Source organism: Oncorhynchus gorbuscha, linkage group LG25 (genome assembly GCF_021184085.1).
Source record: "Oncorhynchus gorbuscha isolate QuinsamMale2020 ecotype Even-year linkage group LG25, OgorEven_v1.0, whole genome shotgun sequence".
Classification (NCBI taxonomy): Eukaryota; Metazoa; Chordata; class Actinopteri; order Salmoniformes; family Salmonidae; genus Oncorhynchus; species Oncorhynchus gorbuscha.
The window spans coordinates 31,683,719-31,827,897 of NC_060197.1; the positions used below are offsets into that span (position 1 = coordinate 31,683,719).

Consider the following 144,179-nt stretch of genomic DNA (forward strand, 5'->3'; position numbering starts at 1 on the left):
GCGACACTGCTCAGACGTGCCATTGGTCGGAGCAGACAGCGAGACATCCGTGCCATCTGAAAGGGCGGGATGCCACCTTATGGACTGGGAGAGATTGTCTCTTCTTCCATTTCCACCACTCTTGACAACCGTGTGTGGAGAAGGAACACTTTTCATCAAACTCACAAATAGGAGACAACACTTTTAACACCCGTGAAGACTGTGGAACTCGGTGGTAAGATGAGTTTCTGGTAACTGGCTGGCATACAGCACTGGACCGCGGAAATCCCGGAGGTTACCCTACCGACCAGTCATATTATATGAATATCATGCACTGTAAGCTGTTGAATTTCAAGCAGAGAGGCAGGCGATACTGTATCAATTGACAAGTCAAATATTCGTGCAATATTTGTCCTACATATGTACTGTATAAGGATAATGAAACTGTAAGACTGACATATTTCTCAACATGCACACATCCTGCCATCGGATAAAATATCAGGTTCTAGTCAAATACTGTATGTACAATTTTATTGACAATTTTCTATTCTTTCTATTCAGCACTACATGTATGTCTTATATTTTTTTGCTATGGGATTAAATGGTAGTTAATATGACTAAATGGTGAGCCTATAATTACAGTACATTATTTATTGGTGACTAAACAAAATGTGCTCATGCTATTTATTTATTTTTTACTCCCTTTTCTCCCCAATTGGTAGTTACAGTCTTGTCTCATCGCTGCAGCTCCCATACAGACTCGGGAGAGAGGAAGGTACCAAACCCGCACTGCTTCATGACACAATGCCCACTTAACCCGGAAGCCAACAGCACCAATGTGTCGGAGGAAACAACGTACACCTGACGACCATGCCAGCGTGCACTGCACCGGGAGTCGCTAGTGCGTGATGGGACAAGGACATCCCTGCCGGCCAAACCATCACCTAACCCGAACAACGCCGGGCCAATTGTACGCCACCACATGGGTCTCCCAGTCACGGCCGGCTGCAACAGAGCCAGGACTCGAACACAGATCTCTAGGGCACGGCGATGCAGTGCCTTAGACAACTGCGCCACTCTGGAGGCCCATGCTCATGGTATTTCACAAAAAGCTTTTGCATGAATGTCTCAGGGGTGAAAGCTGTGTGAAACCCCAATGAATGCACAACCAAGGGTTCAGCACATAAGATAGGGGACATTACTAACCACTGGGCACAGACGTCAGTTCAACGTCTAGTTGTGATTTATATTTGGTTGAGATGTCAATGTGAATTCAACATTTAATCAACGAGAAATACATGTCACCATCTCATTGGATTAAGTTTAAAAGTTGGGTGGGGAAAAAAATACAAAATTCCCTTAAGTTGATGACTTCTTGCAAATCCAGTCAGTTTTCAACGTTGATTCACCCAGTTCTTGCACAGTGGGTCGTGTTATCGGTTTAGAGTTTTGTACTTGGAGCTTTTAAAAATATATCACTTACATCTGAAAAATGTGCCAAAGTGATTGAAGAAACGTGGAGAATAGTCCGCGCTGGTTATGGAGCATAGAATGAATGATCAATTGATAGATAGCCTGTAACGTGTGATACAAACATTGACATGTGTGAGGATGCTGCCAGTGTCAAGAACTAATATGGGTCAGCAGATGAAATGTCTGTTGGTTTACAGACGGTAGGCCATGTCATGTCAGTGACCATCTCGTTGATGGAAAGGCTGGGGGAAGGGGTTGGAAAGTCCCCTCTCGTGTCCAACATTTCTCCAAATGCCTCTTCTCCTCGCTGCCGTTCCCTCACAGACAATGGCTGTGTCTGCAAACGTAATGCATCCTCTATCCATGTTTCCTCAATGACTCTCAAAGGAGCGCATTGGAGTAGTGGATCCAAGTTTAACAGTATAACTTTAGACCGTCCCCTCGCCCATACCCGGGCGCGAACCAGGGACCCTCTGCACACATCAACAACAGTCAGCCACGAAGCATCGTTACCCATCGCTCCACAAAAGCCACGGCCCTTGCAGAGCAAGGGGAACCACTACTTCAAGGTCCCAGAGCAAGTGACGTCACCGATTGAAACGCTATTTAGCGCGCACCGCTAACTAAGCTAGCCGTTTCACATCCGTTACACAAGTTCCCTCCCTCAGACCTCGTCCTCCAATGTGCTTTGAGTGGAATCAAGGAAGGTAGAAACAAGGATTAGACAGATAGTATTCACACAGGTTGCACCCGAAATAGCACTGAATCCCCTATAGTGCACTACTTTTGACAAGGGCTCTGGTCAGACTAGGGCTTGGCCAAAGGTAGTGCACTGTATAGGACTACTGGTCCCCACAAGGATAGCAAAACCAAAAACACACATCTCCTCCCTAGACTTCCTTCCTCCCATTAACTCACCCTTCAAACCCCCATGACTCACTTCTTGTGCAGAGGAGCCAACAATGACGCAAACCGCTCTCTGGGTCTGGCTGTTGTTGAGGGAAGGAACAATAGATAGAGACCTGGGCACCTGTTTCCGGTAGGGCTGTAATGCGGAGTGCACACTGCCATCCACTATGTGATAGCATACTGCTTCCTGTGGTGAAGGGGGCAGTGGCCCCTGCTGAACTCTCCAACCGTCTGTCACCCTCAGTTCCTGCTCTGTGATGGGCTTGTGGCAGGCAGAAGGACCTGATGATCTCATCTGTGACACCCTATTCTTTGCAAGGATAGTAAAGCATTTTGCCGGGCCCCACAAGGAATAGTATTACTAGAGACTTCGGGGTTAGGTTTACGGTTACAATTAGGGTTAGGGGTTTAGGGTTAGGGGTTTAGGGTAAGGGTTAGGCTAAGGGTTCGGGAAAATAAGATTTTAAAATGGGAATCAATTGTTTGTTCCCCACAACGATAGTAAAACAAACGGTGTATGCTGTGGATTTGGAAAGTCCTACATCCCTAAATCCTAAATCACTCAATATTAGTATGGCGGGTAGAATGCTGAGTCCAAAATGATATTGAATATTTAGATTGCATCCATATCTCATGTCTGAATCGTTTCAGATAAATACAGTAGTACCACATCGTTGTTTCCTTAACGGTGGTACAGGAACTTAGGCATACACAAGCCCTCTCCAGGGGGTATGTTATTTAGTCCTCACACGTTTAACATATACAGTACAACTTAAAAAGATACAACTCATTTGTAGTTAATGGCAATCAATTTCATTTAATTGGTATAAAACAGTCCTTGTCTTTGTCCAGCAAAAGAACACCATACAATTTCAGATATCAATATCATCTCTCATTCATTTTTTACAGTAGCATTATCTAGCTTTTATGCTCTGAGAGCCCATATTCATACATATACAAGAGCCGGAAGTCCTGTGCCTGCTTGGACTCCGACATAAAATTATAATTAATCACGGATGACGAGTTATAATCTTACATTTAAATAAAAAGCTTCAGAAAAACACAGCAGGGATGTAACGGGCAAATATCTGATCCAATATGACACATCATTATACAAAAGCCCCAAGTATGTAAAAAATAAACATGAGTTAAAAAGCTATTTAAAGCTGTCACAATCGGGGTAGTCTATTCACACGGTAGTGCTGAGGGCATCATGATCTTTGACCTATCTTTGTCTATATTGTTATGCAATGACATCTTTGTAGTATCCCTTCCAAATACTCAACGATCCCCAATGTGTCCCAGTCTCTAAAAACACCTGCGAGACTGGAAAATAAATACAACTTTCTTTCACGTGCTCTATCCATTTCTACAGCTCCCAACCTCATAGCAATTTACTACATCATTCTCTCTATCACTCTAATACAGTCAAATCCTCTCTCTCTCTCTCTCTCTCTCTCTCTCTCTCTCTCTCTCTCTCTCTCTCTCTCTCTCTCTCTCTCTCTCTCTCTCTCTCTCTCTCTCTCTCTCTCTCTCTCTCTCTCAAACTGATGGGCTACAAAAACATTCCATACTACTCCCAGTAACTCTTGACAAGATCCAGGTCATACTGAACCTAACTCATATGTGCCTCACTGACAGCATGTAGAGGACAGTCATCAGCATGCTATCTACATATCAGCTCAGATCTCTGGTCCTGCTGTCTTTCCCCAAATCATATTAGAACATCATGGCTTGATTGGCTAATCACATACAGGACCCATGTACTTCCAACTATATGTTTAGGTGTTATAATGGGGTTAGGGGTTAAAGTCCGGGTTCAAAGGGAAGACATTTAACAGGCCTGCAGGATGGACTGGTAGGGGTCGGCCAGGACCTTGTAGTGGATCTTGTTGTTGGTGACGGCGCCGTGCTTCTGCCTCAGGTGGAGACGCAGCTGGCTCTTGTGGCGGACGTGCAGGTCACACTTCTCACACTGGGAGAGGGAGGGGAGGGGAGAGGGCAATGTCATGGCATCATAATGTTGTTGATGGTTGTAAACAGACAAATGATCCATTTCGTCATGGAACAACTGTTTGTATTGCAAGAGGTCAAACACAAGAGGTGTGCGGCGCGCCTGCGTGTATATGTGTGTCTGTCTGCACACGAATGTGTGTGTCAAATCAAATTGTATTCGTCACATGCGCAGAAATACCACAGGTGTAGACCTTACCAGGAAATTCTTACTCTCAAGTCGTTAACCAACAATGCAGTTCTTTGTAAGGTGTGAGTGATGTACTCACAGTGTAAGGCTTCTCGCCCGTGTGAATACGCAGGTGGCTCTTCAGGGTCTGCAGGTGACGGAAGCGAGTGCCACAGGTGTGACAGGGATAGGGCTTCTCCCCTGTGTGAATCAGTACATGGGCTCGCAGGTGGGCCACCTGTAGGTTAACACACGTGCACGGGTCAGCCAAATGTACATTGATAAATAACGTATAACATAACATGGCTATAACATCAACTTTGACTTCGACCTTACACTTTTCCTACACACACACACACACACACACACACACACACACACACACACACACACACACACACACACACACACACACACACACACACACACACACACACACACACACACACACACACACACACACACACACACACACACACACACACACACACACACACACACACACACACACACACACACACACACACACACCCTCTGTTCAACACCTGTCCCTCATCTGTGGTGGGTCCTCACCTGAACGAATCGGGTCCCGCAGGTATCACAGTGGTAGGGCTTCTCTCCAGAGTGGATGCGGGAGTGAGTCTTCAAATTGGCGGGCCGGTTGAACTGGGCACCACACACGTTGCAGCGGTACGGCTTGTCGCCGGCAGCAGGGGCTGGAAAAGAAGGAAAAGAGAAGTTCAATGAAACACACACATCAACTACCTATGGGGATAATCAACTGCAGCCATAATGCATAACTGTCCAAACTGCTGCAGTACCTCCGTTCGTTACTTTGATAATAAATGGCACTCAAACATCATGTCATGGAGGTTTGTATGTCAAATGACCACATCATCAGATGTCATTGGTTACCTGGCTTACCTTTGCAGACAGCCTTTATCACGCTCAGGTTGTCGGAGTAACGGAATGGCAAGCCGTAATTCTTGCACTTGATTGGGTGTTGGCAGTGATGGGCAGCCTCTGGCTCCAATGGGCGGGGTGCCAGATAGCAAGGCGAGGCTGACAGGGCGGGGCAGAAAATATATCCTAATACGTATCTCATATATATACATGTGACACGTATGTACATTGTAAGCATACAACAAGTATGATCTCTCACTGTTTAGCTGGAGAAAATAAGTGTTTTAGGTTGTAGTAACTGCTGTAGTACCTGTTCCTTCCTTGTGGGTGGGAGGCTCCATGGGGTGGTCCGCAGAGTGTGCTGACAGCCCTGTGAGGGGCACCAGAGGAGGGCTACGGCCAGGGACATCATAGCAGGAGACGTGCCTGGAAGACAGAACATAGTCATATTGTCAACATCAGTGCCAAGTTAGCCCATTTAAACTAACTCCTTGGATAGTTTATTTGGTCAATATGACTTGTTGGTTTTAAAATACCAGTATTGCAAAATATTGACAACACACCTGTCATTTTGGCCAGATCCTTCCCCTGGCCACACCTCTATAGTTGGCTTCAATGTCACCTCCATCCTATCAGAGGTGGGGGTGTGCCTAAGCTGCTGCTGGACCTCTTCAGGCTCCTCCTCCTTCACTGTGGTTAAGGCACAGAATGGATTGAGGACGATGTACTTGTACTTCTTCCAGTTGCACGCCTTAGGGTCAGGGCTGTTCTTGGGTTCACCCATGTTACAGGTTTTGGACTCAGCAGGAGAGTTGGGCTGGCAGCTGGAGCGGGATGGGCTTTCTGGAGAGGGTGTCGGGAGAGGGGATTCAGGCTCCAACTTTAGTTCCTTTGCCCTGGGCTTATGGGTCAGGAAAGTCCCTGGCTGCAGAGAGGCCCGGATGTCTCCAGGGACCCTGCAGGAGAAAAAAAGGAACTCATGTAATGAGCAAACTGAACATAGACAATGGCACATAGAGACAAACGCACACACACAGTACTGAGAAAGAGATAAGCAGACACATGTACACACACATTCACTCTCTCTCTCTCTCTCACCTGGCTGAGTCAGGGCAAATATGGCCCTCAGCCTCCGCTGCGGGCTGTGAGGGGGTGGAGACAGCGAGAACAGACGGGCGGGGTCTTCCATTGATAGGGGGACTGGGAGGAACTCCCCCTGAGGGTGCCTCGAACACTGCAGACACCGTGGAGTCCAGCTCCACTTGAGGGGGCGTCCCTCTCATCCTCTCACTGTGTGGGGAAAGAAAAAGGAACTGTCAGGTAACGCCAGTCAAAACCAATTAACTATAGACCATAGGTAAAGGATTCTTTAACATAGTTTCGACCAGCAGCCTGGAAGACAGATTTAGAAGCCTATTTAAAGCTTAAAACGCTTACAGCTAACTGCCTATTCAAGTCTACCCCAAAGTCTCTAGCTGACATGGTATTTCAGTCAATTTTCAGTAAACTTTCCCCATGGGTGATTTTAGTTTATCCTGTTAGCTAGCATCATCACTCTCTTACCTCACACCCCCCAAGGCTCACCCATAGACTTATAGAAAAAAAGGGGCTCACATGTGTAACATGAACGCTCTGCAGGTGTCAGCCACGTGGTCCATCTGCAGGTAGGTGGCGACGGCGAGCACCCCGGGGACGGTGTGTGACGTGAGGGGCAGCCGGGAGGTGTACATGAAGTCCAGAAGCAGGGAGACGCTGGAGGGGTCCAGGGAGTCAGGGAGAGACAGGGTTAGGGCCTGGCCTCCAGCACCACTCTGTACGGGGGAGGACACACGATGGCAGTACAGGGAGTAGAAGAACCCACTGAGAGAGAGAGGACAGAATGTGCAATTTAGTGCAAGAACAAGAAGAACAAGAACAAGAAGATTACAATGCATATTATCCTCTGAGCTGACCTGCAGGCAATGAGCACAGCACAGTGAGCCTGCAGTTGGGCAGCGCCCACCATGAGGGTGGCATCAGTCAGAATGTTCCGGTGCCTCAGCTCATTCAGATTCAGCAGGACGTCGTTGGAGTGGCGCGTAAACTCCTTCACATATCCCTCCGCAGCAACCGCATCAGACGCCACCACCGCACGCCTTCCTCCAACCTGGTATCCCTCCGCCACCTGGATCTTGCTCATCTTTTGTTTGGGAGTGGAAGGCAAAAGATATATAACGGTAGAGTTACAATGGCACTATGTATTATATTAAAGTTTCTAAAATGTACAATGTACTGTCCCAGTAAAAGTGCAGCTCTCTCACATTGACCTACCTTGTTGAGGAAGGCACCAGCTAGAGAATACATAGAGGGGAGTCTCCTGGACGCCTCTGTTAGGTGAGACCAGCTCCCTACTCGTACCTGCAGGGAGCAAAACATGACGACACTGAAACATAATGCAACTTAATATGAAACACTTCATGTACAAGACATGGATCTCATTACATCATGAAAAATACCAAAAAAAAAAGAAATAGCCACAAAAATAGATTCTTATCAACAACATAATTCGCCCTCCGGGTGAAACCATGTTGATGGAATGTACTTTTAGACAGAAAAGTGGTATAACGAGCATCCCTGACGCCGGTTTCAATCACACCAATCCAGGCAACCCCTAAATGTTATCAAACATCATGAAACATGATCGAACCCTTAAATAAACATGGAGGTAACCACTCACCCCGACCAGCAGGGACGAGAACCAATGTGCACAATGCTGACCTCGCAACCCTCAGTTCAACTGTCAGCTACCTCAATACAGCTATCCCAAGATATAACCTACCACAGTTGTCTGAGAAAGACTGTGGAGGTTAGCCGGAGGGAGGGGAGTCTTTATAACATAGCGCAGGAAGCCGCATGCAGACCAGCTCCACTCATGTCCTCTTTCCTCAACGGCCCACACGTACCCTGGAAGCTGTGCTGCCTGCAGGAAAAGGCCACCCGGCAGGGTATTTTTAGTGGACTATTCGTTTTTCTAACCCCATAGTCTCTGCAAACAAAGTAATGACAGGAAAGTGGTGTGAGTAGAACAAATATATACGAGGATCCGAAGGGAATAGGGATTATGTTGCTGAGGGTGAGGCTCTCCAGGAGCTGAACCTTAGGGTCAGAGAAGAACATCCTCCATCCTCCACCACCAACGCCTTCCTCCCCATGAACCCTCTCCAGGAAGTTAAAGAACACCTACATGTTAGATAAACAAACCTTGTTCCAAACTCACAACCTGCCCCTCGGGAACTGAGGCTCTTCAGATATCAGAGAAGGGACCATTCTTGAAATGTAACATTGTATAGACAGAGCAGAAGCCATTGACTTGATGGATTTCACGTTGCACTTCCACATACATCAGGCTGGAACCATTTCTTTCACACCAGACACATATAGTATCCTTACTCAACTCACTGCAACTTGAGGGTGAGCATACAGCAAAATCTGTGTTAAAATCAGACCGAGACTCGCAAATGACATGATGCATACCTCTTAGTCATGCAGTCATAAAGAGTATATTTCTGAGGTGACAGATCCAGGTGAACGTAAAGTTATGAGCTCTCCGTAAAGCCTTCCGGAAGCTTCTGGCCTACTGCCTGAGGGGAGGGGCCAACGTATTATGGGCACTTAGAGGAAGGAAACGGGAGAGTGTGGGGAGGAGGGAGGCAGGGGGGCGATATGGGAGATACTCTCTCCCTGGCTTGCAAAACAACAACCGCCAAGACTATTAGAAAAGCAGAGGACAGATGCGCAGGAACTGCCGAACACACACACACACACACACACACACACACACACACACACACACACACACACACACACACACACACACACACACACACACACACACACACACACACACACACACACACACACACACACACACACACACACACGCACACACATGCACACACACACCATATATGAATGCATCCTGCGAGGCGCACCAAGAAGAGGAGGAAAACGCCTGCGCAGGACATCCGTCAATAATAAGTGGAGCAGGAGACATGGGGAGGGGATGGGGGGGGGGGGACAAAGTGTCAAAGGTCAGCATTAACTTAAAAACAAGTGGAAAAAAGTGACCATCTTAAGCACAGGCTTGGTTCACAAAGAGGTGCATGACATTACAACACACAGACCTAATAGACGGGCTGCTTCAGTGCACCATGAACTTGCATTTCCTTCAGATCAAATAATTCTGACAGAACCGGACCGGAGGACCTTGAGCGAGTTTCAAGGCGTCTGTCGGTCGGTCAAGACCAGAAGGAGATAAGAGTCAAGAGAGAGAGAGAGGCCCGCCCTTGCAGAAACAGCAAACAGTCCATAGGGATGATTCAAACTGCAAACCTGAGATTTCAGTTTCTGTTGAATGTGTTTTTCTTTTTTATCGTTTTGTGGTTTTATAAGCAGTGAGAGAGGGTAGGTTTTCCACCATTTAAGGAAAACAAGCGTTGAATCTGTCAAGATGATGCAGAAAATACTCCCTGATTCGTATTATTTAATCTCTGTAATAGGGTGTTAAAGTTATTATGCATGAAACAACAAATTAATGGACTGTTGAAGCCAACCCAAATCAAACAGAAGAAAAATACTTCCCTTTAAAAGAAGACCAATGTTAATCCCATTTTTCTGTCAGTGGATTTTTTTTTGTAAGAGTTGAAATATATGTGTACAAGCTGCAAACAATGACAAATCAACCAATATGGCCATGTTTGGGTATAAACCCATAGTGTAAATGCGAGTCGGAAGCAGAGTGTTTTGCCCGGGGTGTTGAGTGCGTGTGTGTGTCCTTGTGCTTGTATTTGTTTTGATGGAGGCCAGATCAATTGTGTCTTATAAAAAAGGGAGAAAAAAAAGATGAAAGATAAACAACATTTAAGAAAACAGAGAAAAAGATGTAGCCTGGGTCTACGATACTTCCAGGCATTGTGAGAGGAACGGAAGAGGGGGGCGGTTGAGGAAAAGTGAGAACATTACTAAACAGGTTCGCCAATGAGCGGAAGCCATTCAGTCTGTCCAGTTGGCAAGGCTCTGCTAGCTAATGGAGACTTCCCCTTGTTCACCCAATCTGTCAGTGTCCACTACTATGCCCATGTAAATGAGAGGAGCTTTATCAAAAACTTTAATTTGGAAGGTTGTGGTTATTGTAGTGTGTTATGGTTGTCGTTCTGATACTGTATGTACAGAACTAGAGACCGGTTGGGTGAAACATCCCCTCCGTACAGTAACATTGTGGTTATATAATCAAGGGCAAAGGTCAAGAATCTTACCAAATAAAACAAGACATAGTTAAAGAGTACAATTTAAAGAACTCTCTGAAATACTTAGCTTTTTTGATTATGCACATTTTTCATAATGCATTTGACAATTAATTCTTTCATGTTTGACTATATTTCCTATTTTGTTTCTGGTTCTAAAGCACAAAAAAATGCAATTCCGGGAAAGCCCTTGATTGGGCTGTCGCTTTGTTGCTTGGGGAACTACTTTACTACATACCTTAAAAGGTGTTGACAACAAGAGCCTGAAACAATAACACAGATTCATATAAACTGTTTCTTCCTGTGCTTGCCGAGCATTCTGGACATATAAGGGCAAGCTGTAACCACTATCCTGATAGAGAAGGTTAGAGGGGGGGGGGGGTAGGAATTTTGTCTCCCTTAGATGGTGGTAGGAATTAGAAGAAAAAAAAACAGAAAACCAGTGCAATGAAAAACAATAAAGCAAAACATATTGAAATATAGCTTCATTTGAAGCACTGTCTGGGGACATAGGAGAGTGGGCGAGGCGAGGCAGAGAGCGAGTGAGATACAGTGCCTTCGGAAAGTATTCAGACCCCTTGACTTTTTCCACATGTTTTTTTTTTTTACCTTACAGCCTTATTCTAAAATGTATTAAATAGTTCCCCCCCCATCTATCTACATACAATTCCTTTAACCCCATGGCTTGTTTTTTGCTCTGAAATGCACTTTCAACTGTGGGAAATTATATAGACAGATTTGTGCCTTTCCAAATCATGTCCAATCAATTAAATGTACCATAGGTGGACACGAATCAAGTTGTAGAAACATCTCAAAGATGATCAATGGAAGCATAATGCACCTGAGCTATCTGTCTGTCTGTCTGTCTGTCTGTCTGTCTGTCTGTCTGTCTGTCTGTCTGTCTGTCTGTCTGTCTGTCTGTCTGTCTTTTTGCAAAGGCTTCTTTGTAACATGAAGAACATTGTTTGTCAATTGCAAATTCCTAGAAGCCTATCAGGTGCAGTTGTAAGGCTAAGAATTTAATTCAGATTCTAAGAATCTGAATTGAGTTGAATTGAAGTCGGTTGAATTGAAGTCGGTTTTTTTTAGTAAGAGGGGGGTGTCTTAAAGCAGGATCAGCTAACAAAATGGACATTTCCAAATCTGTCTTACATGGGCTATGCATTTGGGTTATAACTGATCAAAGACTGTGCCTGTGCCATGCAGAGTCTCTGCCATTACAGCGTCTGTAACAGCGTGAGCAGTGCAGTTGAGGTAATCTCCATTTTGAAGTAGTACATTTTCATCTTCACAACTGGCTGATCCCTCTGTAATGTACAACATGCAGCACGTCATACCCCATCCTCATACTTCAGGCATGTGCTCATGGTCCACCACGTTTTTTTTTTTTATTTTTTATTCAGAATAAATTAATACATTCATGGTTCACCACGAAGTTCACGTCGCACATTTGAAAGGCTATGATGACGTAGCAAGCTGAAGGCCTGTGATAAAAGCAGGATCCATGAGCAAGTAGGTTACTAGACGAAAAAAATAAGTAGCTAACTTTAAAGAGCTACTTTTATTCTACACCGAATAACTCAACATTTAATTTCGCGTGCTTGTGTTCAAGTGTAGGCTGTCCTTCATGTGTAGCCCAAACAAACAAGTAAACAAACATGTCATTACGGTAATTGTTGTAATTTACTTGCATTATCTCGCAAGTAGACGTCAGTGTAACTGACCAATTTGATATCCCTAGCTAGGCGACATTGACGCTGCAGCAACCAAAATTGGATGAAAACTGAAAAAGTGAATCATTTTATAGACTTAGTTAGCCTACTAACTAGCGTACACATGTTCTTTGCCTCAGCGTAATTTGAAAAAGCAATAGTTTCTACATTTGATCGTGTATAAAGTTGCGGTGCAAGTAGGCTATAAGATGTAACATTGTTTGTACGTGAACGAGCCTCATTGTCGCTTCACTGAAGTATCTTTCGTTTGTAAATGAGTATGAAGACGAGGATACCGAATGCTTTGGGATTTTAAGAGGTAGGACATCTTAATTCCAGCCTATTCGCCGTAGCCTACAATACCAACGTCCCAATCGCAGTAGGCATGTTATTGTTTTAATTGCTGAAGTTTTGGTAGGCTGGAATTGCAACAATGTAAAGTTGCTATTGCTGCGACAATGTATCAACTCTAGCGCGCTCCAGCTCTCCAGTTCAATTTACGTTTGACAGTTAGCTCAAATCAAAAGTGTGGTTATCATGATTAGGCAACTGATATCAAGTTGGTTAGTGGTCTTGTGATCCAAAACAAATGGATTTTAATCACAGAATGATAACGCCGCTGTGATAAATTATCCGGCCCAGCAATCCTCGGATTTGAGTGTGTGCTCAGCCGGATTTAGGTTTAAATCAGATCGGTGGGAGGGACAGCTACTCGATAACATATAGAGCATGACTCGAGCCATTAACTTGTAGTTAACATAATGCAAACTACGTTATACATTTGATAGTTTATAAATATGAGGTGTAAGGTAGATTAATTATCACCATAGGGGCTGTCATGGTCAAAGTTTGGAGAAGAATGTCTTGTATCATAATAAGATTGTAGGCCTAATTACAGTCCCATCCTTACAGCTGTACCCTACCAGTCAGTGGTTTTATTTTTTCCACTGCCTGTACTGTGTATTTTGTTATGAACCAGGTCCAGGTGCCTAAGCAGAGACATCATTGCACAACATTTCCTCTCTTGTTTTTGTTGTTACAACTTAATTTGGGATCATTTAGAGTTGAGTGTAAACGTCAGAGACAATAACTATTGTAGTGGATACAGACCCGTGGGTAATAATATAATAATAATAATAATAATATATGCCATTTAGCAGACGCTTTTATCCAAAGCGACTTACAGTCATGTGTGCATACATTCTACGTATGGATGGTCCCGGGGATCGAACCCACTACCCTGGCGTTACAGGCGCCATGCTCTACCAACTGAGCTACAGAAGGACCATAGTGGGACAAGCCATAGGTCTCGCACCTGTGGGGTTTTTGAGTTTGTGTTTTGGCGCACTCTGGAACAGAGTGGTATACTACTTCGCTAAAACAATGTTTGCCAGCTACCTTTGATAAACAACCAGAAATTACTATAGATGTTCTGTTTCATTAAAAAGTAAAATGGACCCCCCCAGGTGCAAATTTTGGCTTTTGCCCTAGCACTACACAGCTGATTCAAATAACCGACTCATCAAGCTAGGGTCCGAAGAATGCAGTGTTTTCTGAATATTTAGGCAAGTTAGCTGGCTAACTCATTGATCCTGCTTTGTAGTATACCTCTCTGGTGCCTCTGTTGGCTGGATTTCCCTTATGGTTGGCAATGCACTATCAAACTTTACTTGTCATATGTATAACATTAAAGTGAAATGCATACTTATACAAGCCCTTAAACAACAGTGCAGTTCAAGAAGAGTTAAGAAAATATTTACCAACTAAAGTAAAAAGTAACATAATAACCAGTACCGAGTCAGGGTGTGGGGGTACAGGTTAGGTGAGGTAATCTGTACATGTAGGTAGGGGTGAAGTGACTATGCATACATAATAAACAGCGAGTATCAGCAGGGGGGGGGGGTGTCAATGTAATAGTCTGGTGGCCATTTGATTAATTGTTCAGCAGTCTTATGGCTTGGGGGTAGAAGCTGTTAAGGATACTCTTTCGGTCCTAGACTTGGCGCTCTGGTACCGCTTGCTGTGCGCTAGCAGAGGAAACAGTCTGACTTGGGTGACTGGAGTCTCTGACAATTTTATGGGCTTTCCTTTGACACTGGCTATTATACAGGTCCTGGATGGCAGGAAGCTTGGCCACAGTGATGAACTGGGCTGTATGCACGACCCTCTGTAGCACCTTAGGGTCAGATGCCGAGCAGTTGCCATAGTTGCTTCTCAACTATAAGCCTATTGTTAAACCACTTATGTGAGTTGACATAGGAAATCCAGGTTGAAGCATCTCTGGGTTTACAGTGCTTACCTGTGACCTAAATATGCCAACAGAAAGTATGTTGGTGTGGCAGTTTAAAAAAATCTAATTGCCAAAATAGGACTTGCAGCTGTTTTAATTTTAATATAAGAACCTTAATACCAACATGTAAGTATTTTGTTATAGTTTTAAATTGTAACAGTTTAATCACGACAACCTTTTTTTTCAGAACCCTGACATGTCTGGTCCTACCTGGCCGCCTCCAAAGACTCTGGGTAGCCCAGTGAGACCGGTCCCTCGAATGTCCCAATCTGGACCAGCCGTGTACAGACAGCTGCCCATGAAGGTCTCCTCGGACACCCGGCCCAAGTATGTGGTCCATGACCAGAACAGAGGAGGCGGCGGAATGGCCACTAGGTACTTGGCTACAAGATCCACAGGTAAGAACTTGGTGGTGGGCCTTACATTACACTGGGCTTTTCTTGTGTGAAACCTTGCTATTATGAACTTGTGATGGACTATTGTGAAAATCAGAAGTCCGTTATTTTTTAGCTCAAGCCTTGGAGTAGAGCGTTGGTCCTGACACACTACTGAGTACATCAACACCTTTTGGTGATTAGTACTTGACGTAAATAAACATCTTGATGTAAATAAATGTTTGTTGTGATTAATGATAAGTGTGTACCCTGTGGTTATTAAGTCTTGTTTGTAAATGTAAAGTGCACTGATTTGTATGTGTTCTACAGCTGGGCCCATGCAGCACCACCACCAAGAGGACCCAGGGTTTCACCCTAAATCTAATGACCACTACTACCAACCACCTCCCCACCAGCTCAAAGAAGACCAATCCTTGAACCCTCACGTGGACCGCTACCAGCTGATGGTAGGTTGTAATTGCATCTGTAGCCTGGAATTCCCACTGATTATTGGTCCATTTCACCATGGTGTTTAGTGTACTTTCTAGGCAAAGTAGTTGTAGTAATGTAATTTTGTTATGAAGCCAGAAATTGCTCAGTAATATTAAAATAAAAATGTATTGGGACAAAGGACAAACACGTGCACATTTCTACATTTGCTCTACCTATTCATCTCCTTCTGTTGTGACATTTTATAAAGGCGCCCATCTTTATTATGTGATCCTGCTCAATTTTCTAAAGCACCCGGGACCTCCTAAGAAGCTGATTGGACACCACTCCAACATCGATGCAGAGATTGACTCGCTCACCTGCATGCTGGCCGATCTGGACAGCCATCCACAAAACAGCGCACAGGTAGGCTACCTGATTGACTACATGGGACTGTTAGGAATGCTTTAAAAATATATATATATTTATGGTCCCGTTCTATTCTTTCGCAGCTGTACGACAACGTGCCTTACGACAAACACATCTCAGGGGACTGCTACAAACCCTCAGCCCAGCCAGGAGAACCCTCTCAGGGCAGGCAGTTCATGGGATTCTCCCCTCACCCCCAATCCCAGTCCCAGTACCCTCCTGCACCCCCATACCCCAGTGATCCCCACCAGGGTCTCCAGTACTTCCCTCAGCCAGACTACACCGACGCCCAGGTATCCAAACGCTACCCCCAGCCTGTCCCTGCCCCCTACACTACCGCCTCCACTCCTACTGGCCCGAGGTTCAGTGTCCAGGTCAAAACAGCTCAGCCTGTCACCAACTCCCAGACTGGTAGGCAAGCTGAACAGGCTTACACCCCTCCCCCACACCGCCAGCACGCGTTGTGGCCCCCATCCCAGAATCAGACTGGCCCCCTGGGCTGGTACCCTCCACAACCCGATTCCCAAGCCCAGGAGCTGCATTCTGAGAAGGGTTACAAGGGGAGTGATGCAGGGTCTGGAGGGAGAACTACCCAGTGCCCCATGTCCAATAGAGGCCCAGAGACTCATCGATCAGGGTCAAGCTCGGCACCAAGCTCCGCCTATCAGCCCAGTAAGGTGAGTGTCTGTGGAGTTCAAACATCTACGACTGTTTGTGGTGTCTTTTTTTTTTAAGGTAAACTATGGTCCTTTTTGAATACGTATCTTCAGTCTCTTGGTTTCACTGACCTAAATGGGAAAGTAAAGTCTCTATGTTGATCTTTATGAAAAAGTTCATATATTTGTCAAGCAGGGGACAGCAGCTCTGAGGCCAGAGGAGGAGTTGGACCAGCTCACTAAGGAGTTGGTGTATGACATGAATCATCCCCCTACAGAAGAATACTTTGGTACGTTCCACTTTCTTTCTAATGAAATTGTATGTCCTATGTTTTGACTGGACTGTTATTACATCTTAATTTTTCCTTGGGTGACACAGTTCCTTTCAATGCCACAATATGTCCCTCCATTTTCCTCATCTCTTCTCCCCTTTCAATACAACCAGGTCGCTGTGCACGTTGCGGTGACAACGTCCTTGGCGACGGCAGTGGCTGTATTGCCATGGAGCAGGTGTTCCACGTGGAGTGTTTCACTTGCATCACCTGCCACACTCGTCTCCGGGGGCAACCGTTCTACGCCCTGGACAAGCAGAGCTACTGCGAGAGCTGTTATATTGTGAGTGGCTGTCACTGACTGTCCTCTTTGTATTGAGAAGGCTCTTCTCGCTCTCTTTTGTTCTACGTTTCTTTTTAGCAGTATTCTCTCAATTCATCAGTTGATCTCGCCTTCTCTTTCTCTGTGTCTATCTCCATAACTATCAGCTTCTCTCTCTCACACACACACTATTCTGTCTGAACCTGTGCTGCCCCTCTCCCTCCCCCCTCAGAGTACCCTAGAGCGCTGCTCCAAGTGCTCCAAACCCATCCTGGACCGTATCCTACGGGCCATGGGCAAGACCTACCACCCGCGCTGCTTCAACTGTGTTGTGTGTGGCTGCTGCCTGGATGGTGTACCCTTCACCGTGGACGCCACCTACCAGATCCACTGTATAGACGACTTCCACAGGTTAGAAACACGGACGCGAATTACGCTTTGATTTGAAGTTTTAGGCATGCGTCTATTGGACAGATTATATCTGATTGTTAGTTTTCCACCCTCTGAACTCTGTTAGTGTTGACGCTGAAACTTCCAGCCTCCTGTCCCACACAGGAAGTTTGCCCCACGCTGCTCAGTGTGTGGCCAGGCCATCATGCCCGAGCCTGGCCAAGAGGAGACGGTCAGGATAGTGGCGCTGGACCGCAGCTTCCACGTCAACTGCTATGTGTGTGAGGTGAGTGATCACTGTGTGTGTGTTAGGTATACATCTCATTCTAGTTGAGTGATGTTTACAGTTTGGCAGGCCATCACGTCAAAAGTTCACAGCCCAATCAGTTGAACCCAATCCAGTGTTCCTGCATTGACCCTGTGTGTGTGTGTTCTCTGTCCCCTCCAGGAGTGTGGTCTGCTCCTGTCGTCTGAGGGTGAGGGGCGAGGCTGTTACCCCCTGGACGGTCACATCCTGTGTAAGGGCTGCAGCGCCCGGCGCATCCAGGACCTCTCTGCTAAAATATCCACTGACTGCTAACCAACTATGGAAAATCACATCTTACCTTTTAACCTATGACCCCCTCAACCCTTTCATTACTTTCACCTGCTTTACGTAGAAGTTGCCGTAAGGACCAGATCTGGAATCAGTTCTACCCTTTGACTCATCTTAACCACAAGGGGGAAATGTTAACCTGACTTGACATCAGTGTCGAAGGGCATCTTCATCCCCCTTCACTTTTATCCTCTCATAGCCTTTCTTTATACTTCAGATGCCCAAAGCTGTGTAATCAGTAGTAGTTGGCCTACTATTGAACCTCAATCTGACAGTCTTCAATGTGAAGTCATTATTTAATTTCCCTTGACCAGGTTTTTTTGTACAGGTTCAAGACAGGGTATTGAAACATGGATTGACAATAAGTTCGACCCCTATCCCCTTCCGTATCCTCTGCTTTACACTATCACCTATCCTCTACATTCTCTACCCATACTCCCTTTCCACCACACCCTATCCCCTACCCCTCAGTCCCATAGCAGTACTGTATAGAGCCCCTGACCTGCAGGCAGCAGGGGCTGCACTACCCCAAACCCTTGACTCCACCATTGCTCATCTCACACACTATCCTGCATGTTGCACACTATAGCTGTGCTTGAATACTCATACTAACCATACTATTTCTGACGTGAATTGTCTATATACTATGCTTATTGGTCATAGTATGGATATAGTTAGTATGCCATACGTTCCTGTATGTCTTACTAAATGGTATCTGGCACCAAAATAAGAAGTAATCCAGTAACCGAAAGGTTGCTGGATTGAATCCCCGAGCTGACAATGTAAAAATCTGTCTTTCTGCCCCTGAACAAGGCAGGTAACCCATTGTTCCTCTGTAGGCGGTCATTGTAAATAACAATTTGTTCTTATGTGACTTGCCTAGTTAAATAAAAAGTCATTACAGCAGTATATTCAGGCAGTATGTTAGCTAGGCTACTTATACATTTGTTGCCTACTTATACATCAAACTTGCCAGTATCTTATCTATAGGCTATCTAACTACCCAACGTTTATTGACTTGATTATTCCCGTCATTCTTAGTTTAGCTAAATGGTATAGTCGTTGGACATTCGGACGCTTTCTTAAATTCTCTCGTCTGTGTACCAGAGCGCAGAATAATTAATGTACCAGTGCTCTACACCTGTTGAATATGGCTGGTGTCAGTAAACGTCGGCAAAAAAAAACGTACTTAAATTGTTGCCAGGAGCACAGTTAGTCACTAACGCTCTGGATAACATGAACACTGCATAATCAGATCTGCTAGGGCGAGTAAATGGTCAGTGGTTTCATTTGTCTGGAAGTAGCCAACGTTAGCTTGGGGTCAGAACGCTGAAATAAACTTTACTCCTCTTCCCGAGCGTCCAGTGTGCGCTCAGAGAGCGGAATGCTCTGAATTTACAAGAGCAGTCTGGCACTCCAGATTGAGTTTAAGAACACACCCGAAGTCGTAAAACGTCTTATCTAGTAATTTATGCAAACTAGCTAGTATGAGGTTGTATATTAACATTCACAACTTCCGGTAGAGAGGCGAGCCGCTAGTACTCTCAACTGTAAGGATCTCATGTCGTTCACAGTATACTGAAATGAACTAATCGTTTGTAGTACTCATTATGTACTATACAGTATGTTAGTATGGGTATTTCGAACACAGATCATGTCTCCCACACATCCTCCATATGTTGCACACTCTCACACTATCCTACCAGACATAGGTGGGACATGAAAGGAGCTCTATGGAAAATAATGATATATATTGACGATGTGGTGGATGATAAGTAGGAACATTAGGTGATATTGAGGAAGAGTAGGATAATGATGAGGAATACAATGTCTTCCTTGTTGTGGGGTAACTGACAAGTCCAGATAATGGAACATATATTTTGTATACCACTAAAGTCAATAACCGTGCGGAACTGCCTCATAAACAAAGTGCACATATGCAAAGTATTTCTGTGACTGAGTTTATATTGCAGGTGGTTTTGGTTGTGGAGTGAATGTGTTTGGAGACCTTTCATTGGAGACCAAGTGGGTGTAGTCAGTGTGTTGTGCAGTGAATAAGAGTTTTTAGAAAGTAGACGGAAAGATTGGTTAGAGAGAACATGATCATTAAAGTCGATGCTTTGATCTCATTGGATGTTAATAACGTATTTTTTAAATTTAAATGCAACCTTTTTTTTTAAATTAGGCAAATCCGTTAAGAACAAATTCTTATTTACAATGACTGCCTACCCCAGCCGAACCAGACAACACTGGGCCAATTGTGAGCTGCCCTATGGGACTCCCAATCATGGCCGGATGTGATACAGACTGGAATCAAACCAGGGACTGTAGTGATGCCTCATGCAGTGCCTTAGGCTGCTGCGCCACTCGGGAGCCCTTATGCACTGTAGCCCGTCATGTAATGGTATTTGGCACCACATGTCAGAACATAACATCAATATTGTATTCCCCAGGACAGCGTTTTGTATAATGATAATGGTGCTGCATTTCAGAGAATGTTACTTGTATACTAGTCCAAACCCCCTCTTACAATGTGAATGTGCTTTTCAAATGTTTTTCCTTTTTTAATATTTGGGTTGATTTGATGTTACAATGAAGATGAATAAGGTGCAATGAAGTATGCTTGCCATTGTCTTACAGTTTTTCTCAGTCGCTTTGGTGCATTTTTCACATCATCCCTAACATGTGCAAAATAAGTGCATTTTTCAGAACAATTTGTACAAACTGCAATATACAATATGTTTCTAAAGCTAGTCAGTCACTAAAAATCCTTAGTACATCTCAAAAGTAAATATTCATGCCAATGATCATGAGAATGATCATCAGAATGTTGTCATTGTTCACGAACAAGGTCGTCAAAATGTTTAGGCATGTTAATGTAACTGTACTTTGACAGTATTACCTGATGTAAACTTAGGCTATAGTTTGGATGACAGTTACTGTATTGAAAATGCACAAGGCTGCACTTCTATAGCATATCAATTTCAACAGTACTGTTTACATATCACTGTATGTGGGTTATTGATTGAAAGAGACTGGACAACCCAATGGGCACAAAGGAAAAAAACTAAATTAGAAAGAAACACAGGAAACCACCCCTTAGGCACAACTTTGCCCGCACAGTTGTGCTGTTTCTACACATCCAGACGTTCCTGTCTGTCGGCCCACATATTCTCATCCACATCACACCGGATATTTTCCCTTCCAATGCAACGTGGAAAGAATCTTTTGGAATGTCTTATCCATCCTCTGCAGGCATCTACTGTGATGTCCTCACATGCTGCATCCATTGCAGCCAGCAGGGTCATCTGTGTGTGGCTGACGATCGTACACCTTCCATCTCCATGCTGAAAATAACTCCTCAATTGGGAGGAATTCTATGAGCATCCTCGGGTGGGTCACAAACCATTGCCTTATGATGTTTGATCGATGGAAACTCACATTATCACAAATGACCACATACTTTGGCAAATCCTCTCTAAACAGACCCCTCATCATCAGGGATGAGAGCCCTGTAGAGAGTCTTTAAAAAGTTGAGTAGATGCTGGGTGTTGCATGGCCCTATAAGGGGGATATGGGTTAGGACACCATGCTCCGAAATAGCAGCACACATGGTGATATTTCCTCCCCGTTTGCCTGGCAAATCCACAGTAGCTCTGTGACTGATGATATTCCGACCCCTCCTTCTGCATTTGGTCAGGTTGAAGCCAGCCTCATCCACATATACAAAGTTGTGAGAGGGTTCACTTGATTCCAACTCCATTATACGCTATATCCCAGAACACACAGTTGAATTTGTTTTGGTAAGGAAGAGGGACAAAATGTACATATATTGCATGTTCCTTCCACAGCAATGGAAATGTGTGCAGTTTATGCTTACTGTACTATGTATCACTATAAAATGTTGCTGTAAAGTAGTTACATAGATATGTTTTACCTGTACATACTGGTACCGTAGCTCCTTAACTCTGTCCTCATTCCTTTGGAATGGTACACGGTACAGCTGTTTCATACTCATCTGGTTTCTATGCAGCACCCTGTCGATGGTTGAGATGCTAACCGTATGGATGTTTTCAAAGACATCGTTGTCTTCTATAATGGTCCTTTGTATTTCCCTGTGTCTCATGGCATTGTTTGCTAGGACCATGGTGCAAATAGCCTCCTCCTGTTGAGGTGTGAAAAGGCGTCCTCTGCCACCGGTTTGAGGTAATCTTGCAGTCCTATGTGGGGAAAAATGCAATGATGCATCGCACACTTTCACATAGACAAACTATGCGAACACACATTTTACTGTAAAACATACAGGTGGGTGCATGTAAGGTGCAGTATGTATCTGTATAGAGTATATTTCTGTATGCTGTGAAATACAAGTGGACTACTGTAATATGAAGCATTGTAGGAAGTATACAGTATACTGCTTATATACAGTAACAGTGCACTGTACATTGGTGGACATACCTGTTCTCTCTTCGAAACGTTTGAACTATTGAGGACACTGTTGATCTCCCAATATTCGGCTGCACCCTTCGACCTGCCTCAGCCATTGTAAGGCCATGATTGACAACATGGTCTACAATAGTGGCCCTTATGTCATTAGATATGCGCCTATGTCCTCTTCTGTCTCTTCCTCTGTTTTGCCTTCCACCACGCATCCTTGCTCCTCTTCTTCCTCCTCTTGGCTGTTGACCCTGTTCGTTTCCTGGTCCATCCATTATTGGAAAATTGCAACTCTGTGTTGGGGTCTGTCTATATATGCTTGCCAATCGATTCTTCATGAGATGCACCTGTGAACAATTTAGATAACTGGTTGATAGTTCAACCAACAAACACTTCACATTCCTTCATGAGTGAGGGTCAATTTCACCTGCACGATTCATCAATTCAAGTTTTTTTTTACAAAAGGTCTACTAGAAATGTGTAAAACTATGCTTGACAGTTTATGACAAATAGTTCAACAATTTTGCATGTAATGGCTTATGCAAGGAACTAATGCCTGGATGTTTTGAGGGGTAAGACTATTCAACAGAGAACCATCTACTATATTTTGATCAACATGACATGAGCAATTGATAATGTGGAAAAAAGCTGACACTTGTACATTATATATTGCAATTTGTTCAAAGGAATAATAAAGTGCTTTAGTGATGTGCACAAGTGACTAGATGATTTGTAATTTCTACAAGTAGTATCAAGAATTGCACTTTTTTGATCTAAGAAATGCACCAAAGAGACTGAGAAAAACTGTAAAAACCTATTAAGCTCCAACCCCTTTTTCCCCCCAATGTTCACCTAAAATGACAAACCCAAATCTAACTGCCTGTAGCAAGGATATGCATATTCTTGATACAACTTCAAAGTAAACACTTTGAAGTTGGTGGAATTGTGAAATTAATGCAGGAGAATATAACACATTAGATATGGTAAAAGATAATTAAAAAGAACATGCAAGTCTTTATATATATTTTTGGTTCCATCTTTGAAATGCAAGAGAAAGCCCCAAAAGTATTATTCCAGTGTAGGCAAAATGTAGATTTTGGCCACGAGATAGCAGGAATGTGTGGGCAACGTTTTAGACTGATCCAATGAACCATTGCATTTCTGTATTTAAAAATAAAATACAAATTCAGGTCTGCCCAAATGTGCTTATTTGGTTTATTGATACATTTTCAGGTTCATAACTGTGCACTCTCCTCAAACAATAGCATGGTATTCTTTCACTAATAGCTACTGTAAATTTGACAGTGCAGCTAGATTAAGAAGTTAAGCTTTCTGCCCATATCAGATATGTCTATGTCCTGGGAAATGTTTTTGTTACTTACAACCTCATGCTAATCACATTAGAGCACATTATCTCAACTGTCCTGTGGGGTGGGGGGTCACCGATCCCGTGGAGGTTAATGAGAAACCGGCATCTCCATGCTTGCCACTTGGGCTAAGAACATCCTCTTGTGTTCATTATGGGTTTTTGTTTTAAGTTTAGCCTTAGGACTTTGATTTGTGTCCAATCCCTGCCCTCATAGCACCATCGACCATGTTTAAGTAACTCTGCGACATTGGAATTATTCACACATTGTGTTGATGTAATTTGTCCTTAAGATTCTCCGTCCCGTTGTCTTCATTTTGTAACGTAAAAACTGGTAGTATGATTTTACGGTTTTGAAGCTTCTCTTCCAACTACAGGACCCTTAAAATACCAATTGTTTCCTTTGTCCAGAATCATGTTTTGTTTCAGCATTTGATTCTTCTCAGAGTATAGGTCAATGAGCACAATGATATGAAGGTCCCTGTTTTGAGCCCTGTGAGTTGAATTTTCCACTTGATTTATTTCAACTCCTGTTGTACTGCTATTGTCACCAAGTCTATGTTTATCTGTGATATTGAGATTAACTGTGTGTAATTGTTTTATGTTCCACAACATCGTACAGATAAGTGCAGAATAATCTTATTTGTTCTTGAGCGGAATAGACTGAGCAGGTGTTTGTACAATTTGACTCAAGTTTGAAGTAGGTGTGGTAAATGATTAGCTTTCTTCTCGAATGCCGATTGTAGTATGTGATCAATTCAATAAACCATCCTTTTTTCCCAGCATACTACGCCATGTGTACAGTTGAAGTCGGAAGTTTACATACACTTAAGTTGAAGTCATTAAAGCTATTTTTTCAACCACTCCACAAATTTCTTGTTCATAAACTATAGTTTTGGCAAGTCGGTTAGGACATCTACTTTGTGCATGACACAAGTAATTTTTCCAACCATTGTTTACAGAGATTATTTCACTGTATCACAATCCCAGTGGGTCAGAAGTTTACAAACACTAAGTTGACTGCCTTCAAACAGCTTGGAAAATTCCAGAAAATTATATCATGGCTATAGAAGCTTCTAATAGGCTAATTGACAATATTTCAATCAATTGGAGGTGTATCTGTGGATGTATTTCAAGGCCTGCCTTCAAACTCAGTGCCTCTTTGCTTGACATGATGGGAAAATCAAAAGAAATCAGCCAAGACTTCAGAAAAACAATTGTAGACACCCACAGGTCTGGTTCATCCTTGGGAGCAATTTCCAAAAGCCTGAATGTACCACATTCATCTGTACAAACAATAGCATGCACGTATAAACACCATGGGACCACGCAGCTGTCATACCGCTCAGGAAGGAGACGTGTTCTGTCTCCTAGAGATGAACGTACTTTGGTGTGTAAAGTGCAAATCAATCCCAGAACAACAGCAAATGACCTTGTGAAGATGCTGGAGGAAACTGGTACAAAGTATATCCACAGTAAAACAAGTCCTGTATCAACATAACCTGAAAGGCTGCTCTGCAAGGAAGAAGCCTCTGCTCCAAAACCGCCATAGAAAAGCCAGACTACGCTTTGCAACTGCACATGGGGACAAAGATCGTACTTTTTGGAGAAATGTCCTCTGGTCTGATGAAACAAAGTTAGAACTGTTTGACCATAATGACTATCGTTATGTTTGGAGGAAAAAGGAGGAGGCTTGCAAACCTAAGAACATCATCCCAACCGTGAAGCACGGGGGTGGCAGCATCATGTTGTGGGGGTGCTTTGCTGCAGGAGGGACTGGTACACTTCACAAAGTAGATGGCATAATGAGGATGGAAAATTATGTGGATATGTTGAAGCAACATCTCAAGACATCAGTCAGGAAGTTAAAGCTTGGTCGCAGATGTGTATTCCAAATGGGCAATGACCCCAAGCATACTTCAAAAGTTGTGGCAAAATGGATTAAGGACAGCAAAGTCAAGGTATTGGAGTGGCCATCAGAAAGCCCTGACCTCAATCCTATAGAGAATTTGTGGGCAGAACTGAAAAAGTGTGTGTGAGCAAGGAGGCCTACAAACCTCACTCAGTTACACCAGCTCTGTCAGGAAGAATGAGCCGAAATTCACCCAACTTATTGTGGGAAGCTTGTGGAAGGCTACTTGAAACGTTTAACCCAAGTTAAACAATTTAAAGGCAATGCTACCAAATACTAATTGATTGTACTGTATGTAAACTTATGACCCACTGGGAATGTGATGAAAGATTTAAAACCTGAAATAAATAATTCTCTCTACTATTTTTCTGCATGTTTCACATTCTTAAAATAAAGTGATGATCTTAACTGACCTAAGAAAGGGCATATTTTATTAGATTAAATGTCAGGAATTGTGAAAAACAGAATTTAAATGTATTTGGCCACGGTGTATGTAAACATCCGACTTCAACTATATGTCTTTTGATAGACTGCTGTACTAGACCCCAACCTTAAACCTGTTCAGTATTATTTCACATGACAACCTATTGATTTTTTCCAGACCTTAATCAATGCAAAACATTAAGTAGCTATCATTTTACAGTACATGTGTGACATTGTAAGAAATAGGTCTTTAAATTATCCAACAGGAAGAAGAGGGGCTGCTTGGTGATGGTGAGGAGGCGGGCTAACATGATGTGAAGGTCTTCCAATAGAAGTTCCGGCATCCTGCCTTGCATTCCCGTTGGTTGAGGGGTAGCTGGCGCACCACCTCCAACCTCACCCTGAGTGCCTCCTCCAGGTCTGGTAGTACCTCGTTCCCTCCCGCGGCTGTGGCCATCAGGTCCAACATCTTCAGCAGGAGGATGTGGGAGAGGTCCTGTAGAGTACAGTACAATAGAATAAAATACAACTACAGAAACCACTAACCTGACTGGCACCATGGATATGGCCATGTATATTTGATCTTCTTTGTTGCTAGACTCCATAACATGATGGTTTCCTTGGGACCACTTATTCTGTCAGTTATTCAAGGACCAAAAAATTATCAGAAGCTTCATCAAATCATTTAACAAGTACAAGTTATGGTCATTTAATCTGACCAGTCCTCTTGAAATTGTATCACTTTTGAGCTGACAATATTACAGAATATCTTTTTATTAAAACACTATGCTCATTTACCCTGTTTATACCTGGTTCAAACATGCGTCCTTTTTTGTTGTGGGACAAGCCATAGATCTCGCACCTGTGGTATCGTGCACATATTTTGTTCTTTGAGTGTGTGTGTTGGTTCACTCTGTGGAACATAGTGGTATACTACATAGCTGGATCAATGAGTTAGCCAGCCAAATGTAATGCACATCCAGAAATAACTTGATTTTCTGGTTCATTAAGGGAGTTAAACTTCGATGTGTTTTTTTCTGTCGCTGAGTCAATTAGATCAGGGTTTCCCAAACATGGTCATGCCCCGCCCCCAGTTGAATGGTTTGGCTTTTGCCCTAGCACTACACAGCTGATTCAAATAACCAACTCATCAAGCTTTGATTATTTGAATCAGCTGTGTATTGCTAGGGCAAAAAGAAAAACACAGCACCCAGGGCAACCCTGAATCAGGCCACGCACATTTCAAGTTTCTTTCTGAAGAATACAGTTCTTTCTGAATAATTATTCAAGGTAGCTGGCTAACTCCTTGACCCTGCTTTGTGGTATACCCCTCTTGTGTCTTTGTCTGCTGGAATTCCCTTATGGTTGGTAATGGTACTCTCTTGATGCTTCTCAACTATAAGACTATTGTTAATCTGCGTATGTGAGTTGACACAGGACATCCAGGTTGAAGCATCATTGGGTTTCCAGTGCTTACCTGTAACCTAAATAACAGTGCACCTGTTTTTTTAATGAGAAACTTATTAATACCAACATTTTTAAAACTATAAAACACTTGCACAACAGTTTAATCACGACAACCTATTTTTCTTTCAGAACCCTGACATGTCTGGTCCTACCTGGCCGCCTCCGAAGACTCCGGATAGCCCGGAGAGACCCGTCCCCCAGATGTCTGACTTTGGACCAGCCGTGTACAGACAGCCGCCCAAGAAGGTCTTCTCGGACACCCGGCCCAAGTATGTGGTCCATGACCAGAACAGAAGAGGAGGAATGGCCACTAGGTACTTGGCTACAAGATCCACAGGTAAGAACATGGTGGTGGGCCTTACATTATACTGGATTGTCTTGTGTGAAACCTTGCTATAATTAACTTGTGCTGGACTATTGTGAAAATCAGAAGTCCGTTATTCTGTATCTCAAGCCTTTGAGTAGAACGTTGGCCCTGACACACTACTGAGTACACCAACACCTTTGGTGATTAGCACTTGATGTAAATAAACATCTTGAAGTAAATGTTTGATGTGATTAATGTTAAGTGTGTACCCTGTGGTTATTAAATCTTGTTTGTAAATGTAAAGTGCACTGTTTTGTATGTGTTCTACAGCTGGGCCCATGCAGCACCACCACCAAGAGGACCCAGGGTTTCACCTAAATCTATTGACCACTACTACCAACCACCTACCCAAGGGCTTGAAGAAGACCAATCCTTGAACCCTCACATGGAACGCTACCAGCTGATGGTAGGTTGTAATTGCTTCTGGATAAGAGCGTCTGCTAAATGACTTAAATGTAAATGTAAATAAAAATGTATTTGGCCATTTCTTTTTTGTATACCTATCCATCTCCCTCTATTGACATTTTATTAAGGACTCCATCTTTATTATGTGATCCTGCTCAATTATTTTTTTTAAAGCACCTTGCACCTCCTGAGAAGCTGATTGGACACCACTCCAACATTGAGGGAGAGATTGACTCGCTCACCTGCATGCTGGCTGATCTGGACAGCTATTCACTAAGGAGCACACAGGTAGGCTACATGACTACATGGGACTGTGAGGAACAAAGGATACCTTCGAGACCTAATACAGAAGCATAAGACTGTTTACACTTTCAGACAGCTATGAAAACCGTATCACTGGTTCCTCTGGATATTTAGGCCTCGGTTGTTAGTTGAATATATTTTTTAAATCCAGTACTTACAATGTATTTATGGTCCCTTTCCATTATTTTGCAGCTGTACGACAACGTGCCTTACAACAAACCCTCAGCCCAGCCAGGAGCCACCTCTCAGGGATGGCAGTCTATGGGTTTACCACCTCATTCCACCAGCCATCCTACTTCCCCAAACCCCAGTGATCCCCACCAGGGTCTCCAGTACTTCCCCCAGCCAGACTACACTGACGCCCAGGTCTCCAAACCCTACCCCCAGCATGTCCCTGCCTCCTACACTACCGCCTCCACCCCTACTGGCCCGAGGTTCAGTGTCCAGGTCAAAACAGCCCAGCCTATCACCTACTCCCAGACTGGTAGGCAAGCCAAGCAGGGTTACACCCCTCCCCCACACCGCCAGCACATGTTGCGGAACTCGCCCCAGAATCTCTCATCCCAAGCGCAGCAACTGCACTCTGAGGGGAGCTACAAGGTGAGTACCGCCTGGTCTGCAGTGAGTGCATCGCAGAGTCCCAGTCCCAAAAGAGGCCCAGAGACTCATCAATCAGGGTCAGGCTCGGCACCAAGCTCCGCCTATCAGCCCATTAAGGTGTGTGTCTGGAGTTCAAACATCTACTACTGTTTGTGGTTTCTCTAAGATAAACTATGGTCCTTTTTGAATACTTGTATCTCCAGTCTTTTGGTTTCACTGATCTAAATGGGAAAGTGAAATCTAAATGCTGAACGTTATTTTTTATATTTCCTGGGAAATGTTAATTTGTCCAGCAGGGGAGAGCAGCTCTGAGACAAGAGGAGTTGGATGGGCTCACAAAGAAGTTTGTGTATGACATGAATCATCCCCCTACAGAGCAATATCTTGGTACGCTCCTCTTTCTAATAGTGTATGTCCTTTGTCAATAACAGTCCAGTCAACACATCTTCATTTCCCCTTGGGCGACACAGTTCATTTCAATTCCACAATATGTCCCTCCCATTTTCCTCATCTCTTCTCCCCTTTCAATACTACCAGGTAGCTGTGCACGTTGGGGTGACGAAATCCTTGGCGGCTGTATCGCCGTGGAGCGCTTCACTTGCGTCATCTGCCAAGCCCCTTTCCGGGGGCAACCGTTCTACGACCTGGACAAGCAGAGCTACTGCAAGAGCTGTTACATTGTGAGTGGCTGTCACTGACTGCCCTCTTTATGTATTGAGAAGTCTCTTCTCCCTCTTTTGTTCTGCATTTCTTTTTAGCAGTAGTCTCTCAATTCATCAGTTGATCTTTTTTTGTTTCTCCGTATCTATTGGATTCTCTCACACACACACTATTCTATTTGAACGTGTGCTGCTCCTCTCCCCCCTTCCCCCTCAGAGTATCCTAGAGCGCTGCTTTATGTGCTCCAAGCCCATCCTGGACCGTATCCTGTGGTCTATGGGCAGTGCCTACCACCCGCGCTGCTTCAACTGTGTTGTGTGTGGCTGCTGCCTGGACGGCGTGCCCTTCACTGTGGACGCTACCTCCCAGATCCACTGCCTTGCTGACTTCCACAGGTCAGCAACATGGATAGGAAACACTTACTCGGCACCAGATACTGACTACTTATTTTTTTTTTATCCAATTGGCAGTTTTGTCCCATCGCTGCAACTCCCGTACGGACTTGGGAGAGGCGAAATCACAACCCCGCCCGCCAACACTGCTCACGTAACCCTGAAGTAAGCCGCACCAATGTGTCGGATGAAACGCTGTAGAACTGGCGAAGGTGTCCGCGTGTATGCTCCTGGCCTGCCACATCCTTATCCCATCAAAAGAGCACGATGGGATAAGACGGGGCCAAATTGTGCGCCTCCTCACGGATCTCGAACCAGAGGCTGTCGTGACATCTCAAGCAGTGCCTTACACTGCTGAACCACTCAATCAACTCGTGTCTAAAACCTGAACTCAAAGCATAATTCAAAGTTTAATTGATCAAGTCTCCCATTGATCAAATCATTTCTGAATTACCCTTTACGAGTTTGTTTAGACATGCGTCCATTGGACAGATTATTATATCTGAATGTTAGTTTTCCACCCTCTGAGCTCTAATGTTAGTGTTGACGCTGTACTTCCTGCTTCCTGTCCCACACAGGAAGTTTGCCCCTCGCTGCTCAGTGTGTGGCCAGGTCATCATCCCAGAGCCAGGCCAGGAGGAGACTGCCATTATAGTGGCGCTGGGCCGCAACTTCCACGTCAAGTGCTATGTGTGTGAGGTGAGAGGTCACTGTGTTAGTAAAACGGTCACTCAAGTTGAATGATATTTACAGTTTGGCAGGCCATGTTAAATGTTCACAGCCCCTTCAATTGAACCTAATCCAGTGTTCCTGGATTGACCCTGTGATATCTGTCTCCTCCAGGAGTGTGGTCTGCTCCTGTCCTCTGAGGGTGAGGAGCGAGGCTGTTATCCCCTGGACGGTCACATCCTGTGTAAGGGCTGCAACACACAGCACATCCAGAACCCCTCCACCAACCATCTCCACTGACCGCTAACCAACTATGGAAAATCACTTCTTACCTTTAATCAATGACCCGTCAACCCTTCCATTACTTTCACCTGCTCTGGGGTAAAAGTTGCCCTAAGGAACAGATCTGGGCTCAGTTCTACCCCCTCTGGTACATAACCTTAACCACAAGGAGGAAATGTTAACCTGACTTGAAATCAGTCACGAAGGGCAACTTCATCCTCATAGTTGTTCGTTATTCTTCAGATGCCCAAAGCTTAGGAATTAGTAATAGGCCTACTATTGAACCTCAACCTGACAGTCTTCAATGTCAAGTAAAATTAAATGATGAATTCATAAGGTTTATAGGTACAGGGTATTGAAACGTGGATGGATGTAAGTTCAACCCATATTCCTTATCGTCTGCTTTACACTATCCTCTACCCCTACTCCCTTTCCACTCCACCTCCTTCCCCTCAGTCCCATACCAGTACTGTATAGAGCCCCTGACCTGCAGGCAGCAGGAACTGCTCCACTGCTTCTCACCCACACGATCCTGCGTGTTGCACACTCACACACACACGATCCTGCGTGTTGCACACTCACACACACACGATCCTGCGTGTTGCACACTCACACACACACGATCCTGCGTGTTGCACACTCACACACACACGAACCTGCGTGTTGCACACTCACACACACACGATCCTGCGTGTTGCACACTCACACACACGATCCTGCGTGTTGCACACTCACACACACACACACGAACCTGCGTGTTGCACACTCACACACACACGATCCTGCGTGTTGCACACTCACACACACACGATCCTGCCCAACAAAGGTGGGACATTGAAGGAGCTCTATGGAAAATTACTGATAGATATTTTGGATGTGGAGGATAAGTAGGAAAATGAGGTGATATTGAGGAATACAAAGTCTTCCTGGCTTGTGAGGTAACTGACCAGTCCAGATAATGGAACAAATATGGAGACCAAGTGGGTGTAGTCAGTGTGGTGCAGTGAGTAGTTTTTAGAAAGTAGACTGAAGGAAAGATTGGGAAAAGAACGGGTCATGTCAATGATTTGCTCTCATTGGATGTTAACACAGTATGTAGGTTGTCTTATAATATCTTGTACCACATGTCAGAACAGAACATCAATATTTTATTCCACAGGACAGTGATAATTGGTACTGCATTTTAGGGAATGTTATGCTAGTCCAAACCCCCTCTTTTAAAATGTGAATGTGATTTTTAGATATTTTTCTTTGTTTAACATTTGGGTTGATTTGATACTTTACAATGAAGATGATGCTTGCCATTGTCTTACTGAGAAACCGGCTTCTCCATACTGGCCACGTGGGCTGAGAACGTCCTCTTGTGTTCACTTTGGGTTTTTGTTTAAGTTTAGCCTTAGGTGTTTGATTTATGGTTTGCACGATTTGATTTTGAAGTGTGTGAATGATTAGCTATTTTTCATCCCTGCCAATTGTAGTATGTGATCAATACAATAAACCATCCTTTTTTTCAGCAAACTACACCATGTGTACGTCTTTTGATAGACCGCTGTACCTATTCAGTATTATTATACAGGACAACCTGTCTCAAACCTACCAGATGAACTAAATTACTTCTATGATTGCTTCGAGGCAAGTAACACTGAAACATGCATGAGTGCACCAGCTGTTCTGGACAATTTTTAATCAATCAAATTTATTTATATAGCCCTTCGTCCATCAGCTGATATCTCAGTGCTGTACAGAAACCCAGCCTAAAACCCCAAACAGCAAACAATGCAGGTGTAAAAGCACGGTGGCTAGGAAAAACTCCCTAGAAAGGCCAAAACCTAGGAAGGAACCTAGAGAGGAACCTAGAGAAGAACCAGGCTATGTGGGGTGGCCAGTCCTCTTCTGGCTGGGCCGGGTGGAGATTATAACAGAACGTGGCCAAGATGTTCAAATGTTCATAAATGACCAGCATGGTTGAATAATAGTAAGGCAGAACAGTTGAAACTGGAGCAGCAGCATGGCCAAGTGGACTGGGGACAGCAAGGAGCAATGTCAGATGGTCCTAGGGCTCAGGTCCTCCGAGAGAGAAAGAGAGGAGAGAATTAGAGAATGCACACTTAGATTCACACAGGACACCAAATAGGACAGGAGAAGTACTCCAGATATAACAAACTGACCCTAGCCCCCTGACACAAACTACTGCAGCATAAATACTGGAGGCTGAGACAGGAGGGGTCAGGAGACACTGTGGCCCCATCGAGGACACCCCCGGACAGGGCCAAACAGGAAGGATATAACCCCACCCATTTTGACAAAGCACAGCCCCCACACCACTAGAGGGATATCTTCAACCACCAACTTACCATCCTGAGACAAGGCCGAGTATAGCCCACAAAGATCTCCGCCACGGCACAACCCAAGGGGGGGGGGGCGCCAACCCAGACAGGCTTGACCACAACAGTGAATCAACCCACCCAGGTGACGCACCCCCCCCCCCCCAGGGACGGCATGAGAGAGCCCCAGCAAGCCAGTGACTCAGCCCCCGTAGCAGGGTTAGAGGCAGAGAATCCCAGTGGAAAGAGGGCAACCGGCCAGGCAGAGACAGCAAGGGCGGTTCGTTGCTCCAGAGCCTTTCCGTTCACCCTCCCACTCCTGGGCCAGACTATGACCCACTGAAGAGATGAGTCTTCAGTAAAGACTTAAAGGTTGAGACCGAGTTTGCGTCTCTGACATGGGTAGGCAGACCGTTCCATAAAAATGGAGCTCTATAGGAGAAAGCCCTGCCTCCAGCTGTTTGCTTCGAAATTCTAGGGACAATTAGGAGGCCTGCGTCTTGTGACCGTAGCGTACGTGTAGGTATGTACGGCAGGACCAAATCAGAGAGGTAGGTAGGAGCAAGCCCATGTAATGCTTTGTAGGTTAGCAGTAAAACCTTGAAATCAGCCCTTGCTTTGACAGGAAGCCAGTGTAGAGAGGCTAGCACTGGAGTAATATGATCACATTTTTTGGTTCTAGTCAGGATTCTAGCAGCCATATTCAAATCAAATCAAATCAAATCAAATCAAATCAAATCAAATCAAATTTTATTTGTCACATACACATGGTTAGCAGATGTTAATGCGAGTGTAGCGAAATGCTTGTGCTTCTAGTTCCGACAATGCAGTGATAACCAACAAGTAATCTAACTAACAATTCCAAAAACTACTGTCTTATACACAGTGTAAGGGGATAAGGAACATGTACATAAGGATATATGAATGAGTGATGGTACAGAGCAGCATACAGTAGATGGTATCGATTACATTATATACATATGAGATGAGTGTGTAGACAAAGTAAACAAAGTGGCATAGTTAAAGTGGCTAGTGATACATGTGTTACATAAGGATGCAGTCGATGATGTAGAGTACAGTATATACATATGCATATGAGATTAATAATGTAGGGTAAGTAACATTATATAAGGTAGCATTGTTTAAAGTGGTTAGTGATATATTTACATTTCCCATCAATTCCCATTATTAAAATGGCTGGAGTTAGGTCAGTGTCAATGACAGTGTGTTGGCAGCAGCCACTCAGTGTTAGTGGTGGCTGTTTAACAGTCTGATGGCCTTGAGATAGAAGCTGTTTTTCAGTCTCTCGGTCCCAGCTTTGATGCACCTGTACTGACCTCGCCTTCTGGATGATAGCGGGGTGAACAGGCAGTGGTTCGGGTGGTTGATGTCCTTGATGATCTTTATGGCCTTCCTGTAACAACGGGTGGTGTAGGTGTCCTGGAGGGCAGGTAGTTTGCCCCCGGTGATGCGTTGTGCAGTCCTCACTACCCTCTGGAGAGCCTTACGGTTGAGGGCGGAGCAGTTGCCGTACCAGGCGATGATACAGCCCGCCAGGATGCTCTCGATTGTGCATCTGTAGAAGTTTGTGAGTGCTTTTGGTGACAAGCCGAATTTCTTCAGCCTCCTGAGGTTGAATAGGCGCTGCTGCGCCTTCTTCACGACGCTGTCAGTGTGAGTGGACCAATTCAGTTTGTCTGTGATGTGTATGCCGAGGAACTTAAAACTAGCTACCCTCTCCACTACTGTTCCATCGATGTGGATAGGGGTGTTCCCTCTGCTGTTTCCTGAAGTCCACAATCATCTCCTTAGTTTTGTTGACGTTGAGTGTGAGGTTATTTTCATGACACCACACTCCGAGGGCCCTCACCTCCTCCCTGTAGGCCGTCTCGTCGTTGTTGGTAATCAAGCCTACCACTGTTGTGTCGTCTGCAAACTTGATGATTGAGTTGGAGGCGTGCGTGGCCACTTGCAGTCGTGGGTGAACAGGGAGTACAGGAGAGGGCTCAGAACGCACCCTTGTGGGGCCCCCGTGTTGAGGATCAGCGGGGAGGAGATGTTGTTGCCTACCCTCACCAGCCCGTCAGGAAGTCCAGTACCCAGTTGCACAGGGTGGGGTCGAGACCCAGGGTCTCGAGCTTGATGACGAGCTTGGAGGGTACTATGGTGTTGAATGCCGAGCTGTAGTCGATGAACAGCATTCTCACATAGGTATTCCTCTTGTCCAGGTGGGTTAGGGCAGTGTGCAGTGTGGTTGAGATTGCATCGTCTGTGGACCTATTTGGGCGGTAAGCAAATTGGAGTGGGTCTAGGGTGTCAGGTAGGGTGGAGGTGATATGGTCCTTGACTAGTCTCTCAAAGCACTTCATGATGACGGAAGTGAGTGCTACGGGGCGGTAGTCGTTTAGCTCAGTTACCTTAGCTTTCTTGGGAACAGGAACAATGGTGGCCCTCTTGAAGCATGTGGGAACAGCAGACTGGTATAGGGATTGATTGAATATGTCCGTAAACACACTGGCCAGCTGGTTTGCGCATGCTCTGAGGGCGCGGCTGGGGATGCCGTCTGGGCCTGCAGCCTTGCGAGGGTTAACACGTTTAAATGTCTTACTCACCTCGGCTGCAGTGAAGGAGAGACCGCATGTTTCCGTTGAAGGCCGTGTCAGTGGCACTGTATTGTCCTCAAAGCGGGCAAAAAAGTTATTTAGTCTGCCTGGGAGCAAGACATCCTGGTCCGTGACTGGGCTGGATTTCATCTTGTAGTCCGTGATTGACTGTAGACCCTGCCACATGCCTCTTGTGTCTGAGCCATTGAATTGAGATTCCACTTTGTCTCTGTACTGACGCTTAGCTTGTTTAATAGCCTTACGGAGGGAATAGCTGCACTGTTTGTATTCAGTCATGTTGCCAGACACCTTGCCCTGATTAAAAGCAGTGGTTCGCGCTTTCAGTTTCACGCGAATGCTGCCATCAATCCACGGTTTCTGGTTAGGGAATGTTTTTATCGTTGCTATGGGAACGACATCTTCGACGCACGTTCTAATGAACTCGCACACCGAATCAGCGTATTCGTCAATATTCCCATCTGACGCAATACGAAACATGTCCCAGTCCACGTGATGGAAGCAGTCTTGGAGTGTAGAGTCAGCTTGGTCTGACCAGCGTTGGACAGACCTCAGCGTGGGAGCCTCTTGTTTTAATTTCTGCCTGTAGGCAGGGATCAGCAAAATGGAGTCGTGGTCAGCTTTCCCGAAAGGGGGGCGGGGCAGGGCCTTATATGCGTCGCGGAAGTTACAGTAACAATGATCCAAGGTTTTACCACCCCTTGTTGCGCAATCGATATGCTGATAAAATTTAGAGAGTCTTGTTTTCAGATTGGCTTTGTTAAAATCCCCAGCTACAATGAATGCAGCCTCCGGATAAATGTTTTCCAGTTTGCAAAGAGTTAAATAAAGTTCGTTCAGAGCCATCGATGTGTCTGCTTGGGGGGCATATATACGGCTGTGATTATAATCGAAGAGAATTCTCTTGGAAGATAATGCGGTCTACATTTGATTGTGAGGAATTCTAAATCAGGTGAACAGAAGGATTTGAGTTCCTGTATGTTTCCTTCATCACACCATGTCCCGTTAGTCATGAGGCATACGCCCCCGCCACTCTTCTTACCAGAGAGATGTTTGTTTCTGTCGGCGCGATGCGTGGAGAAACCCGTTGGCTGCACCGCCCTGGATAGCGTTTTCCCAGTAAGCCATGTCTCCGTAAAGCAGAGAACGTTGCAGTCTCTGATGTCCCTCTGGAATGCCACCCGTGCTCGGATTTCATCAACCTTGTTGTCGAGAGACTGGACATTGGCAAGAAGAATACTGGGAAGTGGTGCGCGATGTGCCCTTTTTCGGAGTCTGACCAGAACACCGCCGCGTTTCCCTCTTTTTCGGAGTCGTTTCCTTGGGTCGCTGCATGCGATCCATTCCGTTGTCCTGTTTGTAAGGCAGAACACAGGATCCGCGTCGCGGAAAACATATTCTTGGTCGTACTGATGGTGAGTTGACGCTGATCTTATATTCAGTAGTTCTTCTCGACTGTATGTAATGAAACCTAAGATGACCTGGGGTACTAATGTAAGAAATAACACGTAAAAAAACAAAAAACTGCATAGTTTCCTAGGAACGCGAAGCGAGGCGGCCATCTCAGTCTGCGCCGGAAGTAACTGTATTTAGCACTAACTGAAGTTTATTTAGTGCTTTATCCGGGTAGCCGGAAAATAGAGCATTGCAGTAGTCTAACCTAGAAGTGACAAAAGCATGGATTAATTTTTCTGCATCATTTTTGGACAGAAAGTTTCTGATTTTTGCAATGTTACGTAGATGGAAAAAAGCTGTCCTCGAAATGGTCTTGATATGTTCTTCAAAAGAGAGATCAGGGTCCAGAGTAACGCCGAGGTCCTTCACAGTTTTATTTGAGACGACTGTACAACCATTAAGATTAATTGTCAGATTCAACAAAAGATCTCTTTGTTTCTTGGGACCTAGAACAAGCATCTCTGTTTTGTCTGAGTTTAATAGTAGAAAGTTTGCAGCCATCCACTTCCTTATGTCTGAAACACATGCTTCTAGCGTGGGCAATTTTGGGGCTTCACCATGTTTCATTGAAATGTACAGCTGTGTGTCATCCGCATAGCAGTGAAAGTTTACATTATGTTTTCGAATAACATCCCCAAGAGGTAAAATATATAGTGAAAACAATAGTGGTCCTAAAACAGATCCTTGAGGAACACCGAAATTTACAGTTGATTTGTCAGAGGACAAATCATTCACAGAGACAAACTGATATCTTTCTGACAGATAAGATCTAAACCAGGCCAGAACATGTCCGTGTTGACCAATTTGGGTTTCCAATCTCTCCAAAAGAATGTGGTGATCGATGGTATCAAAAGCAGCACTAAGGTCTAGGAGCACGAGGACAGATGCAGAGCCTCGGTCCGATGCCATTAAAATGTCATTTACCACCTTCACAAGTGCCGTCTCAGTGCTATGATGGGGTCTAAAACCAGACTGAAGCATTTTGTATACATTGTTTGTCTTCAGGAAGGCAGTGAGTTGCTGCGCAACAGCCTTCTCTAAAATTTTTGAAGGGAATGGAAGATTCGATATAGGCCGATAGTTTTTTATATTTTCTGGGTCAAGGTTTGGCTTTTTCAAGAGAGGCTTTATTACTGCCACTTTTAGTGAGTTTGGTACACATCCAGTGGATAGAGAGCCGTTTATTATATTCAACATAGGAGGGCCAAGCATAGGGGCCAATAGGGTCCAGTATACAGCTTGAAGGTTTAGAGGCCATGATTATTTTCATCATTGTGTCAAGAGATATAGTACTAAAACACTTGAGCGTCTCTCTTGATCCTAGGTCCTGGCAGAGTTGTGCAGACTCAGGACAACGGAGGTTTGGAGGAATACGCAGGTTTAAAGAGGAGTCAGTAATTTGCTTTCTAATAATCATAATCTTTTCCTCAAAGAAGTTCATGAATTTATCATTGCTAAAGTGAAAGTCATCCTCTCTTGGGGAATGCTGCTTTTTAGTTAGCTTTGCCACAGTATCAAAAAGGAATTTAGGATTGTTCTTATTTTCCTCAATTAAGTTAGAAAAATAGGATGATCGAGCAGCAGTAAGGGCTCTTCGGTACTGCACGGTACCGTCCTTCCAAGCTTGTCCAAGCTTTCTCTCTTCTTGATTTTTATTTTGTTTATACCTTCCGGAAACCTGCCTCACCCACTGTGATACGGAATCGCGATTACTTTAAATTTTAATTTTATTTTTTAGAACACACTCAAGAACCTCCAGACTAGCTACAAGCTATTTAGTCATTGTTAGTTTCTTTTAAACCTGGATAACACCGCTGCCCCCTGGACACTGATCTCTTGGCTACATAGCTGATGCACACTGGACTGTCCATTAATCACGGTACTCCATTCTGCTTGTTTGTTTTATCTGTCGGCCCAGTTGCCTAGTCAACGCCATTTTACCTGCTGTTTGTTGTGCTAGCTGATTAGCCTCACCTACTGTTTTTAGCTAGCTTTCCCAATTCAACACCTGTGATTACTGTGATTACTCTATGCCTCGCTGTATGTCTCTCTCAAATGTCAATATGCCTTGTATACTGTTGTTCAGGTTAGTTATCATTGTTTTAGTTCTCTATGGAGCCCCTAGATCCACTCTGCATACCCCTGTTACCTCCTTTGTCCCACCTCCCACACATGCGGTGACCTCACCCATTACAACCAGCATGTCCAGAGATAAAACCTCTCTCATCATCACCCAGTGCCTGGGCTTACCTCCGCCATACACCCACCCCACCATACCCCTGTCTGCGCATTATGCCCTGAATATATTCTACCATGCCCAGAAACCTGCTCCTCTAATTCTCTGTCCCCAACGCTCCAGGCGACCAGTTTTGAAAGCCTTTAGCCGCACCCTCATACTACTCCTTCTCTGTTCCACGGGTGATGTGGAGGTAAACCCAGGCCCTGCATGTCCCCAGGCACCCTCATTTGTTGACTTCTGTGATCTAAAAAGCCTTGGTTTCATGCATGTTAACATCAGAAGCCTCCTCCCTAAGTTTGTTTTACTCACTGCTTTAGCACACTCTGCTAACCCTGATGTCCTTGCCATGTCTGAATCCTGGCTCAGGAAGGCCACCAAAAATTCTGAGATTTCCATACCCAACTATAACATCTTCCGTCAAGATAGAACTGCCAAAGGGGGAGGAGTTGCAGTCTACTGCAAGATAGCCTGCAAAGTAATGTCATACTTTCCAGGTCCATAACCCAAACAGTTCGAACGACTAATTTTGAAAATTACTCTCTCCAGAAATAAGTCTCTCACTGTTGCCGCCTGCTACCGACCCCCCTCAGCTCCCAGCTGTGTCCTGGATACCATTTGTGAATTGATTGCCCCCCATCTAGCTTCAGAGTTTGGTCTGCTAGGTGACCTAAACTGGGATATGCTTAACATCCCGGCAGTCCTACAATCTAAGCTAGATGCCCTCAATCTCACACAAATCATCAAAGAACCCACCAGGTACAACCCTAACTCTGTAAGCAAGGGCACCCTCATAGACGTCATCCTGACCAACTGGCCCTCCAAATACACCTCCGCTGTCTTCAACCAGGATCTCAGCGACCACTGCCTCATTGCCTGTATCCGCTACGGTGCCGCAGTCAAACGACCACCCCTCATCACTGTCAAACGCTCCCTAAAACACTTCTGTGAGCAGGCCTTTCTAATCGACCTGGCCCGGGTATCCTGGAAGGACATTGACCTCATCCCGTCAGTTGAGGATGCCTGGTCATTCTTTAAGAGTAACTTCCTCACCATTTTAGATAAGCATGCTCCGTTCAAAAAATGCAGAACTAAGAACAGATACAGCCCTTGGTTCACTCCAGACCTGACTGCCCTCGACCAGCACAAAAACATCCTGTGGCGGACTGCAATAGCATCGAACAGTCCCCGCGATATGCAACTGTTCAGGGAAGTCAGGAACCAATACATGCAGTCAGTCAGGAAAGCTAAGGCCAGCTTCTTCAGGCAGAAGTTTGCATCCTGTAGCTCCAACTCCAAAAAGTTCTGGGACACTGTGAAGTCCATGGAGAACAAGAGCACCTCCTCCCAGCTGCCCACTGCACTGAGGCTAGGGAACACGGTCACCACCGACAAATCCATGATTATCGAAAACTTCAACAAGCATTTCTCAACGGCTGGCCATGCCTTCTGCCTGGCTACTCCTACCTCGGCCAACAGCTCCGGCCCCCCGCAGCTCCTCGCCCAAGCCTCTCCAGGTTCTCCTTTACCCAAATCCAGATAGCAGATGTTCTGAAAGAGCTGCAAAACCTGGACCCGTATAAATCAGCTGGGCTTGACAATCTGGACCCTCTATTTCTGAAACTATCCGCCGCCATTGTCGCAACCCCTATTACCAGCCTGTTCAACCTCTCTTTCATATCGTCTGAGATCCCCAAGGACTGGAAAGCTGCCGCAGTCATCCCCCTCTTCAAAGGGGGTGACACCCTGGACCCAAACTGTTACAGACCTATATCCATCCTGCCCTGCCTATCTAAGGTCTTCGAAAGCCAAGTCAACAAACAGGTCACTGACCATCTCGAATCCCACCGTACCTTCTCCGCTATGCAATTCTGGTTTCCGAGCCGGTCATGGGTGCACCTCAGCCACACTCAAGGTACTAAACGACATCATAACCGCCATCGATAAAAGACAGTACTGTGCAGCCGTCTTCATCGACCTTGCCAAGGCTTTCGACTCTGTCAATCACCATATTCTTATCGGCAGACTCAGTAGCCTCGGTTTTTCGGATGACTGGCTTGCCTGGTTCACCAATTACTTTGCAGACAGAGTTCAGTGTGTCAAATCGGAGGGCATGTTGTCCGGTCGTCTGGCAGTCTCTATGGGGGTGCCACAGGGTTCAATTCTCGGGCCGACTCTTTTCTCTGTGTATATCAATGATGTTGCTCTTGCTGCGGGCGATTCCCTGATCCACCTCTACGCAGACGACACCATTGTATACACTTTCGGCCCGTCATTGGACACTGTGCTATCTAACCTCCAATCGAGCTTCAATGCCATACAACACTCCTTCCGTGGCTTCCAACTGCTCTTAAACGCTAGTAAAACCAAATGCATGCTTTTCAACCGATCGCTGCCTGCACCCGCATGCCCGACTAGCATCACCACACTGGATGGTTCCGACCTTGAATATGTGGACACCTATAAGTACCTAGGTGTCTGGCTAGATTGCAAACTCTCCTTCCAGACCCATATCATACATCTCCAATCGAAAATCAAATCAAGAATCAGCTTTCTATTCCGCAACAAAGCCTCCTTCACTCACGCTGCCAAGCTTACCCTAGTAAAACTGACTATCCTACCGATCCTCGACTTCGGCGACGTCATCTACAGAATTGCTTCCAACACTCTACTCAGCAAACTGGATGCAGTTTATCACAGTGCCATCCGTTTTGTCACTAAAGCACCTTATACTACCCACCACTGCGACTTGTATGCTCTAGTCGGCTGGCCCTCGCTACATATTCGTCGCCAGACCCACTGGCTTCAGGTTATCTACAAGGCCATGCTAGGCAAAGCTCCGCCTTATCTCAGCTCACTGGTCACGATGGCAACACCCATCCGTAGCACGCGCTCCAGCAGGTGTATCTCATTGATCATCCCTAAAGCCAACACCTCATCCGGCCGCCTTTCGTTCCAGTACTCTGCTGCCTGTGACTGGAACGAATTGCAAAAATCGCTGAAGTTGGAGACTTTTATCTCCCTCACCAACTTCAAACATCAGCTAGCTGAGCAGCTAACCGATCGCTGCAGCTGTACATAATCTATTGGTAAATAGCACACCCATTTTCACCTACCTCATCCCCACAGTTTTTATTTATTTACTTTTCTGCTCTTTTGCACACCAATATCTCTACCTGTACATGATCATCTGATCATTTATCACTCCAGTGTTAATCTGCAATATTGTAATTATTCGCCTAACTCCTCATGCCTTTTGCACACATTGTATATAGACTCCCCTTTTTTTCTCTGTGTTATTGACTTGTTAATTGTTTACTCCATGTGTAACTCTGTGTTGTCTGTTCACACTGCTATGCTTTATCTTGGCCAGGTCGCAGTTGCAAATGAGAACCTGTTCTCAACTAGCCTACCTGGTTAAATAAAGGTGAAAAAAAATAAAAAATAGTCGGAAGACTTCCAATTTGGTGTGGCACCATTTCCGTTCCAATTTTCTGGAAGCTTGCTTCAGAGCTCGGGTATTTTCTGTGTACCAGGGAGCTAGTTTCTTATGAGACATTTTTTTTGTTTTTAGGGGTGCAACTGCATCTAGGGTATTGCGCAAGGTTAAATTGAGATCCTCAGTTAGGTGGTTAACGGATTTTTGTCCTCTGGCGTCCTTGGGTAGGCAGGGGGAGTCTGGAAGGGCATCAAGGAATCTTTGTGTTGTCTGTGAATTTATAGCACGACTTTTGATGTTCCTTGGTTGGGGTCTGAGCAGATTATTTGTTGCAATTGCAAACGTAATAAAATGGTGGTCCGATAGTCCAGGATTATGAGGAAAATCATTAAGATCCACAACATTTATTCCATGGGACAAAACTAGGTCCAGCGTATGACTGTGACAGTGAGTGGGTCCAGAGACATGTTGGACAAAACCCACTCGAGTCGATGATGGCTCCGAAAGCCTTTTGGAGTGGGTCTGTGGACTTTTCCATGTGAATATTAAAGTCACCAAAGATTAGAATATTATCTGCAATGACTACAAGGTCTGATAGGAATTCAGGGAACTCAGTGAGAAACGCTGTATATGGCCCAGGAGGCCTGTAAACAGTAGCTATAACAAGCTATCACGTTCTCCGTAGCTGATTTGAGTAAGACCTTTAAACAAGTCAATATTCACAAGGCTGCAGGGTCAGACTGCTTACCAGGATGTGTGTTCCGAGCATGCGCTGACCAACTGGCAAGTGTCCTCACTGACATTTTCAAAAGGTCTTTGTCTGAGTGTGTAATATCAACATGTTTCAAGCAGATCACCGTATACCCTGTTCCCAAAACACTAAGGTAACCTACCTAAATGACTACTGACTGTAGTGCTCACATCTGTAGCCTTGACATGCTTTGAAAGGCTGGTCATGGCTCACATCAACACCATTATCCCAGATACCCTAGACCCACTCCTAATTTGCATACCGCACCAACAGATCCACAGATGATGCAATCCCTATTGTACTCAATACTGCCCTTTCCCACCAGAACAAAAGGAACACCTATGTGAGAATGCTGTTCATTGATTACAGCTCAGTGTTCAACACCATAGTGCCCTCAGCTCAACACCAAGACAAGGACACTGGGACTAAATACCTCCCTCTGCAACTGGATCCTAAACTTTCTGACGGGCCGCCCCCAGGTGGTAAGGGTAGGGATCACCCCATCCGCAACGCTGGCCCAAAACACTAGGGACCCTCAGGTGTGCGTGCTCAGTCCTGTCCTGTACTCCCTGTTCACTCATGACTGCATGGCCAGGCACGTCTCCAAATCCAAGTGTGCCAATGACAGTGATCACAGACAATGATGATACAGCCTATAAGGAGGATGTCAGAGACCTGATTGTGTGGTGCAAGGACAACAACCTCTTCCTCAATGTGATCAAAACAAAGGACATACTTATGAACTACAGGAAAAGGAGGACCGAGCACATCCCCATTCTCATCGACAGGCTTCAGTGGAACAGGTTGAGAGCTTCAAGTTTCTTGGTATCCACATCACCAACGAACTGTCATGGTCCAAACACACAGTCTTGAAGAGGGCACGACAAATCCTATTCCCCCTCGAGCCTGAAAAGATTTGGCATCAGTTCTCAGATTCACAATGTTCTACAGCTGCATCATCGATAGCATCCTGACTGGTTGCACCACAACCTGGTATGGCAACTGTTCGGCCTCTGACTGTAAGGCACTACAGAGGGTAGTGCGGACGGCCCAGTACATCACTGGGGCCAAGCTTCCTGCCATCCAGGACCTCTATAACAGGTGGTGTCAGAGGAATTCCCTAAAAATTGTCAGACTCCAGCCACCCTAGTCATAGACTGTTCTCTCTGCTACTTCACGGCAAGCGGTACCAGAGCGCCAAGTCGATGTCCAAAAGGCTGCTTAACAGCTTCTATCCCCAAGCTATAAGACTCCTGAACAGCTAATCAAAGGGCTACCCAGACTCCTCTTTTACGCTGCTGCAACTCTCTGTTTATAATCTATGCATAGTCACTTTAACTCTACATGTACAAATTACCTTAACTTGCCAGTGCCCCCGCACATTGACTCTGTACCGGTACTACCTGTTTACAGCCTTGCTTGTTATTTAATGCTGCTGTTGAATTATTTGTTAATTTTATTGAACTTTTTCTTAAAGCATCGTTGGTTATGGGCTTGTAAGTATGCATTTCACTTCAAGGTCTACACTTGTATTTGTCACGTGACAAATAAAAAGTTTGATTTGAAAAGCAGGACATTAAGTTTATTTGATTTGACGTCAAGCATACACCAACAATCTAGACCTTTACAGTACCTGTGTGACACTAAGAACTAGGTCTTTGAGTGATCCATCAGGAAGAAGAGGGGCTGCTAGGTGATGGTGAGGAGGTGGGCTACAACATGATGTGAAGGTCTTCCAATAGAAGTTCCGGCATCCTGCCTTACTTTCCCGTTGGTTGGGGGGTAGCTGGCGCACCACCTCCGACCTCACTCCGAGTGCCTCCTCCAGGTCCGGTAGTACCTCGGTCTCCCCCGCGGCTGTGGTCATCAGGTCCAACATCTTCAGCAGGAGGATGTGGGAGGGGTCCTGTAGGGAACGAGTAGAAAACAATAGAATGTAAATGAATAATAATATATGCCATTTAGCAGACGCTTTTATCCAAAGCCACTTACAGTCATGTGTGCATACATTCTACGTATGGGTGGTCCCGGGAATCGAACCCACTACCCTGGCGTTACAAGCGCCATGCTCTACCAACTGAGCTACAGAAGGACTACAAAAAATTAAACTGCAGAAACAACTACCTGACTGGTAACATGGCAATTACCTTGGATATTTTAACTTCTTTGATGCTAGACTCCATAACATGTTTTTCATTGGACCCTTAATTCTGTCAGTAAAATCAAATCCAGAATATCTGGTGTCACAGCCTTAGACCACTGCTCCACCCGGAAGGCCTTTACAGAATATCTTTCAAGAATGAATAAAAACGCTATACACATTAGCCCTGTTTATACCTGGTTCTAACATTCATCCTTTGTCCTTGTGGGACAAGCCATAGGTCTCACATATGAGGAATTTGTGGTGTGTTTTATTTTTTGAGTGTGTGTGTTGGCGCACTCTATGTAACAGAGTGGTAAACTACATAGCTGGATCGATAAGTTAGCCAGCTAACTTTGATAAACAACCAGAAATAACTATTCATTTTCTGGTTCATTACAATCAAGGACCTTAAACTTAGATGTTTCTTGTTGAGTCAATTAGACCAGGGTTTCCTAAACATGGTCACGCCCCGCCCCCAGGTGAATGTTTTGGCTTTTGCCCTAGCACTAAACAGCTGATTCAAATAACCAACTCATCAAGCTTTGATTATTTGTATCAGATGTGTATTGCTAGGGCAAAAACAAATACAAAAAGGGAAACTGTGAATCAGGTCATGTCCATTTTTAAGTTTCTTTCCAAAGCACACAGTTTTTTCTGAATATTTAGGCAAGTTAGCTGGCTAACTCATTGATCCTGCTTTGTAGTATACCTCTCTGGTGTCTCTGTATAATGGAATTCCCTGATGGTTGGGAATGGTGATATCTTCCCAAACCTATTGTTTAAAAAAGTATGTGAGTTGACATAGGAAATCCAGGTTGAAGCCTCTCTGGGTTTACAGTGCTTACCTGTGATGTAAATATCCAAACAGCAAGTATGTTGGTGTGGCAGTGACCAATCTTCTTTCCAAAATAGGACCGTGCAGCATTTTAATTTTTGCAAGAACCTGATTAATACCAACATGTAAGTGTTTTTTATAGTTTTAAATTGTAACAGTTTAATCACGACAACCTTTTTTTCAGAACCCTGACATGTCTGGTCCTACCCGGCCACCTCCGAAGACTCCGGGTAGCCCGGAGAGACCCGTCCCCCAGATGTCCGACTCTGGACCAGCCGTGCACAGACAGCCGCCCAAGAAGGTCTCCTCGGACACCCGGCCCAAGTATGTGGTCCATGATCAGAACAGAGGAGGTGGAATGGCCACTAGGTACTTGGCTACAAGATCCACAGGTAAGAACATGGTGGTGGGCCTTGCATTACACTGGGCTTGTCTTGTGTGAAACCTTGCTGTTATGAACTTGTGATGGACTATTCTGAAAATCAGAAGTCAGTTATTCTGTAGCTCAAGCCTTGGAGTAGAGCGTTGGACCTGACACACTACTGGGTACATCAACAACTTTGGTGATTAGCACTTGATGTAAATAAATGTTTGTTGTGATTAATGATAAGTGTGTACCCTGTGGTTAAGTCTTGTTTGTAAATGTAAAGTGCACTGATTTGTATGTGTTCTACAGCTGGGCCCATGCAGCACCACCACCAAGAGGACCCAGGGTTTCACCCTAAATCTAATGACTACAACCAACCACCTACCCAAGGGCTTGAAGAAGACCAATCCTTGAACCCTCACATGGACCGCTACCAGCTGATGGTAGGTTGTAATTGCTTCTGTAGCCTGGAATTCCCACTGACTATTGGTCCAATTTTCTGTGGTGTTTAGTGTAGTTTCTAAGCAAAGATTTGTAGTAATGTAATATTGTTATGAAACCAGAAATTGCTCATAATATCCAATATTCAAATGTATTGGGACAAACACATTTGCACGTTTCTACATTTGCTCTACCTATCCATCTCCTTCTGTTGTGCCTTTTTTTGGATAAAGGCGCCCATCTATATTATGTGATCCTGCTCAATTTCTTTTTTAAAAGCACCTTGCATCTCCTGAGAAGCCGATTGGAAACTATTCGAACATTGAGGGAGAGATTGACTCGCTCACCTGCATGCTGGCTGATCTGGACAGCTATTCACTAAGCAGCACACAGGTAGGCTACATGACTACATGGGACTGTGAGGAATAAAGGATACCTTCGAGACTTAATACAGAAGCATAAGACTGTTTACACTTTCAGACAGCTATGAAAACAGTATCACCGGTTCCTCTGGATATTTAGGCCTCGGTTGTTAGTTACACTGTAAGGAATGGATTTAAAAATGTATATTTATGGTCCCTTTCCATTCTTTTGCAGCTGTACGACAATGTGCCTTACAACAAACACATCTCGGGGGACCGCTACATCCCCTCAGCCCAGCCAGGAGCCCAATCCCTCATTCCTCCAGCCATCCTGCACCCCCAAACCCCAGTGATCCCCACCAGGGTCTCCAGTACTTCCCCCAGCCAGACGACACGGACGCCCAGGTCTCCAAACCCTACCCCCAGCATGTCCCTGCCTCCTACACTACCGCCTCCACCCCTACTGGCCCGAGGCTCAATGTCCAGGTCAAAACAGCCCAGCCTGTCACCTACTCCCAGACTGGTAGGCAAGGCGAGTGCCGCCGGGGTTACACCCCTCCCACACACCGCCAGCACACGCTGCGAAACTCGCCCCAGAATCTCGCATCCCAAGCACAGCAACTGCACTCTGAGGGGAGCTACAAGGTGAGTGCCGCCGGGTCTGCAGTGAGAGTATCGCAGAGTCCTACTCCCAAAAGAGGCCCAGAGACTCCTCAATCAGGGTCAGGCTCGGCACCAAGCTCCGCCTATCAGCCCATTAAGGTGAGTCTGGAGTTCAAACATCTACTACTGTTTGTGGTTTCTCTAAGATAAACTATGGTCCTTTTTGAATACTTGTATCTCCAGTCTTTTGGTTTCACTGATCTAAATGGGAAAGTGAAATCTAAATGCTGAACGTTATTTTTTATATTTCCTGGGAAATGTTCATTTGTCGAGCAGGGGAGAGCAGCTCTGAGACAAGAGGAGTTGGATGGGCTCACAAAGAAGTTGGTGTATGACATGAATCATCCCCCAACAGAGGAATACCTTGGTACGTTCCTCTTTCTAATAAAATTGTATGTCCTTTGTCAATAAGTCCAGTCAACACATCTTCATTTCCCCTTGGGCGACAGTTAATTTCAATTCCACAATATGTCCCTCCCATTTTCCTCATCTCTTCTCCCCTTTCAATACTACCAGGTAGCTGTGCACGTTGCGGTGACAACGTCCTTAATGACGTTAGCGGCTGTATCGCCATGGAGCAGGTGTTCCACGTGGAGTGTTTCACTTGCGCCACCTGCCACGCCCCTTTCCGGGGGCAACCGTTCTACGACCTGGACAAGCAGAGCTACTGCAGGAGCTGTTACATTGTGAGTGGCTGTCACTGACTGCCCTCTTTATGTATTGAGAAGTCTCTTCTCCCTCTTGTTCTACATTTCTTTTTAGCAGTAGTTTCTCAATTCATCAGTTGCTCTTTTTTTGTTTCTCCGTATCTATTGGATTCTTTCACTCGCACATTCTATTTGAATGTGTGCTGCTCCTCTCCCTCCCCCCTCAGAGTATCCTAGAGCGCTGCTTTATGTGCTCCAAGCCCATCCTGGACCGTATCCTACGGGCCATGGGCAATGCCTACCACCCGCGCTGCTTCAACTGCGTGGTGTGTGGCTGCTGTCTGGACGGCGTGCCCTTCACCCTGGACACCACCTCCCAGATCCACTGCCTTGACGACTTCCACAGGTCAGAAACATGGATTGGAATCACATACTCAGCGCCAGATACTGACTGTACTTATTTTCTTAACCAAATTTCCTGATATCCAATTGGCAGTTAGTTTTGTCCCATCGCTGCAACTCCCGTACGGACTCGGGAGAGGAAAAAATCACAACCCCGCCAAGCCGCACAGCTTCTTCGCACACTGCTCACATAACCCTGAATCAAGCCGCACCAATGTGTTGGATGAAACGCTGTAGAACTGGCGAGGGTGTCGGCGTGTATGCTGCCGGCCTGGCACATCCTTATCCCATCGCTAGAGCGCGATGGGATAAAGACATCCCGGCAAGCAAAACACTCCCCTAACCCAGATGACGCTGGGCCAATTGTGCACCTCACAAATCTCGAACTGTAGTGACATCGCAAGCAGTGCCTTACACTTCTGCACCACTCGGGAGGCCACTGACTGTACTTTAGGCATACAATCAACTCATGTCTAAAACCTGAACTCAAAGCATAATTCAAAGATTAATTGATCAAGTCTCCCATTGATAAAATAATTTCTGAATTACCCTTTACGAGTTTATGTTTAGACATGCGTCTATTGGACAGATGATAATATCTGTTAGTTTTCCACCCTCTGAGCTCTAATGTTAGCGTTGACGCTGTACTTCCTGCTTCCTGTCCCACACAGGAAGTTTGCCCCTCGCTGCTCAGTGTGTGGCCAGGTCATCATCCCCGAGCCAGGCCAGGAAGAGACTGTCATTATAGTGGCGCTGGGCCGCAACTTCCACGTCAAGTGCTATGTGTGTGAGGTGAGAGGTCACTGTGTTAGTAAAACGGTCACTCAAGTTGAATGATATTTACAGTTTGGCAGGCCATGTTAAATGTTCACAGCCCCCTCAATTGAACCTAATCCAGTGTTCCTGGATTGACCCTGTGTGATATCTGTCTCCTCCATGAGTGTGGTCTGCTCCTGTCCTCTGAGGGTGAGGAGCGAGGCTGTTACCCCCTGGACGGTCACATCCTGTGTAAGGGCTGCAACACACAGCACATCCAGAACCCCTCCGCCAAAATCTCCACTGACCGCTAACCAACAGGGGGAAATCACCTCTTACCTTTTAACCGATGACCCATCAATCCTTCCATTACTTTCACCTGCTCTGGGGTAAAAGTTGCCCTAAGGAACAGATCTGGGATCAGTTCTAACCCCTCTTTGATACATAACCTTAATCACAAGGAAATGTTAACCTGACTTGAAATCAGTCACGAAGGGGAACTTCATCCTCATAGTTGTTCGTTATTCTTCAGATGCCCAAAGCTTAGGAATTAGTAATAGGCCTACTATTGAACCTTAACCTGACAGTCTTCAATGTCAAGTAAAATTAAATGAATTCATAAGGTTTATAGGTGTAGGGTATTGAAACGTGGCTGGATGTAAGTTCAACCCATATTCCTTATCGTCTGCTTTACACTATCCTCTACCCCTACTCCCTTTCCACTCCACCTCCTTCCCCTCAGTCCCATACCAGTACTGTATAGAGCCCCTGACCTGCAGGCAGCAGGGACTGCTCCACTGCTTCTCACCCACACGATCCTGCGTGTTTCACACTCTCACCCACACGATCCTGCGTGTTTCACACTCTCACCCACACGATCCTGCGTGTTTCACACTCTCACCCACACGATCCTGCGTGTTTCACACTCTCACCCACACGATCCTGCGTGTTTCACACTCTCACCCACACGATCCTGCGTGTTTCACACTCTCACACACACGATCCTGCGTGTTTCACACTCTCACACACACGATCCTGCGTGTTTCACACACACCATCCTGCCCAACAAAGGTGGGACATGGAAGGAGCTCTATGGAAAATTACTGATAGATATTGTGGATGTGGAGGATAAGTAGGAAGATGAGGTGATATTGAGGAATACAAAGTCTTCCTGGCTTGTGAGGTAACTGACCAGTCCAGATAATGGAACAAATATGGAGACCAAGTGGGTGTAGTCAGTGTGGTGCAGTGAGTAGTTTTTAGAAAGTAGACTGAAGGAAAGATTGGGAAAAGAACGGGTCATGTCAATGCTTTGCTCTCATTGGATGTTAACACAGTATGTAGGTTGTCTTATAATATCTTGCACCACATGTCAGAACAAAACATCAATATTTTATTCCACAGGACAGTGATTTGTATAATGATAATTGGTATTGCATTTTAGGGAATGTTACTTTTATACCAGTCCAAACTCCCTCTTTTAAAATGTGAATGCACTTTTTAGATATTTTTCTTTTAACATTTGGGTTGATTTGATAATTTACAATGAAGATGAATAAGGCACAATGAAGTATGCTTGCCATTGTCTTACTGAGAAACCGGGTTCTCCATACTGGCCACGTGGGCTGGGAATATCCTCTTGTGTTCATTACGGGTTTTTGTTTAAGCTTAGCCTTGAGTTTGATTCATGCTGTTAAGTTTACATTGTCCAGAATCATGTTTTGTTTCAGTATTTGATTCTTAGAGTATAGGTCAATGAGCACAATGATATGAAGGTCTCTGTTTTGAGCCCTGTGAGTTGAATTTTCCACTTTATTTATTTCAACTCCTGTTGTACTGCTATTGTCACCAAGTCTGTTTATCTGTGATATTGAGGCTCAGGTTCATCACTGTGTAATTGTTTTGTGTTCCACAGCATCCTATTAAAAAGTACTGCAGCATAATTGTATTTGTCCATGCCGAGGAATAGACAGAGCAAGTGGTTTGCACGATTTGATTTGAGTTTGAAGTGTGTGAATGATTAGCTATTTTTCATTCCTGCCAATTGTAGTATGTGATCAATACAATAAACCATCCTTTTTTTCAGCAAACTACACCATGTGTACGTCTTTTGATAGACCGCTGTACCTATTCAGTATTATTATACAGGACAACCTGTCTCAAACCTACCAGATGAACTAAATTACTTCTATGATTGCTTCGAGGCAAGTAACACTGAAACATGCATGAGTGCACCAGCTGTTCCGGACAATTTTGATCACGTTCTCCGTAGCTGATTTGAGTAAGACCGTTAAACAAGTCAATATTCACAAGGCTGCAGGGTCAGACTGCTTACCAGGATGTGTGCTCCGAGCATGCGCTGACCAACTGGCAAGTATCCTCACTGACATTTTCAAAAGGTCTTTGTCTGAGTGTGTAATACCAACATGTTTCAAGCAGATCACCATATACCCTGTGCCCAAAACACTAAGGTAACCTACCTAACTGACTACTGACCGTAGCGCTCACATCTGTAGCCTTGACATGCTTTGAAAGGCTGGTCATGGCTCACATCAACACCATTATCCCAGATACCCTAGACCCACTCCTAATTTGCATACCGCACCAACAGATCCACAGATGATGCAATCCCTATTGTACTCAATACTGCCCTTTCCCACCAGAACAAAAGGAACACCTATGTGAGAATGCTGTTCATTGATTACAGCTCAGTGTTCAACACCATAGTGCCCTCAGCTCAACACCAAGACAAGGACCCTGGGACTAAATACCTCCCTCTGCAACTAGATCCTGAACTTTGACTTGCCACCCCCAGGTGGTAAGGGTAGGGATCACTCCATCCGCCACGCTGGTCCATAACACTAGGGGCCCTCAGGTGTGTGTGCTCAGTCCTGTCCTGTACTCCCTGTTCACTAATGACTGCATGGCCAGGCACGTCTCCAAATCCAAGTTTGCCAATGACAGTGGTAGGCCTGATCACCGACAACGATGAGACAGCCTATAAGGAGGATGTCAGAGACCTGACCGTGTGGTGCAAGGACAACAACCTCTCCCTCAATGTGATCAAAACAAAGATGATTGTGGACTACAGGAAAAGGAGGACCGAGCACATCTTCCTTCTCATCGACAGGCTTTAGTGGAACAAGGTTGAGAGCTTCAAGTTCCTTGGTATCCACATCACCAACGAACTGTCATGGTCCAAACACACAGTCATGAAGAGGGCACGACAAATCCTATTTCCTCTCAAGAGACTGAAAAGATTTGGTATCGGTCCTCAGATCATCAATGTTTTACAGCTGCACCATCGATAGCATCCTGACTGGTTGAATCACTGCCTGGTATGGCAACTGCTCGGCCTCCGACTGTAAGGCAATACAGAGCAGAGGGTAGTGCGTACGGCCCAGTACATCACTGGGGCCAAGCTTCCTGCCATCCAGGACCTCTATACCAGGCGGTGTCAGAGGAAGTCTCTAAAAAATTGTCAGACTCCAGCCACCTTAGTCATAGACTGTTCTATCTGCTACTGCACAGCAAGCGGTACCAGAGCGCCAAGTCGATGTCCAAAAGGCTGCTTAACAGCTTCTATCCCCAAGCTATAAGACTCCTGAACAGCTAATCAAAGGGCTACCCAGACTCCTCTTTTACGCTGCTGCTACTATCTGTTTATAATCTATGCATAGTCACTTTAACTCTACATGTACAAATTACCTTAACTTGCCAGTGCCCCCGCACATTGACTCTGTACCGGTACTACCTGTTTACAGCCTTGCTTGTTATTTAATGCTGCTGTTGAATTATTTGTTAATATTACTTAACTTTTTTCTAAAAGCATTGTTGGTTATGGGCTTGTAAGTATGCATTTCACTTCAAGGTCTACACTTGAATTTGGCACGTGACAAATAAAAATAGTTTGATTTGAAAAGCTGGATACTTAGTAGAACATTCAAGTTCATTTGATTTGATGTTGAGCATACACCAACAATCGAGACCTTAAACAACGCAACAAATTAGGTAGCTGGCATTTACACTACCTGTGTGACACTAAGAAATAGGTCTTTGAGTGATCCATCAGGAAGAATGGGGGCTGGTTGGTGATGGTGAGGAGGCGGGCTAACATGATGTGAAGGTCTTCCAATAGAAGTTCCGGCATCCTGCCTTACTTTCCCGTTGGTTGGGGGGTAGCTGGCGCACCACCTCCGACCTCACTCCGAGTGCCTCCTCCAGGTCCGGTAGTACCTCGTTCTCCCCCGCGGCTGTGGTCATCAGGTCCAACATCTTCAGCAGGAGGATGTGGGAGGGGTCCTGTAGGGAACGAGTAGAAAACAATAGAATGTAAATTAAACTGCAGAAACAACTACCTGACTGGTAACATGGCAATTGCCTTGGATATCTGAACTTCTTTGTCAGTTACTCAAGGACCAAAACATTAGAAGCTTCATCAAATCATGTAACAAGTAGAAGTTATGGTCTTTTAATCTGATCAGTCCTCTTGAAATTGTAGAACTTTTGAGGAAAGCCCATCCAGCCAACCAACTTCCTACCTCATCTTTGTTTTCTGCTCTATCGCACCCCAGTATTTCTACTTGCACATCCTTATCTGCACATATATCACTCCAGTGTAAATTGCAAAATTGTAATTTATTGCCTTACCTCCTTACTTCATTTGCACTCACTGTATACAGATTTTTCTATTGTGTTTATTCCATGTGAAACTCTGTGTTTTCTTTGTCTCACTGCTTTGCTTTATCTTGGCCAGGTCGCAGTTGTAAATGAGAACTTGTTCTCAACTGGCCTACCTGGTTAAATAAAGGTGAAGATATATATATATATATTACGGAATATCTTTCAAGAATGAATAAAAACGCTATACACATTTGCCCTGTTTATACCTGGTTCTAACATGTGTCCTTTGTCCTTGTGGGACAAGCCATAGGTCTCACATATGAGGAATTTGTGCGTGTGTTTTATGTTTTGAGTGTGTGTGTTGGCGCACTCTATGTAACAGAGTGGTAAACTACATAGCTGGATCAATGAGTTAGCCAGCTAACTTGGATAAACAACCAGAAATAACTATTCATTTTCTGATTCAAACTTAGATATGTTGTTTCGTTATTGAGTCAATTAGACCAGGGTTTCCCAAACATGGTCATGCCCCGCCCCCAGGTGAATGTTTTGGCTTTTGCCCTAGCACTACACAGCTGATTCAAATAACCAACTCATCAAGCTTTGATTATTTGTATCAGATGTGTATTGCTAGGGCAAAAATAACAGAAACAATTATGTATGTATGTATGTTGGTGTGACGGTGACAGATCTTCTTGCCAAAATTGGACAGTGCAGCTGTTTTTTAAAGTTTTTTTTTTTATAAGAACCTGATTAATACCAACATGTAAGTGTTTTGTTATAGTTTTATAGTGTAACAGTTTAATCACGACAACCTTTTTTTCAGAACCCTGACATGTCTGGTCCTACCTGGCCGCCTCCAAAGACTCTGGGTAGCCCGGAGAGACCCGTCCCCCAGATGTCCGACTCTGGACCAGCCGTGTACAGACAGCCGCCCAAGAAGGTCTCCTCGGACACCCGGCCCAAGTATGTGGTCCATGACCAGAACAGAGGAGGAGGAATGGCCACTAGGTACTTGGCCTCTGGACCCACAGGTAAGAACATGGTGGTGGCCTTACATTACACTGGGATTGTCTTGTGTGAAACCTTGCAATTATGAACTTGTGATGGACTATTGTGAAAATCAGAAGTCCGTTTTTCTGTAGCTCAAGCCTTGGAGTAGAGCGTTGGACCTGACACACTACTGAGTACATCAACACCTTTTGGTGATTAGTACTTGACGTAAATAAACATCTTGATGCAAATGTTTGTCATGTGATTAATGTTAAGTGTGTACCCTGTGGTTATTAAGTCTTGTTTGTAAATGTAAAGTGCACTGTTTTGTATGTGTTCTACAGCTGGGCCCATGCAGCACCACCACCAAGAGGACCCAGGGTTTCACCCTAAATCTATTGACCACTACTACAAACCACCTCCCCAAGGGCTCGAAGAAGACCACCAGCTGATGGTAGGTTGTAATTGCTTCTGTATCCTGGATTTCCCACTGACTATTGGTCCATTTCACCATGGTGTTAAGTGTTGTTTCCAGGCAAAGATTTGTAGTAATGCAATTTTGTTATGAAGCCAGAAATTGCTCATCCCATATTCAAATGTATTGGGACAAACACATTTTCAGATTTCTAAATTTTCTGTCTATCCATCTCTTGCTGTTGTGACATTTTATAAAGTCACCCATCTTCATGTGACCCTGTAAAATAAAATTCCGCACCAGGGACCTCCTGATAAGCCGTTTGGACACCATTCCATCATCGATGCAGAGATTGACTCGCTCACCCGCATGCTGGATGATCTGGACAGCTATTCACAAAACAGCACACAGGTAGGCTAACTGACTGACGACATGGGACTGTGAGGAATGCATTAAGAATGTATATATTAATGGTCCCTTTCCTTTCTTTCGCAGCTGTACGACAACGTGCCTTACAACAAACATATCACAGGGGACCGCTACAAACCCTCAGCCCAGCCAGGAGCACCCTCTCAGGGCAGGTTGTTCATGGGTCTCCCCCCTCACCCCCAACACCAGTACCGTCCTACACCCCCATTCCCAGAGATACCCTGTACTTCACCCAGCCAGACTACGCCGATGCCCATGTCTCCAAACCCTACCCCCAGCCTGTCCCTTCCGCTTACACTACAGCCTCCACCACTACTTGCCCGAGGTTTAGCGTCCAGGACAAAACAGCCCAGCCTGTAACCTACTCCCAGACAGGTAGGCAAGCTGAGCAGGGTTACACCCCTCCCCCACATCACCAGCACGCTCTGCGCCCCTCGCCCCCAGAATCAGACTGTCCCTCATGGCTGGTACCCTTCCAACCCTGCTTCCCAAGCCCGGGAGCTGCACTCTGAGAGGGGTTACAAGGGGAGTGCCGCAGGGTCTGGAGGGAGAGTCACCAAGTGCCCCACGTCCAATAGAGGCACAGAGACAAAAAAATCAGGGTCATGCTCTGCATGTCAGCCCAGTAAGGTGAGTGTCTGGAGTTCAAACGTCAACTGTTTGTGGTGCTTCTAAGATAAACTATGATCCTTTTTGAGTACTTGTATCTCCAGTCTCTTGGTTTCACTGATCCCATACAGTAAAATTCTCTGCTGATTTTTCTGGAAAATGTGCATTTATTTGTCCAGCAGGGGAAAGCAGCTTTGAGACCAGAGGAGGAGTTGGACCAGCTCACTAAGAAGTGTGTATGACATGAATCATCCCCCTATAGAAGAATACTTTGGTAAGTTCTGCTTTCTTTCTAATAAAATTGTATGTCCTTTGTAAATAACAGTCCAGTCAACACATCTAAATTTCGTCTTGGGCGACACAGTTCATTTCAATGCCACAATGTGTCTCTCCCATTTGCATTATGTCTTCTCCCCTTTCCCTCCATACTACCAGGTCGCTGTGCATGTTGCGGTGACAACGTCCTTGGCGACGTTAGCGGCTGTATCGCCATGGAGCAGGTGTTCCACGTGGAGTGTTTCACTTGCGTCACCTGCCACACCTGTCTCAGGTGGAAACCGTTCTACGCCCTGGACAAGCAGAGATACTGCGAGAGCTGTTACATTGTGAGTGGCTGTCACTGACTGTCCTCTTTATGTATTGAGAAGGCTCTTCCTCTTTTTGTTCTACATTTCTTTTTAGCAGTAGTCTCTCAATTCATCAGTTGATCTCTTTTGCTCTTTTTCACCGTCATCTCCATCGATTGGATTCTCTCTAGCGCACACACTATTCTGTCTGAACCTGTGCTGCCCCTCTCCCTCCCCCTCAGACTACCCTGGAGCGCTGCTCCAAGTGCTCCAAACCCATCCGGGACCGTATCCTACGGTTCATGGGCAAGGCCTACCACCCGCGCTGCTTCAACTGTGTGGTCTGTGGCTGCTGCCTGGACGTTGTGCCCTTCACCCTGGACGCCACCTCTCAGATCCACTGCCTAGACGACTTCCACAGGTCAGCAACACAGATTGAACACACTTCCTCGTTGCCAGATACTAACTGTATTTTTATTTTTTCATCCCCAATTTCATGATATCCGATTTGTAGTTAGTCTTGTTCCATCGCTGCAACTCCCATACAGATATTTTTTTAGACCCTATTACTGGAGCCAGCTAATTATCTACTAGCTATTTAGTAATTGTTAGCTACTGCTAGTGGTCTTAACCTTTTTTAGCTCAAACACCTGCCGCTTCATCCTGGATAGCGCGGATAATACCTGCCAGTCTGCACAGCGCGATATCAGCCCTGAGCATATCGAACTGCTTTTTTTACCCTCACTACATCACTGGATTCATGCTGCAAGCTCTGGACCATTACACCAGATCATCGCAGGTAGCTAGCTGTTACCGATTTGTTATTGTGGCTAACGCCCTTGTCCAGAAGCTGCACGAGCTAGGCCCATCTCCCGGCTAGCAAACGAAGTACACCAACTACAATACCTCTCTTGCCAATTGGCCTGGTCCCTTTATCGACACGGAGCCCCGCCGATCCATCACGGCTCGTCTGCTGAAGTAATTTGGCCGATGTGCCTCTGCATCGTGGATGTTGACCCATCTGCTATGCCTGGCCCGCTAGCTTCCTCTAAACCTTGTCTCCCGCTCGCCTAGCGTAGTAACGACTACCAAACGGCACCCTGTTTTGTCTATTGCTGCTCATTGGAGCCTATGATCACTCGGCTACACAATTGATACCTGCTGGACTGTTCATTAACACGTTACTTCATTTTGTTTACCAGCCTAGAACTCAGGCCCTGTGTGTAGCTAACTGACCGTCTTTGCCCCTTCATCGCCATTTACCCTTTGTTGTCTTACCTGCTGTCTTTGCTTTCCTGTGATTGCTTTATGCCTCTCTCATGTCAATATGCCTTGTATACTGTTTAGGGCAGCTCTCATTGTTTTATCTTCTTAGGGCTATGCTCCATTTTCCCCAGAATGACATGCCCAAAGTAAACTGCATGTTGCTCAGACCCTGAAGCCAGGATATGCATATAATTGCTACCATTGGAAAGAAAACACTTTGAAGTTGGTAGAAATTATAAAATAATGTAGGAGAATTTGTTTTTTTGAGACCATGGTCTTACAAAGGCAAGTATAAAGGTATACTTAATTCTAGCTCCCAGGACGCAATTCCAATGGCTTCCATAGGGTGTCAGCAGTTTGTTTAAGGATTCAGACTTGTAACCTCCAAAATGAATAAGAAATATCAGTTGTACTACAGGGACAGTCTTGGAAATTTGTTTTCGGCCATGCCATGAAGACCAGATGCACCTGCTAAAATAGGTTTGGACATACTACTTTCCGTAAGAAATATTATAGTTGTTTACATTTTAAGGTATCTGAGGAGTAAATAAATGTATTTTGACTTGTTGAAACAAAGTTTAGGGCTAGATTTTCCGATTCCTTTCTCTGCAGTTGAACGAGTGTGTCACGGTCTGACCATCGTTCGTATGTGTTTTCCTTGTTTTAGTGTTGGTCAAGACGTGAGCTGGGTGGGCATTATGTTGTGTGTCTGGTTTGGCCTGATATGGTTCTCAATCAGAGGCAGGTGTTAGTCATTGTCTCTGATTGGGGACCATATTTAGGTAGCCTGTTTTGTGTTTGGTTTTGTGGTTGATTGTCTTCAATGTCTTGATGTCCTTATTCTGTGTGTATGTGCACCAGTATGAGGCTGTTTCGGTTTTCATTATGTTTATTGTTTTGTAGTGTTTAATATAGATTTGTGTTATGTTTGTTGAATAAACATGGATCGCAATCTACACGCTGTATTTTGGTCCGACTCTCCTTCACCACAAGAGAACCGTTACAGAGTGGGTTACTCAAATCGATGGCGCCAGCTAAACTGACTTTTTGGGATATAAAGAAGGATTTTATCTAACAAAAGGACACTACATGTTATATCTGGGACCCTTTGGATGACAAATCAGAGGAAGATTTTCAAAAAGTGAATATGTAATCACTATTTGTGAATTTATGAAACCTATGCCGGTGGAAAAATATTTAGATGTGGGGCCCCGACCTCAAGCAATGGCATGCTTTCGCTGTATTAGCTACTGTAAATCGGATAGTGCAGTTAGATTACCAAGAATTTAAGCTTTCAATCCGATATAAGACACTTGTATGTACAGTGGGGCAAAAATAGTATTTAGTCAGCCACCAATTGTGCAAGTTCTCCCACTTAAAAAGATGAGAGGCCTGTAATTTTCACTTCAACTATGACAGACAAAATGAGAAGAAAAAAATCCAGAAAGTTACATTGTAGGATTTTTTATGAATTTATTTGCAAATTATGATGGAAAATAAGTATTTGGTCACCTACAAACAAGCAAGATTTCTTGCTCTCACAGACCTGTAATTTATTATTTAAGAGGTTCCTCTGTCCTCCACTCGTTACCTGTATTACTGGCACCTGTTTGAACTTGTTATTAATATAAAAGACACCTGTCCACAACCTCAAACAGTCACACTCCAAACTTCACTATGGTCAAGACCAAAGATCTGTCAAAGGACACCAGAAACAAAATTGTAGACCTGCACCAGGCTGGGAAGACTGAATCTGCAATAGGTAAGCAGCTTGGTTTGAAGAAATCAACTGTGGGAGCAATTATTAGAAAATGGAAGACATACCAGACCACTGATAATCTCCCTAGATCTGGGGCTCCACGCAAGATCTCACCCATGGGGTCAAAATGATCACAAGAACGGTGAGCAAAAATCCCAGAACCACATGGGGGGACCTAGTAAATGACCTGCAGAGAGCTGGGACCAAAGTAATAAAGCCTACCATCAGTAACACACTACGCTGCCAGGGACTCAAATCCTGCAGTGCCAGACGTGTCCCCCTGCTTAAGCCAGTACATGTCCAGGCCCATCTGAAGTTTGCTAGAGTGCATTTGGATGATCCAGAAGAAGATTGGGAAAATGTCATATGGTCAGATGAAACCAAAATATGTTTTGGTAAAAACTCAACTTGTCGTGTTTGGAGGACAAAGAATGCTGAGTTGCATCCAAAGAACACCATACCTACTGTGAAGCATGGGGGTGGAAACATCATGCTTTGGTGCTGTTTTTCTGCAAGGGGACCAGGACGACTGATCCGTGTAAAGGAAAGAATGAATGGGGCCATGTATCATGAGATTTTGAGTGAAAACCTACTTCCATCAGCAAGGGCATTGAAAATTAAATGTGGCTGGGTCTTTCAGCATGACAATGATCCCAAACACACCGCCCGGGCAACGGAGTGGCTTCGTAAGAAGCATTTCAAGGTCCTGGAGTGGCCTAGCCAGTCTCCAGATCTCAACCCCATAGACAATCTTTGGAGGGAGTTAAAAGTCCGTGAAAATTACAGGCCTCATCTTTTTAAGTGTGAGAACTTGCACAATTGGTGGCTGACTAAATACTTTTTTGCCCCACTGTACCGAAATGTTAAATATCCATAATTCTGATTATCTTTTGAATTGCACGCCCTTCAGTTTCACCTGAAGTTTTCCTGCTAGCGGGATGCCTAGCCCTTTACTGCGGAGCCCCTATTCCCTCTCAACATGTCAGATAGCCCTTTTGTCCCATCCCCCACACATGTGGAGACCGCACCTAGCTTAACTGGCGCCTGCAACCTCATCTTCACTCAATGCCTATGTTTACCTCCACTGTCCTCGCACCCTACCATACCCTTGCCTGTACACTATGCCCTGACTCTATCCTACAACACCCAGAAATCTGCTCCTTTTAATTCTGTTCCCAAAGCACTAGACAACCAGTTCAAATAGCCTTTAGCCATACCCTCATCCTATTCCTCCTCTGTTCCTCTGGTGAAGTAGAGGTTAACCCAGGCCCTGCGTGTCCCCAGGCGCTCATTTGTTGACTTCTGTAACCTTAAAAACCATGGGGTAATTTGGGTTAATTCATGTTTTTCATCAAAGCCTCCTCCCTAAATTTGCTTTATTCACTGCTTTAGCACACTCCTCTAACCCTGATGTCCTAGCGTTGTCTGAATCCTAGCATAGGAAGGCCACCAAAACTTCTGAAATTTCCATCCCCAATTATCGTCAAGATAGAACTGCTAAAGGGGGCAGAATTGCAGAGTTCTGTCATTCTATCCAGGTCTATGCCCAAACAGCTTCTACTTTAACACATATTTATTTGACGTTTTTTAGCTAGTCAAGTCAGTTAAGAACAAATTATTATTTTCAATGACTGGAACAGTGGGTTAACTGCCTTGTTCAGGGGCAGAAGGAGAGATTTGAACCTTGTCAGCTCGGGGATTCGATCTTGCAACCTTTCGGTTACTAGTCCAACGCTCTAACCACTAGGCTACGCTGCCGCTCCACCTCTTCAGAAATAAGTCCCACACTGTTGCCGCTTGTTATAGACCCCCCCCCACTCCTCAGCTCTAAGCTGTGCTTGGGCACCATATGTGAAATGATTGACCCCCCCATCCATCGTCAGAGTACGTACTGCTAGGTGACCTAAACTGGGATATGCTTAACACCCTGTCTTACAATCTAAGCTAGATGCCCTCAATCTCACACAAATTATCAAGGAACCTACCAGATACAACCATAAACATGGGCACCCTCATAGACATCATCATGACCAACTTGGCCTCTAAGTACAGCTCTGCTGTTTTCAACCAGGATCTCAGCGATCACTGCCTCACTGTTATGGGTCCGCGGTCAAATGACCACCACTCATCACTTCAGTGAGTAAGCCTTTCAAATCGACCTGGCCCGTGTATCCTGGATGGATTTTGACCTCGTCCCATCAGTAGAGGATGCCTGGTTGTTCTTTAGAAATGCTTTCCTCACCATCTTAAATAGGCATGCCCCTTTCAAAAATTGTAGAACTAAGAACAGATAAAGCCCTTGGTTCACTCCAGACTTGACTGCCCTTGACCAGCACAAAAACATCCTGTGGCGTACTGCACTAGCATCGAATAGTCCCCGCGATATGCTAATTTTTAGGGAAGTCAGGAACCAATATACAGTCAGATAGGAAAGCAAAGGCTTGTTTTTCAAACAAATGCATCCTGTAGCACTAATTCCCCCAAATATTGGGACACCAGTCTATGGCGAATAAGAGCACCTCCCACCTGCCCACTTCACTGAGGCTAGGAAACACTGTCGCCACCGATAAATCCACGATAAACGATCATTTCAATAAGCATATCTCTATGGCTGGCCATGCTTTTCACCTCGCTAGTCCAACCCTGACCAACAGTTCTGCAGCAGCCCAAGCCCCCTCCTGCTTCTCCTTCACAAAAAAATCCATACAGCTAATGTTCTGAAGACCTGAAAAATCTGGACCCCGTACAAATCAGCTGGGCAAGACAATCTGGACCCTCTTTTCCTAAAATTATCCGCTGCCATTGTTGCAACCCCTATTACTAGTCTGTTCAACGTCTCTGGTATCGTCTGAGTTTCCTAGAGATTGGAAGTGGCCACGGTCATCCCCCTCTTCAATGGGGGAGACACTAGACCCAAACTGCTACAGACCTATATCCATCCTGCCCTACCTTTCTGTAGTCTTCGGAAGCCAAGTGAACAAACAGATCACAGACCATTTCGAATCCCACTGGACATTCTCTGCTATGCAATCCGGTATCCGAGCTGGTCATGGGTGCACCTCAGCCAAGCGCAAGGTACTAAACAATATCATAACCACCATCGATAAAAGACAGTACTGTGCAGCCGTCTTCATAGACCTGGCTAAGGCTTTCGAATCTGTCAATCACAGCATTCTTATCGGCAGACTCAACAGCCTTTGTTTCTCTAATGACTGCCTCGCCTGGTTTACCAACTACTTCTCAGGGTTCAGTGTGTCAAATCGGAGGGCCTGTTGTCCGTACCTCTGGTAGTCTCTATGGGGTGCCACAAAGTTAAATTCTCGGGCCGACTCTTCTCGGTGTATGTCACTCTTGCTGCTGGTGACTCTTAGATCCACCTCTACGCAGACGACACCATTCTGTACACATCTGGCCCTTCTTTGGACAATGTGTAAACAAACCTCCAAACAAGCTTCAACGCCATACAACACACCTTCCATGGCATCCAACTGCACTTTAATGCTAGTAAAACTAAGTGCATGCTCTTCAACCGATAGCTACTCGCCCGACTAGCATCACTACTCTGGACGGTTCTGACTTAGAATATGTGGACAACTATAAATACCTAGGTGTCTGCCAAGACTGTAAACTCTCCTTCCAGACTCATATTAATCATCTCCAATCTAGAATCGACTTCCTATTTTCCTTCAGTCATGCTGCCAAACGTACTCTCGCAAAACTGACTTCTACCGATCCTTGACTTCGGCAACGTCATTTACAAAAGTCTCCAACAACCTGCAACGTGGCGTTGGTGGATGGAGCGAGACATGATGTCCAAGATGTGCTCAATTGGATTCAGATCTGGGAAACGGGCGGGCCAGTCCATAGCATCAATGCCTTCCTCTTGCAGGAACTGTTGACACACTCCAGCCACATGAGGTCTAGCATTGTCTTGCATTAGGAGGAACCCAGGGCCAACCGCACCAGCATATGGTCTCACAAGGGGTCTGAGGATCTCATCTCGGTACCTAATGGCAGTCAGGCTACCTCTGGCGAGCACATGGAGGGCTGTGCGGACCCCCCCAAAGATATGCCACCCCACACAATGACTGACCCACCGCCAAACCGGTCATGCTGGGGGATGTTGCAGGCAGCAGAACGTTCTCCACGGCGTCTACAGACTGTCACGTCTCTCACGTGCTCAGTGTGAACCTGCTTTCATCTGTGAAGAGCAAAGGGCGCCAGTGGCGAATTTGCCAATCTTGGTGTTCTCTGGCAAATGCCAAACGTCCTTCACGGTGTTGGGCTGTAAGCACAACCCCCACCTGTGGACGTCGGGCCCTCATATCACCCTCGTGGAGTCTATTTCTGACCGTTTGAGCAGACACATGCACATTTGTGGCCTGTGTCTGTGTGTGTGTGTGTGTGTGTTAAACAGGTCACGCAAGTTGAATGACGTTTACAGTTGGCAGGCTATCACATCAAATGTACACAGCCCCCCCCCCCCCCCAGTTGAACCTAATCCAGTGCGTTTTCTCTGTCCCCTCCAGGAGTGTGGTCTTCGCCTGTCATCTGAGGTTAAAGGGCGAGTCTGTTACCCCTTCGACGGTCGCATCCTGTGTAAGGGCTGCAGCGCCCGGCGCATCCAGGACCTCTCTGCCAATATCTCCACTGACTGCTAACCAACTATAGGAAGTCACTTCCTACCGTTAACCTTTGACCCCTCAACTTTTCCATTACTTTCACCTGCTCTGGGGTAGATGCTAGAGATCTGGAATCAGTCCTACTCCTCTGATACATAACCTTAACCACAAGGGGAATGTAAACCTGACTGTGTCTAAGGGCATATTCATCCCCCTTCACTTTCATTCTCTCAGCCTTTCTTTATTCTTCAGATGCCCAAAGCTGAAGTATCAGTAGTACTTGGCCTATTGAACCTCAATCTGACAGTCTTCAATATGAAGTCATTATTTAATTTCCCTTGGCCAGGTTTATTGGTACAGGATTACAGGTTATTGAAACATGGATTGACAATAAGTTTGACCCTTATGCCTTATCCTCTGTATCATACGATCACATTCTCTATTCCTACTCCCGTCCCACTACACCTTATTCCCTACCCCTCAATCCCATACCAGTCCTGGATAGAGCCCCTAATCTGCACCCCCACCCCATCCCAAACCCTTGACGGCACCACTGCTCAACTCACACACTATCCTTCATGTTGCACACTGTCTCACGCACACTATCCTTCATGTTGCACACTCTCACATACACACTATCATGCTAGACACAGGTGGGACATGGAAGGAGCTCTATGGAAAATAATGATTTATTGATATTGACTATGTGGAGGAATACTGTACTATAAGTAGGACAATGAGGTGATATTGAGGAAGAGGAGGATAATGATGAGGAATACAATATCTTCCTGGCTGTGGGGTAACTGACTAGTCCAGATAATGGAACATATTTTGTATACCACTAAAGTCAATAACAGTGCTGACCTGCATCAAAGTGCACATATGCAAGGTATTTCTGACTGAGTTTATATTGCAGATGGTTTTGGTTGTGGCGTGAATGTGTTTGGAGACTTTTCATTGGAGACCAAGTGAGTGTAGTCAGTGTGTTGTGCAGTGAATAAGAGTTTTTAGAAAGTAGCTGGAAAAAGAGATTGGTTAGAGAAGGAGATCACTGAAGTTGATGCTTTATTATTGGATGTTAATACAATATGTAGGCTGTCCATATAATGGTATATTGCACTGTATGTGAGAACATTAATATTTTATTCCACTGGACAGCAATTTGTGTACTGCATTTTAGATAATGTTACTTGTATACCAGTCCAAACACCCTCTTTTAAAATGTTCATGTGGTTTTCAGATGTTTTTCCTTTTTAACATTTGGGTTGATTTGATATGTTACAATGAAGATGAATAAGGTGCAATGAAATGTTTTATTTGAGACGACTGTACAACCATCAAGATTAATTGTCAGATTCAACAGAAGATCTCTTTGTTTCTTGGGACCTAGAACAAGCATCTCTGTTTTGTCCGAGTTTAAAAGTAGAAATTTCGCAGCCATCCACTTCCTTATGTCTGAAACACAGGCTTCTAGTGAGGGCAATTTTGGGGCTTCACCATGTTTCATTGAAATGTACAGCTGTGTGTCATCCGCATAGCAGTGAAAGTTAACATTATGTTTTCAAATGACATCCCCAAGAGGTTAAATATATAATGAAAACAATAGTGGTCCTTAAACGATCCTTGAAGAACACCGAAATGTACAGTTGATTTGTCAGATGACAAACCATTCAGAGACAAACTGATATCTAATGAGTTCTGTGGTTGCCATGGCACCGTGAGGTCTTCTAGGCAGAGAGCTGCTGTACATTTTCGAATATAATATAATATAATTTTTGGATAGCTAGCTAGTTAATGTTAGCTGGCTTGCATTGTTTTGATTTGATTATGCCAACTGTCCGGAGGTTGAGGATGGAGAGAAGCCTGAAGGCAGAGGTGTAAAGAGATGACAGATGACTATTATCGTATGGAATCATGTAATACGTTATAAGGCTACTCCTGAATTACTATTGTGTGGTGTAGTTTCTGCCACCTTGTGGGTGCCTCATTTTGGTAGTAGGGAAGAGTAGCTAGCTAGCAGTGACTGAGTCCTACTATGAAGCCACTGTCACGTCTACTCCGGCTCCTCCCCTCAGGCGGGCGACGTCCCCGGAATACTAACGACCGGTCCTGGGATTCATCATTATGCACACCTGGCACTCATCATGATTCACACCTGGACTTAATTACCTCCACTTTATAGGTCCCTCCCTTTATTAATTCCTCTTTTGTTATTATCCCGGTGTTCATGTATTCCCGGCGCTGTTATGCTGGCTCGGTATTTGGTTGTTGTTTTAGTAAATGTTTCACCTGCGCCTGCTTCTCGACTCATAGCGGCTTCATTACAGCCACAGATGGCATGGATGGCGAGACCCCATGATGACAACGTTCTGCCTGCTGCCAGCCTGCTCTCAAGCCATTGGCACAGTGTAATTGGGGGCTAGGGGACACCTATACAAAAACTAATGTAGATCACTTTGGATAAGTGTCTGCTAAATTACATTGTATTGTAACAGTTTCTTCATATTGACTGAAGGTGTACTTGGAATGTGTTACAAGTGTACTTTAGGTATCCTGTAAGTGTATTACAAGTATTCTTCTAGTATTATTTAAGTATACTTTATGCATATCGCAAATGTACTTAGTATGCTTTTAGTATAGTGTAAGTATATTTGTACCTAAGTTTATACAAAGTGTTCACAACAGAAGTACAAAATGCCACTGGTTCACAGTTACATTAAAGTTGCCACTCCAGCCACAAGTGCTTTGTGAAAGGCCTGTTGTAACAATGGCTGAGAGGAAGCCTTGTTTAGTCAAGGTAACCTTAGTGGCATACTCATTCATTTCAATAGCCAATGTGGTTCATAAGTAAGAAGTACTTTTAAGGACAATATAGAAAAGACAATGGGTGTGAAAATGTTTACCAATTACATTTCAGAGAGCCTTTAAAGGAGCCATTGGGTTGACTTGTCACCAACAGATTTGGAAAATGTGGCAGTTTCCTGTCATGCCAAATAGTGCAAACTTCCAAATAGTGTTTCCCCCCTGTGTCACAATGGACTAAAACATGGTCACACAGGTTTCATTTTGGTAGTCTTACAAATCTTCATGGTATCAAAAGTATACACCTCACACATATATGGTTATTGGCTCAAATTTTATAAGACCCCTGTACCATGTCAGATATTTAGTTGAACTGTATTTAAGTGTCTGTTTACATCCCAATATTGCATGTTATTTACAGCACAGAAAATTAAAACATAACCTTGTTTTTTTAGTTGTAAATGAAGAGGTCTATTCAATGATGCTCTGTTGGTCAATATTCCCCTTCGATGACTCCCTATCATCTTGTCAAGCAGATATCTTACACCAATATGTTTGTAATTGCTCTCATCCATGTCGTGGCCCAGGCTTCCATTAAATAAGTCTTGTCGTAGACAGAACAGTCCATAGTGGCAGGAGCCTATCTCTTGTTTCTGTGGCATTAAGCCACTTGATGTACAAGTACACCCATTGGCCAGGATGCTAGTCTGACACAGGCTCTTTACCACCAATCTATCTCCTTCATGCTGAGTGCCAAACAGAGGCATCGGGTTACATTTATAGAGTCTTTGGTAGGACTCAGGGGATCGAACTCCCAACTTTTAATGACAAGGCCATTGTGTTGGTTCCAGGTGCCTTGTATGTGTCAAATTTCAAACTGTAAAATATTTTTTATCCATTTCTATAAGTTATTTGAAAGCATTTTAGGAGATGAAGCACCCCCCTATCCACATCGATGGGACAGCAGTGGAGAAGGTGGAAATTTCCTCTGTGTACACATCATGGACAAACTGAAATGGTGCACCCACACAGACAGTGTGGTGAACAGCGCCTCAGGAGGCTGAAGATGTGGTTTGTCACCCAAAACCCTCACAAACTTTTACAGATGCACAATTGAGAGCATCCTGTCGGGCTGCATCACCGCCTGGTACGGCAATTGCACCGCCCATAACCGCAAGGCTCTCCAGAGGGTGGTGCGGTCTGCACAACACATCACCGGGGGCAAACTACCTGCCCTCCAGGACACCTACAGCACCCGATGTCACAGGAAGGCCAAAAAGATCAACAAGGACAACAACCCCCCGAGCCACTGCCTGTTCACCCCGCTACCATCCAAGTCGCGAGGTCAGTACAGGTCCATCAAAGCTGGGACCGAGAGACTGAAAAAAACTTCTATCTCAAGGCCATCAGACTGGTTAACAGACATCACTAACACAGAGAGGCTGCTGCCTACATACATACTTGAAATCATTGGCTGCTTTAATAAATGGATCACTAGTCACTTTAATAATGCCACTTTAATAATGTTTACATATCTTGCATCACTCTCATATCTATATACTGTATTTTATACCATCTATTGCATCTTGTCTATGCCGCTCTATCATTGTTCATCCATGTATTTATCTGTACATATTCTTAATCCTTTCCTTTACTTCGATTTGTGTGTATTAGGTAGTTGTTGTGGAATTGTTAGATATTTCTACACTGTCGGAACTAGAAGCACAGACACTTCGCTACACTTTCAATAACATCTGCTAACCATGTGTATGTGACCAGTAACATTTGATTTCATTTACATGGCCAAATTGACATTCTGTGTGTGTTAGCATAATGCTTTTAAATGCGTTTTTGCCACAGTCCTTTCTAACCTGTCATGCGCGGCTTGTGAGAGTAGTAGAGGGAAACAGAAGACATGGGTGTCCAGGGATGGGGTCATAATAGCAAATGATAGCTCCAACCGTACAATAGTTTGAGCCAAAGAGAACTGGACCTGCTCAGTTTGACACAACTGCATTTAGCGGCTGTCGGAGTTTACTCGTGTAACACGGTTCTATGAACTAAGTGGCGCAAGTTGATTGAGAGTGATTAATATGCCCACTGCACCTATAAATTCAGTGTAATGTATAGAACATACACAATTCCCTTTTCTTTCTCACAGAAACTCATATTTGATCTATACAAATACTTTTCTATCTGAACATTCTGTAACATAACATCCTCCTGAACAGGCCCGTGGAGACTCCATCTGCCGGCCCGTATGACTGTGTTACTGTAACTGAGGTGGTTTGTAACTGACCACGCGTGTGTGATGCGTAACCTAGGCTGAGACCTGAAGGGTTGTTTTGTAGTCGATGCCTGTAGGTTTTGGCTTGGCAGGCGAGTGAAGTGTTAATAATCAGGTTATACTCAGTTAACAATGACTACAAAAAAACAAACAATGACTACTGTAAGATCTCCGGTGTCTGTTGCGCCTTCTTCACCACACTGTCTGTGTGGTTGGACCATTTCAGTTTGTCTTTGATGTGTACACCGAGGAACTTAAAACTGCCCACTTTCTCCACTTCTGTTCCTTCGATGTGGATAGAGGGGATTCCCTATGGATAGGGGATGCCCTGTCATCATGGTCTGTTCTGTTATAATGTACGGGGGCTGAGTCACCCGGCACTTGTGAAGGTGGGTAAATGACAGCCAGAACCCCTTGGGCTTTTGTACTCGGTCTGGCCACCCCACATAGCCCGGTTATGATTTCCTACAATCGCAATGAATATGATCATGTCTCTACTCTTGCGTACTCTAAAAATAGCCTTTCACCTTTGGACAGCAATTTAGAAATATTTGGATAATTTAGAAATAATATCAAGAAAATAAATTATATCTATCTTTTGGAAGTCTGTGATAAACTTTTACATGGAAATGTTATTTTTCAGTCTGTATGACTCCTATGTCTGACAGTACAATCACATACTGTTAATTCTAATTGAGGCCGGAACATGAACAACACCCATATCCTGTAGGTAGGCACGATCGCCATGGTGTAAGGACTTGTGTCTTTCCATCTGGTAGTCCTTGTTTCCTAAAGGGAAATGGTTGGATTTACAAACTCCTGGCCACTAGGTAGCCTACCCTATTTTAAATGAATAAATTGATCTCTCCTCTCTTCTCACCATTCCTGTAGTCTTAGTCATCCATTTGCTGTCTTCTAGTGAACATATTTCCTTGTTGTCCTCCTGCTATGTTTTATCTACTGTGTAGTCCTTGTTTGCTGCCATCTAGTGTTCTCCTGCTCTCAATTTTTGACCACTGCTATTGTCTTTTCCAAAAATAATTGTTTATTTATTTATTTTTTATTCCTCCTTTTTTTTAACCAGGTAGGCCAGTTGAGAACAAGTTCTCATTTACAACTGCGATCTGGTCAAGATAAAGCAATGCAGTGCGACAAAAACAGTTTCACATGGGATAAACAAATGTACAGTCAATAACACAATATAGAAATCTAGGCAATAGATAGGCCGTAGAGGCGAAATAATTACAATTTAGCATTAACACTGGAGTGATACATGCACAGATGATGATGTGCAAGTAGCCTAGTGGTTAGAGCATTGGACTTGTAACCGAAAGGTTTCAAAATCAAATCCCTGAGCTGACAAGGTAAAACTGTCATTCTGCCCCTGAACAAGGCAGTTTACCCACTGTTCCTAGGCCATAATTGAAAATAAGAATTTGTTCTTAACTGACTTGCCTATTTAAATAAAGGTAAAATTAAAATAAATAAATTAAAGTAGAGATACTGGGGTGCAAAATAGCAAAAGGATAAATGATATGGGGATGAGGTAGTTGGGTGTGCTATTTACGGATGGGCTGTGTACAAGTACAGTGATCGGTAAGCTGCTCTGACAGCTGATGTTTAAAGTTAGAGAGGAAGATAAAAGACTCCAGCTTCAGTGATTTTCGTACTTCGTTCCAGTCATTGGCAGCAGAGAACTGGACAGAAAGGTGGCAGGAAGTGTTGGCTTTGGTAATGACCAGTGAAATATTCCTGCTGGAGCACATGCTATGGGTGGGTGTTGCTATGGTGACCAGTGAGCTGAGATAAGACAAGGCTTTACCTAGCAAATACTTTTATAGATGACCTGGAGCCAGTGGATTTGGCGACGAATATGTAGTGAGGGCCAGCCAACGAGAGCATACAGGTCGCGGTGGTGGGTAGTATATGGGGATTTGGTGACAAAACGGATGGCACTGTGATGGACTACATCCAGTTTGCTGAGTTGAGTGTTGGAGGCTATTTTGTAAACGACATCGCCAAAGTCAAGGATCGGTAGGATAGTCAGTTTTACGAGGGTATGTTTAGCAGCATGCAGGTTGTGCTTTGGAGGACTCATGGCTTTCGACCTTTGTCTCCCCAGAGCCCGTACGGGAGTTGTAGCGATGAGACAAGATAGTAACTACTAACAATTTGATACCACGAAATTGGGGAGATAAAGGGGTAAAAAATTACAAATCTGATTGATGCGTACAGTTCGATTCACAGATGTTAATTTACAAAACAGGGGGCTGCAAACGACAGTTCAAGGGCAGTCAGAGGTCAGTAATCCAGGGCAGTGTTAGTAAGGTACAAAACAGCAGGCTAAGAGCAAGCAGAGGTCAGTAATCCAGGGCGGTGTCCGAAAGGTAGAGAACGGCAGGCAACCTCAGGGTCAGGGCAGGCAGAATGGTCAAAACCGGGAGGACTAGAAAACAGCAACTACAGCAACTCAAAAATGGGAAAACACAAGGGTGGGACTTCACGGGACAAGACAAACTGGCAACAGACTAACAGAAAAAGCAGGTATAAATACACACTCATCCAGAGGCGGCGCTCCTAGTAAAACTTAAATCAGTTTTACCTAAATTCTATCAGTATGTTAAATGTGCAACCAGTGGGAAAAAACTCAAGACCAATCTTTACATCACACACAGAGATGTGTACAAAGCTTTCCCTAACCTTCCATTTGGCAAATCTGACCATAATTCTGTCCTCCTGATTCCTGCTTACAAGCAAAAATTTAATCAGTAGCACCAGTGTCTCAGTCTGTAAAAAAGTGGTCTGATGAAGCAGATGCTAATCTACAGGACTGTTTATCGATCACAGACTGGAACATGTTCCAGGAGTCTTCCGATGGCATTGAGGAGTACACCACATCAGTCACTGGCTTTATCAATAAGTGCATTTAGGACGTCGTACCCGCAGTGACTGTATGTACATACCCCAACCAGAAGCAACGCAACATTACATGCAACATTCACACTGAGCTAAACGGTAGAGCTGCCGCTTTCAAAGTTCCGGGGAAGCTTATAAGATATTCTGCAATGCCCTCCAACGAACCATCAAACAGGCATAGCGTCAATACAGGACTAAGATCAAATTGTACTTCACAAGCTCTGACGCTTGTCGGATGTGTCAGGACTAACAAACTATTACAGTCTACAAAGGGAAGCACAGCCGAGAGCTGCCCAGTGACACGAGCCTATCAGACAAGCTGAAAACTTCTATGCTCGCTTCGAGGCAAATAACACTGAAATAACACTGCATGAGAGCATCAGCTGTTCGGGACAACTGTGTGATCACGCTCTCCGCAGCCGATGTGAGTAAGACCTTTAAACAGGTCAACATTCACAAGGCTGCAGGGCAAGATGGATTACCAGGACGTGTACTCCGAGCATGAGGTGACAACCTGGCAAGTGCGTTCACTGACATTTTCAACCTCTCCCTGTCTGAGTCTATAATACAAACATGTTTCAAGCAGACCAACATAGTGCCCGTAGCACGCCTGTATCCGTGAAATTCTTTGAAAGGCTGGTCATGGCTCACATCAACACCATTATCCCAGAAACCCTAGACCCACTCCAATTTGCATACCACACCAACAGATCCACAGATGATGCAATCTCTATTGCACTCTGACTGCACGGCCAGGTACGACTCCAACACCATCATTATGTTTGCCGATGACACAGTGTTAGGCCTGATCACCGACAATGATGAGACAGCCTATAGGGAGGAGGTCAGAGACCTGACCGTCTGGTGCAAGGACAACACCCTCTCCCTCAATGTGATCAAGACAAAGGTGATAATTGTGGACTACAGGAAAAGGAGGACTGAGGATGCCCCCATTCTCATCGACGGGGCTGTAGTGAAGCAGGTTGAGAGCTTCAAGTTCCTTGGCGTCCACATCACCAACAAACTAACATGGTCCAAGCACATCAAGACAGTTGTGAAGAGGGCACGACAATACCTATTCCCCCTCAGAAGACTGAAAAGATTTGGCATGGATCCTTAGATCCTCAAAAGGTTTTACAGCTGCACCATCAAGCATTATGACAGGTTGCACCCCTGCCTGGTGTGGCAACTGCTCGGCCTCTGACCGCAAGGCACTACTGGGTAGTGCGTACGGCCCAGTACATCACCGGGCACAAGCTTCCTGCCATCCAGGACATCTATACCAGGCGGTGTCATAGGAATGCCCTAAAAATTGTCAAAGACTTCAGCAACCCTAGTCATAGACTGTTCTGTCTGCTACCGCACTGCAAGTGGTACCGGAGCACCAAGTCTAGGTCCAAGAGGCTTCTAAACAGCTCCTATCCCCTAAGCCATAAGATCAGCTAATGAAAGAGCTACCAAGACTATTTGCATTCCCCCCCCCTTCTACGCTGCTGCTACTCTGTTATTATCTATGCATAGTCACATTAATAAATCTACCTACATGTACTTATTACCTCAATTACATCGACACCGGTACCCCCACACATTGACTATGTACCGGTAACCCCTGTATATAGCCCCGATATTGTAATTTACTGCTGCTCTTGAATTATTTGTTATTCTTATCTCTTACCTTTTTTCATAGCTATTTTCTTTTAAATTAAGGGCTTGTAAGTAAGCATTTCACTGTAAGGTCGACTACACCTGTTGTATTCGGAGCATGTGACAAATACAATTTGATTTGATTTGACAAGATTACTTTTGTTTATTATAGACTATTACTTGATCTTGTTCCTCTATCTCTAAAAGGAAACAATGTGAACAGCAGCTGACAGTGTCAAAATAACCATTGTTAGGCTACATTTTCTCATGAATTATAGGAAAACCATATACACCTTTAAAATGTTTTGCCTGCTGCTACCAACAGCAGGTTTGTCAGACTGAAAGACTTAACCTCTCACAATGCCTTCATATACGATACGCTACAACTTCATTTGGGATCATTTAGAGTTGATCGTAAACGTCAGAGACAATAACTATTGTAGTGGATACAGACCTGTGTGTAATAGTGGGACAAGCCATAAGTCTCACACCTGTGGGATTTTGTTTTTTGAGTGTGTGTGTGTGTTGGCGCACTCTGTGGAACAGAGTGGTATACTACATAGCTGAATCAATGAGTTAGCCAGCTAATCAATGAGTTAGCCAGATAAACAACCAGCAATAACAGTAGATTTTCTGGTTCATTAAGAAAATTAGAATTAGATGTTTTTTTTAGGTTGTTAAGTCAAATAGACCAGGGTTCCCCAAACTCAGTCCTGGCTCCCTCCCCAGGTGCATGTTTTGGCTTTTGCCCTAGCACAACACAGCTGATTCAAATAACCGACTCATCAAGCTTTGATTATTTGAATCAGCTGTGTATTGCTAGGGCAAAAATAAAAAGTGCACCCAGGGGGCCTCAGGACAGAGTTTGGGAAGCCCTGAATCAGGCCATACCTTTTTAAAGTTTCTTTCTGACTATTTGGGCAAGTTAGCTGGCAAACTCATTGATCCTGCTTTCTAGTATACCCATCTTTTTGTCTCTGTCTGCTGGAATTCCCTTATGGTTGGGAATGGAGCTGTCTTCCTCCTTCTCAAATATAAGTCTCTTGTTAAACTTCGAATGTGTGACATAAGAAATCCAGGTTGAAGCATCTCTGGGTTCCAGTGCTTACCTGTGACAAATATGCAAACAGCAAGTTGGTGTGGCAGTGACAAATCTTCTTGCCAAAATAGGACAGTCCAGCTGTTTTCTTTTTATTATAAGAACCTGATTAATACCAGCATGTAAGTGTTATTGTTTTAAAGTGTAACAGTTTAATCACGACAACCTTTTTTTCAGAACCCTGACATGTCTGGTCCTACCTGGCCGCATCCGAAGACTCCGGGTAGCCCGGAGAGACTCGTCCCCCAGATGTCCGACTCTGGATCAGCCGTGTACAGACAGCCGCCCAAGAAGGTCTCCCCGGACGCCCGGCCCAAGTATGTGGTCCACGACCAGAACAGAGGAGGAGGCGGAATGGCCACTAGGTACTTGGCTACAAGATCCACAGGTAAGAACATGGTGGTGGGCCTTACATTACACTGGGCTTTTGTGTGAAACCTTGCTATTATGAACTTGTGATGGACTATTGTGAAAATCAGAAGTCCGTTATTCTGTAGCTCAAGCCTTGGAGTAGAGCGTTGGCCCTGACACACTACTGAGTACATCAACACCTTTGGTGATTAGCACTTGACGTAAATAAATGTTTGTCATGTGATTAATGTTAAGTGTGTATCTTGTGGTTAAGACTTGTTTGTAAATGTAAAGTGCACTGTTTTGTATGTGTTCTACAGCTGGGCCCATGCAGCACCACCACCAAGAGGACCCAGGGTTTCACTCTAAATATATTGACCACTACTACCAACCACCTCCCCAAGGGCTCAAAGAAGACCAATCATTGAACCCTCAAATGGACCGCTACCAGCTGATGGTAGGTTGTAATTGCTTCTGTATCCTGAAATTCCCACTGATTATTGGTCCATTTCACCATAGTGTTTATTTGAGTTTCTAGGCAAATATTTGTAGTAATGTAATATTGTTATGAAGCCAGATATTGCTCACAATGTCCAATACTAAAATGTATTGGGACACATTTTATACATTTTCATTACCTATCTATCTTTTTCTGTTGTGACATTTTATAAAGGCACATCTTTTTATTATGTGACCCTGTTACATTTTTTAAAGCACCGGGGACCTCCTAAGAAGTTGATTGGACACCACTCCAGCAGTGATGCAGAGATTGACTCGCTCACATGCATGCTGGCCGATCTGGACAGCAATCCACAAAACAGAGCACAGGTAGGGCACCCGACTGACTACATGGGACTGAGGAATAAAGGATTCTTCTGAATCTTAATACAGAAACCGTTGATGTTGTTTATTGTTTTCATATCTGTCTGAAAGTGTTCCTGCCTCCTGTGGATATTTAGGCCTCGGTTATTAGTTGCATTGTAAGGAATTCTGTCCTCCTGATTCCTGCTTCGGTCTTCCTGATTCCTGCTTCGGTCTTCCTGATTCCTGCTTCGGTCTTCCTGATTCCTGCTTACAAGCAAATTTAATCAGGAGCACCAGTGTCTCAGTCTGTAAAAAAGTGGTCTGATGAAGCAGATGCTAATCTACAGGACTTTTTATCGATCACAGACTGGAACATGTTCCAGGAGTCTTCCGATGGCTTTGAGGAATACACCACATCAGTCACTGGCTTTATCAATAAGTGCATCTAGGACGTCGTACCCACAGTGACTGTATGTACATACCCCAACCAGAAGCCATGGATTACATGCAACATACGCACTGGGCTAAAGGGTAGAGCTGCCGCTTTCAAAGTTCCGGGGAAGCTTATAAGATATTCTGCAATGCCCTCCAACGAACCATCAAACAGGCATAGCGTCAATACAGGACTAAGATCAAATTGTACTTCACAAGCTCTGACGCTTGTCGGATGTGTCAGGACTAACAAACTATTACAGTCTACAAAGGGAAGCACAGCCGAGAGCTGCCCAGTGACACGAGCCTATCAGACAAGCTAAAAACTTCTATGCTCGCTTCGAGGCAAATAACACTGAAATAACACTGCATGAGAGCATCAGCTGTTCGGGACAACTGTGTGATCACGCTCTCCGCAGCCGATGTGAGTAAGACCTTTAAACAGGTCAACATTCACAAGGCTGCAGGGCAAGATGGATTACCAGGACGTGTACTCCGAGCATGAGGTGACAACCTGGCAAGTGCGTTCACTGACATTTTCAACCTCTCCCTGTCTGAGTCTGTAATACCAACATGTTTCAAGCAGACCAACATAGTGCCCGTAGCACGCCTGTATCCGTGAAATTCTTTGAAATGCTGGTCATGGCTCACATCAACACCATTATCCCAGAAACCCTAGACCCACTCCAATTTGCATACCGCACCAACAGATCCACAGATGATGCAATCTCTATTGCACTCAACACTGCCCTTTCACACCTGGACATAAGGAACACCTATGTGAGAATGCTATTCAGTGACTACAGCTCAGCGTTCAACACCATAGTGCCCTCAAAGCTCAACACCAAGATAAGGACCCTGGGACTAAACACCTCCCTCTGCAACTGGATCCTGAACTTCCTGACGTGCCGCCCCCAGGTGGTAAGGGTAGGGGACACCACATCCACCACGCTGATCCTCAACATTGGTGCCCCTCGGGGCTGAGTGCTCAGTCCCCTCCTGTACTCCATGTTCACGCATGACTGCACGGCCAGGTACGACTCCAACACCATCATTATGTTTGCCGATGACACAGTGTTAGGCCTGATCACCGACAATGATGGGACAGCCTATAGGGAGGAGGTCAGAGACCTGACCGTGTGGTGCAAGGACAACACCCTCTCCCTCAATGTGATCAAGACAAAGGTGATAATTGTGGACTACAGGAAAAGGAGGACTGAGGATGCCCCCAGTCTCATCGACGGGGCTGTAGTGAAGCAGGTTGAGAGCTTCAAGTTCCTTGGCGTCCACATCACCAACAAACTAACATGGTCCAAGCACATCAAGACTGTTGTGAAGAGGGCACGACAATACCTATTCCCCCTCAGAAGACTGAAAAGATTTGGCATGGGTCCTTAGATCCTCAAGGTTTTACAGCTGCACCATCAAGCATTCTGACAGGTTTCATCCCTGCCTGGTGTGGCAACTGCTCGGCCTCCGACCGCAAGGCACTACTGGGTAGTGCGTACGGCCCAGTACATCACCGGTCCCAAACTTCCTGCCATCCAGGACCTCTATACCAGGCGGTGTCATAGGAATGCCCTAAAAATTGTCAAAGACTTCAGCAACCCTAGTCATAGACTGTTCTGTCTGCTGCCGCACTGCAAGTGGTACCAGAGCACCAAGTCTAGGTCCAAGAGGCTTCTAAACAGCTCCTATCCCCTAAGCCGTAAGATCAGCTAATGAAAGAGCTACCAAGACTATTTGCATTTCCCCACCCCCCTCTTCTACGCTGCTGCTACTCTGTTATTATCTATGCATAGTCACATTAATAAATCTACCTACATGTACTTATTACCTCGACACCGGTACCCCCACACGTTGACTATCTACCGGTAACCCCTGTATATAGCCCCGATATTGTAATTTACTGCTGCTCTTTAATTATTTGTTATTCTTATCTCTTACCTTTTTTTCATAGCTATTTTCTTAACTGCGTTGTTGGTTAAATTTAAGGGCTTGTAAGTAAGCATTTCACTGTAAGGTCTATTACACCTGTTGTATTCGGCACATGTGACAAATACAATTTGATTTGACATGATTACTGTTTATTATAGACTATATTACTTGATCTTGTTCCTCTATCGCCAAAAGGAAACAATGGGAACAGCAGCTGACAGTGTCAAAATAACCATTGTTAGGCTACATTTGCTCATGAATTATAGGAAAACCATATACACCTTTAAAATGTTTCGCCTGCTGCTACCAACAGCAGGTTTGTCAGACTGAAAGACTCAACCTCTCACAATGCCTTCATATACGATACGCTACAACTTCATTTGGGATCATTTAGAGTTGATCGTAAACGTCAGAGACAATAACTATTGTAGTGGATACAGACCCGTGGGTAATAGTGGGACAAGCCATAAGTCTCACACCTGTGGGATTTTGTTTTTTGAGTGTGTGTGTGTGTTGGCGCACTCTGTGGAACAGAGTGGTATACTACATAGCTGGATCAATGAGTTAGCCAGCTAACTTTGATAAACAACCAGAAATAACTAGATTTTCTGGTTCATTAAGAAAATTAAAAAACATTTTTTGGTTAAGTCAAATAGACCAGGGTTTCCCAAACTCAGTCATGACCCCCTCCCCAGGTGCATGTTTTGGCTTTTGCCCTAGCACAACACAGCTGATTCAAATAACCGACTCATCAAGCTTTGATTATTTGAATCAGCTGTGTATTGCTAGGGCAAAAAGAAAAAAGTGCACCCAGGGGGCCTCAGGACAGAGTTTGGGAAGCCCTGAATCAGGCCATACCTTTTTAAAGTTTCTTTCTGACTATTTGGGCAAGTTAGCTGGCAAACTCATTGATCCTGCTTTCTAGTATACCCCTCTTTTTGTCTGCTGGAATTCCCTTATGGTTGGGAATGGAGCTGTCTTCCTCCTTCTCAAATATAAGTCTCTTGTTAAACTTCGAATGTGTGACATAAGAAATCCAGGTTGAAGCATCTCTGGGTTCCAGTGCTTACCTGTGACAAATATGCAAACAGCAAGTTGGTGTGGCAGTGATAAATCTTCTTGCCCAAATAGGACAGTCCAGCTGTTTTCTTTTTATTGTAAGAACCTGATTAATACCCGCATGTAAGTGTTTTGTTATTGTTTTAAAGTGCAACAGTTTAACCACGACAACCTTTTTTTCAGAACCCTGACATGTCTGGTCCTACCTGGCCGCATCTGAAGACTCCGGGTAGCCCGGAGAGACCCGTCCCTCAGATGTCCGACTCTGGACCAGCCGTGTACAGACAGCCGCCCAAGAAGGTCTCCTCGGACACCCGGCCCAAGTATGTGGTCCATGACCAGAACAGAGGAGGAGGAATGGCCACTAGGAACTTGGCTACAAGATCCACAGGTAAGAACATGGTGGAGGGCCTTACATTACACTGGGCTTGTCTTGTGTGAAACCTTGCTATAATTAACCTGTGATGGACTATTGTGAAAATCAGAAGTCCGTTATTCTGTAGCTCAAGCCTTGGAGTAGAGCGTTGGACCTGACACACTACTGAGTACATCAACACCTTTTGGTGATTAGTACTTGACGTAAATAAACATCTTGATGTAAATAAATGTTTGTAATGTGATTAATGTTAAGTGTGTATCTTGTGGTTATTAAGACTTGTTTGTAAATGTAAAGTGCACTGTTTTGTATGTGTTCTACAGCTGGGCCCATGCAGCACCACCACCAAGAGGACCCAGGGTTTCACTCTAAATCTATTGACCACTACTACCAACCACCTCCCCAAGAGCTTGAAGAAGACCAATCATTGAACCCTCACATGGACCGCTACCAGCTGATGGTAGGTTGTAATTGCTTCTGTATCCTGAAATTCCCACTGATTATTGGTCCATTTCACCATAGTGTTGATTTGAGTTTCTAGGCAAAGATTTGTAGTAATGTAATATTGTTATGATGCCAGATATTGCTCATAATGTCCAATACTAAAATTTATTCGGACACATTTTCACATTTATACATTTTCATTACCTATCCATCTTTTTCTGTTGTGACATTTTATAAAGGCACACGTCTTTATTATGTGATCCTGTTACATTTTTTAAAGCACCCGGGACCTCCTAAGAAGCTGATTGGACACCACTCCAACAGTGATGCAGAGATTGACTCGCTCACATGCATGCTGGCCGATCTGGACAGCCATCCACAAAACAGTGCACAGGTAGGGCACCCGACTGACTACATGGGACTGTGAGGAATAAAGGATTCTTCTGAATCTAAATACAGAAACCTTTGACATTGTTTGTTTTCATGTCTGTCTGAAAGTGTTCCTGGCTCCTGTGGATATTTAGGCCTCGGTTATTAGTTGCATTGTAAGGAATGCATAATAAAATATATATTTATGGTCCCTTTCCATTCGTTCGTAGCTTTATGACAACGACCACATCTCAGGGGATCGCTACAAAGCCTCAGCCCAGCCAGGAGCATCCGCTCAGGGCAGGCCATCCATGGGTTTCCCCTCTCACCCCCAACCCCAGTACCGTCGTACACCCCCATACCCCAGTGATCCCCACCAGAGTCTCCAGTACTTCCCCCAGCCACACGACACCGATGCCCAGGTCTCCAAACGGTACCCCCAGCCTGTCCCCGCCTCCTACACTACCGCCCTTACTGGCCCGAGGTTCAGTGTCCAGGTCAAAACAGCCCAGCCTGTCACCGCCTCCCAGACTGGTAGGCAAGCCGAGCATGCTTACACCCCTCCCTCACCCCGCCAGCACGCGTTGCGGTCCCCACCCAAGAATCAGACTGGCCCCCAGGGCTGGTACCCTCCCCACCCTGCATCCCAAGTCCAGGAGCTGCACTCTGAGAGGGGTTACAAGGAGAGTGTCGCGGGGTCTGGAGGGAGAGTCATCCAGTGGCCTATGTCCAATAGAGGCCCAGAGATTCATCAATCGGGGTCAGGCTCTGCACCAAGCTCCGCCTATCAGCCCAGTAAGGTGAGTGTCTTTTTTTCTTTCCTTTACGGGTGGATACGCTTAATTTTGCAGCAAGATGCTTCCATCAATGTAAACGTCTACGGTTTTTGGAGCCTCTTAAGGTAAACGATGGTCCTTGTTGAATACTTGTATCTCCAGTCTCTTGGTTTCACTGATCTAAATGGGGAAAGTAAAATCTCTATGCTGACTCTTCTGGAAAATGTTCATATATTTGTCCAGCAGGGGACAGCAGCTCTGAGACCAGAGGAGGAGTTGGTCCAGCTCACTAAGAAGTTTGTCTATGACATGAATCATCCCCTTACAGAGGAAGACTTTGGTAAGTTCCAATTTCTTTCTAATAAAATTGTATGTCCTTTGTGTTGACTGGACTGTTATTTACATCATTTCCCCTTTTGTGACAGTTAATTTCAATGTCACAATATGTCCCTCCCATTTGCCTCATGTCTTCTCCCCTTTCCATCCATACTACCAGGTCGCTGTGCACGTTGCGGCAACAACGTCCTTGGCGACGGTAGCGGCTGTATCGCCATGGAGCAGGTGTTCCACCTGGAGTGTATAACTTGCATCACCTGCCACACTCGTCTCCAGGGGAAAACGTTCTACGCCCTGGACAAGCAGAGCTACTGCGAGAGCTGTTATATTGTGAGTGGCTGTCACTGACTGTTCTCTTATGTATTGAGAAGGCTCTTCTCCCTATTTTGTTCTACATTTATTTTTAAGCAGTATTCTCAATTCATCAGTTGATCTCCATCTTTTTATCTTTCACGCCATCTATATCCGTAGCTATTGGATTCTCACTCGCACTATTCTGTCTGAACCTGTGCTGCTCCTCTCCCTCCCCCCTCAGAGTATCCTAGAGCGCTGCTTTATGTGCTCCAAGCCCATCCTGGACCGTGTCCTGCGTTCCATGGGCAAGGCCTACCATGCGCGCTGCTTCAACTGCGTGGCGTGTGGCTGCTCCCTGGATGGTGTGCCCTTCACAGTGGACGCCACCTCCCAGATCCACTGCATGGCAGACTTCTACAGGTCAGCAACACGGATAGACTACACTTACTCAGTGCCAGATACTGACTTTACTTTTGTTTTTTTGTTTTTACCCTCAATTTCACAATATCCAATTGGTAGTTAGTCTTGTCATATCGCTGCAACTCCTAAACGGTCTCGGGAGAGGCGACGAGTGCGTCATCCGGAACATGACCCCGCCAAGCCGCACTGCTTCTTGACACACTGCTCATGTATTCCGGAAGCCCGCCGCACCAATGTGTCGGAGGAAACACTGTAGAACTGGCGACTGTGTCAGCGTGCATGCTCCCAGCCTGCTGCTGGAGTCGTTAGAGCGCGGTGGGATAAGGACATCCGTGCCAGCCAAACCCTCCCCTAACCCGGGCGACGCTGGGCCAATTGTGTTCCACCTCTCTGGTCTCGAACCCTAGTTTTAGTGACGCCTCAAGCAGTGCCTTAGACTGCTGCTCCACTCAGGAGACCACTGACTGTACATTAGGAATGTAATCAAATGGAACACGAGCACAACAATCAGATAATAATCTGTCCAACAGACCCATGTCTAAAACTTAAACTCGTAAAGTGTAATTCAGACATTACTTGATCAATTCATTTCTGAATTACACTTTGAGATTTCAAGTTTTACACATGTCTATTGGACAGATTATTTTCTCATTGTTGTTAGTTTTCCACCCTCTGAGCTCGTATTGTTGACGCTGGTGCTTCCTGTTCCACACAGGAAGTTTTCCCCTCGCTGCTCAGTGTGTCGCCATGTCATCGTGCCTGAGCTTGGCCAGAATGCGGCGGTCAGTATAGTGGCGCTGGGCCGCAGCTTCCACGTCAACTGCTATGGATGTGAGGTGAGTGGTCACTGTGTGTTACTAGAATAGGTCACTCAAGTTGCCTGATGTTCACAGTTTGTCAGGCCATCACATCAAATGTACACAGCCCCCTCAGTTGATCCTAATCCAGTGTTCCTGGATTGACCTTGTTTTCTCTGTCCCCTCCAGGAGTGTGGTCTGCTCCTGTCCTCTGAGGGTGAGGAGCGAGTCTGTTACCTCCTGGATGGTCACATCCTATGTCAGGGCTGCAGCGCCCGGCACATCCAGATCCCCTCACCCAAAAATCTCCACTGACTGATAACCAAATAGGAAGTCATCTCTGACTTTTTAATCAATGACTCTTCCATTACTTTAATCTGCACTGCGTTAGAAGTTGCCCTAAGTAATAGATTTTAAATCAGTTATACTCCTCTTATTCATAACCTTAACCACAAGGGGGAAATGTTAATCTGACTTGAGATCAGTGTCGAAGGGCAACTTCATCCCCCTTCACTTTTATCCTCTCATAGCCTTTCTTTATACTTCAGATGCCCAAAGCTGTGTAATCAGTAGTAGTTGGCCTACTATTGAACCTCAATCTGACAGTCTTCAATATGAAATCATTTACTTTCCCTTGACCAATTTTATTTGTACAGGGTATTGAAACATGGATTGACAAATAGTTTGACCACTATCCCCTCCCGTATCCTCTGCTTTACACTATCACCCATATATATATATATATATATATATATATATATATATATATATATATATATATATATATATATACTTGACCCCCTGCTCCCTTTCCACCACACCCTATTCCTTACCCCTCAGTCCCATAGCAGTACTGTATAGAGCCCCTGACCTGCAGGCAGCAGGGGCTGCACTACCCCAAACCCTTGACTCCACCATTGCTCATCTCACACACTATCATGCATGTTGCACATGGTCTGTCACATACTATCCTGCATGTTGCACATGGTCTGTCACGGACTATCCTACATGTTGCGCACTATCCATACTGTCTCTCACGCACTATCCTACATGTTGCATACTGTCTCTCACGCATTATCCTACATGTTCTGTCACATACTATCCTACATGTTGCACATGGTCTGTCACATACTATCCTGCATGTTGCGCACTATCCATACTGTCTCTCAGGCACTATCCTACATGTTGCACACTGTCTCTCAAGCACTATCCTACATGTTGCACACTGTCTCTCACATGCTATCCTGCCAGACCCAGGTGGGACATGGAAGGAGCTCCATGGAAAATAAAGATGGATATTCACGATGTGGAGGATCATAAGTAGGAAAATGAGGTGATATTGAGGAAGAGGATGAGGAATACAATGTCTTCCTGGCTGTTGGGTAACAGTCCAGATAATGGAACATATATTTTGTATACCACTAAAGTTCATAACCGTGCTGATCTGCCTCATAAGCAAAGTGCACATATGCAAGGTATTTCTGTGACCTGAGTTTATATTGCAGGTGGTTTTGATTGTGGAGTGAATGTGTTTGGAGACCTTTCATTGGAGACCAAGTGGGTGTAGTCAGTGTTGTGCAGTGAATAAGAGTTTTTAGAAAATAGATGGTAGGAAAGATTGGTTAGGGAACGAGATCACTGAAGTTAATGCTTTGATGTTAATAGTTTTGATTTTAAATGCAACCTTTTCAATTTGACTAGGTAACTCTGTTAACCACACTAATTTAGAATGACTGCCTACCCCAGCCGAACCCGGATGACGCTGGGCCAATTGTGCGCTGCCCTATGGGACTCTCAATCACAGCCGGATGTGATACAGCCTGAAAACGAACCAGGGACTGTAGTGGCGCCTCTTGCACTGATATGCAGTGCATTAGACCGCTGCACCACTCGGAGAGCCCTTATGCAAGCTTTTTTATAATGATATCTGGCACCACATGTCATAACATAATATTTTATTCCATAGGACAGTTATTTGCATAATGATAATTGGTACTGCAGTTCAAACCCCCTCTTTTAAAATGTGAATGCGCTTTTAAAAATATTTTTCCTTGTTTAACATTTGGGTTGATTTGATACTTTACAATGAAGATGATGCTTGCCATTGTCTTACTGAGAAACCGGCTTCTCCATACTGGCCACGTGGGCTGAGAATATCCTCTTGTGTTCATTATGGGTTTTTGTTTAAGCTTAGCCTTAGGAGTTTGATTTGTGCTGCTAATCCCCGTCAAAGCACTATCGGCCATGTTTGAGTAATTCTGAGACTTGAATTATTCACACATTGTGTTGCAAGTGTCTTATAGATTCTTCATCCCGCTGTCATCTGTTTTTAATGTAAAAACTGCTAGTATGATTTGATGGTTTTGAAGCTTCCCTTCTGACTACAAGACCCTTTAAAATATCAATTATATTGTTTTCTTTGTCCAGAATCATGTTTGGTTTCAGTATTTGATTCTTCTAAGAGTATAGGTCAATGAGCACAATGATACGAAGGTCCTTGTTTTGAGCCCTAGAAGTTGCATTTTTCACTTATTTATTTTTTAAACTCCTGTTGTGCTGCTATTGTCACAAAGTTAATGTTTATCTGTGATTATGAGGGTAAGGGTCATCACTTTGTTCACTGTGTAAATTTGTTCCACAGCATCCTATTGATAAGTACTGCAGAATAATCATTGTCCATGAGAGGAATAGACTGAGCAGGTGGTTTGTACAATTTGACTCAAGTTAGAAGTAGGTGTGTGAATGATTAGCTTTTTTTTTTTGTCTTAAATGCCAATTGATCATACTACATGGACAATAAACCATCCTTTTTTTTCATCAAACTACACCATGTGTATGTCTTTTGCTAGACCGCTGTACTAGACCCCAACCTATTCAGTATTATTACACATGGCAACCTATGGAAAGGCACCATACTTAGTTTAATGTTCTCCAAAGTTTATTTGATTTGAGGTCAAGCATAACCAACATTCTAGGTCTTAAACAATGCAACAAAATAAGTAGTTGTCATTTACAGTACCTGTGTGACATTGTAAGAAATGGGTCTTTAAATGATCCAACTGGAAGAAGAGGGGCTGCTTGGTGATGGTGAGGAGGCGGGCTAACATGATGTGAAGGTCTTCCAATAGGTGTTCCCATTGGTTGAGGGGTAGCTGGCGCACCACCTCCAACCTCACCCCGAGTGCCTCCTCCAGGTTTGGTAGAACCTCGTTCTCCCCCGCTGCTGTGGCCATCAGGTCCAACATCTTCAGCAGGAGGATGTGGAATAAAATACAATAGAGTACAATAGAATAAAATACAACTACAGAAACCACTACCTGACTGGCACCATGGATATGGCCATGTATATTTGATCTTCTTTGTTGCTAGACTCCATAACATGATGGGTTTTCATGGGACCACTTCTGTCAGTTATTCAAGAACCAAGACACTAGAAGCATTTAACAAGTACAGTTATGGTCATTTAATCTGACCAGTCCTCTTGAAATGGTATCACTTTTGAGTTGACAATATTACAGAAAATATTTCAAGAATGAATAAAAACAATATACACACTTTCCATGTTTATACCTGGTTCTAACATGCATACTTTGTTCTTGTGAGACAAGCCATAGATCTTGCACTTGTGGGATTGTGCGTGTTTTTTGAGTGTGTGTGTTGGCTCACTCTGTGGAACATAGTGGTATACTACATAGCTGGATCAATGAGCTAGCTGACTTTGATAAACAACCAGAAATTTCTGGTTCATTAAGGAAGTTAAACTTAGATATGTTTCGGTTATTGAGTCAATTGACCAGGGTTTCCCAAACACGGTCATGCCCCGCCCCCCAGGTGAATGTTTTGGCTTTTGCTCTAGCACTACACAGCTGATTCCAATAACTGGCTCATCAAGCTTTGATTATTTGTATCAGCTGTGTAATGCTAGGGTATAAATAAAAACTTGCACCCAGGGAAGCTCTGAATCAGCACCTTACCCATTTCAAGGTTCTTTCCAAAGAATAACCATTCTCTCTGACTAGTTAGGCAAGTTAGCTGCTTAACTCATTGAACCTGCTTTGTGGTATACTCTTTTGTCTCTGTCTGCTGGAATTCCCTTATGGTTGGGAGTGTCGCTGTCTTCCTGCTTCTCAACTATAAGCCTGTTGTTTAACTGTGTATGTGAGTTGACATAAGAAACCAGGATTTCTTATCTTTGGATTTCCAGGGCTTACCTGTGACCTAAATATGCAATCAGCAAGCATGTTTTTGTGGCAGTGACAGGATTTCTTCTTGGCAAAATATTAGTGCATCTTTTTAAAAATGTATTATGAGAATCTTATTATTAATACCAACATGTAAGTGTTTTGTTTTTATAGTCTAACTGTTTAATCACGACAATCCTTTTTTTCAGAACCCTGACATGTCTGGTCCTAACTGGCTGCCCCCGAAGACTCCTGGTAGCCCGGAGAGACCCGTCCCCCAGATGTCGGACTCTGGACCGGCCGTGTACAGACAGCCGCCCAAGAAGGTCTCCTCGGACACCCGGCCCAAGTATGTTGTCTATGACCAGAACGGAGGAGGAATGGCCACTAGGTACTTGGCTACTAGTCCTACTGGTAAGGACACAGTGGTGGGCCTTACATTACACTGGGCTTGTCTTGTGTGAAACCTTGCTATAATGAACCTGTGCTGGACTATTGTGAAAATCAGAAGTAGCTCAAGCCTTGGAGTACAGCGTTGGTCCTGACACACTACTGAGTACATCAACACCTGTGGTGATTAGTTCTTGATGTAAATAAAATGTTTGTCATGTTATTTAATGATAAGTGTGTACCCTGTGGTTAAGTCTTGTTTGTAAATATAAAGTGCACTGTTTTGTATGTGTTCTACAGCTGGGCCCATGCAGCACCACCAAGAGGACTCAGGGTTTCACCCTAACTCTAATGACCACTACTACCAACCACTTCCCCAAGGTCTTGACGAAGACCAATCCTTGAACCTTCACATGGACCGCTACCAGCTGATGGTAGGTTGTAATTGTTTCTGTTACCTGGAATTCTCACTGTCTTGGTCCAGTTCTCTGGTGTTTAGTGTAGTTTCCAGGCAAAGATTTGTAGTCATTTAATTTTGTTATGAAGCCTGAAATTGCTCAGAATATTCAAATAAAAATGTATTGGGACAAACGTATTACTATACTTCCTCTACCTATCCATCTCCTCCTGTTCTGACATTATTTATGAAGGCACCCATTTTTTTCTTTTTCCCAGCACTGGGAAACTCCTGAGAAGCTGATTAGACACCACTCCAGCAGTGATGCGGAGATTGACTCACTCACCTGCATGCTGGCTGAGCAGGACAGCCATACACTAAACGGCACACAGGTAGGCTACCTGACTGACTACATTGGACTGTGGAGTAAACGATTCCTCCAACATAAACATGTGAATTTGTGTATTTTCATATCTGTCTGAAAGTGTTTGACTGGGTCCTCTGGATATTTATGCCTTGGTTAGTTATATTGTAAGGAATGCATAAAATGATTATCCATTATTTCGCAGCTGTACCACAATGTGCCTTACAACAAATACATCTTGGGGGACCACTACAGACCCTCAGCCCAGCCAGGAGCCCCATCTCAGGGACAGCTGTTTATGGGTTTCCCACCTCAGTCCACAGACTATTCTATACCCCCAAACCCCAGTGATCCCCACCAGGGTCTCCAGTACTTCCCCCAGACAGATGAAAACGACACAGAGGTCTCCAAATCCTACCCCCAGCCTTTCCCTGCCTCCTACAATACCGCCTCCACCCGTACTGGCCCAAGGTTCAGTCTTCAGGTCAAAACAGCCCAAACTGTCACCTACTTCCAGACTGGTAGGCAAGCTGGGCAGGCTTACACCCCTTCCCCACACCGCCAGCATGCATTGTGGTCCCCGCCCAGGAATCCGACTGGCCGCCAGGGCTGGTTCCCTCGCCACCCTGCATCCCAAGTCCAGGAGCTGCACTCTGAGAGGGGTTACAAGGGGAGTGCTGCAGGGTTTGGAGGGAGAGCTACCCAGTGCCCCACATCCAATGGAGTCACAGAAACTCACCAGTCAGGCTCGGCACCAAGCTCCGCCTATCAGCCCAGCAAGGTGAGTGTCTGGAGTTCAGACATCTAATGCTTGTGGTGTCTTTTTTAAAAAAAAGGTAAACTATGGTCCTTTTTTGAATACTTGTATCTCCAGTCTCTTGGTTTCACAGATCTAAATGGGAAAGTAAAATCTCTGATTTTTCTGGAAAATATTCATATTTGTCCAGCAGGGGACAGCAGCTCCGAGGCCAGAGGAAGAGTTGGGCCAGCCCACTAAGAAGTTTGTGTATGACATGAATCATCCCCCGACAGAGGAAGACTTTGGTATGTTCTGATTTCTTTCTAATAAAATTGTATGTCCTTTTTGTTGACTGGTCTGTTACTTACATCATAATTTCCCCTTGGGAGACTCTGTTGAATTCCACAATATTTCCCTCCCATTTGTCTCCTCGCTTCTCCCCTTTCCCTCCATACTTCCAGGTTGCTGTGCACGTTGCGGCGACAAAGTCCTTGACGATGGCAGCGACTGTATCACCATGGAGCAGGTGTTTCATGTGGATTGTTTCACCTGTGTCACCTGCCAGGCTCATCTCCGGGGGCAACCGTTCTATGCTATTGACAAGCAGAGCCACTGCAGGAGCTGTTACATTGTGAGTGGCTGTCACTGACCGTCCTCTTTTTGTATTGAAGTTTTCTCCCTCTTTTGTTCTACACTTCCTTTTAGTAGTGTTCTCTCAATTAATCAGTTGATTGCCACATCTCTCCATATCCGTATCTATTGGATTTTCATTCTCACTATTCTGTCCGAACGTGTGCTGCTGCTCCTCTCCCTCACCCCTCAGAGTATCCTAGAGCGCTGCTGCATGTGCTCCAAGCCCATCCTGGACCGTGTCCTGTGGTCCATGGGCAATGCCTACCACCCGCGCTGCTTCAACTGTGTTGTGTGTGGCTGCTGCCTGGACGGCGTGCCCTTCACCGTGGACGCCACCTCCCAGATCCACTGTATAGACGACTTCCACAGGTCAGAAACATAGAGACCACACTGACAGTACTCTGTGGCAGATACTGACTGTATTTATTTTTTAACCCCTATTTTCATGATTTCCAATTGGCAGTTAGTCTTGGCCCATCACTGCAACTCCCGTACGGTCTCGGGATAGGCGAGAGCCGTGCTTCCTCCGAAACACGACTCTTCCAAGCCGCGCTGCTTCTTGACACACTGCTCGCTTAACCTTGAAGCACGCCGCACCAATGTGTCGGTGGAAACACCGTAGAACTTGTGACCGTGTCAGTGTGCATGCTCCTGGGCCTTCCACAGGAGTCGTTAGAGCACTATGGGATGAAGACATCCGTGCCAGCCAAACCCTCCCCTAACCCGGATGATGCTGGGCCAATTGTGTGCCGCCTCACAGATCTCGAACCCTGGTCTTCAGTGACGCCTAAAAGCAGTGCCTTGTACTACTGCGCCACTGATTTACTTTAGGCAGTCAATCAATTGAAACACTAGCACAACAATCAGACATCTGTCCAATACTCATGACTAAAACTTAATTGCACTTTACGAGTTTAAGTTTTAGACATGAGTCTATTGGACAGACTATCTGTTTATTTTTAGTGTTGACACTGGTGCTTCCTGTCCTACACAGGAAGTTTGCCCCTCGCTGCTCAGTGTGTGGCCAGGCCATCATTCCCAGACCGGGCCAGGATGAGACTATCAGTATAGTGGCGCTGGACCGCAACTTCCACGTCAACTGCTATGTGTGTGAGGTGAGTGGTCACTGTTAGTTAAACAGGTCACTCAAGTTGAATGATGTTGGCAGGCTATCACATCAAATGTACACAGACCCCTCAGTTGCACCTAATCCAGTGTTCCTGGATTGACCCTGTGGATTTTCTTTGTCCCCTCCAGGAGTGTGGTCTGCTCCTGTCCTCTGAGGGTGAGGAGCGATGCTGTTACCCCCTGGATGGTCACATCTTGTGTAAGGGCTGCAGCGCCCAGCACATCCTGAACCCCTCAGACAAAATCTCAACTGACTGCTAACCAACTAGGAAGTCACCTCTGACCTTTAACCGATGACCCCCCCCCGTCAACCGTTCCATTACTTTCACTTGCTCTGGGGTAAAAGTTGGTCTAAAAACAGATCTGGAATGAACCTTAACAACAAGGAGATGTTAAACTGACTTGATCAGTGCCGAAGAACAACTTCATCCCCCTTCACTTTAATCAGCTCATGGCTTATCTTCGGGCATCTGAAGAATAAAGCTGAGGGCTGCACTACCCCCCCCATTCAGACCTTTGACTGCACCACTGCTTATCTCACACTTTCCTGCATGTTGCACATTGTCTCACACACTTTCCTGCATGTTGCGCACCCTCACACACACCATCCTTCCAGATACCGATGGGATTGACATTGTGGAGGCTGAGTAGGAAAATGAGGTGTTATTGAGGATGAGGTATACTGTGTCTTCCTGGCTGTGGGGTAACTGACCAGTGGTATACAAAATATATGTTCTAATACTTGGACTGAAGTCAATAACAGTGCTGAACTGCCTCATGAGCAAAGTGCACATATGAAAGGTATTTCCGTGACTGAATTTATATTACAGGTGTTTTTGTTGTGGAGTGAATGTGTCTGGAGACCTTTCATGGCAGAGCTAGTGGGTGTAGTCGGTGTGCGTTGTGTAGTGAATTTAGTTTTTAGGAAGATTGATTAGAGTGAACAAGATCACTGACGTCATTGCTTTGATCTCATTGGATGTTCAATTCTGTAGTAATCTGTCAATATAATTAAATCTTGAACCACATGTCAGAACATAACAAATATTTTATTCCGCAGGACAGTGAATTGTAAACAACTGGTACTGCATTTCAGAGAATGTTACTTGTATACAGTCCAAACTCAATCTTTTAATATGTGAAAGTGCTTTTTAGATATTTTTCCTTTTAACACTTGGGTTGATTTGATACTTTAATATGAAGATGACTGCGGCGCGATTAAGTATGCTCGTCTTACTGAGAGGGGCATCTCCATGCTTGCCACGTGTAAGCTTAGCCTTAGGAGTTTGCTTTGTTGGCCGTGTTTAAGTAACTCTGCGACATTGTAGTTATTCACACATTGTGGTGTAATTTCTCCTTGAGATTCTCCATCCCGCTGTCTTTGTTTTAATGTAAAAACTGCTAGTATGTTTTGAAGCTTCTGTTCTGACTACAAGACCCTTAAAATCAATTATATTGTTTTCTTTGTCCAGAATCATGTGTTTCAGTATTTGATTCTTCTCAGCGTATAGGTCAATGAGCACAATATGGTCCCTGTGTTGAACAGCATTTTTCACTTATTAACCGCTATTGTCACTAAGATGTGTAAATGTGATTATGAGGGTAATGGTCATCACTTTGTAACTGTTTAATTTTATGTTCCACTGCTGAATGATATTTGTCTGAGTGGAATGGACTGAGCAGGTTTGTACAATTTGACTTGCATATGAAGTAGACGTGTGAATGATTAGCTTTATTTCTTTCTTTAATGCCGATTTTTAGTATGATCAAAAACAATAAACCATATTTTATTAAACTACACTATGTGTATGTATTTCGATAAACCACTGTATTAGTCCCCAACCAATTCTGTGTTATTACACATGACAACCTATGGAAAGGCGACTTAGTTTAATGGTCTACTAAGTAAGTTCGTTTGATTTGAGGTCTAGCATAACCATTCTAGGTCTTCAATGCAACCAATTAAGTAGCTGTCATTTACAGTACCTGTGACATTGTAAGAAATAGGTATTTAACCTCGAGTCTCAGACCCCTTTGACCCCCCCTCTCCTAAAATGATACCCAGATCTAACTGCCTAGTTCAGGCCCTGAAGCAAGGATATGTGTTTTCCTGGTACCATTTGAAAGGAAATACTTTGAAGTTCGTGGAGATGTGAAAGTAATGTAGGAGAATGTAACACTAGATCTGGTAAGGTTAACTTTTTGACCAGTCTTTGAAATGCAAGAGAACGCCATAATGTACTGTCCCAGGTGCAATTTAGATTTTATCCACTAGATGGCAGCAGTTCGTGTGCAGAGTTTAAGTCTGATCCAATGACTCATTGCATTTCTGTTCAAAATGTATCAAGACTCCCCAAATGTGTATTTTCAACTTTTCATGTTTAAAACTGTGCACAAACAATAGCATTTTATTCTGTCATAGCTACAACAAATTGGACCGTGCAGTTTAACGAATGTTATCTTTCGACCAATATCAGATATGTCTATGTACTGGGAAATGTTCTTGTTATTTACAACTTCAGGCTAATGCGATTAGCATGATGTTAGTTCAACCGTCCTGCAGGGGACCCACCAATCCTAAAGAAGTTTAATTAAATGATTCAACATGGAAAGGGGCTGCTTGGTGATGTTGAGGTGCGCTAACATGTGGACTTCCAAAAGAAGTTAACTGATCGTGACCAGATCTTTCTGAACGCCTTCAAAGGAAGTAGGCACCCATTGTATCTGGAAATGTTACAAGTGTAGATGGATTTTGACAATGAAACCATTGATTTCTGGCATCAATATTTTGCTTTAAAATTATTGCTTTGAAAGAATGCCAAATTATTTGAATGCAGGGAGGGACAGGGACATTTGTTCACAATGCAGACATACTGGATGAATGAGAGACACATTTTACCACCATGTGGTGTTGGAACGGCTACAATGTGGGCACTATAAGAATGTGGAGAAGATTGAGAGGCTATTGACACAAGTTAGTCAGCCACTCACCTTGTCCTTGGTTGTGTCTGCTCTCTGTAGTACATTTAGCACATCTCTGTGTGGAGTGATGCTGACCGTCGCTAGCAACACTGAAGCAGAGCCACCAGTAACACCTGTAGCTGGGAACACAGCATCTACCCTATCCGTATGTTTGGATATTGATTCAAATGTATATTGATTGTGTCCTTCAATGCTATATTCAGCAGTAATCTTAGACTGGATGTCCAACAATAACCAGCCTAGAGTGGAGAACAAAACAAATGGCTGGATCTGAGAGAAGGTTATTTGGTCCACATACAAAGCACAGCCACCTTGAAGTTTCACGTAACATTGACGCCACCAATATATAGATTTCTTCATCCTTGGATCACCCTCCCTCGGACCAATACAGGGATGTGATCGGTTCCCTGTACAGTGCACTACTTTTGACAAGGGCCCTGTCTGAAATGACACCCTATTGGGAATTGTAAAGGCACCCCATCTGAGACTAATTCACAGTGTAGTGTTGATCAAGTGTAAGGTGTTAACAGAGGAGTTTGAAGGTTGTCCTTCTCAGCCAGTCCCAGTGGTGGTGTGCGTCAGTTGAGATTAGCCCCACCAGCCCAGGTGCTTGTATCTGGAATGATGTGTGGTTCGGATGCCCCACACAGAGCTGCTAATTATATGACGTGACTCAAATGTTGATTGGAAGGTCTGCCTACTGTCCACTCAAGCCTCAATAACATAAACTAATGAAAATGATATTTTGTTATTTGAAATATATATTTGTTCAATATTCTAATGTTATCTAAGACCTTACCAAACACAGCCAAGTTATTATTTTTACGATAGCATATAGTGTATGGCATTTATTAATTGCGTTAAAATGTGGATCAATCCACCAGAGAGGAGGAGCGCAATGAGTTCTGTGGTTGCCATGGCACCGTGAGATCGTATAGCATTTTCCCTTGCAAACGTTTTGTGTAACTAATTAGCTATTTATTTAGCTTGTTATTATAGTCTGAATAATTTGAATCCAGCACGTTTTCAAGACAGAAGTTAGCTGGCTAGCAATGTTTTGATTTGATTATGAGAACTGTCCGGAGGTTGAGGATGGAGAGAAGCCTGAAGGCAGAGGTGGAAAGAGATGACAGATGACTATTACAGTATGAAATCATGGAATAAGTTATAAGGCTACTCCTGAATTACTATTGTGTGTTGTGTAGTTTCTGCCACCTTGTGGGTGCCTCATTTTGGTAGTAGGGAAGGGTAGCTAGCTAGCTAGTCCAGTGACTGAGTCCTACTACGAAGCCACTGTCACGTCAACTCTTGGCTCCTCGCCTTCGGCTGGCGGCGTCGCTGGAATACTAACCACCGGTCCTGGGATTCATCATTATGCACACCTGGCACTCATCATCATAATTCACACCTGGACCTGATTACCTCCCCTTTATAGGTCCCTCCCTTTGTTCCTTCCGCAGTTTGTATTATCCCTGTGTTCATGTAATCCACTTCTGTTATGTTGGCTTGCTACTTGGTTGTTGTTTTATTAAACGGTTCACCTACACCTGCTTCTCGACTCACAGCGGCTTCATTTACAGCCCCAGATGAAGTGGATGGTGAGACACCATGATGAGTGTTCTGCCTGCTCTCAAGCCATTAACAAAGTGTAATTGGGGGCTATTCTTTGGGTGCTGAAGTCAGTCGATTTTGATAAAACAACATTTTATGCAACGTCAGAGCTCCAGTACGACCACACTAGTCGCCACTCAACTCCGCTCAAGTTTAATTGAGACACCTATACATAAATGTAAATTGCTTTAGCGTCTGCTAAATTACATATATTGTGTTACACTTTCTTCATATTGACTGAAAGTATACTTGGAATGTGTTACAAGTTTACTTTAGGTATACTGTAAGTGTATTACAAGTATACTTGTAATACATACTTAGTGTGCTTTTAGTATATTTTAGTATATTTTATGTATATTTGTACCTAATTTTATACAAAGTGTACACAACTGATGTGCAAAATGCCACTGGTGCACAGTTACATTAAAATTGCCACTCCAGCCACAAGTGCTTTGTGAAAGGCCTGTTCTTATTCCATTCCTTTACTTTGATTTGCGTGTATTAGGTAGTTGTTGTGGAATTGTGGAATGTCAGTGCTAGATCTCCAGTGTCACTTTGACCTCAAAGTGTAAAATAGTGATGCACCCTCCAGGGTCGGGTCAAATCAAATCACACATTTTATTTGTCACATACACATGCTTAGCAAATGTTAATGTGAGTGCAACGAAATCATATGCTAGTTATGATTTCCTACAATCGCAATGAATATGATCATGTCTCTACAATTGGGTACTCTAAAAATAGCCTATCACCTTTGGACAGCAATTTAGAAATAGAATTCTCCAACAGAATGAACAAGACAAAATATTTGGAAGAATATTAATAAATAATATCAATACAATAAATTATATCTATCTTTTGGATGTCTGTGACAAACTTTTACATGGAAATGTTATTTTTCAGTCTGTAGGACTCCACTTTTTCTGACAGTACAATGCAGTACAATCACATACTGTTTTTCTAATTGAGGCCGGAACATGATCAACACCCATATCCTGTAGGTAGGCACGGTCGCCATGGTGTAAGGACTTGTGTCTTGCCATCTGGTAGTCTTTGTTTCCCAAAGGGAAAATGTTTGGACTTACAAACTCCTGGCCACTAGGTAGCCTACCCTATTTTAAATGAATTAATTGATTTCTCACCATTCCTGTAGAGTCTTAGTGGTCCCTTTGCAGTCGTCTAGTGAACATATTTCCTTGTTGTCCTCCTATGTTTTATCTACTGTGTAGTCATTGTTTGCTGCCATCTAGTGTTCTCCTGCTCTCAATTTTAGACCACTGCTATTGTCTTTTCTAATAGAGTAACACAGTATGAGTCATAATAGCCATAAAACCTAGTGGTCAAACAAGGAAATGCTTCCAATAGGGATTTTAGAAACATTTAAAAGAAGAACTTTGTTTCGTATAGGCTTACCCTGGCATGATGTTTTGATAACTGTGTAAATCTCTCTAGGACAAGGTGACTTTCATCAATATATTTGCATGCATTTACTCCCCAAAAATGAAATGCTGATTATCTGCTAATGTGGCTGTCATAAAGAACTACAAATGCCATGATGATCTCGACGAGACTGTCAAATCGAGGCAAAGGTAAGAATTGGATTAACTCTCTATTGTTAGCTAAATTCAGGACTTAATACATTGGCTATTTCTTTAAAAATGACAATTTTGTCTCGTGCAAGTTTTAAATGGACACAATACCTGTTAGCAAAGGTATCAGCGAGAGATGACGTGCAGGAGCTTGCAGGGATTTGTAGTCTTGCATGATGTCTACTTTGATGCTAATAAGCCTTTTCTAATCTGAGAGTAAATAGAGCCCAAAATATTGATAAAAGTTACCTTGGCCAAGAGATTTAGATGGTTTCAAAACGTCATGCCAGGATAAGCCTACACGAAACACAGCCCTTATTTTAAGTGTTTCTAGAATTCCCGATAGGAAAAATTAATGGTAGAAAAACTTTTTGACCTCTAGGTTTTATGGGTATTATGACACCTCCACTGTGGGGATCTATACTTCTAACCTTAAAGTGAAACTATGGAAGATTGAAAATGACCTTGTTATTTTTTAAACCTCCCGTTTTGGACTCGACGTGTCATTGTATGTACATTGATAATAAACCATCTGCAGTCATCTCCCAGAGAATAAAGGTACATAATCCTTACATTCTAACCTGGCATCATTTAGTGCAGGAGATCTGCACGCTTGTCCCTGTTATGTGGTGAACATGCGGCTGAAGCAAAGGGGATTGCTTGGCTGCATGCGCTTACCATTAGTTATTTTTAGTTGAATGTTTATTCATTTTTTTATATTTAAAAGGGAATTGTTTCACCATATTAAAATGACAGTTCAGTTCACATAAGGTTAACCTTAAAATGAGGGACAAACATAAATTAATCACTTATCACATGAAATAAATAATGTTTTCAGAAATGGCTTTGTCAAAGCAACACAATAATTAGGGCTTCACAATGATGGTGAAACTTGGTGATTTCATTTAAAATAACAGGCTTTCAAAAGTCAACATTGGTGCACGATTTCTATTTAAAATATCAAAGGGCACTCTTTTTATGGAATGACCCAATTATCAATTCATTATGTTTACTGTTGTTTATTATAGATCTAGTATATATTCTATTATTTGAACTTGTACAATGGTAACAACAGGTGACAGTGGCAAAATAACCATTGTTAGGCTACAATTGCTCATTAATTAAAGGAAAACCATATGCACTTTTAAAATGTTTAGCCTGGTGCTACCACCAACTGTAAGACTTAACATCTCACAGTGTCATCATATACTATAGGATCCCCATTTATGCCCCCGGTAGCCTTGCCTTTGTTTTTGCATATGTGGGAATGGGCTTCAATGTGGTCTTGGCACCAACTGTAAATCATTCTAATAGTCTGTCCTGTCTCTATCTGAAATAAGAAGCGGAGAACGTAGCTGCCCCTTTGCCCAGGTGCCACGACGACAGCTGTCTCTGGCTAATGCATTTTCTTCTCCTGATGCCATCCGCCAAATTATGCTGAGATTTCGTTGGGACAGCTTGCATCGATCACAATCATGTCACGCTGTGTTTTCTTTGCAACATCTTCTCCTGTGTGTGTGAGTAACACGGCTGTGTGGAGCTAGCGCCGAGGAAGGGTCAAAGCATTTGGAGTCAAAGCATTTGGAATCCATGCGGTGGTCGAAAACACAATCATCAGTAGTGTGTTACAAGGGTCGGCGAGTCCTGGACCATTCCCAACCACATGCTAGTTCTGTAAAGTCAGTTCATACTCCGAATGTAAGGGAGCGTCTGAGCCTGCAGTGGGATTCACACCCACCAAAGTAGGCACATACTGTAGAGAGCTTGAAAACAAACCGTTGATGTTTTTTTTAAGCAGGCAAGTCAGTTAGGAACAAATTCTTATTTACATTGACAGACTATTGGAGAACAGTGGGTTAACTGCCTTGTTCAGAACAACAGATTTTTACCTTGTCAGCTCAGGGATTCAGATCCAGCAACCATTTGGTTACTGGCCCAATGCTCTAACCACTAGGCTGCCTGCCACCCCTTATGAACTATTAACTTTACTTTAAATGCAACTAATCCCTAATGATTGAGTGGGGTCTGACAGATGGGTGTGTCTTGATGGTGGCAAGGACACACCCAAGAAACACCCACATCAAACCACACCCCCAAGCCAACTCACGCTTGGCCTCTGTCATGGCCGCCAGCAGTTCTTGAAGAGCAAGCCAAAAAAAAACGACGCCAAATCAGCTTGTGCAGTTCCCCTTTAATTTAGTCTCAAGTCTAATGCTAAGGTAAGTGCACTCCTGATGCGTCACTAGAACTCATTCAGGGTGAAAAGAAACCCAATCGAGATGTCATGGCCACCTAAGGCCCATTACAAGGTGTAAAGGCAGTAAAACAATTTAAACCCGACCAGGCCCTCACTTAGACCCTGGGCTCTTCTCTTCTGTACTGCTGCTCTGTCTCTAATCTGATGACAGCATGCATCTACTATCCTCTGGATCAGGTGATCACTCCTGCCTCTGCCTTCAATAAAAGGACATCCTATGGAAAGAAGTGGGCTCATCTTATTACTTCAATTCTGAGAGGCATGGAGAAACAGGTTCGATGCATCAGAGGTTGGGTAATGGGGAATAGGATGTTTTCATGACGGAGAAGACTACGGGCTCTATTCAATCCGTATCGCGGACATTCAGCGTTACAGCGTGATTCAAATTGAATGGCAATGTTCCTGCTTTAGCGCAGACTGCATTCACGGTAAACCCTGCATTTCTCAGCTCAATCGCAATCTGTAAAGCTTCAGCGACACAGATTGAATAGAGCACCAATTTATTTGAATTGTATTGCATTTTAAATATAGTATTTATTTAAAACAGTTTCAATACTTAGTGTAGTATTTACATAATATCTACAAATCTAAAGAGCTTACCCTTCCTAAAAGGGATTTTTATCGAGGACATTAGAGAGTCAAGTCAAAAATAGCCACGTTGAGAATGTCCAAGAAGAAATGCCTTCAATAAATAATTTAGGCAAGTTGGTTTAAAGTTTTTAAAGTTTGACGTTCCTATCTTCATATGTAATCAAAATATCCCTGGCTGATGGTGTGTGAGACCCTGTCATCTGGAAGGCGACCTACCGTAAAAGAGAAAGCCAAGAAAGCCCTCATGTTTGACTGAGTTCTCTGATCAATACATGTTGCCTGTGGTTATGGATGCTATACGTGCTCAATGTTTGTATATTGACCTCGTTTCCGCTTTCCCTCTGTAGCGCCACAATTTCTGTACAAGTCATCCATCCAACCCTCGCTTCATCCTTCGCTCCAACAGTCGCACCATCCATCCATTTTCTACCACAACATGAATTCTTATTAGAGAGGTTAGGTATTTATAAACTCTCCCCTGCCAACATTTGGGACAATTTGTGAAAGGTAGCCCTTGCTGCCAACACTCCAAGCCCTCAACAGCCAAACAAGATAAGCAGACAGCCATGTTTCCCTCGTAGCAAAACTGAGCGCTGAGGCGTGGACCAGACAGGTTTAAATATAGCCGCTGATAAGATTGATAATTTGTCTCTGTTTAGGTGTCTACGATTATGTCACTTAACCTGGCATGTCACTTTGTGTCCCCTAAGACAGTTTGGGCCACCAAGCTATTGAAGATAATTACTTTTTGTTTGCAAGCTCGTACAGTGTCCGTACAGACACATAGTCAATAAGTGGACAAGATGGCTAAAGGATGTTCTTTCAGTGGATAAAAGAGACCAATATCCTAGTCAAAAGATGCCTCCAGTACAATGGCATGCAAGCAGGACCTTTCATGGACTCCCACAGGTTGCGGCCAACGATGGAGGCCCTGAAGGACTGCACCTCGGCCGGGGAAACAAGTCGGGATACATGGAGGTGGAAATCCTGAACCCCCAAAAGGAAAGGCCCATGTACATCACTGATAAGGTACAAAGAGGTGCATGTGTGTGGGTACAGAGAAACGTGTGTGTGGGTGTAGAGAAATGTGTGTATGTGTATGTCTGGGTATGTAATAGAGTGTCTGTGTGTGTATGTGAGCATGGGCTTTCTCCAGCCTCTCAATTCCAGCAAGTCGCTTTGTTCACCAACCATCTCCTGCCTGTGAAGGGTGGAGATGGTGTCTTAAAATGGAATGGGGTATACCGTTGGCGGGTAGGACTAATGCGCCGCCCCCCACCGCCTCTCCTGTTGTCAGTAGAATGCCAGTCTCAGTGCAAAGGCGAGAAAGTGAGAGAATGAGAGATATTGTGGCCCGGTGCCAATGCACCATGAGTCTCCTGTGCAGACAGTAATTTCTCATCTAGGCTGACTCAATAACAGAACCTGTGCCCCACCTTTATTGAGCGTCTGGGATCTCTACCCACATAGCACAGTCCGGTTTCTCTCTTTTGGAGAGGAATTTGCACAGGTAATGTTGCTAGAATTAACTGATTTAGAGACTGGATTAAACAGGTTTGTTGGGGTTGTCGCTTTGTCTTGTTGAAGGGGCTCAGCTAATTGTCCTCTGTACATGTAGTTTTAAGGCATATTTCCCTATCAATCACACCCTACTTACCCATGGCCTAGTGAGTATGGTCAGAATCCTTTTGAACTGCACCTGGTTTGAAAGTGTTCAAGGCAACTGAATTTGTAGCAAGCAAGAAAAAATAATAATCTGAGTTTATTACACGTTTCAAAGGCAGTGGTTCTTAAGCAATTGTTGACAAATGCCCTTACATTTACACGTACGTCATCATAATTTGTATTCACTGACATGCCAATTCATGTCAGGCAACTCATTGGTTTAGGAATAGGTGACACTATGACCCAGATTTACTAAGCGTTTGAGCACCAGTTTCTTTTCTCCGAAAGGGTAGAATGAAAAATTTAAAATTAAGTCACGTTTTAGCTTTGTTTTTGTTATTTTATCCTTTACTGAAGAAAACTGGTACAAACACTTTGCATGTCAAGGGAAAAGATAGTTTGACATAATGTTGCACACAGAAATGTAGTCCCTGAATGAGCCATAATCTTCCCAACAACACTGAACGTGATGAGTCTAAACTTCATTGAAACTGAACTAACAACAGTTTAGTGCTAAACGAAAGCACAGACCCAAAGCACTACCAATGCCTCTACTCTTGGCTTTGGTTCAGTCACCTACAATACAGTACTCTCACTCCAGCATCTCTTTCTCTTTCAGGAATATTGAAACTCCTACTCTCTGAGCTGAAGACTTGTCATTGGGAGGCAGCACGTTAGAGACTTCCCCTGTAATGTGGGAGGAAGCTCATTAGAGAAATGCTAAGGCGTGGAGAGGAAAGCAGGAAGGGGAGACACATGCAGCAGAGGGGAATGGAAGACAGAGACATTCGGATAATTAATGTTTGTCTCCTCCCAGTGGCTGACTCCTGGGAACATTGTGCTTTATCAAGCGCAAAGCCCCAAGAGTGTATTGCTGCAGCAAAGGTGTGGTGACACAGGTACTGTACATAGAAAGAGAGGAGAGGGCCGGCACCACATGACACTGCACGGCATTGTAATCTAACAATTAGTCCAATTGAGCAATCTCATCTGTTGTCCAACGGGACAGTTGTGCATTATGCAGATGCCATTTCGACTAAATAAATCGTAATTCGTAAAGCTTATGTAATTCTCATGTGATCTTCTGCTGTTAAAAGTTCAATTGAAGCTTGAAGAAAGTGTTAATGAATGTCTACTGATAAATATAATGGAATGGTATATTTGATAAGCATTGTTTATAAAAAAATTTTTTTAAATGGACTACGTGTTGGGATGATTTAGAAGTTGAGGATTTGGCTGGAGTATGAGTGAACCAGGAAAAGGCATTGAGGACAAGCAGTTGAACATTTAATATTGTATTAGTTCTACTTGGGGTATCCTGCACATTGGCCTACATTTTTTTCACAGTTTCACTTAATAGATTTGACATTTTTTAAACCAACCAGATTAAACTCTTAGGACACTTCTTTAATGAGAAGAAACCAAAACGGTTGAGTTAAATGATATAAAAAGCTCAATTTAATGTGATTATCTTGGTAGGGCCCCTGCTGTCATTGGTTCCCAAACCCTTGTATTAAGCTTCAGGACTGGGAGCTATTCTTAGAGGCGGACATTTTAGTTTGTTTTAGTGACAAGCCTTATCTATAACCATACTGTATAGTGTACGAGGACTGTAACCTTTTACCATTATTGTAACTCTCACAAGAGCTTTGAACACCCTGTTTGAATGTGTTTCTGTGTGACAGTAACTAATGTAGCACTAGGTAGCAGCCCAGGTTGATAGTGAAATGGTTAAAATAAACATTTTACCCATGATAGATGACTCTTTCAGACAATATATTTCAGTATAACTGCATGTCGTTCTGCCCCTGAACAAGGCAGTTGACCCACTGTTCCTAGGCCGTCATTGAAAATAAGAATTTGTTCTTAACTGACTTGCCTAGTTAAATAAAGGTAAAACATTTTTTTAAATCAAAAACATGTAATAGCTTAATATGTTGTTCAGCATCACTGACTAGTCTAAAGTTTGTAATTACAAAAGCTTTCCAATGATGCATTGTTTCATTAAAAAATACATGTAGAAATCAGATTTCCAAACACGCTAGCAGGATTAGCCTAAATCCACAACATCAAAAACCTTAGCCACAACTTCGCACCTTGTCGACAAAACCCTCACATAAAAACTAAGACCCCCCTCCGAAAAAGGGAGCTTGACTTGCAATGTACCACGGTTCCTGGTGAACCTTTCAAGCTCCTTTGCTGCTGGAAATTCGGTTTGCCATGCGCTGCACTGCTTTACCTTACTGGGGCAAGATTTTATGAAGTCTTTTCTCCAGGGCTTTGGAGCACATCCCCAGCAGAAATCGTCTGGAGAATATCTATCCTCTGTGTACGCGATGCAGAAGAGAAAATGAAGCTATTTTTGCATCCTGTCTATGTCATAATAAACTAGTCGAGTGGTACCAGTGATATTAATATTCCAGCTGTCATCTTTTCCTCTCTTCCGGGCTGAGCCTCTAAATTTTGCTATACGTGGAAATTGCACCAGATAAAGAGTACCAAAAGTATGTGGACACCTTCTCATCAAACATATCATTCCAAAAATCATGGGCATTAATATGAAGTTGATCCCCCCTTTTCTGCTATAAGAGCCTCTAATCTTATATGATGCTTTTCACTAGATGTTGATACATTGCTGCGGGGACTTTCATTCAGTCACAAGCGCATTAGTGAGGCACTGATGTTGGGCGATTAGGCCTGGCTCGCAGTCGAAGTTCCAATTCACCCCAAAGTTGTTCGATGGGGTTGAGGTCAGCTCTATGTAGGCAAGTCAAGTTCTTTCACACCAATCTCAATAAAACATTTGTGTATGGACCTCGCTTTGTGCACAGGGGCATTGTCATGCTGAAACAGGAAAGGGTCTTCCCCAAACTGTTGCCACAAAGTTGGAAACACAGAATTGTCTGGAATGTCATTGCATGCTGTAGCGTAAAGATTTCCCTTCACAGGAAATAAACCCAATCCATGAAAAACATCCCAAACCATTATTTGTCCTGCACCAAACTTTACAGTTGGCACGATGCGTTTGAGCAGGTAGCGTTCTACCGGCATTCGTCAAACCCAGATTTGTCCCTCGGACTGCCAGATGGTAAAGCGTGATTCATCACTCCAGAGAACACGTTTCCACTGCTCCAGAGTCCAAGATTTACACCACTCCAGCCAACGCTTGGCATTGCACATGTTTCACACCCTGATGTGTTTCACCTGTCCTTGTGATTGTCTCCACCTCCTTCCAGGTGTCACCCATCTTCCCCATTATCCCCTGTGTATTTATACCTGTGTTCTCCGTTGCCAGTTCATCTTGTTTGTCAAGTCAACCAGCGTTTTGGTCTCAGCGCCAGCTTTTCCCACTCTCTCTTTTTCCCTGCCTGACCATTCTGCCTGCCCCTGACCCTGAGCCTGCCTGCCGACCTGTACCTTTGCCCCACCTCTGGATTTTTGACCTCTGCCTACTCGGACCCTGAGCCTGCCTGCCGTCCGGTACCGTTTCCCCACCTCTGGTTTACTGACCCCTGCCTGCCTTGACCTGTCTATTGCCTCCCCCTGTTGGAATATTAAACCATTGCCTATTCTGGTTGTCTGGTAGTTCGCCTACCATGGTGGTATCTCCACAGCTCCTCAGTGACCCACCTTCTCAGGATCCTTGCTTACCTCCCCTGGAACGCTTCAATGGAGAGCCGAGCACCTGTCGGGCGTTCCTAGCTCAGTATGCCCTTGTCTTCAAGCTTCAGCCCTCCTCCTTCCACACTGATCGCTCCAAGATAACCTACCTCATTATGCTGATGTCCAGGAGGGCTCTCACCTGAGCTATTGCCGTGTGGGAATAACAGCCGGCCATATGCACTGTCTGGAGGGGTTCGTGGGAGAAGTGAGGAAGGTTTTTGATGCCCCATTTTCTGGGCGAGAGGCCACCCGGAAGCTAATCCAGCTTTGGCAGGACTCCTGCAGTGTAGCTGATTATGAGGTGGATTTCCGCAGGTGGGCAGTGGAGAGTGCTTGGAATCAAGAGCCACTGTTCAATATGTTCCTTCATGGTGTCTCGGAAAAGGTCAAGGACGAGTTGGCAGCGCAGGAGTTACCTACAGAGCACGATTCCCTCATCGCGTTGACCATCCGTATCGATGGGCGATTACGGGAATGACGGAGGGAGAGGAAATTGGATTTTGCTCGCACGCCCATGGATTCCATCTTGCCTCCGAGTTATCCCGAAGCTCCCTGCGGTCCCATTGTCGAGAGAACCCGATCAGCCCCCGCTCTTCCGCGAGCAGGAGGAAGAGGTGGCGTACCTTATGCCCAGATGTTTCTCCGCCGCTATCGTCGTACCTGGAGGAGAGCCCGATCGGCCCTCCTCAAGACCACTTCCAGGTATCGACGACAAGTGGATCGCCATCGGACCCCGGCTGTGAGGCGACTAGGTGTAGCAGGTAAGGCGAAGTCAGGTGCAGGACACAGAGATGAGTAATTCACGTAACTTTACTCAAAACAACAAATATTCCAAGAAGGAAAATAGTCAAGCTCACAAACACAGACCAACCAACCTACAACGAACAAACTCGCACAAAACCATGGGGTAACCAGAGGGTTAAATAAGGAACATATAATTATGGGAATGGAAACCAGGTGTGTACAATGAAGACAAAACAAATAGAAAATGAAAAGTGGATCGGTGGTGGCTAGAAAACCGGTGACGTCGACCGCCAAACACCGCCCGAACAAGGAGAAGGACCAACTTCAGCGGAAGTCGTGACTCCGGCTCCCCGGTATCGTCTCAGGCAGAAGGTATGGCTACCCACCTGGGACCTGCCCCTCAGGGCGGAATCTCGCAAATTCTCCCCCGGGTTATAGGCCCATCTCCTATCTCCAAGATTATTAGCCTTTCTGATGTTCGTCTGCTGTTGCTCCTTACCCTTCATACACATCCCACCTATTTTGTGTCCAGAGTCAAACCTATGTCTCACAACCCTTTGTCTCCTGTTTCTCTTTTTCTCGCCCTTCTGGTTTTGACCCTTGCCTGTCCTGACTCTGAGACCGCCTGCCTGATCACTCTGCTTGACCCTTACCGTCAGCCTGCCTGCCGTCCGGTACCGTTGCCCCACCTCTGGTTTACTGACCCCTGCCTGCCTTGACCTGTCTATTGCTGCCCCTGTTGGAATATTAAACCATTGTCTATTTGATATGTCTGCATCTGAGTCTTACCTTGATTCCTGATAACCATGTTATCTTAGGCTTGTATGCAGCTGCTCGGCCATTGAAACCCATTTCATGAAGCTACCGAGGACAACCAGTTGGACATTTTAATATTGTATTAGTTCTACTTGAGATATCCTTCACACAGGCCTATGTTTTCACAGTTTCACTTAATAGATTTTTTTTAAACCAACCAGATGGTTGCAACCTAGGACAGATGATTTTTACGCGATACGAGCTTCAGCATTTGGCGGCCCCATTCTGTGAGCTTGTGTGGCCTACCACTTCACTGCTGAGCCTTGTTGCTCCTAGATGTTTCCACTTCACAACAGCACTTACAGTTGACCGGGGCAGTTCTAGCAGGGAAGAAATGTGACAAACTGACTTGTTGGAAAGGTGGCATCCTATGACGGTGCCACGTTGAAAGTCAGAGCTCTCCAGTAACGCCATTCTACTGCTAACGTTTGTCTATGGAGATTGCATGGCTGTGGGCTCGATTTTATACACCTGTCAGCAACGGGTGTGGCTGAAATAGCCAAATCTACTAACTTGAAGGGGTTTTGTGTATATATAGTGTACATTTTCCTTTCGTAGGACTAGCAGTTTTTAAATGCAGAGGTGGCTGTGTATATACAACCAATGTCTGAAAGATGGTGGTGGGTGATGGAGAGAATGGAGACGTGTGTCTGTGTAGGCAACTATAGTAGAAAGAAATGAACTAAGACAAAGTTATGTAGCTTCTTTGGAGCACAACCACCAGCTCGCTTGCAAGGTTCCCAAAAGGGTTCTGCTACACTCAGTGTGTGTGTGAGATTGGGCCTCTTCCCTCCTTTGATTCAGTAATTGAGGTCTGTGGGGTGGAGAGAGAACCGACTGACTCTTGGCCCCGGAGGACCCCAGGCTTTCAGACTTCCAGACTCATTGGACTCTAGGTCCTTACAGGAACACTTTGTACTGTTTGCAGCCCCGCACATATCCTATTTGATAGAGAGAAGACAGGAGAGCGGGATGGTGAAGGGGTGAAGTATCAGGAGTGGTTTCATCTCTACTTGGTGGTTAGGGGAATCTTCTCACAGACTACGTTTAGCACCTGGTGTTCTCTCCTTCTAAAGCAGCTTATATGTCTTGAACAAAAACATTAGGGCACTTCATAAATGAAACATCTGAAATAGAGGTAATGGTATATGAGCAGTCTACCACATAGTAAACAACTACTCAGTTTACACTAGGACAGTCATTTGGGAGGTACTAACCTTGAGGTCCTCAGCTCTAAAAATACAATTTTCTAATGTAATGTTTGAGCTAAATGATCGTCATCCATTCACAGTCAAAGATTATGGTTTAACATGGGAATCACCTGAAGCGATAGCGGAATTTTCAGACTGAGGTTCTAACTAGTGTAACTGTAATTTTGGGGGTTACTTTTTGGGGTGCTTTTTAGCGTGACACTAAATTAGCATAAAAGCTAACTCCCTTTGGTTGTTCTCTTGCCACTTCAGTGATTCAGGTACAGGCTTGAAGAACACCTGTTGAGATGACAATAAAATGAGCTTTTATTATCTGATTGATACAATGTCTTATTTGTTTGCGTCCATTGCAGGCAAATTTTTGTCCCAGGTTTTAAAGTGGTAACAAAGTTTTTTTGTTATTGCTAAGTAGTATACTGAATTGAAACATTCTTCTGAAGTTCTAATTTGAGAATATGTTTTAAGTTCTAGAATATGGTTGAAGTTCTAGAATATGCTTATTGTTGAAGTTCTAGAATATGGTTGAAGTTCTAGAATATAGCTAAAGTTCTAGAATATGGTTGAAGTTCTAGAATATGGTTACGGTTGAAGTTCTAGAATATGGTTGCAGTTCTAGAATATGGTTGAAGTTCTAGGACCAAATGTAACACATATTCTACATGCAGGTTATAGTACATTTACAAAATATGACTTTTATGTATTTTCTGAAACTCAAGCTAGCTTTACTCAATTTGGAAAACCTGCTGGAACAATATATACATTGTTTATATCAGACTATATTGCAATATATTGTTTCAATATTGTTTCAAGGTTCAAGTTTGGTTAAGAATACAGGGAGGGGGAGCCTCTCCAAAAATAGACTTTTAGTCTTGAAAGTATATTTCAAATGAGGAAACATGCATTGATAGATCAGAATTAATCAACATCCCCTGTGGGTCCAAAGGCTTCAGTAAACTGGAAATGCCATTGGGCTGGTAATAAGGAGAAAACGGATGAATCCTGTGGTGGCTAGAATATTGCTCTGAGTTGATGGGCTTTCACAACAACATTAAGTATGATTGAGAGCACCGGAAACTGACATATGAGACCTCTGGTCAGTTGAATATTGTACAATAATGAAGCCAGGGCACTGGCTCTTCTAGTCAGACCTGGGTTCCAACACTATTTGAAATCTTTCTTTCCTGCCTGGAGTGACAGATGGGTAGGTTTTGTGGTTTTGGTACTGTTCTATTGGTCCATTACATCAGGCAAGCTCAATCAAGCACAGATGAGAGCAGTGCATTTGCTTAACACTGGATGTACAGTACATATGCATCTATGATACCGTGTAATTGTTCATTCAAGGGAAAGAAAATACAAAGTAAATGAATCAAATGCATTATTTATTGAAAATATTCTGTGTATTATTGTATTTTTTATTAGAAGCATAGGGAATTCATATCATTTGTTACATACGCGTATGCATGTTGTAGTAGATGCTACGCTATACAACTGTAGGTGTGGTCGTTTAGATTGCAGAACAGCTCATACTATTAAACTGGCCATACTGAGCAACACTGTAATGTTCATGAGACAATCTTAATTACTGAACAAAAATATAAACGCAACATGCAACAATTTCAAAGATTTAATGAGTTACAGTTCATATAAGGAAATCAGTTAATTGATATACACGACTGGGCGAGGATGCAGCCATGAGAGAAATAACTTTTGCGCATTTGGACAATTTCTGTGATCTTTTATCTCAGCTCAAGAAACACGGGACCAACACCAACTTGTTGCGTTTATATTTTGTTCTGTATAATATGCTAACATCCTGTTTGCTGTATGCAGTTAGAGTTGCATTTTGTCATCAAAACTCATCATAAGAATGCATCATCCTCTCTATAGATGGCACTGTTTCACTGCATACTAGAGAAGAGGTCTGATTCCCAGACTCTCTACCCAGTGGTGATCATGTACAGTCAGACCTTGATCAAAGAGATAGCGTCATACCATATACCACGCGCACACACTTCCTGGAATTGCAATGGGTTGACATACTGCCTAAGGACAAGATGGTTACAGGCTTAGCACATACGGATGACAAAGTAGAAGCTACTGTTGCTTGAGTCGGACATATTCAGTGCTTGGTGGTAATAGTCTCATGCAGAGTCTGAGCACACACGGACTGTACATACATTTATCGTGCACACACACACACAAAACAAACAGACACACACAGCCCCAGGCAATGGACGGCAAATTTTATTCAAGACACACACACACACACAAACAAACACACACAGAGAGTCCATCTTGGCTTGGTCAAATGGACAGACTGTTGCATAAAGGTATACTGTTTTGATCTATTTTACTCAGAAGAAGAGTGTAGTTGTAAGTGGGACAAGGGATTGCTTGGCCCTGTTATTCAACTCACCTCATGGTCTTTGATTGGAGGGACTAAAAGCCTCCACTGAGTTGGCCAATGACTGTGAATGATAATATTTTTGTTCATATTTCCATTTGACCTTGTTTCTGTCCCAAACGGTGCGTTAACGTAAATGATTGAAAAACTGAACTTTTCGAAAACTGCCAGTCACGCTATGAATGAAGGCAGAAAGATATTAACCCTCTACTGCACACATTTTGGTTTTTGATTCAAACAAATTTTCCATCCTATTTTTTTGGAAGAATGAGGTTTTCTGATATATCACCAATTCAAATATTTACTTTTACCACCCAAACACAGCATTTGTTTTGTTGCCTTAGGGCGAACTGAAATACCAGGGAAAATTCATTATTTTCAGAACATACAAGTTCGTCTTAAACTAATATTTCACTTAATCTCAAACCTGATTCTTGGGTCCATTCTTCCTCGATGTCACTCTCCTCAAGCTTACTGACCTCACTGTAAGAGGGTATGATTCAAACTGCTCGTTTAGGCTCCTTTCGCCCATAGAATGTCTCTGTGTATGTCAGTGGATATGTTGGCAAAAACATTGACAAAGCAATAACTTTACATTAAAATACATCGAGCATTGAGTCTTTCCTTGAGCATGATATTGCTCTGAAAAGTAGCCGAACTGCACAACGTTGCCCTTACGTAACAAAAAATATTAAAATAGTTGAATAGAGAAACAAGAGAAATAGAATAGAGAAACAAAATATGTAAAACAATCTATCAAATATGTTGCTTTAGAGATTCCTACATAAGTACATGTTTTTTTCACTTGAAAGTTATCTCTTTAAACATGCAAAACACCATGCACTCACATCGCTCTGCTTCCTGAATGAAGGTCCCTCCCCCAATTAATATATCATACCAACTTCTGCACCTTTTTTGGATTGTTTACAGACTTGTCATTGCATATTGTCATGTGTAGGATTGTTGGGGGATGGGGCGTGAGAGGTAAAGTTTTCTGTTGCCCGAGGACAACGACATGGAATAGAGTGTCAAACACATCAATGGCATTATATTATTATCTTGCTCAAGGGAATAACAGCAGATTTATTCACCTTGCCTTCTCAGCGATTCGAACTAGCGACCTTTCGGTTACCAATGCGCTTAACCACTTAGCTACCTGCCACCCGTAGAGTATTTTAGGTTAAGAAATGGGAAACTAAAAGTAGTCCCTCCCTGTTTCAGTCCGTTTTGTGCCTAATGAAGGTGACCCTGTACACCTTGCAAATTAGGTCACCACAGCGAGTGCTTTCTGAGCTCAAACCAATAGAAATGTCAAGATTCCTTTCCACAGACTGGGCTAAGTGTAGCATATGAGATGAGGCAGAGTGTCGGTGGGAACGGATCAATAGCTTTCATGATATGAATGCATATCACACTTGGGTGTCTATGGGAAAATAAGAGTCTTCACCTACCCAACAGGAGTAAGTGATAATGAAGAAATACATGTCCTTTTAGGTTGTGGTCCCAAGGGAAGCCAATGTGAAAAATCTTGGCGATTTTGACACACATTTGAGTTATATAGTAGGTGTTTTTGAATACATTGTACACGACTTTGACAACAAGTGCACAATCACATGTTATGACACAATTACTATTTTCTTAGTTGAACAATTTTCCCAATGCGTCTATAAAGTTGTTGGACAATAGAAAGTGACAGCTGCGGTGGCAGATGTCCAAGTGGTCTTAACCGCTAGGCTAATAAGTGAAAGCTAGTTCGAATCCCCAAGTCCACGACGTGGAAAATCTTTCCAAGCCCTATTTTAACTTCTAAGACATTGTGTGTATGGTAGAACAAGATCGGTAAGAATAAATAGACGACATTTAAAACTGGATTGCACTGAGACACACTCTTACAGCGATGATAGAATACTGCACAGATGCTGACCTTTACCTTGCTGGGACAACGGGGATTTCAAGGATAACTCGAATTTGAGGGCTCGGTTTTGATCTTTGAAAAAAACCTCAGCACACGTAAGACTCCTCTTTCATTTTTGACATTTCACTTGTAATTGGAAAACATCACAATGTGTTCTTTTGAATTGGAAATTAATCGTAAGATGCTGTCGCTCAATAAATTCAATACCGAATATGTCACTTGCAGTGACGTGTTGACAACTAACCTGCTTCATTGGTCGAAGATAGAAGACATGAGAAATAGAATAAACATACCAGTATTGTTTTGTGTTAGATAGTATCAGCATTGTATGAAAAGGGAGTACAGGCTTCCAAGGAAGGGTCCATGTATTTTCAATTACAGTCAATCCGTAACTGATTCGGACAAGACATCTCAATTGAAAAGCAAGTAACCCTATTCATTAATTTATTTGTTTTTCACTTCAAATTCCATTTGCAATTTAACCTCAATTGATTCAAATTGGGCTTAAACCATAGTGAAGACACTGCCTCCACACTCTTTCCATTACTGCCTGTCTTTTAATGAGAGGAAGAGCGGTATAAATTCTCAGCCAGTTCAGTCCTATTCTTGGCCACTGACCTATTGTTAGAGTCACAACGGCCAACTCGGCAGCTGGGGCCGGCCCACCCCGTTGACGCCGCAGTTCGTGGCCTTGATTGAGCGATGCGACCTGTGCCCCCGCACCCTACGCCGTTTGGCATGGCCCACTCTTCCCTCATCCAAGGGGTCGAGCTTGCCATCTGTCACTAGGCTAGGGATCAGCAGATCCCAATGTGTCTCATTCTACTCTTTGTAGCCCTTTCCCAGAAGCCAAGGAGCCAAAGGTGACATTTACAACTCAACTTTCCTCTCTCAGCTCCAAACCAGGCTGCATGCACGGCCAGTAATGAGGCCCAGATCCAGGTAGACTTTGCTTTGCTCAAAGGGACTGTTTTGAAGGATCATGTCATCTCACCAAATACCTAATTATCCCCTGGACACGCTTGGTCTCCTGCCAACTCACCACACCAGAATTCACACTGTTAATCACCATTCCTCTCTTCCTCACCTTGAAAAGCACCTTGTTTTGGCTGACAAAAACACAGGGTACCAAGTTCCGAATATATCCACCTCTACCTAAAACGCACACAAAAAGACAATAACGGAACATAAAGACAATCCCGCACAAAACAAGGGCGGGTACACGTACTTAAAATAGGGTAGCTCATTAAGCCATACAACAGAACACAGGTGAAACTCATAAGACAAAACAAACAGACAAACGAAAAAGGGATCGGTGGCGGCTAGTAGGATGGTGACTACTACCACCTAGCACCGCCCGAACAGGCAGGGGAGCCAACTTCAACTTCGGTGGAAGTCGTGACACTCAGGCTCCACTCCAAGCTCCATTCCAGGCTCCACTCTAGATTCCATTCCAGCCTCCTCAGCAAAGCTGTGCTTTTTAGTTAGTTAATAAATACCACGAACTGGAAACCTTGTCTTTAACCATAATTCCTGCATTCTGGCAGATTCACCACAGTGGCAATATCACTCCTCAACCTAGCCTATGTTAGAGTCCCTCCTAGTCCTTTTCTTTAGGGACTGAGAATAAAGAAAGAGACTGAAAGGAAAATGTATGTGTTTGTATTTGCATGGTATGATTGTTTGTGTGTAAGTGAGTGCCGGTACATGTGTCTGTGTGAGTGAGTACATGTGTGTGCACTCACTTACGCAAACACACCTACCCAAACTGTGCACATGTGGGGGAAGCATGGGAGTTATGGGAAGTGTGTATTTTCTCTCACTTTCCTCTGAACACTTTCCTAGAGGGTATTGATACTCAATGGATATGTGCGAGTCTACCCCTGCATGACAATCTTCAATCCCGGCGTTTCTGACAGTTTCTGAGAGAGAGGTAGAGCGGCAGAAGGAGGAGAGGCGGGAGGGAGGAGGGGGTAGGAGGAGATAGCTCTGCAACTCTCCTGTCAGCGCCTAAAGCACAATTCAAACTAGTGTCGGTGTGTCAGACTTCTGGTTTTGCAGAAATGAAGGCCACCCACTTAATCATATTTCATCTCCTTCTCTTCCTCAGGTATATATATATCCCTCCCCAACTGTTCTTGACCTGAAAAATAGATTTCAGAAATTAAGTTTGGTCTTTAAAGGGGAACCGTTTTTTTCTTCTTAGCCCGTTCCCACAGTATTATCAAATACATAATCACTCTAATAGGTCGGTGTGACTGGTAGATATCAAATCAAATGTATTTAGATAGCCCATCAGCTGATATCTCAAAGTGCTGTCCAGAAACCCAGCCTAAAACCCCAACCAGCAAGCAATGCAGGTGTAGAAGCACGGTGGCTAGGAAAAACTCCCTAGAAAGGCCAAAACCTAGGAAGAAACCTAGAGATGAACCAGGGGATGGCCAGTCCTCTTCTGGCTGTCCCGGGTGGAGATTATAACAGAACTTGGCCAAGATGTTCAAATGTTCATAAATTACCAGCATGGTCAAATAATAATAATCACAGTAGTTGTCGAGGGTGCAGCAAGTCAACACCTCAGGAGTAAATGTCAGTTGGCTTTTCATAGCCGATCATTAAGAGTATCTCTACCGCTCCTGCTGTCCCTAGAGAGTTGAAAGCAGCAGGTTTGGGACGGGTAGCACGTCCGGTGAACAGGTCAGGGTTCCATAGCCACAGGCAGAACAGTTGAAACAAGAGCAGCAGCACGCCCAGGTGCCCTCCTGAGGCATGGTCCTAGGGCTCAGTTCCTAGAAAGAAAGAAAGTAAGAAAGAGAGAAAGAGAGAATTAGACAGAGCATACTTAAATTCACACAGGACACCGGAGAAGACAGGAGAAGTAATCCAGATATAACAAACTGACCCTAGCCCCCCGACACAAACTACTGCAGCATAAATACTGGAGGCTGAGACAGGAGGGGTCATAGAGAAGTGTACACTGTAAAGGGGTTACTGTGAATTTGACAGTAGCTTACAAACTATCAGCTACTACTGGGCAAAGCAGACCAAAAGGACATTTTGAAATATTCAACCATTTAAGAGTTAAGACTTGCTGCCACTCCAATCTATCCCCGAAACAAATAGATTGGGCACTATAACCATGTATGAGTTAAATTGGTACATCATTCTCACTCATGGGTAAAAATAAGCCTCCAAGGCACACCTCAAAGTATGTTAATGAGCCAGAAACAACAATTACTAATACCAATACTAGTGGTAAAAATGTTTTTGGTAATGTACTGTATTCTGTGGGGTGGAATTACAGTACAATTTGAAATATAGCACTTATTTGCCCAGCCCACAACATTTTCCCATAATGCACCATCATTTACAGTATGCTGCAGTAAAACGTTTCAGAGTATTTTATTGTTGATAATATAAAAAAAATGTATAGACGTTATAGTTTTCCGTAACAGTGTAGTTTTGCCCTTGTTTTTGAATTTAAGAATGAGGAAACCGGCAAGAGTAATTGATTTTTGACTGGGGTAGAGGACTCTTGCTAAGAATTAGAGAGCAAATTAAAATATAAACACTTACATTTTTGAGGATTTACAGTTCCACATAGTAAACATAATATGGACAAATACAAGATATCACAATGTAATTTACATTGAGTGTACATGACACGTGTGCTCCCTCTCCGACCTCCGACCAGACTGCTAGTTATGGCGCACACCTGTCACCCTCATTACGGGCACCTGCCCGTCATCAGACTCACATGGACTCCGTCACTTCCCTGATTACCTTCCCTATATATGTCACTCCCTGAACTTGCTTCCTGACACTCAGCCCACTCGTTACAGAATAACGCCTCACCTAAGGGAAGCATCAGGGAGTCGTTTTTTTGTTGTTTTGGTGGGAATGACCTCGGGTCCGGGAGCCGCTACAGGCTCTCATGCCTCAGACAGATCGTCAGGCTCTCATGTCTCCGATGGTTCGCCAGGCTCCCCTGCCTCAGCCGGTTCGCCGGGCTCCCCTGCCTCAGCCGGATCGCCAGGCTCCACTGCCTCAGCCGGATCGCCAGGCTCCCCTGCCTCAGCCGGATCGCCAGGCTCCCCTGCCTCAGCCGGATCGCCAGGCTCCCCTGCCTCAGCCGGATTGCCAGGCTCCCCTGCCTCAGCCGGATCGCCAGGCTCCCCTGCCTCAGCCGGATCGCCAGGCTCCCCTGCCTCAGCCCCTATCGTCAAGCTCCCCTGCCTCAGCTGGTCTGTCAGGAACGCCCCGGAGAGGGGGTACCGTCAGGTATGCTCTCTCTCCGGTGCTCTAGGTTGCCATGCTCCCGCGTCTCAGCCAGACTGACAGGTTTCCCGTGCCTCAGCAGAGGTGACCGGTCTTCTCCTGATCCCCGGGATCGTCATTTGGTCAGCATCCTGCAGCTGAAGCTGCGGGTCGGGGAGGGTGTCCTGTCACTTGTGCTCCCTCTCCGGCCTCTAGGCCACCAGACTGCTCGTTATAGCACAAACCTGTCACCATCGTTACGCACGTCATCAGACTCACCTGGACTCCATCACTTCCCTGATTACCTTCCCTATATATGTCACTCCCTTTGGTTCCTTCTCCAGGCGTTATTGTTTCTGTTTCATGTCTGTGTACTGTTAGTGTATCTTGTTTTGAATTATGTTTATTTTATTAAAACACTCACTCCCTGAACTTGCTTCCCGACTCTCAGCTCATATCGTTACTGTACAAAACATGCTCTTTCCATGACAGACTGACCAGGTGAAAGTTATAATCCCTTATTGATGTCACTTGTTAAATCCACTTCAATCAGTGTAGATGCCATACAACTCTCCTTCCGTGGCCTCCAATTGCTCTTAAATACAAGTAAAACTAAATGCATGCTCTTCAACCGATCGCTGCCTGCACCTGCCCGCCTGTCCAACATCACTACTCTGGACGGCTCGGACTTAGAATACGTGGACAACTACAAATACCTAGGTGTCTGGTTAGACTGTAAACTCTCCTTCCAGACTCACATCAAACATATCCAATCTAAAGTTAAATCTAGAATTGGCGTCCTATTTCGCAACAAAGCATCCTTCACTCATGCTGCCAAACATAACCTTGTAAAACTGACCATCCTACCAATCCTCGACTTCGGCGATGTCATTTACAAAATAGCCTTCAATACCCTACTCACCAAATTGGATGCAGTCTATCACAGTGCCATCCGTTTTGTCATCAAAGCCCCATATACTACCCACCACTGCGACTTGTACGCTCTCGTTGGCTGGCCCTCGCTTCATACTCGTCGCCAAACCCACTGGCTCCCGGTCATCTACAAGACCCTGCTAGGTAAAGTCCCCCCTTATCTCATCTCGCTGGTCACCATAGCAGCACCCACCTGTATCACGCGCTCTGGCAGGTATATCTCTCTGGTCACCCCCAAAACCAATTCTTCCTTTGGCCGCCTCTCCTTCCAGTTCTCTGCTGCCAATGACTGGAACGAACTACAAACATCTCTGAAACTGGAAACACTTATCTCCCTCACTAGCTTTAAGCACTAGCTGTCAGAGCAGCTCACAGATTACTGCACCTGTACATAGCCCATCTATAATTTAGCCCAAACAACTACCTCTTTCCCTACTTTATTTATTTAGCTCTTTTGCACCCCATTATTTCTATCTCTACTTTGCACATTCTTCCACTGCAAATCAACCATTCCAGTGTTTTTACTTGCTATATTGTATTTACTTCGACATCATGGCCTTTTTTTGCCTTTACCTCCCTTATCTCACCTCACTTGCTTACATTGTATATAGACTTATTTTTCTACTGTATTATTGACTGTATGTTTGTTTTACTCCATGTGTAACTCTGTGTTGTTGTATGTGTCGAACTGCTTTGCTTTATCTTGGCCAGGTCGCAATTGTAAATGAGAACTTGTTCTCAACTTGCCTACCTGGTTAAATAAAGGTGAAATAAATCAAATAAAAGATGAAGGGGAGGAGATGGCTTCAGGATTTTTAAGACACTTGAGAGATGGATTGAGTATGTGTGCCATTCAAAGGGTGAAGGGACAAGACAATATGTAAGTGTCTTTGAACAGGGTATGAAGTAGGTGCCAGGCACACCGATTTGTGTCAATAACTGCAAACTGTTTTGTTGCTTAAATGTTTCCTGTGTGTATCAAGAATGGTCCACCATCCAAAGAACATCCAGCCAACTTGACACAATTGTGGGAAGCATTGGAGTCAACATGGGCCAGCATCCCTTGCGAACACTTCCAACACCTTGTAGAGTCCATACCTTGACGATCTGAGGGTAAAGGGGGGCAACTCAGTATTAGGAAGGTGTTCCTAATGTTTTGTACACTCGGTGTACATGCCATTAAGCAGACACTTTTATCCAAAGCTACTGACAGTCATGCGAGCATACATGTTCGCACTGGTGGCCCCAGTGATCTGTCATGCTCTTATCTGAGCAATAAAGTGATATCTGTATCAGAATCATTGAACTTGGTGCTATCTACTAGTTCTGAAATACTCTCCATGTCCCTTTCATTTCAAATTAAATTATTTTAATGACCAATAGGGGGCAGAACAACAGTATCTAAGTAAATGCACCTCCAGTCAATAGTTTTTTCAACACAAGTTGAAATCTCTCTCCCTTCCAAATTGGCCAACTTTTAACAAATAGATAAATGTCAAACCTAAATAGATTGCCTTATTGATACAGAGGTATGCTATTATCCAAAAAGTAGCGTTACAACCAAAAGCTACATTGGAGCATTTGTATGCTAGAGGTATAATGGCTTTAATACCTTAATTATTGATTATTATTATTAACATAAAAATGAATGACCGGTGATGGCACCATGTCACCACGTCCAGGACGATTGATATTGCTACACACATACGATTTCCTGACCTTTCCTCGACCTTTCCTCGACCTTAGCCCTAAGCAGCTGAGTTGTGCATATTGAGTGTTGAATGGGGCATTGCATGGATATTTGCGAGGGTATATTAACAACACATAACACCTGTGCTGTAGAACAGTGGTTCCCAAACTGTGGTTCGTGACAAGAGTCCAGGTGGGCAGTGGGATTTCCTAGGTCGTAGTATGTTTTTTTGCGACTCAATAGACACCTCAATTAGTGGGTCATGGAGCAAAGCAAGACATTTAGGAACCTCCGCTGTAAACTACAACACTTCTGAAGCTTCTGTAGTTCGACATTCGACATAGCCTTTTCCTCCTCCCTCTCTTCCATTTCCTCCTTCTTCCTCCACGACAGAGTAGAAAGCCAGTCTTACATTTGACGTTTCTATGGAAACCCTGTAGCCACCATGAACTCATGAGTTAATTTCCCCGTGGGCAGTTGTAAAGTCTGGCGAGCTCTGCTACTCTAGCAAGCGGTCTAATTGTATGTCTCACTGCGCCCTGACATTTATCAATCAATGTTGCATTGCCTCATGGGAAGGGAGCCTATGACAACATTAGAGGCCTCACATGACGTAGCTGTTTACACCTCTGCTTAAAAGGCAGGTAGCATGAAAATAACCACATGTAACATGTGGATTTGCATTACAATACACATCAAAAGTCCCGTGAAAAGTTACACCTCACATTTTCTAGATATTACATAAAACCGATCAGAAATCCAAGGAATACCGAAGTCCCTCTGGAATTTATTATTGCGGGGTGTGACGTTATACGGAAGACCAGGCAACTTCAAATTAAGCTAAATAATTTGCCCTCGTGACTACTGGTTTCTATATAATTTTTATGCCAACTTACAAGCAAATCATTTATGAATGTATTGTTACAAAATCAGCTTGCAAGGCTGCTAGCCAACTATCTGCTAACATTAGCCCTACTAGCCTGCTAACATTAGCCCTATCAGCCTGCTAATGTTATGTTAGCACTGCATGAGTTAGCCAGTTGCTATTACAGCTACATGAATTAAAGTAAACCAACGTTTTGTAAATACATAACACCATCTAACCAGTTATCAAATAATGTTATTGGTATATGCAGTTATCTTAACCAGCTAAAGTTTGTTATTTTAACATGCCAGCTAGCCTAGCCAGCTAAGTAGCCTAGCTAGCCACCACCACAGTTGACATAGCTAAGTAGTAAGCCAAAGAATAACAACAACAGGCAGGAACCCACAGAACACACACACACACACCAATCCAGTAGATATAAAGTAGCGAGAGCTGAGACTTACTGATTGACAGCTGAGTTAGCTACCAAAGAAGAACCAAGGAAAGAGACACTTCAGAGAGGCCGTTTCACCGGCTGAGGGAGAGTCAGCTAATCCAATAGCAATATAGTGAGGTAAATCAAAAGTAAATAGATTCCAGAGGTAATAGTCCAGATGCCGCAATGGGCACAGGAAACGAGGGGAAGTCAACAATAAGACAGCGATCAGAAGAAGGCTCCAGGCAGACGGAAATTATCACAACAGCACAGTCAGCTAGCGACTGTGCTAAGAGAGAAGATTGGGGCCGTCCACCAGGTCTATTTATGTCAGGAAAGGCTGTGTAGCAAAAACATTGACACATCGTTCCTATGACGGCGACAGAAGTATCAAGATTTTCAGATCTGCGCGATGTGACCGACAGCCTTCATCTTGGTGTGGGTGAATGTGTTGAGAGGTGTCACTGGCCTCTCGTCACTGGTGGTGTGAACAAGAGAGGAAAACAGTGTTCCAACATGGACACACTCACATCACCCACTCACTGAATGGGGGATTCCATTGCCTTTTTCTCCATACTACTATTATTATTATTACTATTACTGACCACTAGGCTACCTGGGGCGGCAGGTAACCTAGTGGTTAGTGTTGGACTAGTAACCGAAGGGTTGCAAGATCAAATCCCTGAGCTGACAAGGTTCAAATCTGTCGTTCTGCCCCTGAACAAGTCAGTTAACCCACTGTTCCTAGGCCGTCATTGAAAGTAAGAATTTGTTCTTAACTGACTTGCCTAGTTAAATGGCCTATTTATTGGCTTAACTCCCTTATCCTACCTCATTTGCACACACTGTATATAGACTTTTTCTATTGTATTATTGACTGTGTCATGACGTTGGCCTCTTTGGGTATAGCAAGCCCATCCCCCTCTCCCTGCCTCCCCCTTGCCTCCTTCAACTAGGTTGCTGTGGTCAGAGAGACGTCGAAAATTCCTGAGAAGACCCTGCCACATGGCCACACAGTAGAGAGAGAGAGTAGATTTTCATGGAGAACAAAGGAAATCCTTCCACCTCACAGAATTTGAGGTACGAACAAATGTCATGTTCCGGAGAAAGTATAAAAGATCGGTGAAGAATCCAGCTACGAACTGGTCCATTTGTCACAACTTGGAGAAGCTCATGGGAGACGGTGTGGCCACATTACCATAACGCTGTTTATATAATAGCCTCAGATATTAGGTTTACATCTAATTGTTGTATAAGATGAATGATACTGTTTACACAATTTTACAATGTGATTTTGGACTGTTTAATGAAGGAAAACTCAAAAAGGGAATTGGATTTGAACTAAATCAGAGGACCGCCCCTGAGCCCAGTTAGGGTCAGACATCCTGGGACAGCCTTTTCTGCCATTCCGAATAAAACCCCCACTCGGATTTTCGATTACCTCAATTACGAGATGCCTAAAGGTTGCAGACCATATTTTTCTCCATTAGGAGGACAAAGGTTGTAGACCATTGCTGAATATTTTAACCATACCACGTGGTTAAACTGTTAGACTATCGATACCGACAGAATAAGAACAAGTCTTTGATATTAATTACTAGTCTGCAGCTAGGAATTCGGTATCATTGAACGGGAAGAACGACAACCGCCAAAACATCCATTCTATAACGAATGTCACTCTGAACTATCCCCTCTAACCACAACCGAGAGAGAGAGGGAGAGAGATGGACAATTCTGCAAACGAAATGTACTTTTCACCAGCGATCAAGACGACACACTGAGCGTAAATATATATATATTGATTGCAATTGTCCCCGAATGAGTGAGCGTTCATGTGCAAACGATTAGCATTTCAACTGTTAGAATTATCACTCTGTAGTGACTTCTTAGTCGACCCCCATTTCCCTTTTTGTCTAACAAGCTGCCATTTCGGTTTAGCCCACTAGGGCACATTCTCCTATCATTTCATGTAACCACATTTACCTTGTTTGTTTGTTTATGCATTTCTGTGAATTACTTAGTTAGTAATAAATAAATGATTTAAGACAATTGATGTATGGATGACTCATAGTGAAGACGTGCAGATAACCAACAATTTACGACATTTGGAATGAGACTAACATGAGGTAAAGTAAATAATTCATTAATTCGAAGACTAATTGATCAGATAAAATACCTGAAAAGTTACTTTAGGAAATGATAACTTTGTAATCTCAATATTTTTCCTTGGTGCCCCGACTTCCTAGTAATTACGTTTACATGACTAATCAGTCTAATCTCGTAATAACTAATCACAGAGAATCTTTGATAAAAAACTATCAGTCTTCAGTTAATGATAGTAAAGACACGTCAACTGTATGTTTGTTTATTCCATGTGTAACTCTGTGTTGTTGTTTGTGTCACACTGCTTTGCTTTATCTTGGCCAGGTCGCAGTTGTAAATGAGAACTTGTTCTCAGCTTGCCTACCTGGTTAAATAAAGGTGAACCAAATCAAATAAAAATAAAGGTTTAAAAAATCAATAATAATTAAAAGCTCAGAGCCGACCAACATGCTGCTCTGGGACAAGGTTCCACTTTGAGACAGGTTTAATACAATGCTCCAGGGGCCAATAGAATACTATTTCCTGACGTCTTTTGTTGGTTGACATGGATTCATGTGGCAAACATCACCCGAAAGTGGCAAATTTATTAACAAAATGTTATTTTGAAGATACTGTTTTGTTTTCAGAAGGGAGAGGAAGAGGCCACTTCTAACAAAGAATCCAAGATGACTACTGTCATAAACATCTTTGATCATACCTTTCCCTCACATTATCCAGTCAACAATATTTCTGATTCAGTCTCAACTAACAATTACAGTGCCTTCCTAAAGTATCCACGCCCATTGACTTTTTGCACATTTTGTTGTGTTACAGCCTGATTTAGATTTTTTTTGTCACTGTACCCTATAATGTCAAAGAATAATGAACTATTTAAAAGCTGAAATGTAAGTATTAAGTATAAGTATTCAACACCTTTGTTATGGCAAGCCTAAATGATAGGAAAACTAGTTAAGTCTGCTATCCACCAGACATTTGGAGATTAATTCACCTTTCAAAAGAACAATATCCTAAAACACAAGGTCACTGGAGTTGCTTACTAAGAATACAGTGAATGTTCTTGAGTGACCGAGTTACAGTTTTGACTTAAATCTACTTGAAAATCTATGCCAAGACCTGAAAATGGTTGACCATTGACCAATATGACAGAGCTTGAATAATTTTGAAAAGAATAATGGGCAAATGTTGCACAATCCAGGTGTGGAAAGCTCTTAGAGACTCATCGCTGCCAAAGATGCTTCTACAAAGTATTGACTCAGGGGTGTGAATACTTATATAAATTAGATTGTCATTTACATTTGTAAACATTTCTAAGAAAAAGTTTTCACTTTGTCATTATGGGGTGAAAAACACCCATTTAACAACAAAATGTCAAATAAGTCAACGGGTTTGAATACTTTCTGAAGACACTGTATATCGACTTGGCTTTTAAAACTTGCAAAAATGATAAAGAAATGTAACCAACCCGGTCCAATTCCTGATGCAGAGTTACGCTTTTGGCCACGTTTGCTATTGATCTCAACAACCTCTTTATCTTTTTATATTCCTCTAGGTATTCACTTTATTAGTCTCATATTCTCTGCCAGGTTGACAATTATGAGCAACAATTAATGTGGCTTTATTCATCCAGGAGTAGCATTCATTTTGTTCCATCTGTTACAATAGATTTATTGTCATTCGACCATTTTATCTTATCCTGTAAACATATCAAAACAGCTGCTTGCTTCTTGTTATAACTGATAAGGGCTAATAAGCTGAAAGTAGAGCGCTAGGCAGCACACAAACATTGATTTGCCATTCCAATAAAATTGCCATGCGATAGATGTGCAGAGCAGCATCTAAAGCAACATTAATAGTGCTCAAACTGTGCCTGAAGATTGAGGCTCGGATATTAGAGATGGTGGACTATATTTGTTGGACTTTTGATGAGAGATCATTGAAAGTATGACTTACAGAAAATTGTATGTAGCATGATATTGATCAGGTACTGAAATAAATATGTTTATATTCTGTGTGTTTTTCAGGTCTGGGCAGATACCCATTGAGGACAGGACTTAAGAACACTACAGTTGACAGTAGGCCTAGAGGGAAGTAAGCATTTCTGGACGGTAACAACTGAGCTGAATTAAATGAAACGTTAGGAGAAGGAATTAAAGTAATGTCTCTAGATAGGCCAGAGTTACAAAGTAGGGGGAAAAAACACAGATGGAAAAATAAGTGTCAAATGAAAAAATCTTAAGACATTACATTAAATCATTATTTGAATGTTTAGTTTAACTTTGTGGATACCTTCTATGTTTACTTCTCTCTGGAAAAGAAGCAGGTACAGACTCTGCACCCAACAAGTGCCAAACAAACACTTGGTGAATGCCTACGTGTGATCCCTAGTCCATACAATCTCCATTTTTTGTGAACTAAATTGGCTTCGCACAAACTAAATAGCTAATTACTGCCATCCAGGGACATGGCTTGGTGAATCCACACCTCTCCTCTTAGTGTTATGATGTAGCAGGAAAGGTATTAAAAGGGTTCATCATGCTCATTAGCAAGGTGAGCCCATATGGTGCCCGAACAGATGCCTGCATTGCTTCTTACATCAACAGACATTTTTCTAAACTCTAAACTCGACGGGGAAACCACCATTCATCTCGGAGATGTATGTACATTTCAACCAAGCCATGGATTGCTGTATTGCTTCTCAAGATGTTTTTTTTTCTTAAAATAAAATGTAAAAAGGCACACACATACAGGCATGAACGAATGCACACAGGCATGCTCTATGGTAAGAACCATCTCAGTTCCCGGGGCAAAAACCCTGTGCACTCCTGGAGCATGAGTACAGGACAAGGCTGCTTCCGTCTATTCTGTGACAGCTGCCGGGAGCTGACGTTGTGGTAGTCCATGTGGGGTCAAACAACACTAGGAGGGCTAGCTCGGAACAGCTGAAAATTGATTTTAAATGAACTCTGAAAGATTCCAAAAAGCGGCCAGTTATTTCAGGTCCAGTACAACCATTGGGCCGTGGGTTTGAAAAATTCAGCAGGCTAATGGCATTACACACCTGGCTAAAAGATTACTGTAGCACTGTTGGAATAACTTTTATAGATAACTTTGACCCCTTCTGGAAACAGAAGATGCTCTACATCCAAATCATCTTGGTTCCTGGACTCTGTCCACACATTTCAAGGCTGCGTTGAGACAATCATTTATCAATGATCCACAAACCCAGATAATCCCTCCCATTGTGTCACTGATTTGTGGTAATGCTGCTGCAAATGTACATTATCCCAGGGCTGATGGCAGTCACAGTGTAAGTATCATCATTTATGTCCCTCTAACTCTCCTGAATGCTCCTGTCAATCCTACAGTTATTGAGTAATCATGTGCCTATGAACCAGAGTTATAATGTTAGCACTGAGGTGGTGTGCCCTAGGAGGAAGTCCACTGTGTGCAGCTCACATGCACTATAAGCTTCAACATAAAGAACATTGTCATGTCTACTTCCGATAAGCTTCCCTGTAAAGCAATAAAACAATAAAGCATCCCAGAAAAGTTCAAAAAATAGCCCACATTAACATACAGTGCATTCAGAAAGTATTCAGACCCCTTGACTTTTTTTTGTGTTTGACCAGATAGTGATATTTTACAGTAAACAACTTGACAACAGACTTTAAGCACGCTTATAGGGAAGGACATTCAAGATGCATGGCACTTAACACAAATGACTGATGATTGGCTGAGAGAAATTGATGATCAAAATATTGTGGGAGCTGTTTTGTTAAACATCAGTGTTGCTTTTGACATTATCAATCTTTGCTGCTGGAAAAACATATGTGTTATGGCTTTACACCCCCTGCTATATTGTGTATAAAGATTTAACCGTCTAACAGAACACATAGGGTGTTCTTTAATGGAAGCCTCCCCGGGTAGAATCAGGAATTCCGCAGCTGTCTTGGCCTCTTGCTTTTTTCTATCTTTACTAATGACCTGCCACTGGCTCTGAGTAAAGCCTGTGTGTCTATGTATGCGGATGACTCAACACTATACACGTCAGCTACTACAGTGAGTGAAATTACTGCAACACTTAACAAAGAAATGCAGTCAGAATGGTTGACAATAAATAAGTTAGTCCCAAATATTCTACAATTAAATGTATTGTATTTGGGACAAATCATTCACTAAACCCTAAACCTCAACTAAATCTTATAATGAATCATGTGGAAAATGAGCATGTTGAGGCGATTAAACGGCTTTGAGAACTCTGGATTGTAAAACTGCCATGGTCAAAACATGTTGATGCAACAGTAGCTAATAAGTCTGTCAATAATAAAGCGCTACTCTGCCTTCTTAACAACACTATCAACAAGGTAGGTCCTACAGGCCCTATTTTTGTCGCACCTGGACTACGGTCCAATCGTTTGGTGCCACAAAGAGGTGCCACAAAGAGGGACTTAGGAAAATTTCAATTGGCTCAGAACAGGGCAGCATGGCTGCCTCTTATATGTACACGGAGAGTTAACATTAATAATATGCATGTCGATCTCTAACGGCTCAAAGTAGAGGAGAGATTGACTCACTACTGGTTTTTGTAAGAAGTATTGACATGCTGAATGCACCGAGCTGTCTGTTTAAAACCTCTCTGGGATAGGATCTAGTTTACTGAATTTCCGCCTAATTGACGTGCCCAAGGTAAACTACCAGTTACTCAGGCCCAGAAGCCAGGATATGTATATAATTGGTAGCATTGGATAGAAAACACTCTGAAGTTTCAAAAACTGTCAAAAGGCAAAAATCCAAAGAAAATCCAACCAGATTTTTTTTTTTGTCCCAGGCTCTTATAATGGAAACCTATTGTTCCTATGTAAATCCGTCTCCCAGATTGCAATTCCTATGGCTTCCGCTAGCGGGACGCCTATCCCTAAGTTGAACTACTAGCACACCCCTTAGACACCCATCCATACCCCACAAGACATGCCACTAGAGGTCTTTCACAATCCCAAAGTCCAGAACAGACTTTGGGAGGCGCACAGTACTACATAGAGCCATAGCAACATGGAACTCTATTCCACATCAGGTAACTGATGCAAGCAGTAGAATCCAATTTTTTTTAAAGAGTTAAAAATATACCTTAAGGAACAGCAGGGACTGTGAAGAGACACACACAGGCACAGACACACGCTGACACATACACACTATAAGACACGCACTCTACACACACGTGCACATGGATTTTGTATTGTAGATATGTGATAGTAGAGTAGTGGCCTGAGGGCACACACTTAATGTGTTGTGAAAATTGTTATGTAATGTAATGTAATGTAATATTTTAAATTGTATGTAACTGCCTTAATGTTTCTGGACCCAGGAAGAGTAGCTAGGAAGTTTTGGGGAAATATTGGGGATCCTTAATAAATACAAATACAATACAAAACACATGCACACAGACACACATGCACACACACACACTGCCTTACAAAGTAAATAATACAAGCTTTAAGGGAAATAATAGCAGACACACTCCATTTGTACCCTTCATGTACCTTTCCATTGAAATTAGATAATTGCTGGGAGATACATGAATGGCATATCATTACCGCACTAGTAATTTGTCATTGAACAGTAATTGAAGGAAAATACATAGCTTTGGTAAAAGAACACACAACACATATTATTTACATGAACCATGAAGACACTTTTTTTGTAAAATAATGGGGCAATAGGCCATATACATGGTTTTATGTAAAAGACTGTGGCAAAAGATCAAAAAGACTGCGGAAAAAGACCAAATACAGTACATGGTTGTGTTACTCTCCCATATTACTGTGACATTATATAAATATGCCTTACAGTACATATACACTGAGTATACAAAACATTAGGAACACTTGCTCTCTCCATGACATAGACTGACCAGGTCAATCCAGGTGAAAGCTATGATCCCTTATTGATGTCACTTGTTAAATCGACTTCAATTAGCATAGATGAAGGGGAAGGATTTTAAAGAAGGATTTTTAAGCCTTGAGACTGTTGAGACATGGATTATGTATTTGTGCCATTCAGCGTGAATGGTCAGACTAAAGATTTAAGGGCCTTTGAACGGTGTATGGTAGTAGGTGCCAGGAGTACTGGTTTAAGTGTGTCAAGAACTGAAACGCTGCTGGGATTTTCACACTCAACAGTTTTCTGTGTGTATGAAGAATGGTCCACCACCCAAAGGAAATCCAGCCAATTTGACATAACTGTGGGAAGCACTGGAGTCAACATGGGCCAGTATCCCTGTGGAACGCTTTTGACACCTTGTAGAGTCCATGCCTCAATGAATTGAGGCTGTTCTGAGAGCAAAAGAGGTGGCAACTCGATATTCGGAAGGTGTTCATAAAAAAGACTGGAGCATAGGCAATATACACAGTGGTGTAAAGTACTTAAGTAAAAATACTTTGAAGTACTACTTAAGTAGTTTTGGGGGGTTTCTGTACTCTACTTTACTATTTATATTTTTTACTAGTTTTACTACTTTTACTTTTTCTACTTTTACACTACATTCCTAAAGAAAATTTGTACTTTTTACTGAATACATTTTTCCTGACAACCAAAAGTACTCGTTACATTTTGAATGCATAGCAGGACAGGTAACATTGTCAAATTCATGCGCTTATCAAGAGATCACGTGGTCATCCCTACTGCCTCGACCTGGCGGACTCACTAAACACAAATTCTTATTTTGTAAATAATTTATGAGTGTTCCCCTGGCTATATTTTAATAACAATAAAATTGTGCCATCTGCTGTGCTTAATATAAGGAAGTGATTTATACTTTTAATTTTACTTTTGATACTTAGCTATATTTTAGCGATTACATTCACATTTGATACTTAAGTATATTTAAATCCAAATACTTTTAGACTTTTACTCAAGTAGTATTTTACTGTTTAACTTTCACTTTTACTTGAGTAACTTTCTATTAAGGTATCTATACTTTTACTCAAGTATGACAACTTGGTACTTTTTCCACCACTGCATATACAGTACAGTACATGGTTGTGCTATTCTCCCATATTATTGTAACATAATATCAACATGCATACACACATACAAAGAATGTCTGGTCCCACTATAAAACATAACTTAATGAAGCCTTCATAACTTTCATATACAATACCTTTAATATGACCCTCCATGTATCTTGAATGCCACAACCCCCCCATCACCACCCTTGCTTTTCATAAACTAACACTCACACTTGTCTTTTACCACTGATTTTGCTGACACAGTAGCTACTCACTGAGAATGTTGTATTCCCTATGACTGTGATATCTGATTGTCACTCTTAACTACTTAAAGATGAATGCACAAAAAATAGCTAAGTCGCTCTGGGTGGGGTCTGCTAAATGAATAAAATGTTCATGTAAAATGTATTACGTCTGCTTAAATTATTTTTGAAAGGCTTAGTAAGACTCCATGTATGATAAAGTCTTTAGAAGTTGTTTGTTTAAAGTAGGACACTGTGTTTCTCTGTTATGCAGGTGAAAGAGGACCCAAAAGCGACTTGGCGAAAACAGAGTCTTTATTCCAGTAAATGGCAAAAGTAATACTCCTGGACAATTATAGAAGAAAACAAAACATGAAAAAACTTAAATCCACTCGTAGTGACGAGGACAGACTGGAGACTCGACCATTGACTGCAGGTTGCCTCGGGAAGGCACCGACCGTAGCAGACTAAGACACCTGCTCACACGCAGCATCTGAAGGAGACAAGACACGACAGGGCGAGACAATGACACAGCACAGCGAACATCATACAAGGATCCGACAAGGACAGAAGCGGAAAACAAGGGGAGAAATAGGGACTCTAATCAGAGGACAAAATAGGGGACAGGTGTGAAAAGACTAAATGAGTGAGTTAGGAGAATGAGGAACAGCTGGGAGCAGGAACGGAACGATAGAGAGAGGAGAGAGAGGGAGGGGGAGAGAGAGGGATAGAGAAAAGGGAACGAACCTAATAAGACCAGCAGGGGGAAACGAACAGAAGGGAAAGCATAATGACAAGACAATATAAGACAAAACATGACATTCTCAGACTAGCAACACGCTGTAGCCATTCAACAGGTGAGTGAATGAGCAACAAGGACAAGTCTACACAAACGGAGGGATAGAAGCCCCACTGTCAATCAGAATCCATCATGGTATCCAGACAGGAAGGCAAAACACAATCACGTTGAGTTTGTGTTTTCAAACCAGATCAGACAACAAGACTATGGTGGCAGTAATCCTACTGAATCCAACAAAACATTTTGCTTTGCAAACTTTCTGCACCGACCTCAATGCGTTCCGTCATATCAATTTCAGCAGGAGACACAGACTGAGAGAAGAGTGTAGGGAGTCACCTTGGGTCAAGCGTTTTGAAGCTCCTCACCGCAGGCCCAGAAACCTTCCTGCCCCGCGTGTCTAGGCTTGCTCTGGCGACTGTCATCTCCGTCCTTTTGTGCGATGGACTCATTGCACCTGTCTCCTGTCAATCACTCACCAGTCTGGCACTGGAGTGACCCTCATTAAGCACTGTGTCCCCATATGGCATGGTGGACCGTGTGTGTTTGTGTACAGATGTCGGATATTAATTGGATCAGTATTTTGTTGCTGAGATTTTTCCTGCGCATTCAAATGAGCAAATCATTCTTTCACTGGAAACCCGGTGTTCTCGTTCTCTCCATGCAGGGGCAGTCATTCGGACCAGTGCCAGCTATAAAAATCACCATCTCGCCTTCACTCGTTCAAACACTAAAAGCAGAAGACAACATTAATAAATGTCCTACTGCTAATGTTGGCCTACTGGTCATATCGATGGTTGCAGTAGACCCCTTGTTGTTTGATTATATTCTTATATATTCTGTAGCCTGCCATTATCACAAAATGTAAGGTGTGAAAAACGATAATAGGCTACTGTTTGTGTTTCGCTGAGTTGATGAGCTGATTTGGGCCATAAGTTGATTGAATGATGTACAACTACTATAGAACGATACTCCTGTGTGTATGTTCACCCACGTTTTATAGGTAGGTTATGTATAATTTGTCAATATAGTTATGGTCTTTGGTGTGGACTACCCTTACAATAGGTGATATTTTCATTGCTAAGCTGTTATGTGCTGGCTACTGTAGCATAGGCCTACTGTACTTTCAGTTTGATGCCGGCATTTGAAGTCATCGTTCTTGTGGATTGAAAGCCTGTATTGTGTGGCTTTAATATTTAATTTATTAATGCTGTCAAGCTGTTTAGGCTTTTGAGCCTATCCAAAGACAATTTTGATGAGACTACGGATAGCTGAGACACATTTCTTTGATGTGTAAATGATCAGACTATTCGTTTTGCTTCTTGAAAACATTGGAATAAATTAACTTTTGAGCCTAATGGAAACTATAGTATAGACTCTCTAAATTAATACAAAAATGAAAGGCCCAGTGCAGTCAAAAATGTGATTTCTCTGTGTTTTATATATATCCACACTATAAGGTTGGAATAATACTGTGAAATTGTGAAAAGTATGATAATGCCCTTTTAGTGTAAGAGCTGTTTTGGAATAGACTGCCTGAAATTTCAGCCTGTTTTGGTGGGATGGAGTTTTAGCCTGCTTGGTGACATCACCAGGTGGTAATTTAGTTAATAGACCAATAAGAAAGAGCGTTCCAAACCTCTCTGCCAATAACGTTTTCCCCTCCCCACTCAGATCACTCCCAGACAGTCGTAGCAACATTCTTGCTTGAGAAATTGCCATTTACTAAGAAGCAATTGTTTTGTTTTCAGTTAAAATAGTAAAAATAAACAATTACAGTAAGGTACTTCATTGTTATCCAGAAAGGATTTGATATTGACCTAAAAACAGCTGCATTGGACCTTTAACGAAATGACTCCTCCACTCATTTAGTGCATGAATCCAAAGTGAAATGGCAAACTTGCCATCTAATTTAACGCTTAAAAGTCTTCTTAAGTTTTGAATTTCCACCTCAAAATCTCAGGCCTGAATCTCAGCATAAAGTTTATTTTCTATTTCTTTTCTCCTTCAATACTGGAACCATTTAGCATAGCATCTACGTATTGTTGCTTGCTAGATCTGTGCATGGTCTATGAATCAATTTAACCTACCTACCTGTATTATTTATAATCATGGTTTATGTTGGATATGTACTCACAATCTAATATTATTTGTCCAATGACTTAAACTTTCTTAAAGGTATTTTTGAAGGTGAGGGGCAGTCAAAATCACACGAGACGCGCTGTAGCCTGCACGTAGACCACAAAGGCTACTTTAAATGGTACCCAGTGGATCTGCAGTCTAAGGTACAATCCCACTGGGCACACACTGGTTGAATCAACATTGTTTCCATCCCATTTCGATAACATTTTGTTAAACCAATGTGAAATAGATGTGGAATTGACTTCTGTGCCCAGTAGAATGTATGTACGTCCATCTGCCCCCTGGCGGCGATTCTAAATATTTCTTCAGATATTCCAATTCTTCTGCTGCGGCAATATTTGCCTCCGGCAACGAAATGGGTCAAATTATGATCTGACATCTGGATGTGTGTGTGTGTGCCGTAGGTGTGTGTATGTATGAGTGTGTTTACCCTGAAACAGATTGGCCTGGAGGACAAGGCCAACCTCTGGGTCGGATCACTCACAGAGAACCTCATTCTCACGGTTACACTGATGGGGGAAATATGGCAGACGAGGTGGGGGCAACCATAATGGCGCCCTCGCAGCTGCTTGCGAATGTCATCCCAGATGTCCCCTATATCCAACAATAGCAGAAAGAGGATGATCACAGGCCACATGGAGTAATATCTCAGTGAGACCAAGGAGAGAGAGCCAATTGATGAGCGAGCCGATTGATGCAGTCTGGGTGGCATTGGAGTGGATCACTATTAAGCATGCCCTCCAAATAATATTGGGATTACAGCTTGCGGGTCATCTAATCTTCCTAGAAATTAGATACCATTTTCAAGGTCCTTTGGATAGTGTGGGCAGGATATTGTCAAAGTCATTTGGTTTGTGTGGGCAGGATATTGTCAAAGTCCTTTGATTTGTATGGGCAGGATATTGTCACGGTCCTTTGATTTGTATGGGCAGGATATTGTCAAAGTACTTTGGTTTGTATGGGCAGGATATTGTCAAAGTACTTTGGTTTATATGGGCAGGATATTGTCACGGTCCTTTGATTTGTATGGGCAGGATATTGTCACGGTCCTTTGGTTAGTATGGGCAGGATATTGTCACGGTTCTTTGGTTTGTATGGGCAAGTTATTGTCATGGTCCTTTGATTTGTAAGGGCAGGATATTGCCAAGGTCCTTTGGTTTGTATGGGAGTATCAGGCAAGGTTGACTTGGTTGAGAAACTACGTGTGTGTCCCCAACGATCCTATTTCATGCAGAGTTTTTGAAAATCTTATTTAATAAATGTGGTGGTGGGACCCTGCCTAAATAGATTTTACAGTAGATGTAAACTTGGGTAAAATATAACAACAACTAAAAATAGTGTGGTTTGGGTAGGGTGGCAAAGTAATGGGTATATCTTCAATGTCACGCCTTGGTCTTCGTATTTTGTGTTTTCTTTAATTATTTGGTCTGACATGGGTTTATGTTGTTATATTTCGTATTGGGGTTTTTGTATTATTGGGATTGCGGCTGAGTAGGGGTGTTGTATGGGCTTGGCTGCCTGAGGCGGTTCTCAATCAGAGTCAGGTGATTCTCGTTGTCTCTGATTGGGAACCGTATTTAGGTAGCCTGGTTTCGCTTTGTATTTCGTGGGTGATTGTTCCTGTCTCTGTGTAGTTTCACCAGATAGGCTGTAATTAGGTTTCACGTTCCGTTTGTTGTTTTGTATTTTGTATCGTTATTTCATGTGTCACGTTTTCTATTAAAGTCATGAGTAACCACTAAGCTGCATTTCGGTCCGACTCTCTTTCCACAAACGAAGAACGCCGTTACATTCAAGAATAGAAGGAGAGAGGAGAGTAGCCTTTTATTAAATCAGGTTTCTCTTGGTTATCAGATGTGACAGCAAATGGTTTAGTCTAGGATAAAAGCAGAAATAATGTTCTCAAAAAGGCACATTCACACGGCCAATAAATTAAATACACTTGATTAACCTGAAAATGTGTGTTTTCCCTTTTGGATATTTATTATATTTTACTTATTGCTAGCCCCTTTAATTCAATAAAAAAATGTATGTAAAGGAAACCTCAACATATAGTGTCTTAATAGGGCGTTGGGCCACCACAAGCTGCAAAACAGCTTCAATGGGCCTTGGCAAAGATTCTACAAGTGTCTGAAACTCTGTTGGAAGGACGCAACACCTTTCTTCCACATCACCAGTCTTGATGCACAAGTCAATAAATTGCATTCAATGCAACAAGATACGCGTCATCAGTCATTACGCATCAGTCAATTAAATTAATCAATTAAAACAGATATGCATCAAGGGTATTGACACATAAATCAATACATTAATATATTGCCTTTAAAGCAAAAAGGTTGGTGATAAAGCTGCAATGGATAACTTGTTCAGAGACTCAGACAAACATACAGACATACAGACAAACAGACAGTCAAAGACAGACAAATATACATACATACTCACAGACAGGCAGGTAGGAAGAAAGGCAGACAGACAGACAGCCCACTGGGCACACCACATAATTCCAACTGGAAATTTGGGTAACAGACAGACAGACCGACATGTGCACTCACAGACAGGCGGACACACAGACTCTAACCTCAACCCTAAACCTAACCATGAAATTAAATGTATGGCCTTCTGGGGGTACTCTTTATCAATGCCCTGAGTTTCAAGTCTTTATGTTAAGAATTGACTGTTCTACAGAAGGTGGAAGACAGTGTTTTTGTGTTACTGCAGGGAGAGAATGAAGGATCATGTTGAGGATGAATTAAGCCACTCACTTTAGCCACAGAAAGCTGGATCTCAACACAGGTAATCCCAATAAGGACCATGATGGTTGTGTGGAAGGACAGTCAGCTATCTCAATCGCTGTCCGTCATGGGGTCCCTCATTAACATTGACGGGGCTGTAGTGGAGCAGGTTGAGTGTTTCAAGTTCCCTGGTGTCCACATCACCAACAACCTTTCATGGTCCAAAAACATCAAGACAGTCGTGAAGAGGGCACGACAACACCTTTTCCCCTCAGGAGACTGAAAAGGGTTCCCAGATCCTCATAAGGTTCTACAGCTGCACCACCGAGAGCATCCTGACCAGTTGCATCACCGCCTGGTATTGCAACTGCTTGGCATCCGACCAAAAGGTGCTACAGAGGGTAATGCGTATGGCCCAGTACATCACTGGGGCCAAGTTTCCTGCCATCCGGGACCTCTATACTAAGCGGTGTCAGAGGAAGGCCCAAAAAATGATCAAAGATCCCAGTCGCCAAAGTCATAGACTGTTCTCTTTGCTACCGTATGGCAAGCGGTACCGGAGCGCCAAGCCTAGGTCCAAAAGGCCCCTTAACAGCTTCTACCCCCAAGCCATAAGACTGCTAAACAATTTATCAAATGCCCACCCGGACTATTTACATTCAATCAGATCAAGTATTAACCATGAATTTACCAGCGATAGCAAACATCCAGATAGTGGATGTTTTGGTGGTGTCAGAGCCACTTTCAATGGCTGTTGGCGGGGTGGGACGCCACCGTCCCGAATTTCCCAGAGAGGTTTTAATGCGACTCCGTGCAGCCAATGGCAATGTTCGCTTTAGGTATAATACCGGGAGCCACTTGTGGATTTGACAGCTCTAATGCAGTTCCACCTCCAACACCGTCAAAACATCAGCTACTGTATGCGGATGTCGGCTAAAGCAGATCTGATTGAATCAGCCATAAAAATAAGCAATACATACACATTACCAGTCAAAAGTTTGGACAAACCTAGTCATTCCAGGGGTTTTCTTTTTTCTTTATTTTTACTATTTTCTACATTGTACAATTATAGTGAAGACACATTTTGGTTACTAAATGGTTCCAAATGTGTTATTTCATTGTTTTGATGTCTTCACAATTATTCTACAATGTAGAAAATGTAGAAAATAGTAAAAATCAAGAGCCCTTGAACGAGTAGGTATGTCCAAACTTTGACTGGCACTGGAACTGAGTTTCAAGCTTTGGATAATTTCAAATGTAAACTTCAAGTTAATAATTATTATGTTGGATTCACATCTCTTTCTCAACCAAAAATCTAAGTTAACGAATATAATTAAATCAAATCAAACTTGATTTAAAGTGCAATTAAAGTTAGATGTTATTTTATTTTGTCCTAATCTTTAACCTGTACAGGATCGGTGGTCCTCCAGGAGACGGTGGAGCTAACATAGGCTAATGCGATTAGCATGAGGTTGTAAGTAACAAGAACATTTCCCAGGACATAGACATTGCAGAAGCTTAAATTCTTGTTATTCTCATTGCAGTGTCCAATTTACAGTAGCTATTACAGTGACAGAATACCATGCTATTGTTTGAAGAGAATGCACAGTTATGAACTTGAAAAGTTATTAATAAACCGATTAGGCACATTTGGGCAGTCTTGATACAAAATGTTGAACAAAAATGAAATGGTTCATTGGATCAGTCTAAAACTTTGTACATACACTGCTGCCATCTAGCTGCCATCTAGTGGTCATAATACAGTGGAATAATACATTATGGTCTTTTGCATTTCAAAGATGGTACAACATTTTTTTTCATTTTACCATATCTAATGTGTTATATTCTCCTACATTCATTTCACATTTCCACAAACTTAAAAGTGTTACCTTTCAAAAGGTATCAATAGTATGCACATCCTTACATCATGTCCTGAGCTACAGGCAGTTAGATTTGGGTATGTCGTCTTAGGCAAAAAAAAATTTCAAGGAGCGGATCTTTAAGAGGTTTTAACTTAGATGTTTTGGTTGAGATAGAGACTTGAATCCAACATATCATGTATTAATATGTAGACAAACTGGAATTAAAGCCCGACTAAGTCAGTGGCACAAAAAATAACATCTCCTTCAAATGTTGATATTTGGTTGCGTTAACATCTAAACACAATTCAATATTACTTTTGAAATACAATAAATAGCCTAAAGTTAAGGCAATATTATTTGACAAACTAATGTAACGGTATTTACTTAACCTTAAAATGAGTAACACATCCATGGCTATATTTGGAGGTTACTGTAACTATAGATGTCTTCTTAAGTAATTATAGAAAATATGCATGTTCACGATAGCATGCAAAGGTCGCAGGCCTATGGACTATAATTGATGTAATAATCTGGCCGGATCTTGAACAGCATTGATCACTTGCACTATGTACTTTTAATGTAATCTCAACTGGATTCCACGTCATTTGGTTCTGCTATTAGATGAAACACAGTGACAACACATTAAGTTGTTATATAAATACAAAATATCTGACATTGTATTCCCATTTGAACTTGGTTGCGTTTTTAAATTGTTGAAACCACAGTGATAACACATTTAGATGACAACTAAACCAAAAATCAGACATTGTTTTTCCATTGGATTTTGGTCGTGCTTTTGGGTGGATAAATGCATAGTGATAACACTTTTGGGAATTCAACAAAACTTCTGGTTGTCTTTTTACGTGGGTAAAAATAGATTGATATCGCATTGATCAACGTCTCAAACAAATATTACCCACATGTCCATGTTAAAATTGCGTGTCCAGTGCCTCCAGTGTGCTGCAGCGGTCTAAGTGCTTGAGGCATCACTACAGCCCGCCGGCCGCGACCAGGAGACCTATGAGGCGGCACACAATTAGCCCAGCGTCATCCGGATTAGGGGAGGGTTTGGCCAGCTGGGTTGTCCCTTTTCCACATTTGGTGACGTTACAGCCTTATTCTAAAATGTATTAAATAAATCAAAAATCTGAGAAATCTCCACACAATACCCCACAATGACAAAGCAAAAACTGGTTTTTAGATATGTTAGTAAATTAATTTAAAAAACATTTCCATAAGTATTCAGACCCTTTGAAATGAGACTCTAAATTGATATCATGTTTCCAATGATCATCCTTGAGATGTTTCTACAACTAGATTGGAGTCCACGTGTGGTAAATTCAATTTATTGGTCATTATTCGGAAGACACAGCTCTCTATATGAAGTCCCACAGTTGAAAGTACATGTCAGAGCAAAAACCAAGCCAGGAGGTCAAAATAATTATCCGGAGAGCTCCGAGACAGATCTGGGGAAGGATACCACAAAATGTCTGCAGCATTGAAGATCCCCAAGAACACAGTGGCCTTCATCATTCTTAAATGTTTTGAACCACCAAGACTTTTCCTAGAGTTGGCCGCCCGGGCCAATCTGAGCAATTAGAGGAGAAGGGCCTTGGTCAGGGAGGTGACCAAGAACCTGATGTTGACTCTCACAGAGCTCCAGAGTTCCTCTGTAGAGATGGGAGAACCTTCCAGAAGGACAACCATCTCTGCAGCACTCCACCAATCAGGTCTTTATGGTAGAGTGGCCAGACGGAAGACACTCCTCAGTAAAAGGCACATAACAGCCCCCTTGGAGATTTCCAAAAGGCACATAAATGACTCAGACCATGAGAAACAAGATTCTCTGGTCAGATGAAACCAAGATTGAACTCTTTGGCCTGAATGCCAAGATTTATGTCTGGAGGAAACCTGGCACCATTCCTATGGTGAAGTATGGTGGGGGCACCATCACGCTGTGGGGATGTTTTTCAGCGGCTGGGACTGGGAGACTAGTCAGGATACAGGGAAAGATGAATGGAGCAAATTACAGAGAGATCCTTTATGAAAACCTGCTCCAGAGTGCTCAGGACCTCAGAAGGTTCACCTTCCAACAGGACAATGATCGTAAGCACACAGCCAAGACAACACAGGAATGGTTTCGGGAAGCAGCGATCTAAGGCACTTCATCTCAGTGCTAGAGGAATCACTACAGACACCCTGGTTCAAATCCAGGCTGTATCACAACTGGCCATGATTGGGAGTCCCATAGGGCTGAACACAATTGGCCGAGCTTCGTCCGGGTTTGGCCTGTGTAGGCCGTCATTGTAAATAAGGTTTTGTTCTTAACTGACTTGCCTAGTTAAATACAGGTTAAATAAAAAAAAATGTAATAAAAAGTCTCTGGATGTCCTTGAGTGGCCCAGCCAGAACCCGGACTCGAACCCGATCGAACATCTCTATAGAACCTGAAAATAGCTATGCAGCGACACTCCCCACCCAAACTGACAGAGCTTGAGAGGATCTGCAGGGAAGAATGGGAGAAACACCCCAAATACAGGTGTGCGAAGCTTGTTGCGTCATACCCAGGAAGACTCAAGGCTGTAATCGCTGCCAAAGGTGCTTCAAGAAAGTACTGAGTAAAGGGTCAGAATACTTATATAAATGTGATATTTCAATTATATATTCATTTTTTTACAAATTCCCAACAGTTTCTGAAAACCTCTTTTTGCTTCTTCATTATGGGGTATTGTAATCAATTTTACATTAAGGCTGTAAGGTAATAAAATGTGAAAAAAGGGAGGGGTCTGTATACTTTCCGAATGCACTGTACCTACTTTTCCAGGTACCAGTACACCACTGTCAGGGTCTAATCAAAATCTCTTTCTCTTTCAGAGCTGTGGTTGATTCAGTTCAGAATTATCCTAAATACACTTTCTCTTTAGTCAGCAAGAGTTTCGCTCAAAAATACGTAAGAATTCCAAATCCCCCTCATGAAGGCAACAAAATGCATCACAGTGCTACTGGGAGTTTGTGTTGCTTGCTGAACTGTATGTCCAAAATTGCTCAATAGCTTTTCAAGTGATGCAAACTTTTGTCTTATGAAGGACGACAGGCTAAAGTGCTTGCGATTGTGCATTTCCCCTGGCTTCGATCAGCATGTATTGTGGTTTCATTGTCCCTTCGCCTTTCTCTTTACCCCCCATCCCTGTTCTCTCTCTGTTTTCTTTTTATTATTTTTTATAGCTCTCTCTCGTTCTCCAGATGGTCCTTTCCTTAGAGATGACTGTGTAGACGACACAACAGTAGTAGGCTTTATTACCAACAACGATGAGACAACCTACAGGGAGGAGGAGAGGGCACTTGGAGTGTGGTGTCAGCAAAACAACCTCTCACTCAACGTCAACAAAACAAAGGAGATGATTATGAACTTCAGGAAACAGCAGAGGGAGCACCCCCCTATCCACATAGACGGGACAGCAGTGGAGAAGGTGGAAAGTTTTAAGTTCCTTGGCTTACACATCACGGACAAACTAAAATGGTCCACCCACACAGACAGTGAGGTGAAGAAGACGCAACAGCTCCTCTCCAACCTCAGGAGGCAGAAGAAATTTGTCTTGTCACCTAAAACCCTCACAAACTATTACAGATGCACAATTGAGAGCCTCCTGTCAGTCTGCATCACCGCCTGGTACGTCAACTGCACCGTCCACAACCGCAGAGCTCTCCAGAGGGTGGTGTGGTCTGCACAACACATCACCGGGGGCAAACTACCTGCCCTCCAGGACACCTACTGCACCCGATGTCACAGGAAGGCCAAAAAGATCATCAAGGACAACAACCATCCGAGCCACTGCTTGTTCACCCCACTACTATGCAGAAGACGAGGTCAGAACAAATGCATCAAAGCTGGGACCGAGAGACTGAAAAACAGCTTATATTTCAAGGCCATCAGACTGTTAAACAGCCATAACTAACACAAATAAGCTGCTGCCTACATACAGACTTGAAATCATTGGCCACTTTAATAAATGGATCACTAGTCACATTAATAATGCCACTTTAAAAAATGTTTACATATCTTATATGTATTAACTGTATTTTATACCATCTATTGTATCTTTCCTATGCCGCTCTGTCATTGCACATCCATATATTTATATGTATATATTATTATTCCATTCCTTTACTTAGTTTTGTGTGTATTAGGTAGTTGTTTTGGAACTGTTAGATTACATGTTAGATATTTCTGCACTGTTGGAAATAGAGGCATAAGCATTTCACTACACTCGCAATAATATCTGATATGTGACTAGTAAAATTTGATTTGATTTGTACTGAGGACCATTTTCTCATCCTCTGTACTCTTCATGTATTCAACTGACCCGGTCCGGCAGGTTGGCTGGAGCATGATAAATACCAGCACAACAGGAACAAGTTATTGTGGCTCTCACAAAGTAACAGAACTGCAGGTAGTTAGTCTACTTATTGCTGCTCTCACAAAGTACCA

The 144,179-nt window shown here is 43.6% G+C and overlaps 6 protein-coding genes and 1 pseudogene across 18 annotated transcripts; 6 read left to right on the forward strand and 1 right to left on the reverse strand.

Moving 5' to 3' along the window:
* Positions 1-3,849: 3,849 nt before the first annotated feature.
* Positions 3,850-8,487, reverse strand: LOC124014219 (B-cell CLL/lymphoma 6 member B protein-like). 3 transcript variants are annotated; one of them, XM_046329003.1, is made up of 11 exons: positions 8,265-8,409; positions 7,757-7,843; positions 7,399-7,625; positions 7,061-7,306; positions 6,545-6,736; positions 6,010-6,402; positions 5,757-5,872; positions 5,459-5,605; positions 5,117-5,259; positions 4,644-4,781; positions 3,850-4,336 (listed from the first exon to the last, which is right to left on the reverse strand). In XM_046329003.1, the coding sequence occupies exons 2-11, from the start codon at positions 7,787-7,789 to the stop codon at positions 4,196-4,198; spliced, it is 1,776 nt and encodes a 591-aa protein (XP_046184959.1). In that variant the 5' UTR covers positions 7,790-7,843; positions 8,265-8,409; the 3' UTR covers positions 3,850-4,195. The 3 variants fall into 3 exon arrangements, with proteins under 3 accessions (XP_046184959.1, XP_046184957.1, XP_046184958.1); XM_046329001.1 differs by having other exon boundaries at positions 3,853-4,336; positions 8,163-8,487; XM_046329002.1 differs by having other exon boundaries at positions 3,855-4,336; positions 5,468-5,605; positions 8,163-8,481.
* A 3,657-nt stretch (positions 8,488-12,144) lies between these two features.
* LOC124013802 (thyroid receptor-interacting protein 6-like) lies at positions 12,145-32,142 on the forward strand. Of its 6 annotated transcripts, none has more exons than XM_046328334.1 (10): positions 12,145-12,240; positions 14,918-15,128; positions 15,435-15,571; positions 15,846-15,959; positions 16,046-16,639; positions 16,812-16,908; positions 17,064-17,233; positions 17,445-17,623; positions 17,768-17,888; positions 18,051-19,007. In XM_046328334.1, the coding sequence occupies exons 2-10, from the start codon at positions 14,927-14,929 to the stop codon at positions 18,180-18,182; spliced, it is 1,746 nt and encodes a 581-aa protein (XP_046184290.1). In that variant the 5' UTR covers positions 12,145-12,240; positions 14,918-14,926; the 3' UTR covers positions 18,183-19,007. The 6 variants fall into 6 exon arrangements, with proteins under 6 accessions (XP_046184290.1, XP_046184294.1, XP_046184289.1 ...); XM_046328338.1 differs by lacking the exon at positions 12,145-12,240 and adding an exon at positions 12,268-12,759 and having other exon boundaries at positions 17,730-17,888; positions 18,051-18,193; XM_046328333.1 differs by lacking the exon at positions 12,145-12,240 and adding an exon at positions 12,269-12,759.
* A 15,335-nt stretch (positions 32,143-47,477) lies between these two features.
* Positions 47,478-52,386, forward strand: LOC124013860 (thyroid receptor-interacting protein 6-like). Its single transcript, XM_046328414.1, has 9 exons — positions 47,478-47,676; positions 47,961-48,094; positions 48,372-48,510; positions 48,690-49,216; positions 49,394-49,484; positions 49,634-49,803; positions 49,992-50,170; positions 50,838-50,958; positions 51,105-52,386. The coding sequence occupies exons 1-9, from the start codon at positions 47,478-47,480 to the stop codon at positions 51,234-51,236; spliced, it is 1,692 nt and encodes a 563-aa protein (XP_046184370.1). The 3' UTR covers positions 51,237-52,386.
* A 3,868-nt stretch (positions 52,387-56,254) lies between these two features.
* On the forward strand, positions 56,255-58,006 carry LOC124013861 (lipoma-preferred partner homolog). Its single transcript, XM_046328415.1, has 4 exons — positions 56,255-56,579; positions 56,883-56,992; positions 57,257-57,364; positions 57,449-58,006. Exons 1-4 carry the CDS (start codon positions 56,381-56,383, stop codon positions 57,740-57,742), a joined length of 711 nt encoding a protein of 236 aa, XP_046184371.1. The 5' UTR covers positions 56,255-56,380; the 3' UTR covers positions 57,743-58,006.
* LOC124013862 lies at positions 57,843-67,546 on the forward strand (annotated as a pseudogene).
* Positions 67,547-76,690: 9,144 nt separating this feature from the next.
* Positions 76,691-86,074, forward strand: LOC124014445 (thyroid receptor-interacting protein 6-like). Of its 2 annotated transcripts, none has more exons than XM_046329427.1 (13): positions 76,691-76,773; positions 77,130-77,340; positions 77,624-77,760; positions 78,018-78,131; positions 81,720-81,927; positions 82,236-82,372; positions 82,637-82,750; positions 82,956-83,525; positions 83,745-83,841; positions 83,998-84,167; positions 84,373-84,551; positions 85,267-85,387; positions 85,538-86,074. In XM_046329427.1, exons 2-13 carry the CDS (start codon positions 77,139-77,141, stop codon positions 85,661-85,663), a joined length of 2,175 nt encoding a protein of 724 aa, XP_046185383.1. In that variant the 5' UTR covers positions 76,691-76,773; positions 77,130-77,138; the 3' UTR covers positions 85,664-86,074. The 2 variants fall into 2 exon arrangements, with proteins under 2 accessions (XP_046185383.1, XP_046185384.1); XM_046329428.1 differs by having other exon boundaries at positions 83,748-83,841.
* A 3,220-nt stretch (positions 86,075-89,294) lies between these two features.
* On the forward strand, positions 89,295-94,924 carry LOC124014317 (thyroid receptor-interacting protein 6-like). 5 transcript variants are annotated; one of them, XM_046329167.1, is made up of 10 exons: positions 89,295-89,371; positions 89,739-89,943; positions 90,220-90,353; positions 90,595-90,708; positions 90,886-91,461; positions 91,628-91,724; positions 91,881-92,050; positions 92,243-92,421; positions 93,047-93,167; positions 93,310-94,924. In XM_046329167.1, the coding sequence occupies exons 2-10, from the start codon at positions 89,748-89,750 to the stop codon at positions 93,439-93,441; spliced, it is 1,719 nt and encodes a 572-aa protein (XP_046185123.1). In that variant the 5' UTR covers positions 89,295-89,371; positions 89,739-89,747; the 3' UTR covers positions 93,442-94,924. The 5 variants fall into 5 exon arrangements, with proteins under 5 accessions (XP_046185123.1, XP_046185121.1, XP_046185124.1 ...); XM_046329165.1 differs by having other exon boundaries at positions 89,302-89,506; XM_046329168.1 differs by having other exon boundaries at positions 89,302-89,506; positions 91,631-91,724.
* Positions 94,925-144,179: the final 49,255 nt, after the last annotated feature.

Coding starts and splice junctions, on each gene's coding strand:
- LOC124014219 (XM_046329003.1), bottom strand. CDS start 7,789: ATGTATTCTCTAGCTGGTGCCTTCCTCAACAAG. Junction 7,626..7,756: donor CTGGTGCCTTCCTCAACAAG/GTAGGTCAATGT, acceptor CCCAAACAAAAG/ATGAGCAAGATCCAGGTGGC. Junction 5,873..6,009: donor GGATCTGGCCAAAATGACAG/GTGTGTTGTCAA, acceptor TCTGTCTTCCAG/GCACGTCTCCTGCTATGATG.
- LOC124013802 (XM_046328334.1), top strand. CDS start 14,927: ATGTCTGGTCCTACCTGGCCGCCTCCAAAGACTCTGGGTAGCCCAGTG. Junction 17,624..17,767: donor TGTATAGACGACTTCCACAG/GTTAGAAACACG, acceptor TGTCCCACACAG/GAAGTTTGCCCCACGCTGCT. Junction 17,889..18,050: donor TCAACTGCTATGTGTGTGAG/GTGAGTGATCAC, acceptor TGTCCCCTCCAG/GAGTGTGGTCTGCTCCTGTC.
- LOC124013860 (XM_046328414.1), top strand. CDS start 47,478: ATGTCTGGTCCTACCCGGCCACCTCCGAAGACTCCGGGTAGCCCGGAG. Junction 47,677..47,960: donor CTTGGCTACAAGATCCACAG/GTAAGAACATGG, acceptor TGTGTTCTACAG/CTGGGCCCATGCAGCACCAC. Junction 49,804..49,991: donor ACTGCAGGAGCTGTTACATT/GTGAGTGGCTGT, acceptor CTCCCCCCTCAG/AGTATCCTAGAGCGCTGCTT.
- LOC124013861 (XM_046328415.1), top strand. CDS start 56,381: ATGTCTGGTCCTACCTGGCCGCCTCCAAAGACTCTGGGTAGCCCGGAG. Junction 56,993..57,256: donor AAGAAGACCACCAGCTGATG/GTAGGTTGTAAT, acceptor ATTCCGCACCAG/GGACCTCCTGATAAGCCGTT. Junction 57,365..57,448: donor ATTCACAAAACAGCACACAG/GTAGGCTAACTG, acceptor TTTCTTTCGCAG/CTGTACGACAACGTGCCTTA.
- LOC124014445 (XM_046329427.1), top strand. CDS start 77,139: ATGTCTGGTCCTACCTGGCCGCATCCGAAGACTCCGGGTAGCCCGGAG. Junction 82,751..82,955: donor ATCCACAAAACAGTGCACAG/GTAGGGCACCCG, acceptor ATTCGTTCGTAG/CTTTATGACAACGACCACAT. Junction 83,526..83,744: donor CCGCCTATCAGCCCAGTAAG/GTGAGTGTCTTT, acceptor ATATTTGTCCAG/CAGGGGACAGCAGCTCTGAG.
- LOC124014317 (XM_046329167.1), top strand. CDS start 89,748: ATGTCTGGTCCTAACTGGCTGCCCCCGAAGACTCCTGGTAGCCCGGAG. Junction 90,709..90,885: donor ATACACTAAACGGCACACAG/GTAGGCTACCTG, acceptor ATTATTTCGCAG/CTGTACCACAATGTGCCTTA. Junction 92,051..92,242: donor ACTGCAGGAGCTGTTACATT/GTGAGTGGCTGT, acceptor CTCACCCCTCAG/AGTATCCTAGAGCGCTGCTG.